This window comes from Gossypium hirsutum, chromosome D06, assembly GCF_007990345.1.
Source record: "Gossypium hirsutum isolate 1008001.06 chromosome D06, Gossypium_hirsutum_v2.1, whole genome shotgun sequence".
NCBI lineage: Eukaryota > Viridiplantae > Streptophyta > Magnoliopsida > Malvales > Malvaceae > Gossypium > Gossypium hirsutum.
In genome coordinates, this window is record NC_053442.1 from 60009113 (window position 1) to 60153291 (window position 144179).

General features: G+C 32.4%; 10 protein-coding genes, 2 non-coding genes and 2 pseudogenes across 15 annotated transcripts; 8 read left to right on the top strand and 6 right to left on the bottom strand.

The window, feature by feature from the left end:
- Window positions 1-23907: 23907 nt before the first annotated feature.
- Window positions 23908-27256, top strand: LOC107900447 (probable aquaporin PIP-type 7a). 3 transcript variants are annotated; one of them, XM_016826048.2, is made up of 5 exons: window positions 23908-24408; window positions 24556-24854; window positions 24945-25085; window positions 25170-25282; window positions 26996-27256. In XM_016826048.2, exons 1-4 carry the CDS (start codon window positions 24072-24074, stop codon window positions 25260-25262), a joined length of 870 nt encoding a protein of 289 aa, XP_016681537.2. In that variant the 5' UTR covers window positions 23908-24071; the 3' UTR covers window positions 25263-25282; window positions 26996-27256. The 3 variants fall into 3 exon arrangements, with proteins under 3 accessions (XP_016681537.2, XP_040950755.1, NP_001313816.1); XM_041094821.1 differs by lacking the exon at window positions 26996-27256 and having other exon boundaries at window positions 24945-25089; window positions 25170-25372; NM_001326887.1 differs by lacking the exon at window positions 26996-27256 and having other exon boundaries at window positions 23966-24408; window positions 25170-25471.
- A 2081-nt stretch (window positions 27257-29337) lies between these two features.
- LOC107900448 (peroxisomal nicotinamide adenine dinucleotide carrier-like) lies at window positions 29338-34562 on the top strand (annotated as a pseudogene).
- A 3259-nt stretch (window positions 34563-37821) lies between these two features.
- Window positions 37822-42862, top strand: LOC107900449 (uncharacterized). The gene is made up of 4 exons (XM_016826049.2): window positions 37822-38474; window positions 38636-38751; window positions 40731-40974; window positions 41331-42862. The coding sequence occupies exons 1-4, from the start codon at window positions 38100-38102 to the stop codon at window positions 42669-42671; spliced, it is 2076 nt and encodes a 691-aa protein (XP_016681538.1). The 5' UTR covers window positions 37822-38099; the 3' UTR covers window positions 42672-42862.
- Window positions 42863-42996: 134 nt separating this feature from the next.
- Window positions 42997-45473, top strand: LOC107900450 (coronatine-insensitive protein 1). Its single transcript, XM_016826051.2, has 2 exons — window positions 42997-43875; window positions 45001-45473. Exons 1-2 carry the CDS (start codon window positions 43748-43750, stop codon window positions 45359-45361), a joined length of 489 nt encoding a protein of 162 aa, XP_016681540.1. The 5' UTR covers window positions 42997-43747; the 3' UTR covers window positions 45362-45473.
- A 206-nt stretch (window positions 45474-45679) lies between these two features.
- Window positions 45680-45752, top strand: TRNAR-CCU (transfer RNA arginine (anticodon CCU)). Its single transcript has one exon. It is a non-coding gene; the product is annotated as a tRNA-Arg (tRNA).
- Window positions 45753-46992: 1240 nt separating this feature from the next.
- On the top strand, window positions 46993-50038 carry LOC107900453 (LIM domain-containing protein WLIM2b). The gene is made up of 6 exons (XM_016826054.2): window positions 46993-47264; window positions 47775-48009; window positions 48623-48722; window positions 48821-48855; window positions 48970-49059; window positions 49618-50038. The coding sequence occupies exons 2-6, from the start codon at window positions 47875-47877 to the stop codon at window positions 49825-49827; spliced, it is 570 nt and encodes a 189-aa protein (XP_016681543.1). The 5' UTR covers window positions 46993-47264; window positions 47775-47874; the 3' UTR covers window positions 49828-50038.
- Window positions 50039-50816: 778 nt separating this feature from the next.
- On the top strand, window positions 50817-54487 carry LOC107900451 (uncharacterized protein At2g39910). Its single transcript, XM_016826052.2, has 8 exons — window positions 50817-50999; window positions 51073-51517; window positions 51628-51714; window positions 51802-51992; window positions 52994-53189; window positions 53317-53381; window positions 53842-53943; window positions 54031-54487. Exons 1-8 carry the CDS (start codon window positions 50959-50961, stop codon window positions 54125-54127), a joined length of 1224 nt encoding a protein of 407 aa, XP_016681541.1. The 5' UTR covers window positions 50817-50958; the 3' UTR covers window positions 54128-54487.
- Window positions 54488-54728: 241 nt separating this feature from the next.
- On the bottom strand, window positions 54729-57714 carry LOC107900452 (probable sugar phosphate/phosphate translocator At3g11320). Its single transcript, XM_016826053.2, has 4 exons — window positions 56812-57714; window positions 55923-56026; window positions 55590-55818; window positions 54729-55223 (listed from the first exon to the last, which is right to left on the bottom strand). Exons 1-4 carry the CDS (start codon window positions 57250-57252, stop codon window positions 55077-55079), a joined length of 921 nt encoding a protein of 306 aa, XP_016681542.1. The 5' UTR covers window positions 57253-57714; the 3' UTR covers window positions 54729-55076.
- Window positions 57715-60171: 2457 nt separating this feature from the next.
- Window positions 60172-63012, bottom strand: LOC107900454 (60S ribosomal protein L35a-1). Its single transcript, XM_016826055.2, has 5 exons — window positions 62723-63012; window positions 62548-62583; window positions 61693-61921; window positions 61562-61604; window positions 60172-60389 (listed from the first exon to the last, which is right to left on the bottom strand). The coding sequence occupies exons 1-4, from the start codon at window positions 62752-62754 to the stop codon at window positions 61563-61565; spliced, it is 339 nt and encodes a 112-aa protein (XP_016681544.1). The 5' UTR covers window positions 62755-63012; the 3' UTR covers window positions 60172-60389; window position 61562.
- A 56-nt stretch (window positions 63013-63068) lies between these two features.
- Window positions 63069-67931, bottom strand: LOC107900207 (proline transporter 1). Its single transcript, XM_016825900.2, has 7 exons — window positions 67597-67931; window positions 65151-65375; window positions 64825-64919; window positions 64413-64602; window positions 64072-64196; window positions 63736-63951; window positions 63069-63635 (listed from the first exon to the last, which is right to left on the bottom strand). Exons 1-7 carry the CDS (start codon window positions 67700-67702, stop codon window positions 63258-63260), a joined length of 1335 nt encoding a protein of 444 aa, XP_016681389.1. The 5' UTR covers window positions 67703-67931; the 3' UTR covers window positions 63069-63257.
- Window positions 67932-70698: 2767 nt separating this feature from the next.
- On the bottom strand, window positions 70699-73675 carry LOC107900208 (uncharacterized). Its single transcript, XM_016825901.2, has 5 exons — window positions 73254-73675; window positions 72966-73142; window positions 72625-72883; window positions 71073-71162; window positions 70699-70985 (listed from the first exon to the last, which is right to left on the bottom strand). The coding sequence occupies exons 1-5, from the start codon at window positions 73536-73538 to the stop codon at window positions 70888-70890; spliced, it is 909 nt and encodes a 302-aa protein (XP_016681390.1). The 5' UTR covers window positions 73539-73675; the 3' UTR covers window positions 70699-70887.
- Window positions 73676-96901: 23226 nt separating this feature from the next.
- LOC107899815 (rop guanine nucleotide exchange factor 5) lies at window positions 96902-99921 on the top strand. 2 transcript variants are annotated; one of them, XM_041096015.1, is made up of 7 exons: window positions 96902-97401; window positions 97499-97618; window positions 97706-97860; window positions 98091-98165; window positions 98234-98524; window positions 98687-99043; window positions 99148-99921. In XM_041096015.1, exons 1-7 carry the CDS (start codon window positions 97383-97385, stop codon window positions 99610-99612), a joined length of 1482 nt encoding a protein of 493 aa, XP_040951949.1. In that variant the 5' UTR covers window positions 96902-97382; the 3' UTR covers window positions 99613-99921. The 2 variants fall into 2 exon arrangements, with proteins under 2 accessions (XP_040951949.1, XP_040951950.1); XM_041096016.1 differs by having other exon boundaries at window positions 96929-97401; window positions 97502-97618.
- Window positions 99922-100112: 191 nt separating this feature from the next.
- Window positions 100113-100184, bottom strand: TRNAP-AGG (transfer RNA proline (anticodon AGG)). The gene has a single exon. It is a non-coding gene; the product is annotated as a tRNA-Pro (tRNA).
- Window positions 100185-100757: 573 nt separating this feature from the next.
- LOC107900455 (cucumisin-like) lies at window positions 100758-106254 on the bottom strand (annotated as a pseudogene).
- Between the last annotated feature and the right edge of the window lie 37925 nt (window positions 106255-144179).

Here is a 144179-nt window from a genome sequence, read left to right on the forward strand (position 1 = left end):
TGCAAGAAATCTCTCACAATTTGTGTATCCAGCATCAACTAGATAATAACAACCTATAAAATAATTTTTTTTAAAATGATTAATTCAGCACAAAAAGTTTGATCTTAATGAATAATTCAAAGTCCTCTAACTATCCACTTTACCATGAGGAACTTTTAGCCCATGTCTTCTACTAATGGCATCTCGAAGAACCCGTCCATCAGCAACTGAACCTTCCCAACCAGGAAAAACATAAACAAATTGCATATCAGGTGTACAAACACCTAGCATATTTGTTTGCTATGTCACCTTTTCGCGTTTGATATCTAGGTTTATCAACTGTTGGAACCCTAATCTTGATGTGGGTTCCATCAAGAGCACCTAAGCAATTCTATATCACATGATATAAAACCTTGAGTTAGAATACTAATTTAAATCTAAATCAACTAAATGTTGTATAAGTTATATATAAAACTCAGTCCAATACCTTAAACCATTTCCACCTTGTGTCAGAAGAATTAGCTATAATTGGTTCCACCTTTTTAAATAACACATCTTGTAAGCATATGACATCATTTAAAACACTATGAAATGCTCTGCTAACAGTTTCCCCGGACCTTCTAAAGTGATGCTTAATAACTCGATTTTTCAGGTGATGGGAGATGATATGTAAAAACATTACCACTTGCTCATCAACAAGCATGTTTCTTGACGAATTCAATCCCCCTAAGGACTCTAACATCTCACATAGTTTAAAAAATGCAGTTCTATTCATCCTAACTTGTTCAATACAGGTCTCGTCACTAGCATATACAAGCCTTTTCACATAATCCCGTTTTGCATAAAAATCTAAGGTATAAAACCTAATCCTTGGTCTATAAGTATGTAGGCTAAGGCTGACACCTATTGTAAATAAGAACCAAATCGCAATTCTACAGATTTCAAACCATATTGTCAGTGCAATACCATTTCTTTTACGCCTCACACTTTGTGCAATTAAAGGCAGACGAGCCATTATTGCAACATATTAAAATTAGAACAAACTATCAAAGAATTGAAGTTGCAATTACACATTATCAAATAAAAATAAACTCATTATAATTTAGAACAAACGAAGCAAAAAAGTATCTATTAAATGATATTGTTCCAACTTTAATTTCATTTCTTTATCAATCACTAAAACAATAAAGAAAGAAAATATATTTAAATACATTTTAAATATATTAAAATTTAAAGGTATATGTATAATTGACCTAAAATTAATTGTTGGTATTTGTTAGATTATAACTAAACTCATTATAATTTAAAATTATAAAGCATGTTCAAAGTTTGAACATTGATTAGTTTATTTATTGATGATTAGTTTAATTAAGGTGAACTAATTTTAAAACAAATAAAATAAAGAATGAGGATTTGATTTAATGATGAAATTGAAGTTTTAAATATATTGATTAGTTTATTAAAGCATGTTCAAAGTTTGAACATTGATTAGTTTGAACATTTAAATTTAAATTTACAGCATTAAACAATAATATTACACCTGAGTAAGCTCTTGTTTTACTCAAAATTCTTTTATCTATTGAATAAATGATTGTCAGTTTATGTTGTTGCCAACTTGGCAGGTATGTTGTAAAATTCAGTGAAAGATTCATCCTTGCATTGGATTTTAGATACAAAGGTTACTAATTATACAGTGTTTGACTTGCTGTGTCTTAAGTCCTTATCATGTGTAACCAATCTAAGTTAGTTTGATTATTTAATGGTCGTTTAGTACACATTTCTCATATAGGCCATATGTGGTTACCAAAAAAAAATGAAAACTTTAATAATATTCTTTATCCACTATAATTTCGTTACAATTTACTTTCAATCCCAAAATTAACTTAGTATCTAAATTGTTTCATTTTTTTTATTTTTTATTTTTTATCTTTGACTTTTGCATAATCTAATATCTTTGTACTAAAAGGATGAAGGACATTGATAAAAAGCAAGGTCTCTACATCATTGAGTCTAACCAAAATCAATCAACATTGTTTCAATCTTCTTCCATGTCTTTTTTTTTTCTTATTTTACCAATGTTTTTACTAAAATTTGTTCTTCTACCGATGTTTCTACTTCAATTTGGCACACTCGACTTGGACATGCATATTTGTAGAAAGTGAATTAGATTTCACCTTTTAAAATTATTTGTAAAAAGCACACTATAGATTGTTCTATTTGTCCAAGTAAGTTTGTTCACACTTTCTTATTATTTATTCACAGGTACAAGATGCTTTTTCACTCGCACACATTGATCTCAAAGGTCCTTATATTATATCAACACATAGTGGTTGATGATTTTTTTTTGACCATTTTATGTAACCACACTAATATTGCTTGACTTTATCAATTTAGGTGATGCTATTGTTTGCCTTAAATAATTTATTTCTTTAGCACAAACAATTTTTTGTTCTCATCAAAATCATTAGGATTGATAATGGCAGTGAGTGTAACCCTTATTTGTCATTCCTTGGCATCATTCATCAAAGCTCATGTGTTTGCAAGCTTATTTAGGGAGCAACATCTAATGCTGCATCGTCTACGCTAATGCTTATAACAGAGGTATCAAACGTCTTATTATATCCCTTACATTCACAACAAAGAATTCCAGCAAAACCAAAGTAACATGAATACAAACAAGCAAAATAGAAGGAATTCATTCAAACTTGTGCTTTAAAATTGTAGTGCACACTCAGCTTCATAAAGGAAAAAAAAGAAAAGGGAAAATCCTGAAAATAATATCTTTTCCTTTCTGATAAGCTTGCAACCTTCAACAGGAAAAACAACCAGGAGGCAGATTTCCACTTGGGATTGGCTCTATCTGCAGAATAGAAAATTTCTATGGATTGTGATGCGCAAGTCCAGTATTACAATTGAAAAAAATAAGGTATAATTGAAAAAACATGAAGTTGAAGATCTGTTGTTAATTGTGATGCACAAGTCCAGTATTATAATTTCAGATACTGGAGACAACAGAATAGATACCAAAGCAGAAAAGACTAGATTGTGTAAACATTCCATCCAGGTAACTAGAAACATACTTTTTCATATTAAGGTGAGCAAAGAGAACGAATCAAGCACATAAGTTTTCAAGAAAAAGGCATAACATATACGTTAAGAAAAAAAATTAAAAAAAAAGCAGCAGCAAGTTCATAATATTTATTTATGATGAGTTTTGGTTCTGAATTTTCTCAGGGCTTATTTATTTTAGTACCAAAATAAACATATACGTTTGAACCAAAATAAACCTATGTTTCCAAATACCGGTCTTACCACATAAAAACTTGAATGCTTCATTTTGTCTCGGCCATGAAGGAAGTTCGCCTTATCTTTTTTAGGGCATGCATTTTATTTTTCTAGTATGTTAAACAACAGGAGGGTACCAGCGACTGTTGGTATTATTAATCAAATTGTCTTTTCGTTAAAGACATTCATTCTATGATTTAATGATTTAAATTACCCTCTACAATTTGAACATTCCATTTTAGGAATTTGCTATATGGATATATAGATATGGTTATGAATTATGCTATAGGATCTCATCTTTTGCCCATATTCAACTAACTTTTACCTGTATAAAACTCAATAGGATTCTCTGTTGAACTGCACATACATGAACAATGATTATGTCCTATAAAATGACTAAATTTATCCTAAAAGTACAATAAAGACTAGTTTACATTCCATCATTAAAATTAATAAGAACGTCATATTTTTCTTCTCCATTAGGAAAGTCCAGATAGCTATGGAAATGTTTGTCTCTTTTTCTAATATTATTCCATTACTATTGCTCTTTCTTGTATTCAATGTTCTTCTAAAGACGTGTAACTTACCATGCACTAAAATTTTCTCATCTCATAATACTGTTAAACCTAACCTAAAACTTGTGCTTGTATGCACTGCAATTGCAACCAAGCAAACCCATGAATTATGGAACATATTAGCGTACCAGATCAACTAAATGCACTTCTCTCCTGGATTCTGATTCAGTAAAATGGCAACTACTCGTTAAAATATTGAGCACAATGTCAAGATCAACATTCTGAAGCTTCCCCTCCACCTCCTCTAGATTCAGGAAGATTAATGTCAAGTACCTTATGTGGTTTTTCAAGCCACACAAGAACAAACTGCTCATCATATTATATGCAAAAAAAGGACAGCTCACATATGCCTTCAGAGAAGATTTGATAACTACTACCCTTGGTTCTAATGCTGGTCTATCTGAAGAATGGCTACCAACATGAACATGCCATTCCATAATATTAAATTAAAAAGACTCATACCAACATGAAACTTAACTTCTACTCTATGTTGATTAAATAGAGTTTTATTCAGGAAAAAAATTATTGTCTTCAACTGAAATTATAACATTCAATTTTCAAAGAATCCAAAGTAGGGTCTGATTTTTTCTGGTAGAAATTATGTCTATGCAAGCAAATATTTTTATGACCGAAATCAGCAGCAGCACAATGACAGCAGCCACAATCCAAGGCAAAGACAGACAAAGAAATGAAAAGTTTAAGATTCATACCTCAAGATTCAAAAACCAAACGCCGAGACCGAGAGAAAAAATGAAGCAGTGGATTTCAAAAACCACAACAAATGAAAGGGAAAAAATGAAAAAAGAGGCCGAGAGAGAGAATGGGTAAAGAAATGGGAGGAGAAATGATGAGGACAGAAAAAGGAGAGGGTGGAGGTCGATTTCGGTTAGGGAGGGAGGGTAAAACAGAGACTGATTTGGGAAGACGGACGTAATAGGGTAATCGTCGATTTGGGAAGGGAATAGAAAAATAGAGAATTTGGGGATTAGGTCGGTATTGTAATAGGCGCGTAATACCGATTACAACGAACCAAATGCCGGAATAGGTCGGTAATGTAATAGGCGCGTAATCGGGGCGTAATGGTATACCTATTACAGCGAACCAAACACACTGGTGTTTTTTATTGAAAAAATAAATAAATTAGTCACTGTAAGCAAAACAGTTTCTCTGTTAAAATTGCACTATTAAATGTTTTTTTTAGTGTTTATATATGTTAGGGATTGACCTGATTAAGCAACAAGTTACAAAAAAAGTGGAATAAATTGAGAAATTGAACACACAAATTTAACGTGGAAAAACCCCTCCAAAGAGGATAAAAAACCACGGACAAAGATAATTTTACTATAATTGCAAAAGAACGAAGAGTACAAAAGATTGAGATAAAACTAAACTCTAAAAACCCGAAAACAAAGAACCCTCAAAACGTATACACAAAATTCTCTAAATATGTTATGAGTTCTAACCTCTAATGAGTGTTTTTACTAAGGTTGTAAAAGAGCCTATTTATAGGCTAAATTTATATGTCAAATAATAATAAAATAATCTAAACTAATCAGTGTTTGACTGAAACAAATAAACAGAGTTTAACTAAAAGATTATTTCTCAAATTTAACTGAAAATAGGAGTCATACTTAACAAATCTCCACCTCGACTCATATTTCCACAACGCCATCTTTGCCAAAGCCCGCCACGAGCCTATCTTGAACTATGCAGGGAATTAACTGAGTCGAATCTGTGCTTAGAAACTGGAAGACTTCTAGTCTTCGACTTGTACACTGCCAAATCAAAACTAACCCGGGTCTGATTTTCACGAACACAGTGCCCTAACTTTTCAAAACCTGCATCCAAAAGAGAACCTCTCTTCAAAGAAACGGTCATACATTTTTTCCTCCTATGACCAAGTTGCCTCCGCTCCAAACGAGTTGACTTCGACTCTGTAACGCATGAGGGACATCCGATTTCACCGGTCACTGTAAAACCTTCCAGAATATAAAGACTGCCAGTTCTTTTACCTTTTAACAAAACGAGAGCTCCACGAGATACTTTAATAACGCTCGACTCGATGTTGATTCTGCATCCTTTCAAGTCTAAAATACTCAAGGAGATGAGATTCTTTCGTAAATCAGGTACATACCTGACATCTGAGAGTGTCCTAATTGTCCCATCGTGTGTCCTGATTTTAGCAATTCCAATACCAACTACCTTACTAGATGAATCATTTCCCATGCGCACAACTCCACCTTCAACCGAACTGTATGTAGAGAACCATTTTCTATTGGGACACATGTGGAAAGAACATCCCGAATCTAGGATCCACTTGGACGTGAGCTTGGAGTTATTGCTCGTTGACACTAACAAGAAATCATCACTGCTTTCATCTGCCAAATTAGCACCAGCTACATCTTCCTCGTTACACTCAGCAGCTTTTTTATTTCGCAGTTTATAACAATCTACTTTGACGTGACCTAACTTTTTACAATAGCGACACCTTTTGTCTCGTTTCTTTGATGCTACCAAAACGGAAGCTTGCCTATCTGCCTTGCTATCCAAATGAAGCTCATTGTTGAGTTTGTCTCTACTCAACAAATGACCCTTCACATCTTCGAACGAGATTTTATCTCTACCATAAATCAGGGTTTCCCTGAAAGACTTGTATGAAGGGGGTAAAGAGCACAATAATAACATAAATTGATCTTCATCATCAATATGAACCTCAACATTCTTTAAATCATTTAAAAGAGTAATGAATTGACTGATGTGATCTCTAAGAAGCTCACCTTCGTTCATGCGAAACGTAAATAGATGTTGTTTCAATACTAAACGGTTAGCTAGAGACTTAGTCGCATAAAGAGTTTCTAACCTTTTCCACAAGGCGGATGAGGTCTTCTCCATCAATACCTCCTGCAATACCGTATTCGCGAGGCACAACTGGATTGCAGACAAGGCCTTTTCATCAAGCTCTTCCCATTCTGTTTTATTTAGATTCTCAGGCTTTTTCCCGGTAACAATATTTTTCAAACTGGATTAAACTAGATTTGCCATCATCCGAACTTATCACAGATTAAAATTTGTCTCACCATCGAATTTCTCAATTTCAAACATTATTGTTGTCATATCCGAATGGGCTGATCTATGAAAATTGAACTAGCTCTGATACCACTTGTTAGGGATTGACCCGATTAAGCAACAAGTAGCAAAAAAGTGGAATAAATTGAGAAATTGAACACACAAATTTAACGTGAAAAAACCCCTCCAAAGAGGATCAAAAACCACGAGCAAAGATAATTTTACTACAATGGCAAAAAAACGAAGAGTACAAAAGATAGAGATAAAACTAAACCCCAAAAACCAGAAAACAAAGAACTCTCAAAACGTAAACACAAAATTCTCTAAATGTGTTATGAGTTCTAATCTCTAATGGGTGTTTTTACTAAGGTTGTAAAAGAGCCTATTTATAGGCTAAATTTATATGTCAAATAATAATAAATAATCTAAACTAATCAGTGTTTGACTGAACTAAATAAACAGAATTTAACTAAAAGATTATTTCTCAAATTTGACTGAAAATAGGAGTCATACTTAACAATATATAATGTATAATAATAAATTTAACCCTCAACTTTTATACATTTATTCATTTTGAACCCTTCTCTTTTAATTTAATGTTTTTTTGAACAATTTCATTATAAGTTCTGATTATATCTGCTCTTTTTGACACAATGCCTAGAATTACCCATAATCTCTCCTAGAATTGCTCATGGGTCGAGCCATCCAGCTCGAAAAATGGGAGGGTTTGGATAAAAATATAAGCCCGAAAAATGGACTTTGACAAAAAAATAATACTTGTTTATAAAATAGGTTAGGCCTCAGGTAAAGCTTTTTTGTCCCAAGTCCGACCCGACCGGAATTTGCAAAAAGAACTGTTGTTTTTTTTTACTATTTTGTTGCTATTTTTTTTTCACTATTTTGCTATCATTTCATTATTATAGTGTTACTATTTTTTTTTACCTTTTCGCGTTTGATATCTAGGTTTATCAACTGTTGGAACCCTAATCTTGATGTGGGTTCCATCAAGAGCACCTAAGCAATTCTATATCACATGATATAAAACCTTGAGTTAGAATACTAATTTAAATCTAAGTCAACTAAATGTTGTACAAGCTATATATAAAACTCAGTCTAATACCTTAAACCATTTCCACATTGTGTCAGAAGAATCGGTTGTAATTGGCTCCGGCTTTTTAAATAAGACATCTTCTAAGTGTATGACAGCATTTAAAACACTATGAAATGCTCTGCTAACAGTTTCCCCGGACCTTCTAAAGTGATGCTTGATAACTCGATTTTTCAGGTGATGGGAGATGATATGTAAAAAACATTGCTACTTGCTCATCAACAAGCATGTTTCTTGACGACTTCAATCCCCCTATCGATTCTAACATCTCACATAGTTTAAAAAAGGTAGATATATTCATCCTAACTTGTTCAATACAGGTCTCGTCACTAGCATATACAAGCCTTTTCACATAATCCCGTTTTGCATAAAAATCTAAGGTATAGGACATAATCCTTGGTCTATAAGTATGTAGGCTAAGGCTGGCACCCATTCTAAATAAGAACCAAATCGCAATTCTACAGATTTCCAACCATATTGTCAATGCAGCACCAATTCTTTTACGCCTCACACTTTGTGCAATTAAGGACAGACGAGCCATTACTGCACCATATTAAAATTAGAACTCAGTAACAATCCCCTGAAGTTGCAATTACACATTATCTCGAAAGTAGAATCTTTATCAATATATTTATTAATTATAAAATTTTTTCGTCTATAGCAATTTGCATAATTTTTTCGTCTTTGGAATTAAAATTTGTAGGTATATGTATAATTGAACTAAAATTAATTGTTGGTATTTGTTAGATTATAACTAAACTCATGATGATTTAATAAATTATAAAGCATGTTCAAATTTGTAGCTTTTGCTTTTGAGTTAAAAAATACTTTTCAAAAATAATTCTGATTTAGAAAGTTGTTTGTTTGGTATTACATACAGCTCTAACACTTTTGAGAAGCAATTTAAGAAGTAATACTATATGTAATCACTGAATTTTGCCCGGGTAGGATTTCGGGCCGGGCTGGTCTCATATGGGCTCGATGATTGGGCCCATTAGGATTAAATTTTGGGTTTGTTTTAGCTCATTTTTAATTTTTGTTTTAAATATTAATAAAGTAGTAATAATAAAATTTTGAAAAATGCAAAAAAATAAAAATTACATTTTAACCCTGTTACTTTTTGAAATTTATATTTTGACCCCAAACTTTTCTAAAATTACATTTCAACCCCTAAACTTTCTCAAAATTACACTTTGACCCTTAAACTTTTTGAAAATTACATTTTGGCCCCCATATTTTCCTAAAATTACATTTTTACCCCAAATATTTTGCGTCTTCTACATTTTGGTCATTCTGGGCATGTCAGACCCCCCAATCAGCAGCCGAGCGTGCTTCCCCTCACCTCCAGCTACTCCAGCAGATGACCTAGGCCATGATGCCCTCCTCTGCCACCTGAAGACAAGAAGAAAGAGGACAAAAAATGAAGAGATTAAAAAGGAAAATCAAAAGAGAGAGGGGAGGCAGCCAAAAAAAAAAACAGCAGAGAAAAATTGAAAAAAATGGCAGCAAAACACAAGGAAAACAGCAGCTCCACCGCGCGCCACCGTCTCCACCACCACGACAACACCGCCACTACCGTCCCAACACCTACAACACAAGCAAAGTGAAAATAAAAAGCAATAAGCAAAAAAAAACAGCAACCCAAAGGAAAAAGGAAGAAAAGAGAAGAGAAAAGAAAGGGAGGAAGAGAGGAGAAGGGAGTCGCGTCGGCCACCGCAACACCGGACGGAGGGGGGTCGGCGACGGCGTGGGGGCTAGGGGTGACCCGAAGAAGAAAGAAAAAAGGAAGAAAAAAGAAAGAAAAAGAAAGAAAGGGAAAGAAAAAAGAAAAAAATAAAAATTACAACAGCTGGGCCAACCCGACCCGAAGACCCGGGTCCGACCCGAATAGTAGACCCGACCCGTGCTGCCAGCAGGCCACACCAACAGCAACAGCAGGCCTGCTCCAAGAAAAAAACAAAAAAGAAACAGCAAAAAAAATAGGCCAGCAACTAAAAAAACAAAGCAGGCCCAAACCAAGCCCAGTGCAGCCCAATCCAGCAGCAGATTCAGCCCAACAAGAAGCAGGCCAGCCCAGTCCAGCGTCAGGCCCAGTGCTCAGCAGCCCAGCAGCTTTGGCCCAGTCCTTTGGCAGCCCAATAGCGACAGCCCAACAGCAAAAAAAATAAAAGAAAGGCCCAAACAACCCATAACTTTGGGTTTTGGTAAATTCTTAATTTTTTTAATTTAATTTTGTCTAAATATTTAAATGTTGTCTCATTTTTAATATTATTGCTTATTTTTAAGTATTTTTATTTTTGTATTTATGTTTTAAATTTTATTCTATTTTAATTTTTAAATTTGAATAATTTTAATACATAAGACAACGAACCGATTTAATTTTAAGTCATCGAATTCATTGCTATGTTGGGTGAATATCGATGGCTCGTGTTAAATACGGGACGCCTTTCTAAAAATCAAAAATATTCAAAATTCCTCGTATTTTAATAAAAATTCTCGTGTTTTATTAGAATCCCGATTAAATATCAAATTGAATCGATTTAACACTAATTCGATGATTTCATCGCCATGTAGGGGTGAATATCATAGCTTCGTGTTAAATACGGTACGTTTTTAAAAAATAAAAATAAAAAAAATTGTGTTTCAAATTTTCGTATTTTCAAATATTACTCGTATTTCAAAATTTTCGACTTTTAACATTTTCAAGGGTTTTCGTGCTTCACAAATGTTCGTGTTTTAAAATTCTTATGTTTTGAAAAAAAATTCTCGTGTTTCAAAATAATAATAATAAAATTTCCCGTGTTTCAAAAAATATATTCGTGTTTCTTTCTTTTCAAAAATTTTCGTGTTTTCAAAAATTCTCATGTTTCAAAAATTTTTGAGTTTTCAAAATTTTCATGTTTTCGTGTTTTCAAAAAAAATTCTCGTGTTTTCAAAAAAATTTCGTGTTTCAAAAATCTTCATGTTTTCAAAAATTATTATTGTGTTTCAAAGTTCTCGTGTTTAAAAACACAAAAAAGGGGTTTTCTCAAGTTTCAATCGGATCACAATTAAATATTAAATTAAACTTGTATTTTTGAAAATTAAGAAAACTCGCGTTTAACGATATACCAATTTTGGGCGTCGCAAGGGTGCTAATACCTTCCTTGCACGTAACCGACTCCCGAACCCTAATTTTCTCTGGATTTTCACGTAGACCTAAAATTACCTCTTTTTAGAAAAGTTTAAAAATAAAGTTTTCTAAAAAAGGAGAATTTTGTAGGTGTCCGATCACACCTAGAAAAAAGATCGGTGGCGACTCCTTTTTCAAATAAAATCGAGATTCAATTTTCAAATTTTCAATAATCAATTCGATTAGCGCCCATCGCTAAATTTTTAGGTCGCTACACTATACTAGGCTTAATAATTATTATCAAATTTTGTTATCAAATTTATTACTAATCATTAAATTTAAGGTTAATTGCACCTAAGGTAATTAAATTGTTAATATATTTACCTAATGTGTCTCAACATTTCTAAAAACTTAAAAAGAGAAACTGTAAAAATAGACCTTCAACTTAGTTAACTAACTATTAAATAAACATTATAAATGTTTATTTAAAATTTATTTTTTAGACTTTAGATATGCAAATTTATTAAAATAAATATCGTATAAGATATCTTTTTCAATTAATAAAATAGCTAATTCATTCAATTTTTGTTGAGATATTGTTAATCTTCAGTAAGATTTTATCAATTTTAATTTTTAGAACATTTTCTCCGTTGATGCAACAAAAACATGAGTAATTAACATTATACGCATTTGAAAAGGAATAAACTCTTTATGAATAATTATGTCAATTGAGTGTCATTTTATAATTTGATAATTTATTTGAAAATAATATTATAATCAATTTGAATTAAATAAGAAATTTGAATATTATTAATTTAATAACAATTATATAAGCATCGAAATTGGAACTTGGTTGATTGTTTATATAAGTACCGAATTATATTTTAATTAAAATATGCAGATTTAATCTTAAATTTGGACATTATATAAGCATCGAATAATGTTGTATTAAAATGTTTGAAGCAGTGGTTAATATGAGTTTGGTCAACTGCTATAGGATGCATTTGTAAGCAAGTTTCCTCAATTAGTTGATGCATAATTTATTGAATCCACTCATGAACAAGCATGATAAAAGAATGCGAAAAATTCACCAAAATCATGCAAATAACCATCACTTCAAAACCACCTTTAGATTCAAGTAGATTGTACATTCCATGATGACTTGGATAATAAAATAAATCTGGGAATTACCTAAAAAGCTCAAAGTAGTTGTATCTTTTAACAGACAGCACAATGAAAGCAATTGAAACAGACAAATTGAATACCAGACATACAGAGACTTCTTTTCTTAACCATAAAGACATGTTCACAGACTGTCGACTAAATCCTAAGTCACATTCATATTTACAACCACAACCAAAATTGTGGATCATATTTAACCATCACTTCAACTGGCTTTAGAAATATACTCTTAAGAGATTTATGAGTGTAATGGAGACTGAAATCAATTTTATCCAAATAGTTCCTCTAATCAACTTTGGGCAATAAGAATGGAAGCTTACCTTGAGGAGGCCGTGAAAGAGGATTATAAAGTTCTTTCGCTGCCAAATAATCCAACCATAGTCCAAATCAAAAGCTACAAAGAAAAAAAACATATCAAAGAAGAATACATGGGAGACAAAGCATAGAGGTGTTCATTTTATTAAGAGAATTCAATTGTAAGGGATGAAAGAGTTTGAGACCACCTAAGAATTGTTAATTGGCATTGGCAACAAGGTAAGGTTGCCTGGAACTCAATTTTTATATTCTAGAATTGTTGAGAAAATTCTTGAATGTTGTCACAGAAGAATACTGTTACAAGTACTTGACCAATTATTACAAGAACATGACAAAACTCATTCTTATGGCCTAATCAAAATAACAACAAGCTTTGCACAAATATTTTATCGCATCTGCCAAGCTCAAAAGATATATAGGGAACAATTTTAACATCATCTATCAATTTGTTACGAGTATCTTATTTAATCCTTTTAGATCAACTATAACAACGCCCTTAATCAACATCCATCACTCTCCTACTACAACTATAAATAATATATGGAATCGATTCTTAACACTGTAAATAAAGCTTCTTAACAGCAGGGTAAAAAAAAAGACACAAGCAAGTCACATTGTATATACTCTACTGAACTTAACACTTTCAAAACCACCATTCTAAGGCCTCTTTACATTATTATTTTTACAATCTCACGATGTAAACCATTTCCCCTCACAACTTTTGTGTTACAATGGAAATACAATACGAGGACATATCCAGATTAGGAACATTTTAAACTCCAATCATTATAAATAAAATAACTCTATATTAAGAACCTAAAAAAAAATCTAAAGACAGCCGCTAATAATAAAATCCATTTTTATACGATGAAAATAGTTGCAAAGGTGGCACTCAAAGCTTTTTGAATGCTGGATGCATCAAACAAAGAACCTAAATTACTCAGAAAAAAGCAACTCACTAATCTCTTGTATTTTTAAGATTAAACATGAATTTATGTGGATAAATAATGCAACTTATAAGACATAAGAAACAGGAAAATCTGTTCTGATGAATGGGAAACCCTCTGTAGCTCTCAAACCCAACCAAATGTGCTAAAGTAACTAGAACATCCAATTCGTACAAACACATTGATTATTTCCAATGAACCCCCTAACAGACCAATTTGAGAATATAAAAAATGGTTGATGACAGTTTCTATGCAAGTGAATGAGAACAATTAAATGCTTATGCATATGCTAAGGCACCCTATAACCACTTATGCACCTGAAATAGAGCTAATTGTACCAACAAACTTGCATGCGCATCAAACAAAACCTTTACCCTTACAATGGAACTTATATTAAGAAAACCCTAAAATCCAAATTGAGTAGAAAAATGGAGATAAAGGAGAGACAAATAAGGGGACAAAGGGCTGGTTTTGTTGGAATAACCGAAGTTGCCAGATTTTCCAGTAAAAATCAAAGCCCAAATTCCTAACAGTAAAAAAGAGGATGGAAAGATACAGTGAAGAAGCACTTACCGAAACAATGGGGCCGGAGACCTGAGACGGTGGAGTCGGGTGGAGGTGACTTCGCTCGCAGCTTCTGTTTGATGTTGGGAGGGAGAGGCTGGAGGTGGATTTCGAGTTGGGAGGGCAAATCAGGGCGTGAGATGTAAAACGGATGTAATCTGAGGAGAAGGCAGGGATTACAAAACAGAGAATTTCAGGGATTAGGGGCGTAACATAATAGGCCTGTATTAGGCAATACATCGAACCAAACACCGGCTTAAGTGGGGCCCACGGATTAAGTAATCAACTAGGTACCAATTTTGGGCGTATTGAGGGTGCTAATCCTTCCTCGTGCGTAACCGACTCCCGAACCTGTTTTTTTGAATTTCGTGGACCAGAATCGTTGTTTTAATAAAATTAAATCGTTTATTAAAAACAACCACTTTTTGAGGTGATCCGATCACACCTCATCAAAAATGATCGGTGGCGACTCCCGTTTTCGTTTTCATTTTTCAAAACCCAAGTTGATTCCGTTTTCATCCAAAAAATGGTGTCAACACTAGACTAATCAGAATTTGATTGAAACAAATAAACAGAGCTTAACTGAAAGATTATTTCTCAAATTTGACTAAAATAAGAGTCATACTCAATAGTTACTTTCATTGTTCATTACGGTTTAGCTCAAGAAAGTTGAGGGTTCGTTGTTGCTCAAGCTTCAATGTCTTCCCCCATTAAAAGAGTGTTCACAAGAGCATCTTCTAACATCAAAGGTCGGGTTCCTCATCCAACAACACTTGGAATCAGTCCCGAAAGAGATGAGATTCAAAGATTCAGCATCAAACAAAAAGAAAACAATATGAGGATCCCACATTCGCTGAGGTTCATAAAGAGAAAATAAGGGCGGAAATTGGATTGTTTCATTGATAACGCAAGTGAATTTGCTTATTCCTCAATTAAAAATGCCATTTCTTCTTTAGTTTTGATCATCTGAGAGATCCAAAACTACGCGATGATGATTAGGGAAGGTCTTTACTCTAAAGATTTGATGGTTGTCATGTTTAAAATCCAACAAGACATGACATTAACCTTTGTATGGCTGTTCCAACAAGTGTTTTTCAAAACACCGACACTCTTGGTTTATGTTATGCTTTTTTTGTTTAACTTTTCGGTTCAATAGATGGCGGAAAAAGCTTCTTTTGATGCAATCCAATAACAAGTATTCACTCAAAATGTTGTTACGAAATCGTGTTAGTTTCAAAGGAAGAACAAGAAGATCAATGTCTTAAGGCCAACGGGGACGTTAGGGTATAGGAATTAATGGTCAAAAAGGCTTCGAGGATGGGAGGGAAACCGATTCATAAAGCTCTTAACTATCAAATAAGGCAACAATTGGTTTCTCCATTGCATGTGGAGCTTGAACCAGATAACTACGAAGTTCATTTCGGAACGGCTCTTGCTTACCGAATGCATGTAACTGAGGATCCTAATAATTATCTTTTACTTACAAATTATGTTCAATTTCTTCACCTTGTTGTCAAGGACTATAACAAGTAAAATTTCTGCCTTTATATGGCTGCCTTTAATTTATATTAATCAACATACGAATTCGAGATTATTGCGTTTACTCTTATTTATACCCACATTCCCTTTAAATTCTTACTTGAAGGAAGTAAGGACTCAATTGGTAATGTGTTAGAGAAAAACTATCTTATAGAAAATGTCTAGGTTTGAACCCAAGGGGAAATCTTTGGGAGCAAAAATCAACTTTTGGAATGTGTCGTGTTGCATGGGAGAAGTCAGGTCATATGAAAAAATTATATCTATCATATAATTATAATATTCCGACCCGAAATCTGATCTGGTATAACAAAAGTCGACAAACGTTCTAAAGGGGAGGGACTTCTGTTTGCTCTTCTTCTTCCTCTTTATTTTCTCTGGACCAGAACATCATCCTCTCTCATTCTGAACTGCCATCTTGACTTTTGTTGATACAAATAATATAGCAGTTTTCAAGAAAAAGATTAGCAAATTTCCAGACATTTCATCTATAGGTATAATTGGATTGGAACTCACTCTCAAATTGGAATGAGATAGCAATCCAGATTCATAGAAGTAGATATGTTTAATTGTTTGAAGGTTTTTTGGATCCTAAAGCCCCATAAGCCATACCCACAAACCTAAATGCATCAGACATAGTAAGAAATTAGAGCAGAATAACATACTAGTTTCGGGAAACAAAAAGTAAAAACTCAATCTTTGAGATTTTACATCAATATCGGTACATAGTAGAACTAGAATGATTTATTTATCGCTATACAACTTGTCGAAATCATTTTTTATTTTGAAAAAAACGGGGATCGACTTTTAAAATGAAAACGGGAGTCGCCATCGATCTTTTATTGAGGTGTGATCGGATCAATTTGAAAATAATTTTGGGTCTGCGAATTTTGAGAAAACAGGTTCGGGAGTCGGTTACGCACGAGGAAGGGTTAGCACCCTCGTGACGCCCAAAATTAGTACCGAATTGATTGTTTAATGTCTTAATGTTAAAATTTTGAAAAGATTTTAAAATATGATCCTTTTAACTTGAATAAATTGAATAATAAAACACTCTTATTTCAAAGAAATAAAATGTCACACCCAGTGAGTTAGGGTGCAACATTTTTAATCTTCAAAATTAAGTTTATCTTTTAACTTTAAAAGCCCATGCATTTGAGAAGGATATTTGATTATTCGGGTCACATGAGAAAATTAAAACCCAATAAGTTAGGGTTTAATTTCACAAAATTCCTAAATATCGAATATTGCCTTTATTCTCATTTGTTAGAAAAATTCTCATCTCGAGAAAACGACACGTCACATCCAATGCGTTAGGACACAACGTGTCGAATTCCCAAGAATGGGCTTTTTATTTGTGTGTTAATTAAAAGGAATATTCGGTCTCTTAGATCCCGAGGAAGATTGGAATCCAGTGAGTTAGGACACAATCTTTTCGAGGATCACAAATCCCGAGTGTCGCGTTATTTTGAAAGCTTTTTGAATAAAAGTGTTTTTGATATTTAAATAAAATGTAATCCGATTGAATGGTAGTGCATAATTCAAAATAATAATTCGTAAATTACGATACACTAGTGAATGATAGATCATCAAATAATATAAACAAGCGATGGATAAATTCAAACAAGAATAGCAACATAATCTCAATCATACAACATTCAAAAAGTAAATGAATTACTAATCAAATTTTTCTTAAGATACACTAAAAAGAAAATTATAATAAATAAATCATATGCACAAGAATTTGTAAAAATGAACAATATAGGTATATAAACATGAAATATTATTCAAAATGGAGAAAAAGAACAAACACTACATAAAATAATAGTACTTAGATGCATTTTTAAGTAAATATTATAAGAAGAAAATCAAAATTTATAACGTAATATACATATTAATTCAAAAGAGTAATAGATATGGAGTGGAAAACTTAATATAAATAATATATGAACACTTTTAAAAGAAAACTTAACATTAATAATTAATAAATCCATAACATATATATATAGATTAAATATAATTTAATGACACTAATGTTATATAAAAAAAGAATTAAAGAGAAAAGATAAAAAGATAAATATATATATAAACATATCCGATTTACATAAAAATATATATAACTATGTCAAATTTAAATAATAATACATGATAACTTTGAACAACGTTAATGATAAATTTGAAGTAATAATATATTACAAATCAGAATGATATTGATGATAAATTCACAAAAAGATTAAGTTCAAACCAAAAATGCTAGATTTAAAATTAAACATGTGCGTATATATATTTAAAACAGAATAATAAATTTTAAACAAAATAAAAATCAAGTGCATTAAATTAAACAAGTATTAAATTAAAATAAAAATGGAATTGAAAGGAATAAATGAAAATAAAATAAAGCAAAGGGGCCAAATGTAGCACGCGGATGACTTGGGGGACTAAATGGGAAATAATCTCGTCCCTCCAAAACGCTGCGTACAACCTGGGCCAAATGAAGCAAAATCAAACGCGAAATTCATAAATAAAGAAAAAAACTGATATGAAAACGCCACGAAGGAATGAGGACCAAATGAGAAAATATCCCTGCAAAGGCACAACACGCGGATCTCAGCCGCTTCTGGGTTGGGTCATTGGGTAAGCAAATACGACGCCGTTTTGGGGACACTAATTCAGGCCCCAAACGGCGCCGTTTAAACACTCTCTAAGAACCAACTTTGAAAACCCTAAAACCATTTCGGCCGATTGATAAAATCCTAAAATTGGCAGCCTCCCAAAAACACTTTTAGCATTTAAAAAAAAAATTTAAACCCTTCCTCTGCCATTTCCCCCTCCCCTCTGCTCGTTCGACTCTATTTTGCTCAGAGGGAGGGCTTTATCGGCGCCGACAACGAGGTAAAATCCCCCCTTTTCGTTCTTTACTTTATATATATACTTATATATGTGAAATAACAAAACACAATAAAGAAAAGCAATCGAAAACCGAATGAAAAAAAGAAACCTTTTTTTTTTGTATTCAATCTCCGTGTAAAAAAGGGGAAGAAGACCCTTACAGATTTTTGTTGGCTCTTTTTATAGCCGAATAGAAATAAAAATAGATCCAAACGAAATACAATGCTTTTTTTCTCTTTTCTTTGTCTCTGTTGCCTTTGTTTGTTTGCGCGCAGGTACGATCGTACGGGGGCCAGCTGGGGTGCACGGAGGCGTACGTGGCAGTGTACGTGCTTGACTAAGGAGATTGGAGGCGTGAGGCGGCTGCGGCGCCTAGTCTGTTCCAAAAACCCTAGGGTTTTTGGAAGCTGTTTAGGGCTATTAGGGTTTGGGCTTATTGGACCTGGTGTAATTGGGTTTAGTGGGTTTTTGGGCCTGTTGTAATTTGGACATGTTAATTGGACTTTATATTTTGGTTTTATATTTTTTGTTTATTTATTTCTGATTTGGGCTGGGCAAATTTGAGCCATTACACAACTAATTACTTTGTTTGATATATATACATCCAGGGCAGAAGAGTGCTACAAACATGCTATCGAAGTTGAACCTCAAGACATAGAGGCATTAGCTGATTTTTTATGGCAAGTGAAAAAAAACCTTTTTCAGGCATAGGACTCTAAAATAGAAAAATTTTTATTTACAATTTTTATTTTTTTAATTTTAAATTAATAAATATAAAATTACACTTTGATTTCCTTAAAAATGATAAAATTTTAATTTAATCTTTAAAAATTATAATAATATAGACTACTAAAATAATAAAATTACTTTTCAACTATAATAAAAATTATAATTTAATTTCGACTCATAAAAATTTTTTTGGCTTCACCCTAAAAAAATATGTAAAATTTATATGGAACACTGGTGGCGAAGGCACTTGTTTTTATATTCGATGCATCAAAATAATAAAAAAGATTGTTTCTTGGAAATAGATCAAGCGGTGGTAGATTTGACATGTATGAATCAAATTTTAAATATGATTCTTTTTTGTAATTCGAGGCTAGAGTTGTTCATGGCCGAGTTTTTTCTAATAAAATTTTAGGCCCGATTGATACGTTCGAGTCTGGTTAGGCTCGAAAAATGGGTCTAAATTTTTGTTCAAGTTCAGCCCGGATAAAAATGCTAAAATTCGGGTCCGGCTCGATTGTATTAAATTTTTAATTTTATTTTTTGTATTAAAAATTTTAAAAATATAATACATCAAATACACTAAAAATATTAAAATAAATGTTTCTCAACAAATAAAGCTTTTATACTTTAATAGCACTAAGATAAGTGGAACTTAACAAGCAAATGTCTCTAAAATAGTAGTAAAATTAACAATACTAGTTATACTAAATCCAAACAATAACAGCAAAATAGTAGAAACATAATAGTGAAATTGTAACAAAACAATGGGAAAACAGCAACAAAACAGTAGTTTCTTTTACAAATTCGAGTCGGGTCAGGTCTAAGCCAAAAAAACCTTACTCGAGGCTTGGCCTGTTTTCTAAACAGACTTTATTTTTTTGTCCAAACCCATTTTTCGAACCTCTATTTTTGCCCAAACTCTCCCATTTTTTGGGTGATCCGACCCATATACAACTCTATTTAATTAAATTATAAAATAATGATAAAAAATTCTTTTATTTAATTTTAAATCTAAAATTTAATTTTTATTTGGATAAAAAAAATCCTATTGAATAGAAATTGAATAGTTTGGAAATTAAGAATTTGAATCCCTAGTTTTGGACAAACACAAGAAATTAAAATTACAAATGAGACACTTTGAGCTTCAACTTAAAGTGACCACTAACTTTTTCTTGAGCTCCCCATGTTCCAATTCCATGCAAATCCAAGGGAGTCCCCCCACCATGTTTACTTTTAATAATGACAACCCAAATGCAGACCTCCAAAAACATGCCCACACAGTCCCCATTGCTATAACTTCTTAACCCCAAATTTGCTCCATGCATATCACCTTTTAAAAATACATATATTCACTCAATTAAGTTCTTTCACACATATTTCATGTATCCATTTTATATTATATTATATATACATTTAAAGTGGGCCAAAATTGCATGCATGCATATACAGATCATATTTCAAATTATATGATGTATGATGATGTCCCTAAAATCTAACCTAAAGCTATTGCCAGCACAAAATGATAAAGCTAAAAGATTCTGAATGCCATTATTTTATGTTATCCATATGCCTGTACATTGCATAATATATATATATAGTTAGCTGGTTTAAATTAAATATGATCAAATTCCCTTATCTTCCAAAAAGAAAATGCCTTGGATGACAAAAAGATTTTCTGCAATTTTTTGTGCACTTTCTGATATAATCATTGGTTCATATAAAACCAATGTATATAACTAGGAGTGGCTTATATTTTAAAGAAATATAAATACTTAATAAAATTAATAATTAAAGGGATCATAATGATTTTTTTACACATAAAACTATGATATATAATTAATAATTACATATTTTTTATTGAATTTTAATTTTATTGATATATAAAAAAAATGGATTTGAGCATGTTTAAATATATTTTTATATTTAAAATTTGGGATTATAAATTATATAAAAAAACATAAATAACTGCACATTAAATTACTTAATTAATTATTTAGTGGAAGAAATTGCTAACACTGACTAAATTACTAAAAAATGTTTTTTTTTCACTAGAGGAGACTTGCTTAAGAAAATAAGGAAAATGAGACTTGTGGTCTATACAAAAACATGTTTTGTAAGTTTTATTTTCACGCACAAAGAATAGTGTTAATTAATAAATTTATGTGATTAATTAGTATATCCGAATATGTTATACTATTTTATTTGATTTAATTAATTAGAATATAATATTTTTTATTTAATTAATGAAATGTACAATTACTTGAAAGTAAATTTTACTAAATTATCTTTATAGAATTTGGTTCTTCATTTCTCTAATAAATTAATTACACATCTCATTTCTCAAATAAATAAACTAAAATTGGGGATGAACAATAAATATCTAGGGTTTCTCTTTTGATCAAAGTCACATTAAGAAGTAAAAGAATATTTGTTTTTTATACAAAAACACATTATTTGTTATGATTTAAGGGCAAATTTGATCAAATGTTAAAAAGAATGGTAAAATTATTATAAAAGTAACATTTTGGATGAAATATAATTGACAAAAATGTAATATAATAAATAAAATATTAATCTTTTCCGACTAATAATAAAGATATAGTTGAAATATTACTTGAATATATCAAAGAGTTTGAAATTTTTGATTCATTAGTTTTTAAGGTAACTAGATTATCCTAAAATAGTGTTGTGCCTAGTTTGGTCATTCTAATTTTTTTTATCAATTTAGTTACTTTAATTATGAAAATTACTCGAATTGGTCATTGTCATTAAAGAATTTGTTAATTTACTAACGGATTGCTGACGTGGCTTTTTTTATTAAAGTTAGAGAACTCTTTATAATTAGTCTAAAATACACTTTTGGGGTTTATTTGCAACATAAAAGTTTCAAGGGTGGCATCATCAACATTTGAATCCTCTTTATAATGAGGCCGATGGGCTCATTAGAAAGGGTGGGGTCATGGTATATCGTCAGTATCGTTAGATTTGTTGGACAAAACACGTTAGTGAACAAAACATATATAAATATAAATAAACAAATATTTATATATAAAATATAAATAGAATATATTATTCGAATTCTTTCAGATTTTATCCAATTCTTCCCTTTTTTTCATTCGTTATATTGTGTATTAATTTAATTATATATTATAATTATTTGAACACATATTTATATTTGTATGGTGGTTATATATATTCTATTTATAGACCTAAAAAATTCACATTTTAAAAATAATTATTAACTCAAAATTCGTTATAATATAAATTTATAAGAGGCTTAGGTGTTATATTTCGCCGCCCCATGTGCAAAAATTTGTGATAGAGATTATCAAATATAATTTATAACACAGCCAAAAAAATTGACCACATGGGACAAACAATTCTGATAAAATTTTTTTTAATAATTTTATTATAAATTTCGATTATATTTTTTATATAATGTTTAGAATTATATATAACTTTTTTCTTAATCATATTTAAAAGAATAATATATTTTAACACACTTAAATTTATATTATCCTATATTAATAGTAGTACTCATATCAATAGACAAATCTCACTAAATTATACACTATCACAAAAAAAAAATATTTTTTTGAAGTTAATTGAATTCTGTCACGATATTTTATTAGAAAATTTCATTTTTACCAGTGGAAAAAAAACACAGAGAAAAAAGAACATCATTATATCAATTTCCACGCCCTCTCCCTTCAATCTCACACTTGACAAAAGTGGCAGTGGGCGGTGCCTGATAGATGGTCACAGCCCACAAATTTGTGGCCAAAATTGAGCCAAATTATGACATCCCGTTGTCGTTTATCGCAAAAAAATATTCCCATCCATATGCATCCTTCTCGAAATAATATTTTGTTTTTTCAATAAAACTATAGAGTTTTATTCGAATAATATAATTGTTAAAATATGAATTTAAATGTATTAAAATGTGTTATTCTTTATTATTTAAGGTAAATATTATATAAATATGATAAGAACGAATAATAAAACTCATTTATTCCTCGTATCCTACATTAGCTTATCTATAAGATATTGTTTATAGTCGACACAATCCCATGATTTTTGCATCTATCATTCTATCTACAATAACATCGATGGTGAGAAGTCGTTTTAAATTCATATCCATTCCATATAAATTATTAAAGGTTTTTCCCATGTAATGTTTTCAATCATTCATCGATTCAATCTTTTGAATGTTAAAGAAAAACGATTGATGAGATCGCAATAATTAAAATTTGACCTTGTTGAAATATGTTGCAAAAAATGTATAAAATCACAAGATGATTTTTATACTTCTTTAAGTTTTCAAATTATGTACCAAAATTTGTTTTGGAACAGTAGTTAAAGTTTTCGTTGGGTTTAATCTTATTTAGGCTGTCACATAAGATTACGGTTAGGGAGATAACGAAACTTAACGGTAAAATAATCACTTCGTAACAAAACGATATGTAAGTGACTAAAACGTAACATTTAAAACATAAATAACTAAAATATAATCTAAAATAAATAAAAGTGATTATTTTTATAATTTACCCGAATAATAACAAAAAAAAAAGTGATTCAGTATCATTATTATATTACCTTTAACCCCTGCCTACACCCTAACCATTTTCTCAGCAAACTTAGCCTATAAAAATCACCATTACAAGTCCCAAAGACCCTCACTAATTCTAAAAGAAAGAACCAGAGTTTTGTTTCTCTTTAGTTTACGTTTTTTTTGTCCTTTTGGATTTTTTGATACTAAAAAAGGGAAGCAAAGAAGAAGGGAAATGGAGGGCAAAGAAGAGGATGTTAGATTGGGAGCCAACAAGTTCACAGAGAGGCAACCAATTGGGACCGCGGCTCAGACTCAAGATGACGGGAAAGACTATTCTGAACCACCACCGGCTCCATTTTTCGAGCCTGGCGAGTTAACCTCATGGTCCTTTTATAGGGCTGGGATTGCCGAGTTTGTGGCGACTTTCCTTTTCTTGTATATCACTATTTTGACTGTTATGGGAGTTGTTAAGGAAAAAACTAAGTGCCCAACTGTTGGGATTCAAGGAATTGCTTGGGCTTTTGGTGGTATGATCTTTGCTCTTGTTTACTGCACTGCTGGCATTTCAGGTAAACTTTCTTTCCTCCCCCTTTGTTTGTTTCTCGAGAAAACCAGAATGAATATGCAATTCTTTTTCCTCTTTGGGTTCTTTTCAAATATAAAAACTGTATGAAGAAAACTAATAAAAATGGCATCTGTACGGTGGTGGTGGATAGGTGGCCATATCAACCCGGCAGTGACTTTTGGACTGTTCTTGGCGAGGAAGCTGTCGTTGACGAGGGCAATTTTCTACATGGTGATGCAGTGTTTGGGCGCCATATGCGGGGCGGGTGTGGTGAAAGGTTTCATGGGGAAGACTCAGTACGGTATGTTGGGCGGCGGAGCTAACTCGGTGGCTCATGGCTACACAAAAGGTGATGGCCTTGGTGCTGAAATTGTCGGCACCTTTGTTCTTGTTTACACTGTCTTCTCAGCCACTGACGCCAAGCGCAGCGCCCGTGACTCTCATGTCCCTGTAAGCATCCCATACTTCATAATAAAATCTAATTACGGATTAAGTTATGTATGTTGTTACTAACGGATGAATTTATTTTTGTATGGCTAGATTCTGGCACCATTGCCAATTGGGTTCGCAGTGTTCTTGGTACACTTAGCAACAATCCCAATCACTGGAACTGGCATTAACCCGGCTCGTAGTCTTGGTGCAGCCATCATCTTCAACAAGGACAAGGGCTGGGATGACCATGTAAGCCCCTCTCAAATTTTCTCGCCATTTGACTCTTACTTAGAAATTAATTCCTTAATTAGTTTGGTGTGGTTTCGTTTGCAGTGGATTTTCTGGGTGGGACCATTCATTGGTGCAGCACTAGCAGCACTCTACCACGTTGTTGTGATCAGAGCCATTCCTTTCAAATCAAAGTGATTAGGTCAAGATCAAGAGTCATGATTGTTGAATATTGGCAATATCCCACATTAGGAAAAGATAGAAATGGAGGGGGTTTGGTTTGTTATATATAGAACCCCTCCCCCTTTGGTTGTATCATCCCAAAATCTTCTCCTTTGTAATATTTCTAGAGGAAATATTAATTTGGTAGTGTCCGAGGACGTAAGCTAAATTGGCCGAACCTCGTTAAAACTCTGGTATTTTATTTCTTATTTGTTTGCTTTTATTTAATAGCTTTATGTTGGTTATATTTATTTAGTTATTATTGCTATAAATATCTAAGTGAGTTCTGTCTAGTTGTTGGATTTTAAGCGGGACCATTGTGACCCCTCCAATTTAACTGGGAATTTTCTTAGTATAATTGTTGGCATAATAATTATCTAAATATTTCTGATAATATTGTTATTAATATTATCGTCGCTTCCGCAACAATTGGTATCAGAGCCAAGGTTTTGTAGTATGCTCTGTGTTTGCAGCTTAGTCTGATCTTACACATCAGAAACATTTCCTAAAGCTTGTGGGTATTCTGCATTTGGTGGCTATTAAGTAGAAGCTATGGCAAAAATGACAGAAGAAAAACCATCCATATCAACAACTTCCACTTCGTACATTTTGCCGAGGATTGGAACTGCAAATACGAGATTTGTAGTGGAAATTTTTGATGGAACAGGTCATTTTGGCATGTGGCAAAGTGGGCTTCAATGCTGGTGTTAAGGGATATCGTTTGTGGTGTCTAGAGGCAAAGAAGACGATAATCAGTAGGGATGTTACCTTTCATGAATCTGCCATGTTGAATAAGGTAAATCCAGAAGGAGTGAGTAGTACTTCGCAGCAGGTGGAGTGTACTCCGCAGCAGGTGGAGTTTGAGCAGAGTGTGGTAATTCCAGCAAAAGGTACCACTAGTGATTCTTCATTGGCAGATGCAGAGTCAGATGAGGAAGAGGTTTCTACCCAAGAACCTCAACAGCAATCAGAGCCAATTGCAGTCAGAAGGCAGAGACGAGAAATTCAGAAACCTGCTCGTTTCACTGACATGGTAGCTTATGCACTTCCAGTTGTTGATAATATTCCATCCACTTACACCGAAGCCATTCAGAGTTTAGAGAATAATAGATGGTTAGGTGCAATGGAAGAGGAAATGCAATCTCTAGAGAAAAACAAGATGTGGAAGCTGGCACAACTACCAAAAGGGAAGAAGGCGATTGGTTGCAAAATTGAAGACACTATTGAAGTTTGTGTTATGAGAAGATGTTCGAAGATGTGGAATATCGCCAAGGTGGAGATTTGTTGAATATTGGCAATATCCCACATTAGGAAAAGATAGAAATGGAGGGGGTTTGGTTTGTTATATATAGAACCCCTCCCCCTTTGGTTGTATCATCCCAAAATCTTCTCCTTTGTAATATTTCTAGAGGAAATATTAATTTGGTAGTGTCCGAGGACGTAAGCTAAATTGGCCGAACCTCGTTAAAACTCTGGTATTTTATTTCTTATTTGTTTGCTTTTATTTAATAGCTTTATGTTGGTTATATTTATTTAGTTATTATTGCTATAAATATCTAAGTGAGTTCTGTCTAGTTGTTGGATTTTAAGCGGGACCATTGTGACCCCTCCAATTTAACTGGGAATTTTCTTAGTATAATTGTTGGCATAATAATTATCTAAATATTTCTGATAATATTGTTATTAATATTATCGTCGCTTCCGCAACAATGATTGTATGATTATGAGCTTAAGTTAAACAAAAAAAAAAAAAAAGAAGAAGAGAAACCCAACAACCCTTTTAAGTTTCTTTGTTTTGTTTGTATGCTTGTGTTTTTGTATGTAAAGAAGATATATTATTATGCCTCTGTTTTTTATTTATTAAACTTGAAAAAGGGAGGTTGGTAATGAGCAATGACCCATCTAAAAAGTAAGTGGCCATTTGTATTTGTATGGTTATGATTTGTAAATGAGAAATGTCATTTTCATAATCCCATTTACATATTTTATATATTTGTGTGAATCTATAATCTTCTCGAAAAAGTAAATAGTTGATCACGAAATTGATGTAATTATACATATATAATTTTAATTTTTATTTAATTATACAAATAATTTAACTGAAAATGTTTAAATTATTTTTTATACAATCAAAATAAAAATAAATAAATTATATCTATAACTACATTAAATGAAAAATTATATAATTTTAAAATTTATCTTTGAATGTATATAAAAATACCAAACACACCATATGACTACCAGCCCCATGACTTGTTTGTTTTCTAAATGAAGAAATCTGTTTGTATCTTTATTTTATTATATTGCTTCTATCAATATAATAGAAATGAGATAAAAGGATGCAAGTGATAGCTTTTTGTGTATAAAAAATAGTCACTATCAGGTCGGGTCGAGTCGGGTTTATGTACAGGCGCTTTTTCATCTTATAGAAAATGAAAATTTATGATTTATATAAATCACAGCTCAAAAAAATTCTCCATTTCTTTACTCTTTTTTATTTATCTTTGATCAATGGATGTATATGTTAAATTTTGAATATAATATGAAAAAATAAAGAATTAATTAAATTATGATACGAAATGTCGACTGAATTTTAGCTTGATTGCTATTAACATTGTTAACAGTGTAAGAGAATGTGGGTTCAAGCACATTAAAACACATTTATCTTCTTATTTACGATTTAGAAAGAAATTATGAATGATTCTAAATATTGAATAAAAAATATATAAGATGAAAAATAACATAAATATCATATAAATATAAATATATTAGTCTATCATATATGAATATATATATAGGGGCAAACCCAGAAAATTTTTTGGGGCTGGCAGAATTAAATTATATATTTTTATGATAATAAAAATACAATTTCACCATTTTAATAATTTATATTTTTATAATTTTAAAATAATTAAATCAAATTTTTATCATTTTTGAAAGCTAAAGTATAATTTTACCATTACTAATTTAAAATTTTATAAATTATAAAAAATTAAATAAAAAATTTTTTATTTTAAGAAGACCAGACCCTGCCATCCCCTAACTTCGTATATATTAAACACCCTTATAATATTCTACCTAACTTAACCCAACAAGTTTGTGCCAACTCTCAACACTTTCAACTTGGCTTGGGGTGATTGTTCCATTTAAATAGTCTAAAGGTCTCATTTTCAAGAATAATAATAATAACCACTCAATAAAATAATCAGAGTAATAAGAGAAAACAGTGCTTTTCATGGCTCTGCCTAATCCTAGTATGTCGATTAGGTGTGTGTGTGCGCATCTATAGCACCAACACATACACATGCAGATACCTCCTCATTCGTAAGATTCACTTGAATTGCGGGTGTTCTTATCTGCTTTAGCTTTAAAAATGAGCCTATAAACTCTTTAATTAGGGCCCGGATTTGTATGTTATTGTTCAACAGACCGATTTCTTTTAGAGAAAATTTTGAAGAATATAATAATGGTGATTGTCTTTTCGTGGTGTTAAGATTTTATGACTAAAAGACAAATACAATTCATAGAGAGAGCGTCTCGAGGTAACCGGTGATTTTTGGATGTACAATCATCCTCCAAAAGGATGTGAGCGTCTTCATTTTTAAGTGGGGTTTAACTTCGAATTAAGCTTTAATATCTGAAATTTATTTCGAAAAGGATCCAATAATAGTTTTAATCATGAAAGACTTTTAGATAAATTACTACTCCAGAATGCATAGTTCTAAGGACTGCATAAAAAAAGCCAGAATTCTTGAGCTTTTCATATTCACTACACTAAAATAGGTTTTTAGCGGCGTTTGGATAAAAAATGCCACTAAAAATCAAGCAGTAGCGGCGCTTTTGAAAAAACGCTGCTAAAGGTCGATTATTAGCGGCGATTTTTAAAAAACGCCGCTAAAAATAAGCATTAGCGGCGTTTTTTGAAAAGCGCCGCAAAAAACTTAAGCCCAATGCACATTTTTGAAAGGCGCCGCAAAAAGCGTTCCCATAAGGCAGAGATGACAGGAGGCAAAAAATGTTTTGTTGGCATCACCCCGACCCACTATTGTAACTTGTCAAACAAATTTGCATGAAAAGCTTCAGGGGCGATGAAAATATTGTGTTGAATTTGCCTTCCCCCAATAAAAGCGAATTTAAGGAGGGACGACATGAGGAAATGGTTCCATTGGTGTTGCCAGGAGTCAAAGCTCAACCGGCTGTTGTAACTTCTCATACAAAATTTGTGCTTTTTAAGTGTTTAAAAATTATAATTATAATTATTATTTCACCCAAAAAAAAATTTATAATTCCATTTCTCATTTCGCATTTCGCTTTCTTAAACGGAGCAACCAATGACTGAGATGCCATTTACTGCGTTCTCTCTCTAAAACGTTAGATAGACCGCTTTGCCATTGCAATCGTTGCCAAACACCGGATTTTCTCGAGAAAATATTGAACTTCTTTTCTTTTTTAACCTTTTTTTTTAGGGATCATAGATATGTCAGACGCATTAATAGATGGATTGGCAGGAGCCGGTGGAGGAATTATAGCTCAGCTCATTACGTATCCTCTTCAAACTGTATGGTTTTCTTTTCATTTTCTTCATTTTTTTAAATTTAATTTTTTTAGCTATAATTAAAAAAAAATCGATCTACAGGTAAATACTCGTCAACAAACAGAACGTGATCTCAAGAAAGAGAAACGAAAACTTGGAACCATTGAACAAATGTGCCAGGTTTCTTATCTTTTCTTTTTTTGCAATTTTTTTTGGTTAGATGACGGTTTTATTTTATAATTAATGGGAAAACTTTGAAACTTAAAGGAACCTGCTAATGGAATTTAAATTTTGAGTTATTGTTCATGTTAGGTGTTGTTTGGTTGTTGATTTTTCAAACTAGTTTTTAGTAATTTTGTTTAAACTGATGTTGCAACGTTGCATCTCAGCTATTTGTTTATTTTTTTCAATCAAATATGATTTTCTTTTTCTCTTTAACGAGGTAAAATTTAAACAATTGGAATTTATGTCCAATATTGGATTTGCTTGCTTATTTTGTGAATAGGTTGTAAAGCAAGAAGGATGGGAAAGGTTGTATGGAGGATTAACGCCTTCATTAGTAGGTACAACTGCATCTCAGGTGACGACCTTTAAGATTTTTAGCACAACTGTTATTGCTACTATTAAGTTTTAACTGGAGTACTATTGCAACTGGACTTGGGAGTGAGTGTCCAATACATTATGTGTCTTGTTTTTTCTAGTGTTATAATGTGGTAGATCATTGCCGTGTACACATATTAAAATGTGTTAGTAATAGATATTGGACACATTTATTTTAAGGAAAACAAAGAGTCCGTAGAACATAGCTAGTAGTTGTAATGTTTCCAAGTGAAACAATGAAAATTAGGGACATTCAACCCTTGAACTAAAATTAAATAGTCATTCAACCCCCCATTCTCAAACATCTATTTTCATCCAATTGAGCTGTTGATAAGACAAATTTTGGTTAAACACCATAGTCAATTTTCCATCCAATTGAGGTCTCAATTAGATGAAAATGGATGTTTGAGGGCATAAATACATGAGATAAATATTTGAGGGTCAACTGCAATAACGATAAGGGTTTGGATGGTTGTTTAATTTTAATTCAAATATCTTGTGATCTCTAAAGAGCTATTTTTGTTACTTTAACTACATTCTTTATAATTGTTTCTTGAGCTTGAGTTTCATACTGATCTATCTTTAAAATGGATTGCATGCTTTTCCCTTGCACCAACTGCTTTCTTCCGTTTGTAAGTGATAGTAAAGTTGCCATATTATGTGTTTGTTCTATTTTTTGGATTCATGAATACTTCCTATTTCTATGATACAGGGTGTTTACTATTATTTCTATCAAATATTCAGGAATAAAGCTGAAAGTGAAGCACTTGAACGCCAGAAAAAAGGGATTGGCGATGGATCAGTCGGGATGCTTTCATCACTTATTGTAGCTGCTTTATCGGGGTAATCTAGTTTTTATTTTTAATTTTAACTCAAATCTGATTGCATGTGGTTGTTGCATTAGCTTTTTAAAAGTTCTATAAATTATAAAGAAACTACACTAATTTCTTTCAAATAATATCCATAATTGCAGTAATAGTTCTCTTTATATATTAGCTAATTACATGATTATATCCTTTCTCCATGCAGGTGTGTAAATGTGCTGTTGACGAACCCCATTTGGGTTGTTGTGACACGCATGCAGGTAAAGGGCATTTCAAAAAAAGCTTTTTATTTTCTGTAAACAAACTTTAATGTAAATATATTTATTGTTGAATATCCATACAATAAGTGTGGTGCTTTGGATCTAAGTCAATGGCTATAATTCTCTCATTATCCCGATACCTTGGCTAAAATATTGCCTTGAGAAAATACAAGAAATTAATGTGGTCTCTTGGGTATAATTATGAGTTCTCGATTAGTATGCCTAACTTTGTTTTAGATCACACAATGATTTGTACTACTTAATGTTTTGAGTTGTACACTTGAATTTGAAGGCATCCACTTTCAGTTTACATACTTGCTCATATTTAAACTAAAAAAATTATTGTGTTGCAGACTCACACGAATATTTTGAAGAAAGATCACTCTAATAGATTGGCAACTCCTGCTCTGGAGGAAACAGTTCTTTCTGCCATTGAGCCTTTTTCTTATAGCACTGGTCATGCGGTATGCACGATCACTTGGTCTATAAAGTTCTTTTATGTTAGCTCACTTACAACATTGAAGCTCATTCAAGTTTTCTCCAGAAATAGTAGAATATTGTTGTTTTAAACTCTATACAAAAATAGAAATGCAAAATATTTTATATATATGTATTAAAGCATTATCCACATCTCTGATATTTGCTAAATGATGATTCTTGTTTCGAGTGGTGGAAAGGCCATATGGAAAGGGTCGATGGGAGGATTGATGATAGATGATCACTAATAAATGATGAAGAAATGAATGGATGTTATAGGTAGAAGTAGAAGTATTTAGAAATATTATATATCTAATATAGCAATTGTAGTTAAGAACTTAGATATGGAGAACAAATCGGTGAAGGAATTTGAATGCTGAATTGATGCTTGAATCTAATGTGCATGAAGTTGGGATGAGGTCAAAATAGCAGTTTTCATATTATATCATAGGTACGTTCTTATTGTCTGGATGTTGAGCTTGGTTTTATCATGTTTTCCTCATAAACAATCGTAAATATCTCAGATTTGGATTAATTACTTTGAAATTTGGTTTCTTTGTTAATGTCAACCAAAATGCACAACATTTGGTTACATTCTTTTGCATATGAAATACTTGCAGATTCAAGAAGTCTATGATGAAGCTGGATTTTGGGGATTCTGGAAAGGTGTATTCCCAACATTGATCATGGTATGTGAGAAGTGACTGTTACACTCGTTAAGAGAGTTTCACTTATCGATCCTGTTGTTTCGCACAGGTGAGCAATCCGGCTATGCAATTTATGTTGTAGGAAACGATGCTGAAGAAGCTGAAGAAACAACGATCTCTTAGTAACCCAGACAACAATGGAGTAACTGCATTAGAGGTTGGCTCTGATTTCATCTTGGAACATGAATTTGACAATTTGAATTTGGATTTAATTTGCTATATTGATTGTGAGAAAGATATGCATATGTTATGTATTATTTTAAATTCAATATGATTATATAGTTTAAAAGTATAAAAACACGAATTTCAAATTCACTACTAAATAAACATATTTTGAATTGATTAATAATATCATAAATGTTACATTTATATTTCTTCTATCTCACAACTTAAATTAGTTTTAAAATCCAAATCCATATTTAGGTTTCGAATCGCTACCTTTGTGTTCCTTGCAGATCTCATTTCTTCTATGTTTTAATCTTTGAATTAGTTGTCTAATTATGCTAGATATTTCTTCTTGGAGCTTTGGCCATACTAGGAGCTACTGTTGTGACCTACCCTCTTAACGTAGTAAAGGTATGATTATCTGACCTACGTTATTTCCACTCTTCATTTCTCTTCAAGTCCTCGTTTTTACTCTTATGTTTGACACAATTTCATACATGAAGTATGGGATATGACTCTTGAACTCTATAAATACATGTAAAAAACTTAGGAAAAAAAATTAAATATGCCCGTGTTGAGCACTTGGACTGAGCAAGGAAAATCGAAAATCGACCCAAATCAAGGTGTTTGTATGGTTTATGAATGCAAGTTAAAAAACCGCAATTGCCCGAAACCAAACTGAATTCTATCTTTTATTTAATTTATAATTAATTCTTTATAGTTAATTTTAATTATTTATGATATAAAAAATTTATATTAAAAATAGTAAAAATAACTTGAAAGTTCTTCCAGCATTATTGTTTTTTTAGAAATATTTATGAAAAAACCTTTAAAATTTTGTCAAGTAATATTCAAAAGTCATAAAACAAAGTTCATTTTATCAAAAGAAGTCTAAAAATTCAAAACCAAAAATTAATATATAAAAAAAAACCGTATTATGATGGGTAGTTCTAAAAATTCGACCGAACCAAATCGATATCATCCCCATTGGGCACAAACTCGTATTTGTCTTGATAAGCAAATAGATTATAACCTTTCTATATCAGCTTGAAAATGTGTCGATGTGCAATTCTTTGTTGTCTTTATAGGCAAGACTTCAAGCAAAACAAGTTGCAACTGGGGATAGAAGGCATCAATACAAAGGTTTGTGACATCATGTTGAAGTTTGCATTTCATTAATGTTTCGACGGTTTAAGTATCTAAAGTAGTCCGTACTATAGAATTGAGTAACTCAAATTCATGCGTTTGATATTGATGCAAACAAGTTTATTTACCAAAAGACATTATGTTGTTAGATTTGTTTGCTCAACAATTAAAAACATGCCATTCTTACATATAGGGACTATGGATGCTATTCTAAAGATGATCCGCTACGAAGGCTTCTATGGATTTTACAAAGGTATGAGCACAAAAATCGTACAAAGTGTTCTTGCAGCTGCCGTACTGTTCATGATCAAAGAAGAACTTGTCAAAGGTGCTCGATTGTTGCTTGTTAAGGACGGCATACACACCGTGAAATCAAAGCTTCCTTGACTCGAAAACTCCCTTGCCCTTCGCTCTGCTCCACTCCACTCCGCCTCTGATCTCTTTCCATTACAACACTAGTAAGTTGTTGCTCAAAACATTCAAACTTGGATTGTACCAATATTATACCTTTCAATAAAAGAAAGATTACTTGTTGAAATAAAATCTATTTACGATTCAATTTATCATGTTTTTGTTATGTATTCAAATGTATCAAGTCTAATATGGCTTAAAGATTCCAATTTTAATAATTAGGGATAGCAATGAAATGCACTGTTGTGGTGGTTTTATACACACCTTAACTTTGATTTCAAAAAAAAAAAAAAAGTATTAACCCTAATGATACTGTACTAAATGGGCATATATATGTGCTGTTTTTTGATATATTTTTGGGAATGATGTTACTGGTTTTGGTGTTTATTGTTTATTTTTTATGTAGATGCCGTAAGTTTACAAATATAAAAAATAAGTGAAATATGGAGTCACATAGAAATTTGAGTATGGAAGTAGTAATTTGTCGTACAAGACAGACTTTTTAAATCTTAGGAATTTTATTTTCATTATTTTCATTTAAATATTATTTGTAAATATATTCTTTAAGAGTTTAATTAGGATTAAGTTTTATATTTTATATTTTATTTAGATAAACTTTTAAGAATTTGGGTAGGACTGTAGAATATTAAATATTAATTTCAGCTTAAAAACTGAAAATTAGAATGGTAGCTTTTTTTATTATTTTTTTATTTGGCTTTTTGCGCCACACTCTGTTGCTGTTCTTTTTGTTTTATTAAATTTTATTTTTATTATTTGTTTTTTGTTAATTATTATGATTAAGTAAATTATATTTTAGCTAAAGTTGGATTAAATTTTGGTGTGTGAGATGTGTGATTTGAAATCATATTTAACTTTTTTTTTTTGTTTGTGCATTCACTTTTTCTCTGGTTCAAGAGATAGATAGAATTGTCTCATAGTATTCTTTTTTAGTATTGTTTTAAGAAGGATTCCTTGTACGGTGTTGGGAAAGTTGGCGTGGTTCGATTAAGAGTGCAGTTCGATGATGCCATAGGATTAAGTGGTCTAATTTAAAATATTTGCACAGTTGAGATTGTTAATTAAAATCGGGTTCTTCTAGTTCGCAAAGCGGTCAATAGATTAAAGCGTGGAAGTGTTTTTCAAGGTTATTCATTTAGTAAGGGTTAATCGTCAAGTAATTCCTGCGGTTAAGTTATGATTAAGAATTTGTGGTTGAGGCGTTCTCGATCACTATAACTGGCTTACTAGTGAGCAAGAAGACACCCATAGTTCATAATCAATTCTGGGATCGAGATCGATGTCGTATTCGAGGCTGGAACATTCATCAATTGGATTTATTTTATTTTATTTCGAATTCAAATTTTATTTATTGTTTTACTGTTCTTTGATTTTTTATTTATTTAATTCTGTATTACTTTAATCTCTTTTTATTTATTTAATGCACCACTATAAGAATCATGGATACAAAATTGTCTATGAAGTGCCTTGATTGTGAGAAATTCAAACACTCTCAGACCAATTCCTATGGTATTGATCTTGCTCCTTACATTACGAATTTTATATTATATTTTCAGGCGTAAGATTTATTTTTAGTGGATACGACACCTATCACTTAACTTCAACTTTTATCTCTTAATTTTCGTATTATTTTAATTCCTAAAAGAATAAATTCATATTATAAAGTCTTATAAATATTTACAAATTTTAATTAAAATGTGTAAAAAATAGTCAAAAAAATTAATTATTGCATTAACTTATTTTTAGTATATTATAGAATTTTAGGTTAGTTGTTAGAATAATTTGTTAGAATGTATGGAAGAATTTGAAAATTTAAAAATTGTTTCAAAAATAGGATGAGCGATTCTGTGGAACAGATTAAATGCCATGAAAATCCGAAAATTTCCTATTTAACCAGGAGAGCTCACGTGCTAATCCATTTATTTAGCAATTTGACTTTTTTTTTATCAATCAAAACTTTCAAGGTAACAATTAATAGATTTTCTTGTCGCAGGTATTCTAAAACATCAAAATATTTTATATCTATATACTATATAAGATTAGAGTTGTTCATGAGCCGATAAAGGCGAAGCTAGAAAACTTTTTGAGGAGGGCCGGAATTAAGTGTATATTTCTGTTATAACAAAAGTGAAATTTTAGTATTTTAATAGTCTATATCTTTATAATTTTTAAATGATTAAATCAATTTTTTTTCTTATTTTTAAGGGGTCAAAGTGTAATTTTACCATATACTAATTTAAAATTTTTAAAATTATAGAAAGATTAAAGGTGAAGATTTCCATTTTAGGGGGGCGGGGCCCCTACCAACCCCCTTGGCTTCGTCTTTGTGGGTCAGGTTACTCGCTCAGGCCTAAAGATCCACTCGAAATTTGGGAGGGTTTAGACAAAAAAATTAAGCTCATTTAAAATATGGGTCGGGCTTGGGCTTGAACATTCAAGGCCCAAGCCTGCCTTGACCTGACTCGTTTTAAGTTTATAATATTTTATATTATGTTATTTTATATATTATGTAATTTAGAACACATTATAAAAATAAACATATACTAAATATATAATACTATTATAATGTGAACATTAAAATAATGTTAAGATGATTATATAAAAAATATACAAAATTATTAAATATTAAAATAATATAATATAAATACTTTTTTAAAAAAATTTTAAAAAATAATATGGACAGGTCTAAAATGAGCCTGGGTTAATCTTTTACAAATATGGGCAAAATTCGGCAAAATTTTAGACTTAGATTTCGGGTCGAACCAAACTTGAGTAAACATCAAGTATGTTAATATCATGCTTAGGTCCGACCCGATCTACCCATGAACACCTCTATTATAAAACCAACTCCAAAAGGTGTCATAAAAGTAAAAAATGGTATGAGCGATATTTTAATATGTTAGAATTCATATATCTATATAATATTATTTATCTAATATAAAAATAAATTTATTTATTTATTTAAACATGTATGATTAAATCTAAATTAAAATTTTAAGTATAGATTTAAATCAAAATTAGAGTTTTACATATATAATTATAATAAATTAAATTATTACGTATTAAATTAAAATTGATATATAATTTTGAAATTTATACTTATTAAAAAAATTAAATGGCAGGTAAATCAAAGTTAAATAAGTAATTAAGCTGTCATCGCCCTATCTGACGTGGCATTTCTTTTCTGGTGGGATCCACACAACTAAGAAATACTATATAAAAAGCGGACGTGGAATTTTTAACAAATAAAATAAGTGAAAAAGTAATAACCAATCAAGCAAAGCACGGAACTCAAACCGAATAACAATTAACCGAATTCTATAAAACACCTTGACGTCCGCCTGTATTTTTCATTTTTTTTTCTTTATATATACCCTTTCCAGGTTAATTTTTGTTTTTCTTATCTTCATTTTTTTTCCTTTAAATTTTGGTGAAGGAGATATTTTTTCTCTCTCTAATAATTTCCCTCCTCCCTCTCTCTCTCTCTCTCTCTAAAACGACGCCTCTCTGGAAGTACGCCAATCGATCTCCTCGATCTTCTCGCTTTTAATTCTAAAATAATTTGAAAATTTTAACGAATCACGAAATTAGATTCCCTCATAAATCCAATAATTTGTCAATTCGAAATTTTTTAAGGTTCCATTTTTTAAAATTTGTGGTTGAAATCATCGATGGCTAGTTCTGGGAACCGAGAATTTGTTGATGATCATGTGGATCAAAACGGCGACGAATCGATCGATTCATCATCGGACGGAGTTACCGAGACCTCCTCTAGCGGTGAATCTGGAGCGGCTTCGAGACAAAACAGTGAGACAATGAATGAAATCGGACTCACGGAAAGATTAACCGACATATTTGTTGATGAAAACGACGGAGATTTGTTGCTTCAACAAAGCAATCGAGAAGATAGGGTTCTTCAATGGTTGCAAGCTTTAGATATGCAATTAATCGGCGCTTGTCGAAACGATGAGAGATTAAAGCCTTTGTTGAAAGTCAACGTCTCCAACGGCGTCGCCGAGGATAGATTGTTAGCTCATTTGAGTCAGGTACCTTTGATAACTTGGAATTTCAATTGATACAATTGTTTCATTTTCTTTTTAAATCGAATTTTCTTCTGAAATTATTATAAATGTTTATTTTTTATATCGGAGTCTTAATTTGTCTATTTTATGTGTGTAATTTTTTTTTGTTTTGATGAAATTTGCAGCACTTTGAGCCATCGGAAGTTGGTATGCTGGCGAGGTGTTTTTGCATACCTTTGGTTTCAGTTCGAGTGGGGAAGATTAACAAACAAGGAACTCATTTTCACCCTTGTGCTATAAGGTAATTGAATTCTTATTGATATGAGGCCTCTAATTTATCATAGATTCATCTGCCCTGGATCCATCATTCATGTTCATTAGCGGTGTAATTAATCTCTAAAAACTTACCATTTTGGTTTTCTTTTCTTTTCTTATTAAATTTGGAATTATCAAATTAGGTAAGTGGTGACTGGTTTGGAATATTAGAGACCACTTCTAGATATAGTTACAATCAGAAGTGAACCTTTTTTCTGTTAGATCCATTGAACCATTCACATTCATTACCAGTGTCATTAATGGCCTTCCTGGCTTCCTTTTTATTTGGTCTTTCGTACACTTTTAATTGCATATAGTGTTTTTGGCAGCTTACATTGTCTGGTACAACTCTTAAAAATTTCCCCGTAGTCAAGGTCTGGGAATTAAGATGATATTAATTGATTGTATTATGTTATATGGTGATGATTTCAACATCCCATACAGGCAGCTCGTTTAAAAATAAACAGGAATTTAGAAAATTTCTGGTCTTTCACTGTATGTCTCATATCTTTACTACCATGCATTTTCATATGATTATATGTGCTAGCATTTGTAAGTGACTTGTTTTTAGTGCTGACTTTTTGTTTGATCTTTGGACTTGATCATATTACTGGTGTATAATTGTGCTGTTTATATCTTAGTTTATTACTTAATTGTGTTGTGTGTTCTTCAATTATTTACATTTTGATGCATTAGCCTAGGTAGTCTTATTGTTTTATCATATTATTGGCATTGTGTTAAATACATACTGGTTTGATTTTCGTGATTTTCTGGATTGTTGCATTGCTTCTGGTGGTCAAAGCATAGTTTTGCATAACTGTTGACTGTTAAAAAGATCCTATATCTGGATCCTTGCTCTACATTATAAGTTTTCTCAATAGTGCTTTCGTTTGGCAACTTTTTTAATTGATTTCCTCTGTTGGAAACTTTCCCTTAGTGCCAGGATTACCCTAGAATATGATTTGACTGAAAGGTGTATTTAGTGGTTAATAGAGTGTAGAAAATTTTGGGTTCTATTTTAGTTTGTTGTTGGCCATCATGTTCATGCTTCCAAATAAATATGTCTTTTGACTTGTAGGTAAAGTGGGCGTATTCTATAATGATCTCTGAATTGTGAGGAAGTAAAGGTAGTTTCATCTCCTATATTATATAGTTTGCTGCTGTTGCTGCTGTTCTGTGGATATATATAGGTTTGAAATTTAATAGATCAATTATAAGTAGGATTGAGTGCTAATTTTATTGTGTGAGTTGTAGTTATGATTCTTTGTCTGTGTCAACCGTCAATTGTCAGTTTTGCTGTAAATTTTGTAGAATCTGATATGTATATTTTCCTTGTTATTTTCTATTATATCGTGGTTACTCTTTTACTATACAATGCCTCATCCTTGTGGTTTATGATTTTGTCTTTAGTCATTAATGGCCATTTCTGGAAGGTTATTTTTGATAATAGATTATAGCTGTTCAATTTGTAGATTATAGCTGTTCAATTTGTCTATGTTTATGTGAAAAGAGGTGTGTAAGGCATGTCACAGGATATAAAACAGATTGTTTTAGATTACATATTATTGGAAAATACATGAAATGTAAAGACTGGCCTGTAGGTTTTTCTTGTTTTTGGAGGATTCTTGGAAGGTCTATCCCACACCTATGCCCAAACATATGGGTACTTTAGGCAAAAGGAAGAATTGAAGAAACATGTCAGTCCTTGCCAAAACCACTGTATTCCTAAAAAAATAACTTATTTGGTTAACTGCCTGAGATCTTATCTACATTTAGTTTTTCCATTAGAGGCTTCTTTTTGGATGATATAAATGGCTGAATCTTACAGCTTGCTGCATGCAAGGTGTTATGTAATAGACTTGTTACTTATGCTTATAACTTGATCTTACAGTTTCTGTTTTGAATTATAATTGCCAATTTTTACTTTGTCTAAAGTGCCTCCTGAAACCTTTTGAACTGATGCAGGGGAAATTTGATTCTTACACTCTTGCCTACATCGGATTTGCGCCTTTCATTTGTTGGGGATGATGGTCAAACCGAGAGGCTTTTCACTTTGAGTGACAAACCTCAATGTGCTGCTGTTTCCATTGATGAGATCCCAGCAGACAATTCTGGACGATCTTTCCTCGTGAAGATCCCAGATGGCGAAGTTTTTTACTATTGGTGCTCGGAGAAGTCAAAGCTCCTTGGGATTGAATTACTCTCAAAGGTATTAGTACTGTTCTCATCAGTAATTTCCTTATGCATGTACAAGACTGTGTTTCTCATACTCTTCATTTTTCGTGGCATACCTGTTTTGACACATATCCAGATATGAGCATGGAGATATGGCTCTCCAAAGATAAATGCTTGAAATTGAATATACTCATGTAAGATGTATATTGCATCCAACAGTCATAATTAAGTTTGGAGTAACATAGTGTATAGATGTGCATACCTACAAAAAAATTATATTTACATCGATTTAGTGTTACCTAATCAATTAATTGAACTCTTTTAAACCCTCACTAACAGATTTTGTTTGTCAAGTGATTGCAATCTAATATTATGTTCTTTCCATGATAGGTGAAGGACTTGATCAAAAGAAAACCATCAATTGCTGAATTAACTGGAATCAGCGAATCACGACTAGGCTGCTTTGCAACTCAGCTTCGAGCATATCTTTTTGGATCCACAGTGACTAATACACAAGCAAGTTATTCAGGTCCACCATCACCCAATTCTGTGCTTCACACTATCGATGTGCACAACGGACAAACTTCATCAACATCAAAATCCTTGCGGTCCAGGCACTCTAGCAGTCAAGTACTCAAGGTGAATGCACTTTATCAAGGTAGGTTAAGTCCAAGATCAAGTTCTTTCAAAGAGGGCTTGACCCGAAACTTGTCTTCTCTAAGGAGCAACACAAGGGATAAGTTACGACGGGGTGGAGATAACCATCTCTCGGAAGCTGAGAGCCTTACAATTGCTTCACCTGTTTCAAAAGTTTCCTCTGATGGCAACCAAGCTGAAACCAATAAGCTTCCGGATGTCAAGAGCTGTCCATTCACCCCAAATTTCCTTGAATCACTTGGAAAACTTTCTTTACCACCAACTCTAAGCTCCATATCTCAACCTTCTTTAGTATCGCCTGTCTTTTCTCCTTATTATTGTTGGTGCCCCCCAGGATCATCTACTCTACAACACTCGGCTGCTTCTGAGCTTCCATTGTCGTCAATTGAATCTCTTAAGCTTCCACCACTTTCTTCAATATTGCCAATGAATAGTGCTTCCAGCTTGTTGAAACCGTCGCCACCACTCAATCTGGCTGATGTCCCTTCACTGGATTTTCCAGCTTTCCTACCAGAACCATTGGTCCGATTGCCAATGGCAAGTTCGCAACAAATTCCAACTTTCACACCGTTGATTTGTGATTCCATTGTTCATATTCCAGTCATTGATGTTTGCTCTTCAGGACAAGGTTACTTGGTTAGTGCCGGTCCCATCCTTTCAACAACAATTCCTCCATTGCATCCAAACCTTGTAAACACCGAAACCATGGTTGAAAAGGGTGCTAGAGAAACACTTAGGCTGCTCATCAGTGGCTCAACACAGAGTAATCCTCCATTGATTGATGTATTGCCAGCAGTTCTAACCAGTGCTGATGAGAAAAAAGGTATCTTTGTTGCCGGAAGCCGGGGTCTATACAGTGGAACCAGAGATGTTAGTGCCATTGCTGCCGTTAGTCTGGTTACACTTACTTCCAGCTCCGTGGTAGATAGTATTATAAAACAATGTAGTAGCAGTAGCAACAGTCATGACGATCCTGATACGAAGAAGCTGATGGGATCTAGCGGCTCGGATGAATCACGTTTGAGCAGTAATGGTGCTAAACTTTCAGGCTCGAGAGAAGAAAAAGTTGAGTAAATAAATTAATGTTTTTCTTTCTTATATTTTTTCTTTGAAAATGAAAAATTGTAGATAAATGCATCTGCAGTTTTGTCATAATTTAATTGTAATTAGAGTCCCAATCTTTTACCCATTTTAGGGATTTGCTCTCTTGTAGTATTTTACTATTGTTATTAGTGTGTATGGTTAGTATGTGAATGGGTTTTTCACTTTTTCTGCATTTTCCACCACCGTCCGGATCCCTAGTCTTCATGTCCATCTTTTTGGGAGCACCACTTTGATGCTCTGCTTATTCTTTCCACTTGCAATTGGTCACTCCGATATTTTTATTATTATATTAACAATATAATTCTGTTAGAAAAATTGATCTTGTCATTTTAACTGGAAACTAATCTAATTGGGAAAAAGAACACTTATCTAATCACGCGTCTAATTGGATCATGACACGTCGTATGAATGAACATCTCATCAATATTTCCAACCGTGAAGGCCGCTTATAAATTTGTTTTCCACCATTAGATCTACTCTCTCCTTTCAATCTCTACCGTCCATTTTTCTAACTTTACTATCTTCTTCTTGTACCTTGTCTTCTCAACCCGACCCATACCTGACCCGATTTTTAGTACCTACTGGCGGATCCATTTCTTTGTCTTCCACTTTCACGGAAAACAATTTCCAAGTAAACATTTCTTTCAATCCGTTTCTCGTTTTGATTTAAAAAGAGTTCCGGATTTTCTTTTGAAGATCCAATTTGAGTTTTTGGATGGGAGAAACCGGTTTATCCGATGTCGTTTTGGGATTGGTGATGATGTGCGTTGACGACCCGAAAGACCGCGACGCCATTTCCCTCGTATCCGGCGCTGGTACGAGTTTGACGCATTGACACGTAAGCACATATCGATTTCGCTTTGTTCCACGACGAGTCCCGATCGGTTGCTACGGCGGTTCCGGCACTTGGAATCGTTGAAATTGAAAGGAAAGCCTCGGGCGGCAATGTTTAATTTGATACCCGAAGATTGGGGAGGGCACGTGACGCCTTGCGTGAAGGAAATAGCGGAGATTTCAATTGCTTGAAATCCGTGCATTTCAGAAGGATGATTGTTGAAGATTTAGATTTGGAAGTTTTGGCCAAGTCTAGAGGGAGGGGTTTGCAGGCTTTGAAGCTTGATAAATGCTCTGGTTTCTCTACTGATGGTCTCTTGCACGTTGGTCGCTTGTGCCGGTATTATTCTAATTTATTTTTAATTTGATTTGAACTTTTATTGTGCAATTCATCGGTTTTTGTTTCTTTCTGAAATTTGTAAGCTTGATAGTGTTAATTTGAGTCGTTCTAATGGAAATATGGCTTGAATTTAGTGGAATTAAGTATAATTGTTGGTTTAGTCAATTCTAATTACTTAGGTGTTAAACCTCAGTTTAGTTAACTTGAATTATGTTGATTACTCGAGCTAAACTCTAGGGGAAAAAAACATTGGCTTGGTGTTTGTTTCTTGGGAAAATATGTGAGGTTTATGTTTCATGAAACCTGTATTCTTTTGTATCGATAAATGTTCAATTGTTGAAGTTGAGGTGAATGTCTCTCTTCTCAGCCTTTTAAGCAGTCAATTGCTTTGTTATCTTGTAGAAATGAATCTGACTGAAACGCTATATGAATTATTAAAAACTGATGTATTTTGTGGGGAAGAAATGGCTGTCCTCAATTCTGCATATGTAATTTGAATCGGTTTTCATCTTTAAACTTTCGGACAAAGAGACCTAATCGAGTCAAGGAAGGAGCAATGGTCGAAATTTGCTTTTGATTTTATGCTGCTTGAAGTTGCATATAATATTGCCATACCATTTCATGAAGCTTTATGAGGTTACAGCAAGGTCTCATGTTTATTTGATCTACCCATTAATGATTGTTTAAGTTGGTCCAAGTTGAGATTTCATATGGTAAAAGGCTTAGCTAGTTACTCTTAACTTTATTTAATCATCTTGATTTCGGCTTAAGAGATAGGTCTAGTTGTTTCTCTTCAACTCCCCACTAGCGTGCACTTACGTGAGGGTTTTATGGATGTCGGCAACTAGTTGTTTATTTTATCTAATTTTGCACCATGTTGGCTACACATTGGAAAGCAAGTATTATATTGACTAATGTTTGAGTTTTTGCGGTATTTGGTATTGTTGTTACTTGGCTTGTGCTTGTACAAGATTTTCATGCTTAGTGGGAATAATTTCGGCGTGTTATTTTCCTCAACATACGGCTATAGATCATTGATCTGTTTGTTTTTGAGCTCTACACACTTTGTTAACATATGGTTTTCGATTCCATGTTTATGATTTATATTTGTGTATGTCTTCTCAGGCAATTAAGAACCTTGTTCCTGGAAGAGAGTTTGATTATTGAGAAAGATGGTCAATGGCTTCATGAGATTGCAATAAATATTTCATTTCTCGATACTTTAAACTTTTACATGACCAATCTTGTCAGAGTGTGTTTTGAAGACCTTGAACTTACTGTCCGAAATTGTCTATACTTGGCCTCTGTGAAGGTTAGAGATTCTGAAATTTTAGACCTTGTAGGTTTCTTTCGTGCTGCTTCCGTTTTAGAAGAATTTTGTGGGAGTTCTGTCAACGAGGAACCTGAAATGTATGCTGCTGTGTCATTCCCCCCAAGATTGTGCTGTTTGGGTCTAACTTATATCAGGAACAATAAACTATTTTAGCTTATTTTTAGGTTTAGATATTATATTTTATAAACTATTTTAATAGGGACGAAGGCGAGAAAAATATTTTAGAAAAAGTTAAAATGAATCATAAATTATTGAATTTTACGTAGTTTGGTACAAATTTAAAGAATTTTTTCATAAAATATCTATTGAATTCAATTTTTTTCTTAGTAGCCGCTGAATATTGGATACGAGTTGTGTTTGAATTTTTAAATTTTCTGGGAGATCACATTCTATTCGGTTGAGATTGTGTAACATACAATGATTGAACTTTTATAGTAGAATTATTATATAAATTGAACCTAGTATCAAGACGCGCTTGTAGCTCAGTGGATAGAGCGTCTGTTTCCTAAGCAGAAGGTCATAGGTTCGACCCCTATCTGGCGCGTTTGTTTCCATTTTGGGGTTGGTTGGAATGAGTACGTGGATAGACTACCTTTTGAGTTTCAACATCAAATTTGGTTGAAGTTAAGTTCTCCTTTTATAAACACATCTTTTAATCGGAACGATACAATGTTATTTCCGAAATTTAAGTCCATTCATCAAATAATTGATTTATTTATTGATAAAAATGTACTATCAACAACTTTTAAAGATTAAAATAAAGATATTTCTACTCCCTCGAGATTTCGTGGTAAAAATATTTAATGAGTTAACACCCATTGCACCCTTACCCAAACATCTTATTTACGTCGTGTGTGTTGACATATTTTGAACAAAAAGGAAAAGTAAGATGAAGAAGGCTGTCTGTAGATTGTTTATGCATTTATTTATTTTATTGTTAAGTTTGATTGATTGATAGTGAGCTATTCAGGGGAGCATTTGTTTTTTTTTTTTGTTATATATGTTTCTTCTATTATGATGTTGACGCAATTTTGAGGAATGTTACGAGTAATACCCACCGATTTTAATATTGTTCAGCCTCATAACTCGTTATATATGGAATTGGTAATTTTTGGTGACAAAATCTTGGGGCTATAATATTTGTTGATATTTTGGATGTGTGCAAACCCTTGTATGATACCCAAACTTGTTATATGAACTTATCATGAAAATTGGTTTGAATTGGATCAAGCAAATTGACTTCCTTAAGAGATTGAGTTAGATCAGATATATTGGTAACATATCTCGAAGAATTATCTTTTATTTTAAACAAGCAACTCTCTTACATATTAAAAGGCTTGTAGAGGTAAAAAGGTGTGAATAATTTTAGCACTTATTTTATTATTTAGAACTTGTTTTTTAGAATGCATTTTGTAAGTAATCAAATGAGTCACATTATTTTTATCCTAAGTTTTCAAGTGATAGTGATCTAGAATTTAGGTTTGAAAGTGAGGTTGCTAATCTGGTAAGTGTTAGCATTTATGATCACTTATTATACGTGATGTTGAAATAGTAAATTATCTCTCTAGGTAAAACCCCGCGAATGTATTGATTATTTTATTCTTCACTAGTGTTTGAAGCAATTGTACTTCTGGTGGCACTGCTTTATTAATTTTGGACCTAATAATTTATAAAACAATAATATTTTAATCATTGTACAATGAATTGATGCTTATGCCTTCAATTCAATATTATAATAATAAATATACATAAATAATAAATAAAATAATAAATAAGGTTATCGTATCAAAAAATGGAATAAAATTCACTCTCTTTCGACATTCTCTCTCTTCCTCCTCCACCATCATCATATAATACACGTCTAAAGCATCTGTTCGCTGCAAAAAGTACACAATCTCCCACTTCCTCTTTTACACTCCCTTCATTTTTGGTCTTTCAAACCCCATAAGCCCTTTTCACTCCTTTTTATACTCTCATTTTACGTTTATTTCTTCTTTCTTTCATAGATCCAGGCCTTCTTCTTCTTCTTCTTCTTCTTCTTCTTCTTCTATCAAAGGTACATTCTTTTTAATTTCCCTTTCAACTTTCAATTTTAACCCATTTCTGTTTGCTTTATGTTGCTATCTTTTCATCATTTCTTTCTCGAATTAGATCGACTCACTGGATTTTGCTTGGTTCATTTCTTTTCTTGTTAATTTTTAAGTCCCAGATCGGGGGTTTTGAGGATGCTAGGAAAATAAAATGAGAATGAACTAAAGTTTATCAAGTGTCTGAGGTTATATATATATATTGCGTTCTCTGCAAAAACTAATGTAAAGGTTTAGCCTCGTAGATTCGGGTGCATGTGTATCCGAATATCCATATCCGAATATGTATTGGACGTGATTTTGAGACATTGCTAAGAAATATGAAGCGTTAGCTAGGCAATAGTGGCTTTATCGATTGCAATTTATGTTACCTTTAGACCAAAATTACTGAAGAATAAACTGATTTGAAGTTGTAAATTTGACATAATCTGATTCTGAATTGTGTTTTTGGTTGTTTGTTTCTTAACATCTTTGAGCAGTTAATATAGGCAAATATAAGAGAAGAAATCGAATTAAAGTTGATCCGTGAAACTAGATAAAGAACAGTACGATTTGTTTTGACCAAAGCACATTCGAGCCATGTCATTTATTGGTACCCAACAGAAATGCAAGGCTTGTGAGAAGACTGTTTATCCAGTTGAACTTTTGTCTGCAGATGGAGTTCCTTACCATAAATCTTGCTTCAAGTGCAGTCATTGCAAAGGGACACTAAAGGTTGCGTTTTATTAATCACTTTTGGTTGGTATGGATGAAAAAATAGTTGACAATGCTTGTTTTGTACATCGACCATGGGGTATGATGCATCTATTGCCATTTATTGCATTTAGTAGCTTTTACTTATGTTACTCGGATTTGGGGTATGAGCATATATCTCTATTATTACTTTCAATCATTTGCTGATATAGATGAAAAACTAGTGAACATGCTTGTTTTTGTACACTGACTAGGTTTAAAGCAAATGGAATATGCTGTATCTCTTGCCATTTATTGCATTTAATATTAGCTTTTAGTTATGTTGCCTCGGACTCGGGTGTGAGTATTAGATATAGGTATGTTTTTCTATATATTTGGAGGGTCATGTGTCTATAATCATCTCCAAATATGTTGATATGAGTACTTCAAAGACGTATTAAGGAGTGACTTAGACATTATTGTTATCATACTATGGTTTAGTACAAAAGAATTTTCTATTTTATACACTTTAGAGAGAATATGTAATTTTCGAGGCTCGGATCACATAATAGATTATGTTTTGACCAACTTTGTTTATTGAATTTTAATGAAGTTTCTGCTCCTAACCTAGCATCTTGTCTTGTATGTTATTCAGTTGGCTAATTACTCCTCAATGGAAGGTGTTCTTTACTGCAAGCCTCATTTCGAGCAACTCTTCAAGGAGACGGGTAACTTCAACAAGAATTTCCAATCGTGTATGTTCCTTATGATCTTGCCGGATAAAATCGCTTACTTGATTTCTTAGTTGTTTTGTTTTGTGAGTTTAATTTGCCATTAATTTTATTGTCAACAGCTGCAAAGGCAGCTGAGAAGTTAACTCCCGAGATGGTAAATTTCTGATGCATGAACTGCATGTGTTTGATGATTCGATTTGTGTAACAATAGGGTTTGATAGGTTATTGGATGTTCTTGCTAATTCTGAATTACTTGTTTCAATTTCAGACGAGATCACCAAGCAAAGCTGCCAGCATGTTTTCCGGGACAGTCGAAAAATGTGCTACTTGTGGCAAAACTGCATATCCACTTGAGAAGGTAAGAGTTCCTAGATCCCAATAAGTCATTTTTGTGAGAAATGTATCTTTTCTGTAGTTGCGAGACTTTAATTTTGGGTTGTCTGTCCTTTGTTACCCGGACTTGGGTTTGAGTACCAGACATGACTATATGTCCGACATAAGTATGTTCAATTTTTCATGCATTTGGAAGATCATCTCTTCCAAACGAGAGGTATAATTAGATTTTGTGTTCTCCAAGTTCCATCTGAAGTAATCAACTGCTCTGATAGGATTAGTAATGTTGTCACTTTATAAGTGATTCTTTGTTTTGTTATGGTTCGACTATCATAGAGCTTGAAGCATTTTGATAGTGGACAATGGTTTCTATCAATGCTTCAGTCATCATGTATTTCGGAGTAAGGTTTTATGAAGAGGGAGGCTAAACTTTTGAGATTTTCTCACAACTAATGTCTTAAAAATTCCAATCTCTACTTCTGTAACTATATCTGCTTTGGACTTTATTGAAATGCGTATTAAGTGCTCAAGTCGTCCATACACCAAGCTAAAATGTGGGTTCTTTTTCCCGTATTTTCGACAGGTAACTGTAGAAGGACAGTCTTACCACAAATCATGTTTCAAGTGCTCTCATGGTGGCTGCTCTTTGAGTCCATCAAATTATGCAGCACTTGAAGGCATTTTGTACTGCAAACATCACTTTTCCCAGCTCTTCAAGGAGAAAGGAAGCTACAATCATCTTATCAAATCCGCATCAATCAAGCGTGCCGCTGCATCCGTTCCTGAAGCTTGAATACCTATTTCATGTTCTTCGTCTATTCCCATGTTTGCCGGTGTGTTTTCTTATTGATTTCTTGGATTTATGCTCGGGAGGGGAACTGGAAAGAAAGAACTTGGGTTTCTCTCCGTTTATTTGAGGCCTTGGTATTTGATTGATCTAAGTAGAAGTGAATGTTGTAACAGGACTCTGTGCAAGATTTTTTATGCAATCCAAATTTGGCTCATTTCGAATGAATATTTTTATAAATAATAAAAATGTTAGATACACTACTTGGCAATAAAGAACCCTGTTAGCTATCATCAGAACATACTAAACTTAATATTTTCTCTTTTGGCTCATTTGGCTCATTTGGAACTATGTTCACATAAGTTGTAATGTAAAGTTTTGAAAAATATGACATGCTTTTTTTTTTTTAACCTAAATTTAATATTTTCTCTTTTTTTTATTAACCTTATGTGGTTTAGGTTTAGTTATGTGTTTTTAAATTTATTTTTTATTCATATTTTTTTTCTTTTAGTTTTTCTCGATGATTTGGAAAAATAAGTTTTCTAAGTGTAGAATTTTCATTTATTAGTTTAGTATTTACTAAAGGTATTAACTCTAGGTACTATAATAATATGTAAATTGATAGTTTAAGTCGAGGTATTCAACAAATATTATCACATTTTATGTGCATTATTTAAAAAATAAATAATAGATTACGTTCGATCTCACTAGACTATTAATAAGTTTATATTTTGATAACTTAAATAGACATTGAAAAAATAGTGTTTTGATATAATAATAAAAATAGGTTTAAGTCACTATATTGTTAAAAATACTATATTTATACAACTTATACCAATTGGATTTGTGAATCAAAATTTAAACAATTTTTTTTTTAAATCAACTTAGATCTAATGGATGTTATTCTAGTCATCGATAATATTGATTCATCATGTTGACTGTTGAATTATTGTTTGGAGTTTATTAATAAACATTTTTGAATAGTTAAACGGGTTAAATAAAATTTTTTAAATATTTTAATAATTATTTTGTAATTTTTTAAAGTTATCATTAAAAACTACCCCCAAAAACTCGGATCCAACCTTTTACGTCGAACTCACGATTCGAAAGCAAACCCGAGTTCAACACATTCTGGAAATGTCGAACTCACTCCCCGACCTCCATAGCCATCTCTCTCAGTAAGCTCTCTTTTCTCCTCGCTTTGCTTTCTTTTTCTCATTTAATTTAGACATTTCCGTTACTGTTTGTCAGATTAAGGAAGCCAATCCTCGACTCGCTCTCGAAAACGCCATATACTCCTCAAGAAACCTCAACAATCTCCGTAAAATCAACGCTCGAATCTCTTCTCTCAATTGAATCACCAGTCAAAGACTTCGCCTTAGCTTGCGCATTACTCTCCTCTTCTCGCTGTTCCACTCACGAGCTTCTCACATGGATCCCCAGCCAACTTTCGACCGCCGCGGAAATCGCCTTTTCCGACCTTTCGCAAGCTTACAACGACGCCCTTCTTGGCCATGAGAAGAGAAATTTGGCGGGGGAATTAATGCCGGAAATCTTACCAGTTTTGAAGGACAAGATTAAGGAGAGCTCGATTGACAAGAGTGATGAAACCGACGAATTTTCCGCAGCGTCGGCTAGGACTCCCGTAGGTTTCGCCATTTTGGCTGCTTATCAATTTAGATGGTTTGTTTCTCAGGTATTTAACAAATTATAAATTTAATGTTCTCAGATTCACATATTTCTTTCTTTCTTTTTTTTTTTAAATTTTTTAATTTTAACGTTTATCTGTGTACCCTTTTTTTGTAGATTGAATATCCAGATTTGGGTAAAATGATAATTTTGGTTGTTCCTTGTGCGTTAACTTGTCTCGACCACTGGTCGCCGGAGGTGAAAGTAAGCGACTTCGTAGTTTTAATTTTGTGATATATAAATTTAAGTGATATAAACTCTTGAAATTATTTTGGCATGGATTATGTTCAGGGGCAGGGGATGATTAGCTTTATACATGTAGCAAAAAATGTGAAAGCAGTGGAGCTTGATTCGTATGGAGATGTGATTCTTGATGCTTGCTGCCAGAACATTGCTTCTGATGATGAGATATGGCAATATGTTGTGGAGATGTCAGTGCTACTCGTTACTTGTATTCAAAGAGACAATCCCCGTAGTTTGTGGTATACGTGCCTTCTTTGTCTCTTTAGCATCTTGATCGTATTTATTAACCAAGTTCAGTATGCTCTTATTACTCAAGTTAATTCCTGTAGCTTGTGTATAGTTATTTTCGTTGTCTCTTTAGCATTTTGATCGTGTTTCTTTGTCTATTAAGTGTCTTGATTGTGCTTGTTAACTAAGTTTAGCATGCTCATATGAAGCAAAATAATCAGTGGCTTGTGGTATATACTTGTTTTCTTCGTCACTTAAGCTTCTTGATTGTGTTTGTTAACTAAGTTTAGTATGTTCTGATGATGCTTAATCATCCTTGTAGCTTGCAGTATAATTGTTTTCTTTGTCTCTTTTATCATTTTGGTTGTGTTTGTTAACAAAATTTTATTTGCTCTTATGACACAACATAATCTCCATAACTCGTGGAATACTTGTTTTTTTTCCCTCTTTTAATTATATTAGTTGGTTGATTTTAGTATGCTCTTATGATACGAGATCATCTCCATATCACGTGGTATACTTGTTTCCTTTTTATCCTCAGCATCTTGATTGTTTTCATTGAATAAGTTCAGCAAGCTCTTAATATGTTACTATTTCTCTTCACATAATTTTATAGGCAGGGGAAATTTTGTGCATGATAATGATGGAATGAATAATTGTGGACTCAAATGTCTTAATCGGGGTACTATGATGAAAATGTTTATGTTGTGTCAACCGACCAATTGGGTTGCAAGAAGGGGCTTTAGGGTCTGGGAATGAGGCTATATGCTTGGTCTTTGTCATGAAGTTCTTCTGCTTTTCACTTCAGAAGATTGATTGCTGGTTTTGATCAATTTCTGATCTTTTTCTTGTAATGTTAATTTAGCATCATTCTGCTCCTTTTGATTGTTGTTTCTTGATACTTGTAGCTGGCTTTTCTTCACTCACATCTCATATATGCTTCATAGTTTAGTTGCAGTTGTACTGGACTTAGTGTTGGCTAGTTTTAATTTTTCATTTGCCTTTTACATAGGTTTGAGAAGATGCTGAATGAGATGTTGAGCCATTTGGAGCGGCAGCCAAGGAATAAGGAGCGACGTATTGCTTGGCTTAAACTTATTGAGCCAATCTTCAATTCTATTGGCCTTCTAATATTAGCCCATATTAGGCGTATTTTCCCACTATTCTTTCAGTGGATGCATGTTGATGACGATGAAACAATTTTACTGGTAAGATTATTGCACATTCTTGCTCCTGCTTCAAATTAATATGTAATTAGCAGGTGCTGGCATCTTAGGGAAGTTACGGGAATGAACTGGGAAGGAATCTATCTTTTATACTCTTAATGTTCTGCAGGTTCTCAAACGAGTTCAAACAGTTGTCCGGTTAACATGGTTACGGCATACACCATACGTTGAAAGGTAAACTAAGTACCTATACCTCAGGTTTACACTTGATTTACACTTGGGTTGTTTTACTGTTCAATGGAACAAAATATTGGTTTTTTTCTAAAAATAATTTTTAATGGCATATTAAGAAGCTTGTAATAACACGGTGCTTAATGATGATTCAGATGATAAAAGAAAAAGTAAATAAAATGGATATTTTCTTAATGCTGTCTTATTTTAGGAATTTCAATCATTTGAAACTTTTTTTGTGACTTGATAAAAGTCGTATAGGCTCGTTTTGATCTTTTGTTTGAAATTGTTTCTATCAAAACCCTGTTATTGTCCTCTTCCTTCAAAATACGTTCGTTGTGAACTCCAGTTCGACGAGGATTCTATAAATTCACCAGTTAAAAACTGTGTATTATTCTATTGACGCTACTTCCTGGCTTCTTTCTCAATGGTTTTCAACCTTGTTTGCATCCCCATTTTTCAGATTGCTAGATGAACTTGTGGTATTATTCAAAGAAGCAGCACTGAGAAAGGCTCGTGAAACAATTCGAACTGATATTCGTAATCTACTAATCATGCTTCAGCAGTAAGTCACAGTCAAAATATGATGAGCATTTTCTAAACCATCTGCTTTCCCTGGCCCTAATCCTTGTTTTGTTCCTTGTAATTGCAGATGCAAAGGTCTACAGTTTGAAAAAGCCTGGAACAAGCACCAGGATGATCCCAACTTGACCTCCCTGGCTTGTAATCTATCAGCAAGCAGAGAATAGACCCGATGTCAAGCCTAAAGAGGGAAGTGAACTTAAAAGGTAGAGGAGACAAAATCAAAGGCAGAGATGATTGAAATCGATGATTAAACTGAGCCATAAAGTTGGAGATGATGTGGGATCCAGGTCAAGCCAAAAGAGGTAATAGAAATTGATGAAACTAAATCTCAAAGAAGCGAAGACACAGACTTGTACATAACCTTTTTTGTGTAAATCTCTGGAGTCTGGTCGGTGTTTAAGATTTAGGATGTGAAGATGTTATAGGAAATGGTAGGTTTAATGATATCATGCTTAGTGATAACATGCATACATGTAACCTTTGATATGAGCAAGAAAAAAAAAACACCACCATAGCTTTTATTACTTTGTGAACGTAAAGGATTAACAAATTATGGATTCTTATCATCCTCATTGCATGACCATCGTTATGACATGAATACTTTTCTGAAAAGAAATGACATTCTCACATTGCATGGCCATCATACTTGTAGGAAGCGGTAGGGTTAATAATGCAGATTGTGGATACTCATCATACTCGCATTGCATGACAGTCATACATCCATAATTCCATACGTACAAAGACTATTTAACACGATAAACAATAGAATGGTAAATTTTACGAGTTTTCTTTTCCATTAATTAATGAAATATGGGAAATCTAAACAATGTATAAAGACCAATTCTACAACCTTTTTTTCTCCTGAAAGAATGAACATAAAATGGTATTTCCTCTAATTTTTGACTAAAATCCCGCAGCTGTTGCCGATACAAAAGAAAAAGCAGCTTCCCAGGTTTCCATGGGAAAATTATAGGAATCTATGGCGCAAAATCCGCAGCATACAAATCCGCAGCATTGTATGCTACCGAAACTTTGCCTCTTTGAACATTGTTGATATCCTTGCACTAAAATATATCACAATCACAACCAATACCGTAATCCCAGGATGATGTCTCATTTGCTTCGTTTCTTGGCTTCACTGTAGAGTATAACCCCGAAGACCGTGAGGGTATAACCGAGCATCCCAGTAACGGAAACTGGATTTCTAAAAATTAAAATCGAAACCACAACAGCTACAGCTCCTTTTGCGTTTCCTAGAACCTGCAAGAACAAATGTCACAGTATTTGATGTCTCTTGCATTTACTAGGAACTGTGTTTGTTATATGAACAACTGAAAGACGACGGGTGATAAGTGTACTTGTGTTAATTCGATTTCGTAAAAAAGAAACCATTGTAGTAACAATGATGCTAATAAACAACTAAAAGATGCATGCTATCATAATCATCACAGTTTGAAGCATTAAAGACCTCTAAATCACCATCTTGTTCGAAAGATCAAACAAGTGTACTTAATTTTAATTTAACTCCATATCAGATAAAAGATTTAAAGAATCCATCCTTATTTTTCAAAGAAAAGATGCGAAAGAAATGTAGTTAAACTCCTAAAAAGCCGACGCATGCCATACCTGCAAAGTTAGGGCGCTGGTGTGTTTCGTGACCAAAAAGTTGGTCAAATTCACAAAGTATGCTAATGCTGAATTGAATAGTAGATACCATATGATCTTGACATCATCTCGGGCAAGGGCAAGGGTTATACCCACCACATTTTCCTCCATAATGAGTGTTGCCGGAAGTAGAAATACGACAGCTATCGGAGCCATGTAAAGGAGGAGGTTCATGGAATTCAGCTTCTCTCTAAAAAAAATAGAATTACAAGAAATTTTCAGTGACAATTCCCAGTCTCTGAACATTATGCCATCAACCATAAATGTCAATGCCAAGGCATAAATATTCCTCACCCTTCGGATGAAAGCAAAATTCCTTGTAAAACTGACTTGAGAGCTCGTGCAGCCGTAGCTGAAATGCACATGATAAACCCAAATAGATGGAAACTCGGTTCACCCTATATGCAACAATAATGAAAAATAAGAATCCAAAGCAGATTAAGCAAATGAAATACAACGTGATTAATGCAGAACACGATTTAAATCTATAAAACGTAAAATGGAAGAAATTTGAAGGGTTTTTTCAAATCAAGTAGAGGGGAAAATTCCAGCTATGTTGCTTCGATTTTTCATTTTCTTTTCAAGTATCGGCGTCCAACACCTGTATTGAACAGGTATCCAAACATGGTACGAGGATAGGATCCTCTAACAACCTCCAAATACTTAAAAAAAAAGAATTCACGTGTTGTACATACACCCATATCCAATAGTTAGACCTGAGTCCGAGTATCATTGAATTTCAGACTACACACCAAAACATACAATATGTGAAATGCATGGGAAAATGAGGAAATAGAAAGTATATACACTAACCATTGATGAACCATAAACAACCAAGGTTTTCATATCAGAGTTAAAGACTTAATCATCCATTCGAAACCAACAAAAGATGAAATACAATCCACGAACAATCATCATTGTTATCGACAAAACATCCAAATTATGCTAAAAAGTTGGGCATTTCCACAAGTTCCAATAGCAAAAAGAATCCAATTGTGAACAAAACAAGCTACCATTTACAAAGTTATCAGACAAACCAATATAAATTTCTACATGGTAAAACAGGCCCAATTTCCAATCAAATCTTCAATCAATCACATCAAACCAACAAAATAAAGCCAACCCATTCCACAAAGAAGCTAAAAATTTGCTTAAAAAAAAAAAGAGAGAGTAAAATACATACCCCACTGGCAATGATAACCCCAGTAACAACAGGGACTAGAGTAATATAAGTAAGCCAACCTTCCCTCTTCAATGTCATCAAGTAAGCGAAAACCGCAGTGAAAAACGGTGTCGTAGCACCGACAGCCTGATTGAAACTAACCGGCAAATACCTCAAAGAAATATTCCCAAACACCACCGACACGCAAAAGACTAAACTCAAAGTCGTGATCTTGAAAAACTGAACCCTAGATCGAATGGTCTGCATTGGAACCATCTTCATCCATGCAATTGCGATGTAGCTTAACAAAGAACAAGCTGTCATGTGACACATGGTTAAGAAGATTGGGTATTTGAAACCGTAATTGCTTAGTAAATACTTGTTTAACAACAAGACACCTATGTTGGAAGAGTACCAGGCTGATACTAGCCCGATCGTGAACATTTTCGATTGGTTTTTCATGGTTTCTTTTTGGGTTTTGAGGATCTGGGTGTCTTAATTTAGATGAAGAAAAAATGGGTTTTTAATAGAAAAGGAAATTGGGATTATATGAAGATGGATCTGGGTGGAGCTTGGGAAATTATGGGTGTTTTTGGTGTGAAAAATGGGTTCTTTTGAGATGATTTGATGGAACTAGCTCCCATGGATCTGATTCAAGTTTCTCATTACAATATCAATGAAACCCAGAGAGAAGAAAAATTAAAAGTTCAACTAAAAAAAAAAAGTACAGAAAAAGTAAAGCTTTAATGTTATGAAAATAGCTATGGATTGGCTGCCTCTCTGCAAAATTCTCTGAGAAAACGAAGAGAGATTAATAAAAGGATTATACAAGAGAGGAAGTAAACGCGTTTGTGTTATTATTTATTTTATTTTATTTTATTTTATTTTACACACACATATATATATTATTGCTTATTGATTGAATCAATGCAGGTAAGTTACTTTTGTTTTTGTTTTCATTTGTTTGGGTTTGCTAGAAAGGTCAAAGTGGTAGTGGGGAATGGATGGTAGAAGTAGACTTGGAATAAGTTTGAAATTTTCTAGAGGGACTGAATTTTAAAAAATAAAAAAAACCGGCAAATGTTAATGTGATCTCCATGAAAAAAAATGGACTTGCTTGATTAATCCATAAATTAATTGCAACATGCATGCCTTTACTTATAATGTATTTATTATGTTTTACTTCTGTTGATATTATTGTTATTATAAATATTGTATAAAAAGGAAGGATAAATATCAAAAATATATATATATGATTTTTAGTTTAATGTGTAATTTGATACATGAACTTTGATTTAGTATAATTATACACCTAAAACTTAAATCGTGATTCATATGTATACATAAAACTTTAATTTTGATTCAGTTATACACATTTAAAGAAATGAATACATACATTTATTTTCATATTGGATTTAATATAATTGTTTGTGTATATAATACATCAACATAAAATAGTGCTAATTTGATAATGTTGTTAGTAATTTATAAAAATTGAATCAAATCAAAATTTTGTGTAGAAAATTGCACAAAATCAAAGTTCATGTATAACTTTGATATTTATCCCCCAAAAAATAAAGATGATATGGGTTCAAACGTGCTTAAAGGAATATTATTTTTTAATATACAAGAGAGGAGGTATTATGACTAATTTAAGCACCGTATAAAAAAGTATTTATTAGGGTTAATGAGCTCTTGGCATTCTTGATTAAGATAGAAGTATTGGGTTTTTGAGTACTCATATTTGAGTTTCATAATGCTCAGTTATGATGTGTGAGTTTTCGATCACAATAGGTACATATACCATGGATGAATTTTGTTTTGTTATCTCATATTCCTTGTGTACAAACTTTGACTTTGAGGGGAAGTTTAGCTTACAAAATGTAAGAATTATTTCGATGATATAATTATCGATGCAAAAGATTATTTAGATTGTTACTCGCACGTTTCAATCGTGTGCTATAATTAAATTGAATGCATCATTTGTACCTTCAATGATAATTGTAACTGTATTTGAAATGTCAAAAAAAAAATGTAGAATAATTCAATATACAATTTGATATATAAACTTTTAATTTGATATGATTATATATATAAAATTTTAATTTAGATTATATTATACACATTCAAAAATACATCCAAATAAAATTTATAATCCATACAAAATTTAAGTATAATTTTAAAATTTATCTAAAAAATTATTTATTGAAATAATATATACGTAAGTGTACATATAAAGTTAGGTGAAGCTATCTTAATGTAGGTCATTTATTAACACATGTCCACTTGCATGCATTTTAGTTGACTAAAATCACATGCATGAACTGGACCAATAATATTTATGTCATAATAACATGTCCAAAATACCGGAGCCGACACCCCATTTTCAGGTAAATTTGAAAAGAATATCAATTTTTTAAAATAATTAATTTTTTTTCAAATACACTGAATTTTTAAACATTAATTTCATTATAAATTCTTATTATATTGACTTTTTTTAATACAATACCTAAAACTATTCATAACCCTTCCTTAATCTTTAAATAGAAATATAATGTACTTCAGTACACTCAAACTCACAACTTTATGTACTGACAACAATGACAACTTTATGAACTAAGAGTCAATCAAAACTTTTAGTCAAACTTAAATGCATGAAATGGACATGTGTTATAAATAACTTACTTCGTTCCATTAAAACAGCTTCGCCTATCTTTATATGTACACTTACATATATCATATCAAGGGCATTAAAGATCTTCAGGTTAACTCAGAACTGTCATAAATGCTATTCAAATAAATAAATTTTTGTATAATTTCTAATATTTTATAATCAAAATTAAATGTTTATTAATATTATAGAGTTTTGTTATATAATTACATTTTTATTATTTTCTTTATATAAATAAAATAATTATTAATTAAAATAAATGAATTAGAAAACTTAAAAACAATATATTTACTAGAAATTTAAAAAAAAATTTAAAACAACATGAAATAAAAAATATAAATGTGAGTAGGAGAAGAATTGAACCCGAGAGAAAATTACTAGCATTTAATCATCTGACCGACCAAAGAAGGTAATGAGTCAAGTTATTAAAGAAAACGCACTTTCGGACACATCAAAAAGAAACACTTCCTACAAAACGCATTTTTTTGTTTCTCTCTACAAAATCAATCTATTTACCTAAATATCGGAAAAATCACCTATTACCCCGTTATCTTCCAAAATCAGCATATATTGCTAATTTATGCCCCATTTTCAGTTCAATAAAATAATATATATGGCTCAACGGTAACCTCCAAACCAGAGAGGGCAACGGTTCTAATTCCATGCAATGTCGAGTAATTTAACCTAACAGAAGAAAGAAGATGCTCAAGTAGAACAATCTTTGCTATTCAATTCCATAAATGATTGATTACCAAAAACTTAAATCGTCGAAAATTAATTACTGGAGAATCTTTGATAACCCTAAAGTCTAATCCACTATCATCCTAATGAAGAAAAAAATGGCCTCAAAAACACACAACATTTTGACAGACGGAGAGAAAAGATAGAATCACTCGAGTCATCGATCGAACACCGGGCATTTAGACAACTGCAAAGAAAGAATAAAATTGCGAAATTACAAGAGGACAGACAAGCATTTGTAGCTATAATATTATAGTTCAAAGAGGATAGTGTTAAAAAAAAAGTTATCTACATGTTTCCACTAGGTAGATTCCATTTTGGTAGAACATCTCAATATCAGTATATAATAATAGGGCAACAAAAAGTTTATAGCCTAATATGACGATCTAAATAACGAACTTAGGTAAAAAAAGATGAAAGGTCATATCAACTGTAGCAACAAATAAGATTGGAAACACATAGTAGCTAAGTATGTTACTTGAATACAAATGTGTATTCAATAAGAGTTTGTTCAAATTTTTTTAAGTTTTTCCATGTATTTGGTGGCTCTTATACCCACATCCGGTTATACATTGGACATGGGTGCTTCAAAAAATGAAGAGTTGGACACTGGTATGTTTTAACTTTTTAAAGTCTTTCCTCGTATTTGGAGGGTCCATTGAGGATTATATCCTTATCTATATTTATACAGAAATGCATTGAACATAGTACTTTAAAAAAAATGAAGAGTTGGACACGGAGTATGTTCGATTTTTTAATTGATCATATTTTTATTGCCCCATAACACAAGTACTTCAAGAAAATGATGAGTTGGAACACGAATGGTTAATTTTTTGAAGTTTTTCCATATATTTGGAGTGTCTTTAGAAGGATTATATCCTCTTACCTATATCCAGATAAGCATTGTACATGGATACATGTATAAAAATGAAGTGTCAAAGCAACATAGGAAGCAACAAAAGCTACAGCATCAAAAAACCAGTAGAGCTGAATTATGTCATGCAGTCAATGTAGGGGTCTCATAATGAATAATCACAAGGACTTGAAAGTTGAAACAAGAAGAATATGTGAATCTTTACAGAAGTTAAAGTTTAAAATTGCAGACAGGGTCAAAGGGCTAAAAATGGAGATGAAAACTAAAACTGTCATAAAGACACAAGGAAGGAGCAATGAATTGATCTGACAATTAAAATGTAAAAAATTAACTTGTTCATCAAGTAGCTAATCTTCAGACAAAGTTAAACCATTAAACTGAACACAGGTTCCTCTTATACTACTGGAATTAAACAGATAAAAACGGAAAACTCATGAACCCACAAAAAAACTAAGAAAAGATCACAAACTGGAAGTCAACATTACCTTATATATTGCTGGGGTACATGAAGACTCGGACTCTATCTCCCTGCAACGGAATCAAAAGATACATATAAGATCAAACGTACAATATATAGAAAGAATGCCATTAGATAAAAACAATATAACATGCTTACCATAGATTTGGGGGGAAGATTAGACTTGAACTTAGCACGAACGACACCACTATTACCGTGAGGTCTAGTAACCTTTCCCCAAATGCAGCGATAGTGCGAGCCATTCTTCTTCACCTTAGCTTTGTAAATATACGCCATTCGCTTGCCGGCATACCAAGCTACTTCCTCCTTAGTGGTAACTCCCTCAATCTGGATCAATGAAGTGTTTGGATACTGGTTTGATTTTGACCTGACACCCACCACCACAAACAAATTTAAGCAACAATCCAAATTTCAAAACAAACAAAACCAAATCCAAAAACAATATATACATTCATATACGCTAGAAGACCCTAAACCCTGATTTTGGTTGACAAAAGTAATTACTTTTTGTCCCCTGAAGCAATCCTAGATTTTCAATCACACTATTCCCCCAAACTGTAAATTCAGTCTACACAAACTAGTTACTGGCCTGACTCTATAGAGCATAGCCAACAAAAACCTTCTGCAAATAAATTTCCTGTTACTCAATTTCGTACCAATTAAATCCGAAATGAAAACTCCAAAACCCGATGCTTAGCTCAAATAATTCATGTAATCATCCTCTCAAGGTGGCACCCAGAAAGTCCGGAATTTGAATCCAGAAGTCTACAATTCTTCCTATATCCAGACTATAACTCTTTTTTTTTTAATAAAAATGAATAATAATAAACCTTCAACTCCATTTTTGGCACATTAACTCAGCAATTTCTCATACATATAACTAAATATTCAAGTTCCTTAAGAAAATTCACTAATTCCACAAAAAAGGAACAGCTTAAAACCAACAGAACAAAAATACAATAAAGGCAATAAAAAAGGTTAAATTCTTATTACCTCTTGTAACCCAAGATAGTTCCTCTTACATAGAGTCTGCAATAAGGAAGTTAAAAAAATGGAAAAGGAAAAGATTGAATTAAATCTTAAAACTATATTCCATATCTCAAAATGTAAATTATAAAAAAAATTAGGTTTTAAAAGAGAAAACGAAGAGATCAAATTCAAAGGGCACCTGACTCGCTCTCCTTGGCGTCCCTTCACCATTTTTTTCCCGATTCGGAAATCGAAGCTTATTCCTTTTGATTCCGATAACGGCGACAGCAAGTGAGAAACCCTACTTAGGATAGGGTTTGAGGAATTTTTATCATTATAGAGTAAAAGTAGTTTGTAGACGGTAAATCCGATGTATAAGCGTTTACGGTCCTAGGAAATCATGAGGCCTTTGGGCCTTGTGGGCTCCTTCATTATCAAAAGCATCTATTCAGATACACTCTCGCATGTTGATCATTATATTAAGATTCAAAATGAATTTTATCGCATCTACTTAAAATTAACAAAATAGCTATTAAAAGAGTAAATTGATTATTTAAAATTGATCCTTGTTCGTTAACAAGAGATACATGTGGCATGTCACGTATCATTGTCTAATTATTTTGACAGTCACGTCAGCTTTAATGAATACAAATGATGAAATTTTTAATAAAAAGGGCTAATTTATCTAATTTGTCTAATTTTTTAACTAAAGGGAGTAAAATCTAATCTTGACATCAAACATCAGCAAATACATGATATTTTTTGGAATCAACAACTATCAGCCTTATAGCCGCAACTGTTGCTGCAATCGACATACAACTAAAGAAAACAACATTGAGCCAAAGCCATGATTGTTGTAAACTACTCAGTGAGCTCTTCTTTGCCACAAGATACATATGGCTTGCAAGTATAAATGTTAATGGAAATGTGCTTAATGCTCCTGTAAGACTCTCAAAATCCCCGAGGAACGGGAGAAGAGCCGACACCGTTGAGCTGATAACAAGGTAACCACCCCTTGCTACGATTCGGAAAGTTAAGCTTTTTAACTCAAAGGCTCCTCCGGTGATTTTGAACTTTGTGTCCATGTACTCGTATGCTGGACTCGCGAATATCTACGGCCGGTTAAGGAAGCTAAATCAAGTTAGTGTAGCGGCAGGTTATCACCGAAGATACGCTCAATATTTGAAAAGATATGGACAAGTATTTGCTTACATGCAAAGCAATGACTGATTGCAGGAAGGCCGAAATGTTAGCAGCGGCCTTTACCCAAACTGGACCGCTTACGTTACTAAGCAAATACGTTGATGCCGAAGCTCCGTAAGCCCAGTAGCCAATAAAAATAATCGCATACATCGGTACGACTCCGATGGTGAACTGAAAGTACAAAGCTTTCAGCATATTCTCCACTGCAGGCTGCCTCAATGTTGCCTGTTATGAAAACAATGGTTGAGAAGCCTAAACAAAATTAAATACGGAAAGATAGTGCAGTTAACTATGTTACATCTGACTCTTCATTTCAAGATTCTATAACTTTTCTTATAAGCCCACCTGTATTTCTGGAACCATTCCAGTATTGAAAGCAAACATAAGATTTGAAGATGCCCCTATGATTGAAAATATTTTACCGGCTGTTGTCCCATGTATGCTATAATCTCTAGGAGGTGCATTCATTCCTATAAACAACATGGGAGTATCATTATTTGTACGTCTATCAGTATGTCCAATTATGTATCCAACACGAGTATTTCAAACACAATAAAGATCTGAAGCGACATGGAGTGAAACGAATTGATATTAATCTAAGCCACTCATATAGATAGGTTATCTTTATGTTATTTCGACTCTTCATTTTTTTTAAATATGAAGGTGTTTTGATTATAAGAAGTTACCATCTTTAGCAGCGAGCACGGATGCGACAACGATGTAAATGAGGCTGAGAATGGTGGAACATGCTAACCATACTCTTAGAGACGACAAATTAGGGGTTGAAATAGCAAACAATATACAAACAAATCCGGCTATCGCTGTAAAATATGGAAGCTTCATGGTAACCTCTTCCACGAAAAGCACATAACAAGCCTGCATTGAATGTTCCTTTACTTCAGAAACTAAAAAAAAAAATAGAAAGTTATTTTTAATTTTCAGGCCAAAATGGACAATATCTCATATGTTGAGTGCAAGTTTTCAAAGTGCTTGTAAGGCTACTTTGATGGGACAAAACCTTTGAATCTGAACACATGTAGAATATCATAATGGCAAAGTATGAAAGCAACCTTTAGTAAAGCTACTATGGTTTTTTACCTTTAAAGAAGAAGCACCCAAAATGAGAAACCCAATGTTGATCATGAATAGATTAATATATTGCAATGCCCATGTTAGATAATAAGCTTTCCTACCTGTTGATACACGAAAGCTCATCTAGCAATCAATCAAACAAATAAGTACATCATTAACATTCATACTAAAACTGAAGATATATTCCGATCTTACTAGGATCTGAATGCAAGTGTTGAACTATAGATATATATATTCACCATAGTCGTGGAAAAATACTATAAGATTGATATAACCATTTCAACTTTTAATCCATCTTTTTAACATCAGACATATTGAAGGATGAGTGGTACCGTATATTTCAGCAGCAAGATCTCTGTATCTGATATGGCGCTTTCCTCTAAATTCATGAAGCTTGGCAACAAGCATATTAGCATACAAAGATATGGCGGTGGCTAAAACCAGACCAACTACACCTCCGATCCAGCCAAGATGGACCATGATGGTTCCTGAATATCCCAACACAAACACACTGTTCACCCCACTCGTCAACACAACTCCTGCCTGGAACCATGAATCTGTAATCTCACCAACACACCTCAAATTACCTCCAAAGGCCAACCAAGACATGGAACATCATATCACATGATTCTATACATTGGTAAGAGTATTATTTTCTTTCAATCATGAGTCAACAATAAATTAATTTAATTGGTAATATAAAAAATTTATTTTTAAAAAATCTTATTTTTTATACTAATGTTTTTTTATCTTTTTAATTTTATATCCAACTATTGTAATATATCATGTAATAAATAATCTTACATAGAAAAGGAAAGGAAAAATATATTTATTCTAAATTTCACTATTTTGAAGACCCAATATGAAATGTGTTTATATTTAGACAACAATATGACATATCTATTTATACAATATTTAAGAAATTTATTGAGTTAGTGTAGCATTACTTCTGATTCAGTTAAGTAATTACTAAAAATACTTCTTTTTATAAAATAACAAAATATTGATATTGCCTTTCAATTGAGTCCCAACTTAATTAAGCAATTACTAAACATGCTTTTTTTTTATAAAATAATAAAACATGTAAAATTTTAAAAAATACAATTGATAAGATTTAAACCCAAAATATCATATTTTTAATATTTTGATTGTAACTAAAATTTCATTTTATAAATATATATGCTTGTAACATAATTTTTTCCTACTTATATCGTGAATATGTCATAATCTAATATAGATAAAATGTCAATCAAATCCATTATCATCTTGAAAACCCGCAATATATATACTAAAATATCATGCTAGTTACTAGGCAACAACATTAATAAAAATAATATAATAAAATAAAAGCATAATGGATTTTTTATCTTACTTTATAAAAAAATTATTTTAGTCATTTATTTAATTTTTTTTATCTATTTTAACTTTTGAATTTATATTGTTTGTTTAATTATCTTAAAATTGATAGGAAAATTAATGTTAGTTTGTTGATTCACGCGTATGTCACATTAGTAATTAATAATTTTTTTTAAATTTAAAAACATTAAAAATAATTTATATATTTTTTAAAATAATTTTTTGAATTTTTTAAAATTAAAATTAATTAATTGTTAAATCTTATAAATTTGAAGGGACGCCTAAAATAAAAATAAGAAAACTCGTTGGTTGAGTTCTTAGTTTGATATCATTGTTCTCATAGTAATTTAGGCATTCTAATTTAATTAGTTCAAGATTTGAAAGTTTATTGATATTTTAAAAATAAAAAAAAATGACGAACAAAATCAAAATTAAAGGTTGGCTTATTTACATGTAAAATGTTTTACGAAAAATATTTTTTGTATTTTCTTGTGTTTATTTCACAGAAAACAACTTGTTAAATGGAAAATAATTTACAAGTCTACGTAAAATAAGCCTTTTTTTTCTTGTAATTTGACTTATTTTTTTAAAAAGCGTAAGTCATTTTTCGGAAAAGGGGTAATTTTATTTTCATATAAAAATTAACTTAAATCAAGTTTAATATTATTATATTGATAATAAAATTTATTTTTATTTTTAAAAATATTTAAAATATTAATATAAAATATTATATTTTCTAATATTATTAAACATACATATTTAATTTTTTATATTTAGTTATATAATAAATTATTAATATAATTAATATTTATTATTTAATATTTCAATTTTATTTTAATAATAAATTTTAAAATTTAATATTAAAAGTCAAAATATATCATTAAGTCTATGTACTCTTCACAAATTTACTTAGTCTCTGTACTTTTATTTTTAAAATTTAGTCCCTCTACTTTTCAGATTTGAAAATCAAGCCCAATTGTTGGCATTGTTTAATTTTTTTTGTCAATTTTGTTGATATCACATTTTTAAATAAAAGTACTTACTTGATAGTCATGTAACTAAAAAATGACGTTGTAATGAACCTGAATTTAACAAAATATCTTTAATATATGCAAAAATATGGTAAAATATAAATTTATAGATGTAAAATAAACTCAATTAAATAATAAAAAGATAATAAAATCTCACATATACATTTGTTTCATTGAAAATATGTCAAATAATATAAAATATTTTATACAGATCCATCTAAACATTAAAAAATATTAACTTTTTCAAGAAAATAAGTCATTTTTCAAAAATTATTTTTTAAAAGTTATTTTCAATGAAACTAACAGAAGTTAAAAGAAAACAGAAGAAAAACAATAAGAAAGAACCCCAAAAGAAAAGAAAATCTCAAAAATGGGTAAATAAAAACCATACCAGAGCTAATTTGATGAGCAGTTTCAGGGATCTCAACAGTTGAAAATCTATCACCTTCCACATCAAGTTTATTATCTGCTATCATGTTTGGCTCTCTTTTGATCATCCTTTTTTTTGTTTTTGATTTTCCTTCAATGTATAAAAGTTGGGGATCTGGGATTTCTTTTTCTCTCTTTTCGTTTTCATTGTTGAATTCGAATGCGAGAATTTATCACAGGCAGTTAAGTGCTTTGTTTTCTATTTATAGAAGATCCGATTTTTCTTTTTCTTTTTAAGTCTCAAACAATGAACCGATGCTCTTATTAGGCGCATCGTGTCAAAAATGTCGAACCAAATTTTTTCCCACTCTTTTCTTTTCCTTTCTTGCGTAAACATCCATTTTCTTGCGAAAATGTTAGAAATATTACTCTTAATTGTTTTTTTTTCTTTTACTTTTTTTTAATATATATATATTTAACTAATCTATGCGCCATTTTTTATGCACTTGATCTAATTTGGAATATCGTGTTAAATAACTTTTAAAATGATGGATAAAAATTAGAAGGTAAATTATTAAAATAGTTATTTTTATTTATCTCAGATTACATTTTAGTCATTTATGTTTAAAACGTTACGTTTTAGTTACTTACGTTATCGCGTTGTAATATTTTACTCACTGAGCCGTTAATTATCGTTAATGGTATAAAGGTAAGCTGACGTGGCACGTTAAATTATCATTTCAAACAAAAAATTTGGGTTAATTTATACAATCGATCCCCATATTTTTTTATTTTGAACAATTTAATTTATGTATGTTCTTTTAACTTTCCTTTTTTCTTCTTCTTTATTTTCCATTTTATTTAGCTTCTCCCTCTCGTTTTCCTCCTTTCTCCATTTCTTTGGACGTAGTTATTCTATATTTTCCATTTGTTAAAACTAATCCATTAGTCAAGTTTGAGTTGGATCAATATAAAATTTTAAGTTCATTTTTTAAGCTTGGTCCAATTCAAAATGAACCTAAAATTTTGCCAAAACCCAATCTAGATTAAAAATGCTAAACTCGAGTCCGACCTGGCCTACCCGTATTACAAATTTTTTAGACTGTTTTTTATATAAAAATTAAAAAATATAATACATCAAATACACTAAAAATATTAAACTAGTAGTAACTTAGCAAACTCTAAAATAGTAGTAAAATTAACAATAAAAGAGTAGCAATATAATAACGAAATGACAGCAAAACAACTGCGAAATGACAGCAAAGCAGTAGCAAAAAAGGAAGTTTAGGTTGATTTGGGTCGGGTCAAAAATCATACTTGAGGCTTAACCCATTTTAGAAATAGGCCCTTTTTTTATCTAAGCTCATTTTTCGGGCCTATATTTTTGCCCACACTCTCCCGCTTTTTAAACGAGCTTTCGAACCTAAGCAAATGACTCAACCAATGATCAAGTCTATTATTAATGTCCCACATTTTGAAATTGTTTTTATTCTCTCTTTGGGTTTAACATTTTGATTGATTGTTGACTTATTGCGTATAGAATGAGATAATTTTCAATTCGATCCAATACAATTATAAAACTATTAATTATAGAGTATAAATCTTAAAAATTAAAATTATGGCCAACCTTAGCTTTAAGATGAATTTCGTAGAATTTTAAGATTGTAGGTCTAAGTTTTTCTAAATGTGGATTATGCCCAAATTTATTATGATTAAGGTGTGGATATTTCAGTTCCAGTCTATTGTGCTGTGTATTAAGTTAAATATAATTTTAACTCATTGAATATGTATTATTTGAATGAATCTTTTAATGTTGATGTACATAATTTTTGTAAAATTTTTATAATTTCTTATACCTTTTTATATCTTTTTTGAATTTTTGTAAAATTTCATAACTATTTTATATATATTTTTATAGATATTCTATTATCATAAATTAATTTATTTTAATTTTAACCAAAATGACACATCATTACTAGCATGACATGCCACGTCAACATGAATAATCAATGTGTTGTTCATTGAGTAATGCACATGTTAGTTCTTTTGTTAAAATCATGTCGAGAATAGGGTGAAATTGAAAACCCTGAAATGTTAAGTCGAATTTTGCAATTTTTCCAAAAATAATAAAATCGCATTTAAAAATAAGGCTCCCATTTTTGAAAATATTTTTTATTTTTTAAAAGTTAAAAAATATGTTTAGTAAATAGAAAATAAACTTTGCTTTCAACAATTTTAAAAATAAAAACATTTTTCGTATCTATTACTTCTCACATTGATATGGATTTGAACGAAAGTAACAGATTAACATTATTAAAAATATATTTGAATTTATATGAGTTTGAGCTAAGGTCAATATATTTAAAGTTTTCATAATGGTTTAATTTAGTGGGCACTACTATATTAAAACTTATAAATAAATAATAGTTTACTGTATTTTTTTAAAAACAATGGTGATTTTAGTTTTTTTGATCTATTTTTTTTAAATTGTGGTGGTTAACTCTAAAAGTAGTGATGGTTTTAGTTTTTTTTTTTAGTTGTGCTCTGATATATGTATATGATTTGTTAAGGCAAGGGCGCTGTCAGATCTATTGTGAGCTGTTTTTAAAAGACCTTGTCATGATAGAGCACAATGATAGTATCCACAAAATTGGACTCCAAGATGACGGTGAGTAAAATAGGTCATTTGAGACTTGACTTTTCTTGCATCATTGATGCGATAGATCTCTTGGGACTCTTGGCAGTGGTTTTTTCGTCGTCAAATTGATTTAATGATAGTGAGGCTAGGATGCATATATAAGTAATTGATCAAGGTGATGCATCTTTAGTTTGTTTTTAAATCCTTCCACTATTGTGATTGTTGATAGTTTGCCTTCTTCCTTTTTTTTTTTGATGAATTATAATAATAAGACAAAGTCTGAACAACAAGCGTGACTAGCGCGACTTGAACCCAAGCTACACTTGGAGCGGTGAACACCATTAACCATTAGGCCATCACATGGGGTTCAAAAATGTTAAAATAAAACTTTTGATGAGTGGTAAATTAAAAGTTTAATTAGTGCAATTGGTCAAATTCTACCATATTCATATTTTATTGGTTTTTTTTAAAGAGAAAAGACTAAAATACCTTTGAATAATATTATTTATTTTCATTATGGAAAGATATTCTCGTAACTTCCTAACCGAGTTAATGAACGGATTGAGGGTTACACAACCTCAATCAAAAGTTTTATTAATATAATACATACTCTTGAATTCCTTTCCTCACATGAACTGCCATTTTCCAGCAAACCAAAGACCAATTTCCAGAGGCTCAATAAGTCCAATCCTGAGGCAGATTTAAGCTTCCCATTGCTCTATCATTTCTATTTTCTTGTCTCAAGTTTGCATTTCTTCTGGGTATCAAAACAGCTACAAGATTTAAACAATCAGAATTTCATTTACCAGGAAGCTTTTAACATTTATATAATTTAAGATTTAGAATTTAAGATTATTTACCGTAGTTTGATGCAAAACCACTGTTGGTGCCATCAAAGTTGAGGTTTAATGCTTGGACAACCTTTGCTGGTATTAGAATCATTGCGCAACCTGTTTCAAGTCGGGTTTAAATTACAATAGGGAACGCCTTTGTTGGTATTAGAACAATAGTCCAATCGGTTTTAAAAAGAATAAAAAATTTCAAAAAATAAAAACTAAATCAAATCGAATCGAAACAAATATAAAAATAAATGAATTACGTAGCTTTCATTTAAAAAGAATCGAATTAATTTTTTTGACGAAAATACTGAATAAAATGCTAAATTTTCAAATATAGCAACTCATATAACAATCCACATGCACTTCATGTTTTTTAAAAATAAAATTAACTTTTTTTTATAAATTTGTGAATTTTGATTTTTTTTTGAATGTTTTATAAATTTTAAATTATTTGTTGACGTGGCAATGATGATAAATAGTGTCACGTCAACATGAAATACATGTGGATTATCACGCAGGTTGTCATGTCAACTTCTTTAAAAAATTAATGTTTTAGTTATCATATTGAGTAAAAACAATTGAACTTATTTTGAAAAGTTAATTGTCAAATTAGCTAAAAAAAATATGGGCCAAATTGATAAAAAATGTAAATATTGAGGGCTAAATTTACATTCTACCTTTTTGGGTAAACTACATAGTTGGTCACCCAACTTTTAGTGCGTTTTCATTTTGGTCACCCAAAATGAATTCTTTGCAATTTTGTCACCCTAGTCTTATGATACTTTCATTTTAGTCACACCAAAATGAAATTCTTGTAATTTTCTCACCCTACTCTTAGAGCGCTTTTATTTTAGTCACCCAAACGTTAAATCTCTGACGGCGGTTGACTGTTACACATCATATCATGTTTACACTTTCATTTTAGTAACTTAATTTTTAGATTTTTTTCATTTTGGTCACCCCAAATAAATCTTTTTTAAGTATTGATCGAGGTAAAAAAAAACATTAAACATTCAAGTGAAAAAATAGGGGAAGCTAAAATATTAATGCATTAAAAAATTTGTTAAATTGTATATTTTTATCTAATTAAAATTCTAAATTTATTTTTTTAATATTGAAATTTTAATATTCAAAACATCAAAATCAATTAAATAAATTGTTCATTTTAAATAACTTTTTTTGTTACAAATTGATTTACATTATTGAAGGATAAAAAATTTCAACAATTTATTTAATTAATTTTGATATTTTAAAATTAAAAATTTCACTACTGAAAAAAATAATTTGACACTTTTTTAACGTATTATTTCAGTATCTACCATTTTTTTTACTTTAATCCTTAATTTTTTTTACCTCGATCAATACTTAAAAAATAATTTTTTGGGGTGACAAAATAAAAGTGATCTAAAAATTGAAGGACTAAAATGGAAATATAAATATAATATGACGTATAGAATCAACTTTCGTGAAAGATTTAACGCTTGATTGACTAAAATGTAAGTGGGCTAAAAGTTGGGTCACCAACCGGATAATATACCTTTTTTTCTTATTTTTCAGGCGTAGTAGTTTTTACCTGATTTCTTGCGAGGCTTAGAAGGTTTGTTGTGATATTTACGAGGCAAGAAAACACCAGTTCCAACGGACTCTGTTTTAACATTACGAAATCCCTGGAGTAAAATCACTCTCGTAGGCAGCTGTAGTTGTGATTGAACTTGAAATGAAGCCCTTGAACATTCACCCCTTTCACCTACTTTATTACTCTCTAAGCTACTCTTCTTCTGCTTCGGCTGCTGCTGCTGCTGATTTCTTGCCTTCATTTGCCTTCCATCATACTTACAAAACCAGACAAAATGAACCCATAAGATCACAAAAAAGCAACAACATAAAACCCAACATCTTTTGGTGGAGGCTTACATGATTTGTTTGAGGAAGATTACAAGAAACACTCTGGTTTGACTTCTTCATAAACCCATGGTTTTGAGTGTTGGGTAGGTTTCTTCCATGGTTAATGTCTCGATCGCTGTATTTCGCTACTTGAGAACCGCCATTGCTCTGAGTCCACTGTGCTGATCTCGCCAAACCTCCATTTTCCTACCCATACAGGAACAATCGCATATAATTAATAAGCCAGTCCCAGAGGAGCTTTAAGGCAGCTCACTACTCAACATGGAATAAAAAAAAGAAAAAAACACTTCAGTTTACCTCGTTGTTGTTGAGGGAAACACCATATAGGGTGAGTTTATGATTCATGGAGAGAACAAGTCGGCGAGTCAACCCAGCAAGAAACTCATCCCGGTCACTGCTCTCAGTCTCAGCAGGCCCAACAGTAGATTCAACGGGGAAGCTAAGAGCTGAGAACGAGTCGTATGAGTGCTCAAACTCGTAGGGGAACAATTCAGTGTTATTTTGTTTTCCCATAAGAATATCATCTTCCATTAAAATCTCGGAGGGGAGCCAAAACTGGGCATCATCTATCTGCTCACCCATGACAAAAGGAAAATGGAAGGAAAGAAAGGGAGTTCAAATCAAACAGAAATGAAGGGGAAGAAAGCTTGGTTTAAATATGAGTGAGGCTTCAACTCTAACATTTAAGATCCAACCCTACCTCTACTCCCCACTTTATAATATTTTGTTTTATACAGAGATTAAAAATAATCAAATTTATTGAATAAGGATTAAATCCAAGATTACTTGAGCTTCATGGAAGTGCTTAGTTTATTGCAGGGAGAAAAAAAAGGGTAAGAGAAATGTAAGAAAAATAATGTTAAATTGTTGTTTTGGTCCTTTTTATTATACTCGAATTTACGATTTAATCATTATAATTTCATTTGAAATACTTTTTCATCTACTACCCGAAATTATTAACCATTTAAAATTATTTTTCTTTAAATATATTCCAACAAAAACAATATAATAGTATGATTAAATAGAAAGTGATTAAACCATGATTTAGTTAGAAGGGATGATTTAATAAAAAAAATATACGATGCAAATATCAATTCTTAGATACCCATTATCTGAGTGCGGAGGAAATGTGCTTTGAAAAGTTTGGTTTAAATTTTAAGTAATTATTAGTATTTTTATTAAAAAAACCCTTTTAAAAAGATAAAATATTCATTTTAGACATAATGTCGTAAAGTTAAAAATATACATTTAGATGTTATTCAAATATGTTAATATTACGATATTTCAAACAAATAGGAAAATAATTTTAACTACTTATTAAGCAATTAATATACATTGTTTGTAAAATTAAATTTAAATATATAAATTATATTTTGGATATTAAAATATAACCATTTGAATATCAAATTCAAATATTAATGTTATTATGTCTGAAATAAATTTCAATAGAAAAATAATTGCATATCCAATATAACATAAAATACACTCAATAATAAATGAGGGTTAAAAATGTCATTTAACTCCAATATACTTTTTCCAAACGCAAAAGTTTAAATTTTTTTTAGTTCAAAAACACTTTTAACTTAAAAAATTATCTTATATGACTTAAAAAAAAACCCTTTGAAATGCAATGATAAAGTCTAAAGACCTCTTTGAATGAGCGTTTACTTTCAGTACAGTACCTTTAGCTTTCTATAGTATCTAATCTCACCACCACTACTGTTTTTACACTAATCGTAGATAAATGCATCGCTTATCCAAAGAGACTCTAAATTAGACAGTGAGATCAAATTTTAAAGCAATCATACAAATTAGGATTCATATATTACAAAATATGCAAATATTCTATTAATAAAGGACTAGAATTTGTTACACCGAAAAAAATATTTTACACATAAATTTTTTAAAAATAATTATATTTAAAATAATTAAATAATTTTTTAAGAACGTGTTGGGTGAGAGATTTGAAGGAAGGCTTTATTTTTGTTTTTAAAATTTCAAAAATAAGTCAAATTTTTAAGAAATTTCAAAAGAGGTTTTGAATAACTCAAATTTCTTGTTAAAATTTTATGTGAATTTTTTTTGAAAAAAAATCAAATTTTAGAGTAAAATAAAAATTATTAACTTTTTGGGTAAACTACACCCATTGTCACTTTTGTTTACCTTAGGTTACATTTTAGTCACTTATGTTTGAAATGTTACATTTTTATCACTTATGTTATCATGTTGTAACATTTTAGTCACTAAGCTATTAATTGTCGCTAACAGTGTAACGGTAAGTTGATGTGGCATGTTAAATCATCATTTCAAACAAAAATTTTAGGGTAAATTATACAATCGATCCCCATATTTTTTTTTCATTTTGAGCAATTTAATTTTTTTATGTTCTTTAATTTTTTTTCTTTATTTTCCATTATCTTATGTTTCTCCCTCTATTCTTACCTTCTCCATTTCTTTTAACATATCAAGAAGCCGAATTGGCAGTGAAGAAATAAGTCAAAAACCATCATTGCCTATAACCAAAACCCATAAACCCATACCATGCTTTTTTCTTCACTGCCAATTCGACTTCCTGATATATTGAAAGAAATGGAGAAGGTAGGAAAATAGAGGAAGAAGCAGAAGAGAATGGAAAATAATGAAAAAAAAAGAGAAAAAATTAAATTGCTCAAAATGAAAAAAATATGGGGACCAATTGTATAATTTAACCTATTTTTTTGTTTGAAATGATGATTTAATGCGCCACATTAGCTTACCGTTATACCGTTAAAGACAATTAATAGCTCAATGACTAAAATGTTACAACACGATAACATAAGTGACTAAAACGTAACATTTCAAACATAAGTGACTAAAACGTAACCTGAAGTAAACAAAAGTGACCATGGGTGTAATTTACCCTAACTTTTTTCTTAAAAACAAACCTTAAAATAAAATTTTTATTTAATTTCAACATATATTTTCATATATTTTATATTATCCAAAAATATTTTTATATATTTAAAAATATAATGATATCCATATTGAATATTTTATACTATTTATTCTCAATTTCATTATTTTTCTTTTACAACTTTTTTTCAACTTACTAAATTTTATTAACCTAATATTTTTTTAAAAATTATCTAAACGGAATAATCACAAATACTAATATTTTAAAATGTTAGCATTTTAAAAATTTTATTAGTTTAATTAAAATGTTGAATTTTTAGGTGATTAATTATTTTAAAGTAATAAATAAATTTTAAAAAGACTAATTCCTTAGGAGATCACAAAATTTTCTTTATAGACCTAAACATATAATTAACAGTTGACATTAAAGTACTTATTAAGTAGCTTATTTATTGCTAGGTTGTTAAGTATTGGATATGACAAAAGAACTAGGTTGTTAAGTATTGGATACGACAAAAGAAATAAATGTAAAATATATAATTAAAAGCATGATATATAGTTTAAATTTGATGAAAATGCCAAAATTAAAAAAAAAAGGGAAATGGTCGATTTTTAGGACATTTAGGGAAATAGACCGATTTTGAAGGCTATGTTTACTCCGAAGGTGGTTGAAAGCGCACCCTATAGGATGCATTTTCTTGCAAACTCAACTGAAAATGTGTCCAGCAGGACGCACTTTCCTACCATGTCAGATAAAAACGTGTCTTGCTGGACGCGCTTTTTGTTTCTCTCTGTAACAGCCCGATTTTCAGTGTGTGTCGAAAACAGTAGTTTCAAGACCATAATTCGTAAATGTTATTCAATTAATATTTACAAGGACTATAACATCGTATTAAACTTTGGTTAGGAAATTTTATCGTTTAGATAGTTTAATAAGTAAAAAGGACTGAATTGTAAAAATTGTAAAGGTTGAGTAGTTAAATTAAAGGGACTAAATGGAAAATTTAACCCATGGGAAATTAGTTAGTGGAATTTGATGAGGTTATGCTTAATTAAGTGGTTTAATTAAGCTTATTAATGATTTATTAAAGCAGGACGCACTTTCCTACCATGTTAGATAAAAACGCGTCTTGTTGGACGCGTTTTTTGTTTCTCTCTATAACAGCACGATTTTCAGTGTGTGTCGAAAACAATAGTTTCAAGACCATAATTCGTAAATGTTATTCAATTAATATTTACAAGGACTATAACGTCGTATTAAACTTTGGTTAGGAAATTTTATCGTTTAGATAGTTTAATAAGTAAAAATGACTGAATTGTAAAAACTGTAAAGGTTGAGTAGTTAAATTAAAGGGACTAAATGGACAAATTAACCCATGGGAAATTAGTTAGTGGAATTTGATGAGGTTATGCTTAATTAAGTGGTTTAATTAGGCTTATTAATGATTTATTAAAGCTTAATTAAGAAAGTTGAAATATTTACAAAAATACCATAACATATATAATAAATTAAACCTAAATTATTCATTTTCTTCTCATATTCTCCACGGCAATAGAAATGAAATATTAGGGTTTTCATGCTTTTGATTTGAAGCTTTGATTTGATAAGTGTATTGATGCCCCTTTTTAGTAATTTTTATGTTTTTTGAGTTTGTATTAGCTTGGTCTAGCTAAATCGAGAACCAATTTGTGAAACTGTTAAATGTTATAAATGTTGCAATTGATGAATGAAGTTATTTCTTAAAGCTTATGATGAAATATGGAGCTTTGTTGATAAAATTAGATTATTTTGAAAAGTGATTTTTGATGATTTTAATGTTTAGGGGCTAAATTGATTAAATGATAAATTTCTTGTACTTGATGTGAAATTATTGCAAATAGGGTCTGATATGAAGTTATAGAACATTTGGCTATCATGGGTGTTTAGGAAAAATGGGTAAATTGCATGATTATGACCTAAGGACTAAATTGAATAAAAATAGAAAGTTAAGGGGAAAATAGGTAATTTTTCAAAAAAGACCTAGTTGCATGAAAGGATCAAATTGTGTTGCTATTCTAATTGATGGAATGAAATTATTATTTTTAGATCAAGAACGTGCTGATAATCGTGAAAAAGGGAAAACTGCAAAGTAGTCCCTATACTTTGGAATCTCCTACAAATCAGTCGAGTAAGTTCGTATGTTTATTTATGCTTCTAAAATAATTAATATCTTTTTTGACATGCTCTTAATGAATGTTGTATCATATACTGAAAGTATGCTCTACCGAGCCATATCTACTGATCCTACGAAAAGTTGCTCAATCACGCAAATCCTACTGTTATACTGAGTGAAACTCAAACGAGGAGAAATCTAAAGATATACTGATGAAAACTCAAATTTGTATTATAAATTGAAAGTATGCTCTACCGAGCCATATCTACTGATCCTACGAAAAGTTGCTCAATCAAGCAAATCCTACTGTTATACTCAGTGAAACTCAAACGAGGAGAAATCTAAAGATATATCGACGAAAACTCAAATCGAGTAATGTCCACTGAGTATATTGAATTACTAAATTGGTTGTTAATTATTGTTATAAGTTGCGTATAATGTAAACCTCTATGTTTAATACTGATTAAATCTATTTTTGTCTTGAAAGGTTTATTAAATTCTAAACGAACTTACTAAGCTTTATTAAAGCTTACCCGTAATTTGTTTATTTTGTAGATTACATTTTGAAGGCTAAGAAGATCGGGTTAACACTAGGAATCACATTATCCGAGAATCTTGGTAGGCTTAATTTCTCAGTTTTGGTATATGGCATGTACTAGGACCTCTATGTATAGCTATGTCAAATACCTAGTTTTGAGTAATATGTTATGTCATGTTGTGCACTTGAATGACTTGTGATCTCTTACTTATTACCTAAATGTGTTTTAATGGTTATGGTATGAAGTGATATGCTATGTGTTAACTTTAAGCTTGCAATGAAATGTATGTTTGTTTTGTAGAGATAAAATGTGATTGTAGTTGCAAGTTGGAAGTGAATTGTGGTGAGATACATTGGTGTGTCAATGATGACAAATGTATGATATATAAAATGAATTTATGGTCATGTTTGAGTATGTTTTGAATTTGATTTTCACCTTTCAAATGTGTATTTGAAAGTGTATAGGTACCTAAACAATAAGGGGTGAAATTGAGCATGGAATTGATCATTCTGGGCTCACACAGTCTAGGACACGGGTTGTCACACGGGCGTGTCCCCAATGCATATGTAAAATAGTATAGGTGCAGTATTCACATAGGCAAACACATGGCCTGCGACATGGCTGTGTGAAGATATTTCGATTGTTACACGGGTTGGCACACGGCCTACGACAAGGTCGTGTGATCCAAATCAGTGAGTTACACGGTCCATGCACACATACGTGCGAAGTTGTACATGGGCATGTAAGATATCCATACGACCATGTTTGGAGCCACACGAGCTGGACTCTATCATATGGCTTGGACACAAGGCCGTGTGACCCCCGACTTGAAATTTTCCAAAATTTTCCCTGAAAGTTTTGATTTGTTTCGATTTGGTCCCTGGATGTTCGTAACTTATTTTTAGAGCTTTGAAAGCTCGTTTTAAGACCCAAAATCGGATGATCTCTTTTATATTGAATATTACTTGTAATTATGGAATTGAATTTATTATTCAATGTAAATTGTATTAATTGTTTCAACTTGACTAGTAACATTCGATATTTTATTCCGGTAATAGAAACGGGATATGGGTGTTACATTCTCTCCTCAAACTTTTTTCCCCAAAGGGTTTAAGGTTTTAAGGGTTTAAAGTTTTTAGAGTTTAAGGTTGAAAATTTGAGGAGAAAGACCCGATTGTGTTGGTGTTTGAGGTAGACATTGTGATAGCTTAAAGGTATATTTGATCCACACATTTCACCTGCCGTGTCGGGATGGAGCAATTACCTTAGAAGCCCATCATATTGTAACTTAAGCTCAGAGTTCATAGTGATTATACGGTCACGGGTTGAAGTATAAGTACTGGTCCTAGTTGACGGTGGTTATGCGATCACGGGTTGGAGTATAACTCGGGAGCCCAATTGGTAGTGGTTATGCAGTCACGAGTTTAAGTTTATGATACCTGAATAGGACGCTTTATAAACCCGATACATAAGGTTAAGACCATAACCATTGTAACACCCCTAACCCGTGTCTATCGTCAGATTAGGGTTACGAGGCATTACCGATCAAAATACAACTCAGATCAGACATTTATTCATATAAATCTATTCATTAACTACTTTCCAAAAGTACTATTTATAAATATGCACTCTTCACATTTTACTAAGTCAGGCCAAACCACATAATTTATTAAACATTAATATATATACACATGACATTAACAACATCACATAATGGTCAAGTATAAATTTTGGTTTTTACCAAATTATGCACACTTTAACAAAATAATAACTACCAATTTTATACGTAAGAGCCTACTCAAATCATACCAAAATTATAACACCACTTGACTAATGAAATATCCAAAACACCTATCTATCATTTACCACATTCATAAATCACATATATGGCACATTTTAAACTCAAGCATTTAACTTAAACATATCATAGACATGTATAAATATATTTTACCTATCGTTAGCCAAATATAAATACACACCCTTTCACCACTTCCAAAATACATATGTACAGTCGATCTTTAACTATATATTCAGTCATAAAATTTATCCTCCGATAAACCAACCAATTTCACAATCTCGTATCAATGCTAATTGTACCATTTATAACTGTACCTAAATGACCATCAAAACAATTACAAAAACATGTTCATATTTTACCATCATAAGCTGTCTTTTAACAACCAATATGCAAGCTATCACACATATATAACTTAACTTATGCTCACATAAGTATTATATCAAAAACACATTATTTACCACTTTCAAACCTTTACACAAGACAAATTATGCATCCAAAATAAATCAATAATAAGCCACAATTGAAATACATCCATCAACTATATTTATTTCACTTAAGCCGAATTATATAATCAATCATCACACAAATACACTATAAATCATACTTCCAAAATGAGCTATTTTCATGACCGATTATACATTATCATAACATCATTAACAAAACACAACCAAAACAAATCCATCATCCTTATATCAAGCTTACCAACATGAACTAATCATAAACCATATATACATATATATCTTTTCATTATACTGAATTCATATACCAAGCATACTAGACATATATACCATGTCCCAAAATTACTTAAACATTATCATATCAGCATTAAATCAAGCCATTTTCGCATGGCTAAATATCTACAATTTTCAAGACCAACCAAAACAAATGCTAGCCTATACATGCCATATGTTCAAAATTTCGAGCTTTCAAAATACCGAGATAGAGTTCGATAGTGTGATGGACTTTCCTTGACGATCCCCGAGCTCGTAACTAGCTTCCAAAATCTATACAACAATGAATGAATAAACACACCGTTAGCTTAATAGCTTAGTAAGTCATAAGCAAATAGTTTTCAAAGAATACATATAAGTTATACTAATAAGCGAATTCAACTAATCTTGAACACATATCTATATATACATACTCATATTTAAGTAATTAATTCATCTTTTCATTTTATGCAAAGTACTTACCTTTATCTCCAAACTTCGTATAACTTAAACATACCTAAATTGTTTAATTCAAACTCACATTTGATTTTGCTATATAATTTCCTGTTATACCATTCGGAATCAAAAAGGATATTCGGACGGCTCTAAATAGCTCGTACAATGCCAATGTCCCAAACGTGGTCTTACATGTATTCAAATAACGATGCCACTGTCCCGGACAGGGTCTTACACCTAAATCTCAATTCATTGCCAACGTCCCAGACGTGGTCTTACACGATATCACATATCAGAGTTCACATAGTTCGTACTATTTTTGAATATCGTAAATCAATTGAATTAAGCTCGAGATTAATCATATTAAGCTAAATTCGGTTACGTATAAAATAAATACATTCAATTTAGCATCAATTATTCACTTACGAATGTACCTCAAACGAAGACGAACAGATGAAATTGACTACTCGACCTCTTTTGACTTCCCCCGATTTAATTTCATTTTTTTGTTCTTGATCTAAATAAATTCAAATGTAACTATTTAATAACACATTTTATTCAATTTAAAACATAGACACATAATTAGGGAAATTTACACTTTAGCCCCTAAAATTCACAGTTTTCACAATTTAGTCCTTATTTCACAAAACAAAAAATACACAAAATTCATCAACATCATGCCTTAGTCGAATCTTCCTATGGTCCTTAGCAATCCATATATTTCTTTTATTTCACATTTAAGTCCCTAAATTTTCAAATTTTACAAATAAATCCCTAATTTGGATTTTTATCAAAAATCACTTAATTAAACATGATAATTAAACATCAAAGATTTATTTTTCATCATCAAACAACAATTTCATTACATTAACAACAATGGTAAATCTCAAATTCATTATCAATTCCAAAAATTAAAGTATGGGCTAGGTAATATTCGAAGCAACGATCTCAAAAATATAAAAAATATCGAAAACCAAACAAAGAACATACCTAATTTTAATCTTCAAAGTGCCAAAAATACAAAAGCTCAAGAGTTCTCTTTTCTTTCTCAAGTTTCGGCAAAATAAAGCTAATTACATGGCTATTTTTTGTTTTATTTTATTTAATAACATGTTATTTACTTTTTACTATATTAACCTTAGTAAAAACATAATATAAGTCATTTGAATCATGGACATAAATGTCCACTAACCTTATAATGGTATAATAACCCTTTAAGGACTTTCCATAAATCAAATCATAACAAATTAGCATTTTAACAATGAGAATGCTACTTTTACTTTTTATGCAATTTAACCTTTTTTTTTCAATTTAAGCACACAAACGGATAAATTAAATCACAAAAATTTCACACATATCAATTCATATACTATAAATACGAAAAATAATATTAAAATATTTTTCTGACTTGGATTTGTGGTCCCGAAACCACTGTCCAAATAGGGTCTAAACTGGGCTGTTACAATCATAAGAAAAAACAAATGGGCTTTCCAGTATAATCAACTTATTCTTTTTCTTCGTCTCCACGAAAAGCACTATCCTAAACCTAATTGTTTGAAACTTGTGACAGAGTTGGATACAAGAGGACTTTAAGTGGGAGTGACTATGGTAGTGGGGAGAAGATAAAACTCGAGTTAGGCCGACATCAGTTGTATTCATTAAAGAGTTCTTTAATCATAACATTCATATTTGCCTCGAAAGGACCTTAAGGTTTTCTCTATTGAAATAGTCACTCATCCCCAAGGAAGTCCACTTGCCCCCAACTCCGTTATAGGTTTCGAATAGGGAGGTTAAGAATACTACTTTAGTGGAGATGGAGAAAAATAATAAGCTGATTATATTGGATAACCTCTTAGTTTTTCCTTATGATTATGATCTCAAGCTTATGTATAGGGTTTATAAAGTATCCTATTCCGGTAGCATGAAACTTGAATCTGTGATCGCATAACTACCATCAATGCGTAACTACCATCAACTGGGATCCGAAGTTATACTTCAACCCGTGACTGCATAACCACCATCAACTAGGACCCCTACTTATACTTCAACTTGTGACTATATAACCATGTGAAATGGAGGTTGAGTTGCAACGCGACAAGCTTCTAAGGTGATGGTTCAATCCCTATACCGTAAATGAAATGTGGTGGTCTCTGAGCTCCATCGCGTCATCGTAAACTCAAAAACACCTTAAAACTATTACACAGTCTCCCTTAAATGCAAATTAATCTTTCTGTTCAAAAAATTTCAATACCAAACAAAAAAATAATTTAAAAGAATTTTTTAGGGTTTAAATATAGGGGCTGAGAGAGTTGGAATAGTTGGAATAGGGAGGGAAGAATAGGAAAAAAATCAATATACTAATTGAATATGAAAATTACCTCGGGACTCCCGGGGTGTTTGAAAACTATCCTAGGTTTTGGAAATTTTTTATGGGTTAGGGTTTAAGGTTGAAAATAGGAAGGAGAAAACGTGCCTCGCATGACGCATTTTCAGCTGAGGTGACAAAATGTTCTCTAAAAGCGCGCCCTATAATACACACTTTATTTTTCATGGCAATCATGTTAGTACGATTACACGTCATTGTACTACAATGCATGAGTCACAAAAAACAAGACTATGGAGAATATACATAACGAGTGGGACAAATATTTGATACTCCATTTGAGTTGGTATCGAATATTTCATTGTGTCGTAAGCCAAAAGGTCGGTTGAATTCTACTCGATTACGCGATAATATAAATATTCGAGAGGGAAAAAACCAACTGATGTTATGCAGTTATTGTAGGAACCCAAAGCATATGAGACCAACATATCCACACATGGGGGGAACATTGAGGACAAGACCTCATTAACACATTTATTCATTCTTTTGATAGACAATTTGTTCATTTTTCATTGCTTCTAAATTTTTGGTAATTTGTGAATATTGATATATTATTGATGTAAAGTACAATAAAATACAATATAACAATATTTTTCATTTTTCGTAGATTACAAAAAAAAGAGTATATATTATTGATATCAAATACATTGTGGATGAAAAAAAATTAATACAATCCAAATTAAAAGTTAACAAACTAAAAGATGATTTACATGCCAAAACTTAAAAAAAATAAAACCATTGGCGTCGTCGGGCTGAATGTGTGTCAGAACCCGGTGGGTGCCGGTTGCGACTAGGATTTATTCATAGTTCGCATTTCGACTCCTCATCTTTTTAATCTCCATCTTCACATTGAGTTCCATCTTCCTCTTGATCTCGTTTCTTTGTGGTTAAGTGCAGTGTCGTTTTAGGTTGCCATCGTATGTCGTCAGCTCTAATAACAGGTGGTTGCCAAGATGAGCCACCTTAGTAGAAAAATGACAATAAGGGTGATTGCGACACTATCGATGGATAAGTGTATGTCGAATAACTCGGTTACATATAAAATGTTAGAATTATAGGTTATGGTGGATATGTCGGTGTTGTTGTAGGCATTGTCGTGTAATATGGTGCTAGGGACGAATGTGGTGCAAAAAAATACCTGCAGAAGGTGTTGATGTAGGGTACGATGGTGCATAGTGTGGTACATATGTAAAAATAAAAGGTGCAGAAGGTGTTGATGCAAGTTACAGTGGTGCATTGCGTGGTGCTTATGTAAAAATAAAAGGTGCAAAAGGTTAGTGAAATTACTAGAATATTATGAATCATATTGATCAGGAGGTGGTGCAGCCATCGGTGCCTCGTGTTGGTTTAGAGTTGATGATGACTCTGTTCAGGTGACATATACTCCCGACCTAGGATTCATACAGGGTCATCTTGGCCTCTTATGACGATATTGCCCAGTCCTTTCCTCCTCTGGTAGTAGATATGGCTTGCTGTGATGTCTAAACCCTCTCATGTAGTCCAGATAAATCGCCAATTTTTGTTTGAGAACAGGGCTGCGCATAGGTATGAAATTGTACCTATGCTCCCAAATGTTATATTTCTTGTGGAATTTCGCCTAATCTTTGTCACTCCTTTCCTGCAAGTCGACCTTGTGCAGTTCTTCAAGGTCTTGGGTGACGGCAGAATAGTTTGCCTAAACTCAAACTACTGCATCACTCGGTTGGATTCATGTATCTCCATTGTTGCAAAAACTATTAATGACACATTGACATGACAGATATTGCGATTGGCCAAAAATTCGACTATGATGCATTCTTAAATTTTCGAATTGACGTATAACATGCATTCAAATTATAGTACAAAATTATAAATTTTATTATCTACCTATTATTAAATTTCAAATCCTTATGTAAAATATTATATAATTAAAAAATTCAAAAACTAACCTCTGTTTTCGATCATCAATCTAATAGTAGCCGAATATCTTCAAGCTAGTCCGCTATACCTACATGACTCATCCATTGTTCCACCTATTCAAATAATATGTTATTTCAAAAATATAATAATGAATAAATATTATGATAACTGTATTATCAAATAAATTTTACCTTGTTACGAGTGAGAATCGATAAGGGGCGTTGACTTGGGGACGTAAAAATTGTAGTTGGTACCATGAAATTATAGCACACCTACGATGTGGGTTCTCTATTTTTAATTATAAAATAATATAAATTGTTTATACATTAAATAATTATAAAATTAAATATATTTTACTTTAGTTAAAATTAAGTGTTTTAAATTTATATTTAATTTATATATTAACTTTGAGATAAATTATTAAATTATTTTTATGAAAAAGTAATTAGTTTCTATTATTTAGAAGGTTTACAAGAGAAGAAAATTATTAAAACGTAAAATAAAAAATAAAGTTAAAAAAATGTTAATATATAACTAAATTGAAATTTAGACGTAGTTGCATAAAATATTTAAAAAAAAAACGAAATGTAAAAGAGAAGACAAAAGAAAACATAATATAATTATCATTAATAACAATTTTATAAAAATAATCTGAGTTAATTTTACTATACATCCTCAAACCATAACCTTTATTTTAAATTGATCCCTAAACTTTAAGATATTCTAATTACAGCATCAAACTATCAATGTTATGTCAATAAAAAAACTTTGCTACTTTGGTTCTATTGTTTTAAAAAAGAAAATGCACAATGATTTATTTATCTCTTTAACATTATAAAAATTCATTTTAGCCTTCATTTAATTTTTTGTTTACTTTAGCTATTAAATTTACGTTTTTTTTATCAAATTGTCCTAAAATGATGGAAAAATTAATGTTTTTAACTTTACTGACGTGAGATACACATAGATTACCACATGGGTGATAAATCAACATTTAATTAATTTTATAAAATTTAAAAACTAAAAAATAAAAAATTACCAAAATTATTTTTAAAAATTAAAAAATATTTTTAAAAAAATATAAAAAAATATTTTTAAAATTCAAAAATTTAATTAAATGTTGATATTTTATTCACGTGGCAATTCATGTGTATACCATGTTAGCAAAACTAAAAAGTGCCAACTTTTTCACTCAATTTTAGAGTGATTTGACAAAAAATACAAATTAAAAAATAACAAATAAAAAAATTAAATAAAATACTAAAATAATTTTTTTTAAATAAAATTGGAAGTTGACATAAGGAAATATGCGTAAATGTTAGATAAAATTAAATGTACCATAATAGCTAGCTTAAAATAGACTTGTTAATCGTTGTACTTGCTTGAGTGGTTCCCTCGTAGTTATCTAATTTTGTTTATAGTTATATTAAAGTTGTTTCATATTTTGCTAATAATCTCTTCACTCAATGGTAAGAGCACTATGTTGTAAATACGAGAGTTTGGATTCGATTCATTTTCCTTCTCCAATTATATTAAAAAAAATTGTTATATTTATACAAGGTAAAGGTTGAATGGTTTGTAAATAAAGAAGGGTATAAGAATTAATTATTCCGTTTAAAAACTTACAAATTTAACATGGGCAAAGCTCGAACAACAAACGCGACTGGAACCCAGGCCATCACATGGGGTTCGAATGGTTAAATTCTTGAGAAATGCATTTGTGTTTTATCTATATTAATCTATAATATATATAAAAGTTTGTATGAAAAACTTTTGAACTGATGAGAACATCGTTTATTTTTTATCATATTATTAAATTTATATTTAAAAATAATTATAATACTTAATTTTAAAATTATTAGTTTAAAAAGTTGATATAAAATAGAAGTTGTGATAATTAAACATTTAAAATAATTATAATTTAATAGAAGTAGTGATAATTACACATTTAAAAATAATTAGAATTTAAGTTACAATTATCGTCCTAACTTTAAAATAGAGTTATTACTTGAATAGAACTATAAACATAAAGTATATGGAAAAATTGTGATAATTATAATTAATAAGTATTAGTTTAAAATGTTTTGACATAAACAGAAGTTGTGCTAATTGTATTAATGTAAAATAGAGTTATACTTACAAAGAATACTAAACATATTAATTATCACTTAATTAATATTAGATTTAATTATGTTAATTGGTTATTATTTTGAATAATTTTACTTTGCATTAAAACTATATTGTATGTTGAATATGTTATAAATGCTTTAATTATTATTTGAAAATTTTCTATTATAACATTTGAATTGATAAATTAATACATTCATATTATATTCAATAATTTAAATAAGAAATATTATTTAACATTAATTATTGCAATTAAAATGAATTATTTTAAAAAATAATTAAATATTACATGAGCTAGTAGATATAAAAGCAAGAGTTTGGAATTTTTTTGAACTGACGAGAATACATTTATTTTCTACTATATTACTAAATTGAAATTTAAAAATAATTATAATATTTAATTTTATAATTATTAATTATAACTTATGATAATTGTATATTTAAAATAATTATAAACTTAAAAAATTTTAGTTCAAATAATTATGATTAATAATTTGTGGGAAAAGTAGTGATGCATACTAGGCAACTGAATCAAGTAAATGCAATGAGTGAGGTACATCTAAAACACTTTCCTAGTGTTTTACATTTTGACTTACTGTTGGCTTGGTAAAGACAGAAGGGTCCTTCCAAAGTTTTAAAGTGGGTAAGTCAAAGGGCTTACAAGCCAAAATTAGCGACAATACTCAAGGTTAACTCGGTGTCCAATGTAAGGGTGCTGAAGTCTATTTGTAAGGGTGCTGAAGCCTATTTGTAAGGATCAATGTGATCCTAATTGATGCAGGTCATGCAGGCCACGGATAAATCTCGTGACTATTACTGTAACACCCCCAACTCGTATCCCTCGCCGAAATCGTGTTACAGAGCATTATCGGAGTTTACAAATCAAGCAGACAAAAAAATCTCAAACATTTTATATCATCAAAAAAAGTCATCAAAGCATCATTTTAATTCAAATTATAAACTCTCCAAAATTAATCTTACAACTTCATTTACAATCAAACCACAAAATAACTAATATTTAGACACTCTAGGTACATGCCGACACAAAGAAATAAACATCACCATATTTGAGTTCGGGATCGTTGTTGGATGCTGAATCAGCAATCAAACTTAAGTACTTAACCTGCACACGGAAAACAAAACCGTACGCTGAGTAAAAACTCAGTGGTATTTCTATAATCCGAATATTTAAAAATAAAACATTAAAATATGTATAATAAAATGTTAAGCACAATTTTCATATTCTTAGCCCAAAGTAGATTTTATAGAACACACCGAATATACGGAATAAATACAGAGGTGCATTATTATGCAGTAATGAACAGAAAGCACTAAAGTGCTATACAGAGAGCACAGATGCACTAAACGGAGAGCGCTGTCGTGCTAATAATCAAAGAGCACGTAACGTGCTAATAATCAGAGAGCGCACTGAAATTCCTTAATGGCATGCCACTAATATCCCAGTAGTTCTAAATTTCGTCTACTTGGGCATTAAAACTGAATTTTATACATATAAAAAAAATCCAATTATCATATTTGCACAATTTCACATTTACACAAATATATTCATAATATATATTCCAATTCAATTCAACCAATATAATTTCATCACATACCAAAACAATCCATTTCAATTGTAAAACACAATAATTCTCACATCAATCACTTACCATAACATTTAATCAAAATACAACAATTAATAATTAGATTCGGATTATAGAAATACAAACCAGGAATTCCAAATTATTCCTCGTCGACTATATTTTTCCCCTTTTTAGTCGAGAATTCCGGTATGACGCTAGCTACGGAATTAATAAAATTAAAAATCATCAATACAACACCATTCAATCTCACATTAAATATTTCAATTTTTACTCAATATTTGCCTAAATTCTAATTTAGTCCCTGAATCGAGACTAACTTTTATTCTCAAAACTAATTTCATATTTTCATTCCATTCCCACTTTAAACTAATTTAACTCTCTAATTTCACCATAAATCCTTAATTTTTTTTAAATGTAGTAAATTTTACTCTAAAAAATAACACAAATTCAACATCAAACACCCAAACAAAACTATTTCAAATAAAAGACTTCAAAATATCTCAATGACATATATATATAATTCTCTCATATTTATCCACTAGCCAAAACTCATAAAATTAATAGACTATTTCTTTAAATAGTCCCTTATTCTACTCCCATTTTGAAATTTAATACTAATTAACTTAATTAAACACTAATAATTAAAACTATTAAACTATCATTCTACTCATTTCTAAAATGACTCTGTGAATTTTAAACTCAATTTCATATACCATTCAATTCAACACCTTTAGCTACTTATTTACACTTTTACACATTTGCCTCAAAATATTTACATCTTATACAATTTAATCCATCATATCAACCAAGTTAATTCCATCATTAACACATAACCCACTATTGCCTAATACTTAACACCATGCTAATTTAATTTATAGCATTAAACTCCTTGAAAGCTAACACTAACAAAACTCATGGTACAAAATATTTTTATTACTCACCAAACTTAGTAATTCAACTCAAATTTCCAGCACAAAGAACAATCCACCAAAACAGTCCCTAGACTTCACAACCTTCAATTCTATCAAAACAACCCCTAATTCTTTCATTTATTCAACATAATCAATGTCTAAAAATCTAATAACTTCCGAAATTTCAACATAAACCATGAAATATTTTGTTCTAAGTTTCTAAAAAACTTAAAAATTACAAGAAAAAGACTTAAATTGACTTACCAATTGAGCTTGGAACCTCAAAAACCTCAATTTCCTCTTTTCTTTCTTTCCTTCTTTCCTTCTCTGTTTCGTTTGCCTATTTTGTTTCTATTTCTCTTTTTTCTATCTTTTATTTCTTTTATTTAATTAGTTTAATATAATAACAATAAAATAATATTATTTACTTAAATAATAAGTAAATATGTAATAATTACTAATATATGTATTTCATTTTTCCACATGTCATCATCATATGCATCATACATTTGTCAACTTTTTTGTTTATTTAAAATATAATGATATAATATAATTAATATAATTTACAATATAATAAAGTAATAATATACTTTAAAATTAAATAATATATTTTTATATATATATTTAAAAATAAAAAAATCTAAAATTTTTATCATGCATATGCCGGCTCAACTTTAGAAATAGGCATAATTTCCTATTTGGTCTTTTTAACTTTTCTTTAATCTATAATTAAGCTTTCACCACTGTTGCAATTTAGTCATTTTTCCTAATTAACGCCAATTTAGACAAATTCACTTAATTAAAACCTAATTAACTACACAACTAGCTTCGTAAATATTTATAATAAATATTTTACGAGTCTGATTTACCGAAACGGAGTCTCGAGAATGTATTTTTTTTAATTTGGTTCTTTTTAATCAATTAACCATCAAAACTTTAAAATTTCTTAACGAAACTTTAACACTACCCTAATGACACTCTGTAAATATCTATAAAATATTTATGGCTCAGTTTATAATATCGAGATCTTGATACCTCGTTTTTGTCCCAATTTACCTAATAATTTCTTTTAAATCACAAAATTCACTTATTCAAAAATATTTCCAAAATCGCGCTTAACTTATAATTATTAATTAATAAATTTTTCCAACTTTTTCATCGGATTTAGTGATCTCAAATCATTGTTCTGACACTACTGAAAATTGGGTTGTTACCATTAAGCATAGAACGTCCCATGGAGGTCAATTGATTAAGTGTGACTCATTTGACCCACTTGAACTGACCCGATTCATGGAACTCATGGAGAAGCCTATCAACTTGAAGCCTTGGTGGCCCATTGAAACACTCAAATAAAACTAGACTTACTAGAGTAATTAATGTAAATCCTAAGGGATAAAGATGCATAGAGTTTAAAACCCTTAGGACTCTCATATTATAGATAGAAACTAATCTTAGTTGTTAATGTAATTTTGTAACAACTCGTTTTCAGTGGTTTCAGGATCACAATTTCGACCAGTGAGTCAAAAAATATTAATATTTACAAGGTTATTAGAGTGTTGTATTAAAATTTGCTTTAGAATTGTAGCGTTTGGTCAGTTAATTAAGGAAAAAAAAACTAAATCGTAAAAGTTGCAAAATTAATCGTTATTAATTTATATTTGCTAAATCATTAGAAAATTTTAATTGGAGGGTTTTACGAGGCAAATAGACCATGCTATCTATAATCGATAGTTTAGGTATGATATTTTATGAAATTTAAGTTATTTTAAAAGGGTAAAATAGTAATTTAATAAATAAAACATAAACTAAAACAAACAAAGGTTACCATCTTCCTCATTTCGAATTCACCAACCAACAACCACCATTGACAAGGGTCTAATAATTAGCTAAGCTTGATCTTCTTGCACGCAAGTCATTTGGATACTCATTTTTAGTAATTTTTATTTTTTTAGATCGTTATAGCTTAATCTAGTTATTACATGGACTATTTTGTAAAACTGTTATAGGTTTGAAAAATCACCATTGATGAATTTGAAGTTTTTATATGTTAAATGGTTGAGCTTGAAGAGTTGTTTTGATGTGAGATTGTTTTGTAAAGTGAATTTGGTTAATTTTAAATTCAGGGACTAAATTGATAATATATTGAAATTAGCATGAAATCCTTGTAAAATTTCATTGATTATGGGCTTTAAATGAATAAGAGTAAATTTAGTTTGCATGCTTTGGGCTTGATTGTGATAAATGTGTAAGTTTCGATTTTAGGGACTAAATTGAATAAAAGGAAAAAAATTTAAGGTAATAATGTAAAATGTTATTAAAAGGTCAAGTGCACGTATTTAAATATTTTAAGGTATTTGAAATGGTTAATTGAGTTAAATTATTATATAGATCATGAAACAGACCAACCAGTAGATAACCGCGGGGAGGGGAAAATTACGGAGTAATCCTTGGTGTGGTGTTTGTAGCTGTTTTGTTTAGGTAAGTTTGTATTAGGTTTTTTCTGTTTATAAAATGTTTGAATTGAATTATGTATGCGTATAAATGTATAAGTGTTGGTATGGTTTTTTGAGAAAAGTATTGATGTGGAATCGAGGGATTGAAATGTGAAGTATAACAATTATACGTGTTTGAAATGAATTATACTATTACAAGGTATGAAAATGACCATGTTGAATATGGTGTTATATTATAAAGATGGAAAGAATATGGGAAATGAGTTAAGGAAAGAATACGGGAAATGAGTTAAGGCCCCTGTGAGCTTAGTGAATGATTAGGATAAAAATGACATTTCATTAAGGTTTATCAGGCACTATGTGTCGGTGATTACGGTTATTAGGTACTTTGTATCGGTGTTACAGCTATCAGACACTTTGTGTTGGCAACATTGAGTAATGATTAATGTTCCAATTGTCAACTTGTGTGAGCAAAATTATCCCGAGTATCTGAAGTTAATTTACTATAGTTCCCTAGAGAAAATAAGATAAAGAAATGAATGGAAATGTTGAGTATGTGTTACATATGAATCATGTGCTTATCATGTTAATAGATTGTATGAAATGATGTACTAACCAATTTGGTTATGTTGTGAAAGGTGTAAGAGATTATGGAATGATATGTATGTATGTTAATTACATTAAGTAAATTATGAAATATCAAGTACGTTGTGTTTAAGTTTTATACGAACTTACTAAGCTTTAAGTAAGCTTATCTCGTTTTGTTTTTTTCCTTGTAGATTGTCGAATTTGCACAGTCGATTGAATCGTCTTGGGAAATCACACTATTCGTCAACTCTTTTGGTAGCTATTTACTTATTTTGGTCTGGTTATAAATGGCATGTAAATAGGTTAATGACAATATATGTACAAAAGTAATTTGATTATGTTTTGAGCCAATTTGAAGATGAACTATGTGTGTAAGGATGCATGCAAACTATAATGGTTGTTTTGGTGGTTTGTGGCTTGTGTTGGTATAAGCATATTTGGTATAAGCCATATGCTTCAACCTTTCAGAGTAATAGCTGAGGTCCTCAGTACACACTATAAATAGATATGGAGACAGTAGATCTCCCTGTTATAAATCCCAATGCGATGAAATAGGCCCAACTTTCCAACCGTTCAGAGAGATTAACTAATTGTAGTCACACACAACATGATCCAATTAATCCAGCACTCATCAAACTCCATTTTGCTCATTATAAACTATAAAAAAAACCCGTCAATCTGGTTATAAGCCTTATAGATATCGATCTTCATAGCAACCTCCCCTTTCTGCTCTCTCTCCCTTTATTTCACAAATAATGGATTAGCTCAAAGGCAATTAGGATATTATTTGTAATTAATCATCCTGGAATAAAAATCGTCAATAGTAACTTTTTTTAACTAACTAGCAAGGACCTTCACAAGAATCTTGTATAGAACATTGCAAGGAGCTATAGGCCTAAGATCCTTCCTAGAAGTTGGCTTATCCTTCTTTATAACAAGCACTACAATAGTCTCGTTTAAGCATTCCCGGAAATAGTTCACTCCAGCCAAGAGCAACACTGCACATACACACCCTGTCCAACACTAGGCCAACACCGTTGAAAAAATGTAAGATTCAGACCATCTCTGGCCCCGATGCTTTGTCCAGGTGCACCGACATAACCGCCTCCTTAAACTCTCAAGTCTCAAATGCAGCAAGCAAGGATGCATTGTGGTCCGCATTGACAGAAGGCGCAAACTCGACATATGCAGAATAATCATAAGAGATTGATGCAACAAATAGACCCTAAAAGTACCCTTCCACAATCACACACATACCAGCATCACTGGTACAAGGATTACCTGATCCATCTATAGTAACATAGATACTTGATTAACCCGACGACGCTTTGATTCTTGGGCGTGAAAATACTTGGTATTCGCCTCCCCATGACACAACCATAAAACCTTAGCCCTTTGACGCCAATGCACAGCCTGTTGAGAGAGCAAGAAGTTAAGTTGGGAGCGCAACTCCAGTAAAGATAAATCATTAACCCAACAAGCTTGCGCGATGTTATACGTCGCTTTAGATCTTGGATACGAGGTGCAAAGTTAGTAGCGGCTGACTAGTGCTAGTGCCAAAATGCCTCACTACAAGCATGCAGACGCTCAATTATACCAACTGAAGCAGAATCGTTCCAACAACCTGACACCACTCCACTAAAACCTCCTTCGAGAGCCATGAGTTTTCGAACTTAAACCTCCTCATACGATAACAAGCAAAACAAGCTTATTATCTGACGTTTCACTGACCAACTTATATAACTTGAAGAAAGGAAATAATTGCATCCAAGACAAAGGTGCAAGCGCTCTGTCCAACCGTTCCACCACAAAAGAAGCAGTTCATAACTAGTTTTTCTCACCCCCAATAAGAAAACAAACTTCTGTATTACCTGAATTTCGATTAAATGTGTAATGTTATACGAAAATTTTGATTTTGTGTAATTTTATAAATGAAATTTTGATTTCATTCAATTTTCATAAATCATTAGCAACATTATCGAATTAGTATCATTTTGCATTGATATATTGTATACGTAAATAATTATATTAATCCAATATGAAAATAAATATATATTCATTAATGTATATAATTACACCAAGTCAAAGTTTATATATCAAATTACATATTAAACTAAAATTCATGTATAATTTGATATTTATCCTTTTAATTAATAAAAATTTAATTTGGGCATTTAAAGTTACCCAAAATATCTTGCTTTTATGTTAATTGGATCAAAATTTGTACCTTAACTTGACATTACCATGGAGATCAAACCTATGGATCGGATCCTTATCATCATCCACAATCAATTTTGGTACTTTTAGATAAAATGCCCTCCATTATTGGGTTTAAAATCTAGTATAAATTAGGGAAAATTACTCCATTAGCCGGTTTAAACAGTGGTTACTTTTTTTTGTCCTCACTCAAATTTTTTTGTTAATTTGATTAGTTCAAAAGAAGAAAATGGTCAAATTGGCCACTCCGTCATTAAATGGCGTAATAGAAAGACTAACGATGCATTTTCATATATTACTTTAGGGTGACCAAAATAATAATGACCCCTATTTGAAATGGCTAATGTGGAAATGCACCGCCAACATTCCATTATAAGTTGAAGATGGAGCGACCAATTTGATTAATTTATTGTTTAGAGTGACAAAATTGATTAAAAAATTTTAAAGTAATCAAAATAAGAACGACTTCTATTAAGAATGACTAACGGAGTAGTTTACCAATAAAATTATTTTTTTAAGTCTGATTAAAAATTAATTACGTATTAATATCTAATTAAAAATATTAAATTTACATTTTATCATATAAAAATATAGATATTACTACAACCTTACCTGTATTTAATTTTGCGGTGCATTTAAGATTAGCGTAGTTCACGTAAATTGACACATCTATCGGCTCTAAACGAGCCGACAGCTGACTCATCACTTCTTATAATATCATTATTGGTCAAATTCTGTTAGTAGTCTATGTACTATATGAAAATTATGAATTTAGTTCTTATACTTTAATTTCATCAATTTTAATCCTTATACTTTAAGAATTTTGAAATTTCAGTTACTATCTAATTGGGAGCAATTAAATCTATTAGGTCAAATTCTACTATTTTTCCCGTATTTGCTTAAGTTGCAGATTTAATCCATATTCTTCAATTTAAATTCATTAACTAAAATTACATGACTTTTATGTGTTTATTATGCAAAAAATAACAAACGAACATGACAGGATATATGTGATAATATGTTTGCAATATAAAATTTTAGAATTATTTGATCAAAATTCTTATTTTATAATCCAAAAAATATAAAGATTAATCAAATTAGAGTACATAGATTAAAATCTATAATTTACTCATAATATAGGGACTAATAGAATAATTTAACCATGATTATTTTGAACCTATTTTGATAGACCTTTTCTCACAAAATGCAGCTTTTAAGAGAGACGTTAAACCAATGGCACGTGCCCCATCTGTCCTTCTTCGTCTTCAGTTCAAAAAATCAAATCCTTTTAGCCCACTCACCGTCTCTCACTGTCTCAGCAAATGTCTTCCCTTTGTAACTCAAAGCTTTTAGCCTCTTTTTGGGGTTTTTGTTTTCAAAGATAAAGAAAAGGGTAGGGTGTTTTTTTTTTTTAAAGTTAGCAAAGTATTTAAATATGGAGGCTTCAATGAAGAAGAAAGATAATTGGACCTAGTCATTATCTGCAACTGAGTTGAGTAGCTTTAATGACGGTGGTGAGTCGAAAGAGAGCAGTTCTAGTATTTGTAGTAGTAGTAGTAGTTCCAGTGGGTGCGTTTCAGCTTCTTCTCTTTTGGGTTTGCCTATAAGGAAAGCCATTGCTACTGCTGCTGGTTCAGTGTCAAACAACTTAGATGTTTCTAATGGAAATGGAGATGAAGATGAAAAGTATAAAAAAATGGGTTCAAAGATCAATGGTTAGTAATGTTGTTTATAAGTTTAAAAATTTGCAGTTTTTTATTTAGTTTTTTTTTTTAAATCTAATTGTAATTTTTCTTCTTTGTAAATTTCTAGTAGAGACAGATATGATGAAAGAGAGGTTTGCAAAATTGTTGCTTGGTGAAGACATGTCAGGTTCAGGAAATGGGGTTTGCACAGCTTTGGCCATTTCAAATGCCATCACCAATCTTTGTGGTATACCCTCTTATAATATTGTATGTAGCTACTATATTTAGATCCTGGGTTCTTGTTCCAATTTAATTTGGGATATATTGTATATAGCTACTGTATTTGGGCAATTGTGGAGATTAGAGCCCGTTCCTGAGGAGAAGAAATCAATGTGGAAAAGAGAGATGGAATGGCTTGTTTGTGTTAGTGACCACATTGTTGAGTTCATACCCTCTTGCCAAAATTTTCCAGATGGAAGTAAGCTCGAGGTATTGCTCTCATTCTTCTTTCTTTTTCTTGAAATCTCATTTTAAATAGTCGTGTTTGATGTATATGTAGATATAAAAAGTGAAAAGATCTGTATTTGATGCTTATTCCTAGCAATCCCCGAGCTCGAGTGCCTTAAAAACTTCGAACATTCACACCCGAGTTTGAGTAACATGTCACCAAAGATAAAGTTTCTCGTCCTTTTAACTGTTCTTTTTTTTGTTTTTCATAGGTCATGACTTGCAGGCCTAGATCAGATATTTTCATAAACCTCCCAGCCCTGCGTAAACTCGATAACATGCTTCTGGTAAGAACTAACAATGCTTGCTTTCGGGTTCAAGTTTGAGTTCAGAACATGCTAGCTTTGTTATGCAGGATATATTAGATGGTTTCACCAATACAGAGTTCTGGTATGTTGATCAAGGGATTATATCCCCGGATGCCGATGGCTCTGCCTCGTTCCGGAAAACTCTGCAACGCCAGGATGAGAAGTGGTGGCTACCAGTGCCCCGTGTGCCTACTGGTGGTCTCAGCGATCATTCGAGAAAGCAATTGAATCACACTCGCGAGTGCACGAATCAAATATTGAAAGCTGCTATGGCAATCAACAGCATTTCTATATCCGAAATGGAAGTTCCGGTTTCGTATTTAGACACACTCCCAAAGGTCAGAAAACTAGACATAATTTGCTGTCTTGTTATGTTCTCCGTTTGGGGACAGCATTCCAGTCTACGGACAATGTCACAAGTTCCTGCTTGAGCTCTTAAATGTTACTAACTGTTATCAAATGTGTCACACATGACATAGTTCCCGAAAATTGTGTTGCAGAGTGGAAGAGCTTGTCTTGGAGATTTCATTTACAGGTATATAACATCTGATCAATTCTCGGCAGAGTGCCTGCTTGATTTCCTCGATCTATCATCAGAACATGTTGCACTTGAGATTGCAAACCGTGTCGAAGCCTCAATATACGTGTGGTGTCGAAGATCTTATTCAAAGCCTCCAGTCAATCCGAACCGATCTACTACAAAATCATCATGGGAAATAGTAAAAGATATGATGGTTGATGGAAATAAAAGAGAATATCTAGCAGAAAGAGCTAAAACTCTCTTGCTTTGTTTGAAGCAACGATTCCCGGGTTTGACGCAAACTACATTGGATACAAGCAAAATCCAGTGCAACAAGGTTCGAACTTTGAACCCTTTTCTCGAAAATATCTGGTTTTGCTGAAAGCTGCTTCATTCTAGTGCCGAATGTTATTCAAACTATTCCTTATTTTAAACTTGCAGGATGTTGGAAAGTCCATTCTTGAAAGCTATTCAAGAGTTCTAGAAAGCCTGGCATATAACATTGTGGCTCGGATCGACGATTTGATATATGTCGATGACTTAACGAAGTATTCTGAGAATTTGTCATCGGTTCCTACTACAGTTAGTCTAATCACGTACAAAAAGGTCCCGGTCATGCCTGTCTCAAGCACTCCGTACAAAACAGCAATCACCAGACCGAGCTTCTCGCCTGCTGCACCCCTGATCAGCCCTGCAGGGGGAGAAAGAACTCCTTTTCTCAAGGAGAACCGCAACAACAACAACAACAACAGCAAGCCTCATCGCCGTGGCATCGGAGTGAAGAGGGTCTTGACTAATTATCTTGGAGTTGATCCTAGAGCAAAGGTCTGCGGGAATCCAACCGGTGATGGTTCATCAATAATGAACTCCAAGACTACAGATATGCCAGAGAATCAAAAGGGTTAAGTTACATCAAATCAATCATCGGTACACCATAATGGGACGAGTATGCGGCAAAATCGTCTGTGATATACTGTCAGTTGAGATTTCCTGAAGATGGAAAATAATACAGATGTGATAAATAGAAGGGAATAGTTGATGATAGAAAACTTGTTGGGTGCAGTAGAAGAGTGATATTTATGGTCCACATTGTTGTAGTAAATTTGAAGCAGGTTTTGTATGAAAAGAGGGTATACATTTTTATAGGACTTTAAATGTGAATGTAACCGAGAATGACATGATATCAAAGTTTATAGGCCATTGGATGTTGGTTCACCTCACATGCTTTCTCCAATTATAGCTGGAAAAAGTGAAAAAGAAAGGGGGCATTCCGAGAATTGAACTCGGGACCTCTGGCACCCTAAACGAGAATCATACCACTAGACCAAATGCCCTACACGGGTCATTGGATCTTGGTTTACTTTAGATGGTTTTTCCAGTTATAGCTGAAAAAAGTGAAAAAGAAAGGGGCATTCCGAGAATTGAACTCGGGACCTCTCGCACCCTAAGCGAGAATCATACCACTAGACCAAATGCCCTTTCTGTTTGCCATCGGTTAATGTAAGTTTTAAAAACAGTTTGAGTAATGGGAAACTCTAACAATTTCGATTTAATTTTGGGTAACCAACTTGAGTGTTCATCTAACTTTTGGGTAAGTTCTATTTTTGTCACTCAACTTCAAAAACTTTCAATTCCATCAACAACGGTTTTAAAATTTTAGTCAGATTTCACGGAAGGTTGACGTGGGCATTTTTTTATTGGCCTAATAATAAATTTATCCTTTCAATGTTTGCACATTTTATAAATTTGATCTTAAATCTAAAATTCAATAAATTTAGCCTTCAATATTTACAAAATTTGTCATTTAATTTTAATACCAAAAAATTAAATAATTTTAACCCTAAAAATTTACAAAATTTGTTAATATCAATCTCAACCCTTAGATATTTGGTTTTTACTTTTTAGCCGTTTTATTTAAACATTTTATGTAAAAATAAATAAAAAATAAAAATACTACTTTAAATTATAAATTTTAAGTAATTTCACTAATCAAACACCAAATTCAATCATAGAGATAACTAGATTATATCTGAAAAATTAAAATTTCAATGTAGCATATAATTTTAAGAGTTTTATTACCAAAGAAAGCAAACAGAGACATGAAGCAGCCAATTACATCGTACAAACATGGAGTTTACAAAATAGAAGGATGTTCATATAAACACAACGATGGGACTCCTCACTTTGTGCTCACCATCGTCCCACACTAAAGCACCAGACACCATAGCTTTATCCATTATTGTCGCTTCCACTATTACTTCAAAAGACAGCTTTTGTCCCACCGACGTGAACGACAGAACATCGGGGTTAACCATGATTTTCAACGTACCTGTCGGAAAACTCAGGTTAGCTCTGTAAACCGCCGTCGGAGATCCCACGTTTGTGACGGTCCTTTTGAAGGTACGGCTGAATGATTTCAATGGCGAAGTGGAAAGGCCAAAGGAAGGGTAGTTTAGTTCCGAAACTGTCCCATTAGTGTCTTCAGGACAAGTGGAGTTGTCTTTGGATAATAATTGTATTAACCGAGTGGAGTATCCTTGTCCGCATAAGAAGTTTATGTAATCGGTTTCATTGGCATCGTATACTAGACCTGGATTTGCAGCTTTTAAAGGATTCAAATGGCCTGAACCGTATGCAAATTCAGCTTCCATGTTGATGCCAGAGCTCATGGGGGCGGCTGCAATTAACATTGCAATTGGAAATTTAAGTAAAAGTTGTACCTAATCGAACTATAAAACATATTTGTTATGAGGTTTATAATTAATTACCTGTGGTCATAAGGGCAGATTGAATAGCAGCAGGAGACCATGTGGGATGAAATGATTTAACGTAGGCAGCTGCACCAGAAACATGAGGACAAGACATTGATGTTCCTGAGATTATGTTGAATGTCACGAACCTGTTGTCGCCTGGAATTTCAGAAACAGGAGAAATTGAAGACCACGCTGCTAGAATGTGAACCCCTGGTGCTGATATATCTGGCTGCAAACAACAATTTAATGAAAAAAAAAAAACCATCAATCCTACACAAGTTTCTGCAAAATCATATACTATCATATATTTGGAAAGATTTGGATAAAAATATCACCTAACCATTTTTTCTAGATCTATAATATAATATTTTATTTTCTTATATTAAATTGTAATTTATATCGCATCAAAAAAATATTTTAAGTTATCTATTTTTAAAATTTTAATAAAAGAAAAATATTAGAATAGTATAATTTTAAAAATTATATTGTTTAGAATTGAGTAAGAAAATAAAAAAATCAAAGATTGATCCAAATCAAGGTGTTTAGATGATGAAATACAAGTTAAAATATTATGGTTATCTGGACCGAGTCGAATGCTACTTTTTTTGTTTAATTTATAATCAATTTTAATTTTTATGATTTAAAAAATAAATATTTTATATTTAAAATAGTAACAAAAACTTAAAAGTTCTATATAGAAATATTTTTTAAATTTACCATATAAAAGTTATTGGTTATTTTTTATGTACTTGAAAAAAATAATTTTTTTAGAAATATTTATAAAAAAAAGTTGAAATTTTATCAAATGATATTCAAAAGATATAAAATAAAATTTATTTTTTCAAAATAAACTTTAAATTCTAAATAAGGATAAATCTAGAATCGAATTGAATTATGACAAACGAGTTAAAAAAAACCAAACTAAACTAAACTCATCCCTAATATTGACAAGCTTAAACAAATTTGGATTAAATATTTACTAATACGAATATGCTTGAATTAAATCCTTCGACCACGAATACTTCTATATTTACGTTAAAAAAATGTTTATGCTTTATATATTGGACACAATAATTATTGAAAGAAAAAAAAGTCAAACCATTAAATTTTCCATCAATTTACCTTAATAATCTCGGGTGTAATCGGGTTCGGACCTCTCGACGAGAAAGAGATGATATAAGGAGCCAACGAGTCATTAACCTCACTACTCCTGAATATAGTTGCTGTTGGAGCACTACAAAAACATATAGGCAAAATCTTACATGATATTCATTTGTGTATTCATATTATATTCGCATCGAGTAATCGTACCTGGTGGAGTTTACGTACTAAAAAATGTTGCGACTGTCAACCAAGTTAAAACAAGATGCAGGCAAAGGAAAAAGGCTAGAATAGTCAATATTGCTGTCCTGGTCTCGAGCCACGGTCCCAGCTGCACCAGCCAAAAGGGCTCCTATCCCGTTAGCAAGTATCGTATCACAAAGAACAATCTTACCCTTCACCAAATTTTTATCCAATGAATTCGGAAAACAGTATCTGCACTTCAACGATTGGATCATTAAAATATTAATAGTATAAAGAGATACGAAAAGATAAAATACTTTAGTTTTATACATGTGTAACTGGATCAATTAAAAAAGAAAAAAAAAGGCTAAGTTTATGTTACCTCGATGATATAGTAGATGTTGAAGTAGTGTTTGCTGCGTCTCCGCCATAAATCATAGGGTACGTTTTATTCTTGAGATCAAATGTATTTATTGATACTCCCTACATACAATCATACGTGTATATATGTATATGATAGCTATCATTATAAATCATAAAATTGATATATGATTATAAATCATGTATGTATTTATATTACCTCATAAATCTTGTTGTTGCCAAGTTGAACCTTGGTGGAAAACTTACGATCAATGGTGCTAGCTGCCACGGAAAGCAACCACGGTGAGAAATTAGAGATCGTTGAACGTCCAGGGCCATCGTTACCCGCCGAACTTACGGTCAGTATACCGTTTTTCATGGCGTGAAAAGATGCGATATCGATCGCATCTTCGAAATAGTCTCTGGTCCGTCCTCCACCGAGTGAAATTGATATAATATCGACTCCATCAGAGATCGCATCATCGAATCCCGCGAGAATGTCGGCATCCTGACAACCATCGGACCAACATACTTTGTACACCGCAATGCGTGCCGATGGAACCCCTCCTCGAGCTGTTCCTGAACCAAAGCCGTAGAGACTTGCACCGTCGACTAAATTCCCGGCTGCCGTGGAAGCAGTATGAGTCCCATGACCGTCGAAGTCTCTCGGAGATTCAAAGTCATCCGGTAAAAACAGTCCATCGCTGCGGTAATATTTTGCACCTATGATCTTGCTGCATTTGAACATATAGCAATATTAGTTAGACATTTGAAGCACTAAGATTTCTCCCATATCGAACATATACTTGTATCCGAAGCGGACCCCTAAACCCAGTAACATAACCCAAAAAAAGAAACAAAAGTTACTTGTTGCAAGTGAAATTGTCTTGTGGTTGAAATTGGCAACTGCCTTTCCATTTGGAAGGAGGTGGACCAAGTCCTTTGTCATCAAAGCTTAGAGATTCCGGCCAAATTCCAGTGTCTAAAACACCAATGATAACATCACTTTCCATGGTTGCTCTTTCAACTTGTTGAGGGAATCCCATAAAATCCCATGACCTTGTTGTATGTAGTTTTCTCTTTTCATTTGGAAACACTGATACTACACCCTTCATTCCTGAACATATCCAAACAACCAAAATTCAAATTAAGCTCAAAGATCTATTATTATAACTAGAACTTGAAATTTTAATTTGTTTAACTCAAATATGAACTTGATTTAACTTGATTTGATATAAAAAGTAACACTATGAAACCAGAGGGGCATGCTGAGGTCTTGACCCTCAGCTTGATTGAATGAGGACTCTTTAATCCTTATCAAAAAAATTGTATTTTTTTAGCATCTTCAAAAGATTAATAATATACTTTAAGCTTTTTAATATAAAAATTTTAACCTTGATACCTTCAAAATTTTATAATTTTATTTTGGATCTCTAAAAAATTCATGGCTTCACACTTGGAACTGGCTCAACTTGAACTAAAAAATGAACCAAACTTAAGTGTCAAATCCGAATGAAAAACCCAAAAAGCTCAATTGAAAAACCTCAATGATTCAATTTTGAAATTGACTTGAAATAAAAATTATTCAAACTTGAAATAATATAAAAATTTTAAAACTTGAATTGATTCAATCTAAAATAATCAAATTTGGAATCAATTGAATATGTTCGATTACAAGTCTACTTGAACTTATAGTGCTCTCTTTTTTACTTGAAATTCTTATAATTTTGTCTAAAGTTTACCAATCTAACCCTTGATTAAATCATTCAAATCATCTGTTAAGTCAAATTGGTTCGCTCAATATAAATGTTGACCTAATAATAATTAAATAATTAATTCAAAATTCATAAATATTATAAAATATTGTAAAATCGATTCAAGCGCTAATTTTTTATTTTGATTTCTAGTTTTTTTAATTGAACCCAAGTGATTCACTCAAAAATTAATTCAACTCTTGTTTTCATATCGATATATTGATCGGTCTTGTTCAACCAATCCGACCTATCAATCTGATTTGATACAAATAACACTGCTTTTATCAAAAAAAAATGGATAAATACAAACTTAAACGTTAATTTGTATATATATTATAATGGATTTGAAGAAATTTTAAATGTGAGGTTGGAGTGTTACACTTACCGGCCATTTTTTGTGCTTCTTCCTCAGTCAAATCCACCACAAACCCATTAAAACTCTTTTTATAGCTGTACAGCACTGTCTTCGACTCGCTGCATTCATTCCAATTGCATGCTCAATCTCAATCACCAGTAGTAGGTCTTATTTTGTTTTGGGAATAATTATAATTAATTATTACAATTAATAATTAATTAAACACTTGTAAAATAGACTTTAAAATTCCATATTTGCTGTCTAAAAAAATTTATTCGTCCCGCTCTTTATTCACTTAAAAAAATTGCTCCATTCGGAACAATTTAATTTAGAATCTGTTGTATGATTTGAATTTTGTCATCTCTACTTTGCTTTCAAGATTCTTTTTTAAAGAAATTAAAACGTTAGAATATGAGAACATATATTTTCTTATCTATATTTGAATATAAGGATAAAGTCAGAAAATTATTTTAGAGAAGTTAGAGATAAATCATAAATTATTGATTAACGGTATAATTTTATCATTATATTAATATATAATTTTATAAAAATTTAAGAAATTAAATAATAAATCTATTATTAGGAGGGGCTAAGGCTATTGACTGCCCTTTTACCTTGGTCCCTGTTTATATATATATATATATATATATGATATAAATATCAGATACGGATATTTAAGGAAAAAATCAGAGGCATATGTTTACACACCTGCCAAAAACATCTTGTACCATGTTGCTATGAAGCAAAGCTGTGGAAGCTCCATCTTTAAGTCGGTCACCCATATACACAATATAGCTCTGAATATTCACCGATTACAATTTTTATTTTTCTTAAAATGAAGTTCATCACCAATGGAAATTTTAGAAAAAAAAAAAGACAAGAAATTAAATCCAGTATTAACCTTTCGATTGGCATTGGCGTTGGATTGAAAAAGATGAGAGGCTGCTTTGGTAGTAAGAAGAGCTAAAAGAAAGCAATGAAGTAGATATTTTCCTCCCTCCATTGAAACAATGCTCACACAAAAATAAATAACAAACTTTTCCAAGTAGTATATTTATGGAGAAAAATAGATGCTAAAGTCTTAGTCTTTGTGGAAATAAATTATATTAGAAATTTAAACTTTTCATACTTTTCTGTTGTTTTAATTTATATTTGGGATAATATTTAAAATTGTATATAAATTTGTTGGATAATTACTACAAAATTTTCTTTACCGTAATTTTAGTAAAATGTCAAAATTTTAGAGAAAAGAAATATGAGAAAATCAAGAAGAATGAATGAAGCTCTCTTGTTGCTTATAAAAAATAATGACCTCCTATTTATAGGATTCGGGTAAAGTAGTTCAGGAAATTCAAAGGCGATATTGCAATGATTAGATTCTAACGGTCATATTATTGCATTACCTTCGTTATAAATTATATTTGGGATAATATTTAAAATTGGACATGAATTTTAGTCAAATATGTAATGTTATAATTATTTCTTTAAATATAATTATATTTAAAAAGAAATTGGATAAACCATTTATTTTATTTATGTTTGGATTAAATTTTTAATTTTTAAAAATAATCGTGTATTATGTCTATTTCCTACCATGGTAGCTTATTAAATAAGTGTTCCTAAATTTTTATATTTTTGTGGATATGAAAATATGACCTACACATTTTGATTTTTCTTTAGTATCAATAAATTTGGGGTCACCAATTGCTACAACTAGTGAACTACTTTTCAATATTATTATTATTTCATTAAAGATGGAGAAAAGTATTTTGAGATTGAGAAATTATTAGGTAAATTGTTCCTATTAAATAAATTATTATTTTATTTGATAATTTATTGTATAATAATGTTTTAATTTTTTTTTTCTTAAGTATTACTTAAGGGTGAATTCAGTTTGATTCGATAATATTTTTTAAAAATTATTTATGATAATTTTGAGTTTTAAGTTTTCGGATTTTATTTTAACAAAAAGAATATATACATATATTGAGAAATAAGTTTGATATAGAATTTTAGGTATTTCTAAAGGGATTTGAATAAGTAACAAACTTAACCACGAAGTTAGAATAGGAGAAAATAGGTCAAATTCTGTTATTAGACACTATATTTTGAATAAGTTGTGGATTTAGGACCTATATATTAATTTAGTCATTTTCAATCTCTATACTTTTAAAGTTTTAATCTTGACCAAATGAAAACTATCACATTAATTCAGTTCTGTTATTTTTAAAATTTGACACGTCAAACATATTATCGCATATGTAATGTCATGTCAACTTGCCATCTCCATATATTACTCGCAGAAAACCAATTAATAGATTTAACAGTTGTCGTTTACATTAAGATTAAAATTTCGGAATTCAGAAAATATAAGACTAAGAACGATCCAATTCGAGAACATGATCTACATCTCTAACTTTACACATAATGCAAGACTAATAATAGAATTTAACCAAATAGATTTAATTGCTATTATTTGGTCAGGATTAATTTTTTTAAAATTTGAAAAATAAATAGACTAAAATTGATCAAATACAAATACATGTATTAAATATACAATTGATGTAAAATACATGTTCCAATGGCAGAATTTGACCGGAGAAAATATGATAAATCAGTTTGATTTTAGCTTGTATGTGGTAGAATGACATTATTTGGTTTTATTTGGTGGCGTGTATGGGAAGCAACCAAAAAAAAGGGTAAACCTCATTCATTGATCGCTGATTCAATTATTAATATATTTTTACTTGCCGCTGAAATTACGTATTTTGAGAATTAAATCGATAGAATTTATATATGTAGAGATTGAATCGATTGATTTAATTTAAAATTAGAATTAAATTAATAAAATATATAAATTTAAAAGCTAAATATATTATTATACCAATTAAATAAAAGTCATATTTTCTATTCACAATTTAATAATAATGTTAGTGATAAATTTGTAAATTTTTATATTTTGGGTGTCTACTTGCTATATAAAAATTTTTAGTTTTCATAATCATTTTTCCAAAAATTATTTTTCAAATAAAAAAATGATTTTTATATAACATTTTAGCTAAAATTCTAAAGTGTGGAAATAAATAAGAAGCTTGACTACGAACTAATTTGTCTCCTAACATGTCCAGAGAGAGACATAGTGTTAGAATAGGAGAAAATATTACAAATCAGTTTGATTTTAGTTTAAAGAGGTGAAATGACCTCTTGGCATTATTTGTCGGTTTGTATGGGGACGCAAGAAAAATATTACAAAAAGGCATAATTCAATTTTAGATTTTCTCTCTTTTTAACTTTTATTAATTTAGTCCTTTTTTAATTAAATTTGAACATTTATTTTTCCAAAAAGAATTAAATTGTTTTTCTTAAATAAAAATACTGATTATAATATTATTTCTAACTATTTTAGCGTGTGAACTCGCTTAATAGTCTATTTGTGCTTTAGTCGACATGATATCACGCCAACAAATAATTTAAAATTTATAAAAATATTTAAAACTAAAAATATAAAAAGACGGTTATTCTTTTATTTTCGCACTTTTTATTTTTTATGAAGAAATTAAACCCTTAATTTTCTTTTCTTTTTTTCCCAATTAAAATGTTAAATCACTTTTAAAAAGAATTTATAAATAATTAAAAATAAAAAATATATATTTTAAAAGAACTATAAAATTTTCAAATATATATTAAAAGAAACCCATCGTGGGTTCTTGGCAGTTGGCATCGTAGGTGTGGAATCTTTCCTCACAAGGTCTTGGATTTGGAAAGAAGCCGATAAGCAGTTCAAATAAGGGCTAAGGCCACTCCAAAGTCCAAACGAATAGACATTCCGTTTTTGGGTGGGTGGGTCCGCCCTCGGTGACTCCTCCCATTCAACCCCCCCCCCGGCCCGGGCCAAAAAAAAACAACTTTTTGGCTTTCTCAAGTAACCCACATTTCTTCACCACTTCCCTAACATGTTTTTAATGATTATTTAACATTTTTCATCCAAATCAAGCAATTTTACAAACAAAAAAAACTTTAAAATTAAAAGATGAACTTTTTTTTAAACAAGAGTCAAAATGAAAAACAGAAAAACATTAAGGGTTAAAGTTGACATTAAAACGCCTTTTGAGTACTAATTCTTAATTAATAAGCAATAAATAAAATTAAAATCTACATTTTCAAAGGTTAATATGTTATTGGTAGACTATATCATTAGTCACTAAATTATAGATAAGTTTTCGTTTTGGTTACTGAACTATTCAAAAGTTTTCATTTAAGTCGTTGGACTCTTAAAATCGGTGTTATATGGTTTTCTCTATTTGCACTGCCTACACTAATCAAAAGTTCTCTTTCCATTCTCTTTTGCAGTTTGTTTTTTTCATAAAACAATTTTAGACATCATGAATCTGCGAACCAATTTTCAAATAGCTTTTTTTCTGATCTTTGATACTGACCGTCAGATCAACTTGGACTTGAAGTATATTCTTCTACTCATAGATGGGTACTAATCCATCATATTGATCATCATTTGGAGCTTGTTGGTGGAACTTAAAAAAAAACCCTAATAGCTTAGTAACTTGAATAAAAAATTTTGAACAGTTCAGTTGTTGACACTATTTTTTAAATAAAGCGGAGTCGACTTGGATTTTAAAAACGAAAACAGAAACAGGAGTCGCCACCAATCCTTTTTGATAAGATGTGATCGGATCACCTTGAAAAGTGGTTGTTTTTAATAAACGATTTAATTTTATTAAAACAACAATTTTGGTCCACGAAATTCAAAAAACGGGTTCGGGAGTCGGTTACGTACGAGGAAGGATTAGCACCCTCGTAACGCCCAAAAATTGGTACCTAGTTGATTAGTTAATGTCTTAATGTCAAAAATTGAAAACTTCGAAGAATTTTAAAAATTCGATCCTAAAAGCTTTTGAACAATATGGGTTGGAATTTAAGATTCTCTTGTTCCGAAAGTATATCACATCCAACACATTAGGATATGATATTTTAAACTCTCGAAACCAAGATCACCTTATGGTTTCCAAAACCCATACTTTGAAACTTTAAGAGGGTATTTGGCTATTTGGCTAAACGACAAATCGAAACCCAGCATATTAGGGCACGTTTTCTCGAATTTCCAAACGCAAAATATTGCCTTACTTGGAAATTTTAAAATGATATTTGGCTATTTGGTCGAACAAAGAAATCGAAACCCAGCACATTAGGGCACGTTTTCTCGAATTTCCAAACGCAAAATATTGCCTTTATTATTTTTTAGAAAATTCCTCATTGTACAGCCCAATATTTGCCCAGCCCAAAACCCAATAAACCCAGACCTGGAGCCCAAATTGACCCAACAAATATAAGCCCAAAAACTAGCCCAAAGAGCCTAAATCTAACCCTAACAACAAAACAAAATTTTCAAACCCTAAGTGCGGCCGCACGTCCCATCGCCGTGCCTACTCTCTGCTCCACCGCCCGCCCACTTGCCTTGCCTCGTCAAGGTACCTGCAAACAATAAAAGAATAGCAGTACCAACAGCAGAAGAGGGAGAGAAACAAACAAAAAAAGAGAGTGGAAAAATGGCTATAAAAGGCCATTCAAAACAAATTGTAAGGGGTTCGGCCTCTATTTGATAAAGAACAGAAATAAAAAAGGTTCAACATTTTGTTCAGTTTTCTTTTTTCTTTTGCTTACTTTTTTTATTTTTTTAAAGTTTATTTTTTTTTCTTTTTTAACCCGAAAACATAAAGAGGAAAACACCTTACCTGTGCCGCGTCGGAGGAGGAGGAGACGAGCGGTTTCTCCTCGTTTTCGGGACTTGGGCTCATCTTTCTCGAAGTTCCGCCTTGGATCTGTGTCCTAAAGGCGTTTAGCTTCAAAAAGGAACCGAAAAGGTCCAGTTTTGCACTTCCGGCCGCCGCCCACGACGTTGCTACGGCGGAGGTGCGCCGGAGCCTTCGTCGAACCATGGCCGGAGGAGGGACCGAGAGAGTGAGAGAGAGAGAGAGCTTTTCTCTCTGGTTTTTAGAAAAAAATGAGGAAACTGATTTTTTTTAGTTTTTTTTTATATATTTATACTAATTAAAAAACGGTGTCGTTTAGCTATAAGGGTCATGCGCCAAAACGACGCCGTTTTGGCCCTGACCCGCGCGGTGACCCTACCCTGGGGGGAGGATCCGTGTGTTTTCGCTAGAGGGGATATTTGCGCCATAGGCCCCTCCTTTGTGGCGTGTTCGATGCGATCCTTTTTTTATTTTTGATTTTGGCCACATAGTTTTTCTTTTGTTTTAATTTGGTCCCGACCATGCACACGCGCCTCACTGGAACGACGCTGTTTGATCGGTGAGGGAATATTTCCCTTTTCGGTCCCTTCCCTTTCACGCGTGTTGTGATTAGGTCCTTTTAGTGTTTTTCTCTTTTAATTTGACCCTAAACTTTATTTATTTTTAATTTAATCCCTAATCTGTTTTTGTAGTTATTTTTCTACTAAATTAATTGTTTAAATATTATTAATGCTATCATTATTAATTTTGTATTAGCATTTATTATTATTATTATTATTATTATTGCTAACATTGTTATATTCCTATTTATACTCATTTATGTAAATTTCAAATATATTTATCTTAGTATATTATTATTATTATTATTTTAATTACTTATATATATACGCATATATATATTTAAACTCTAGATTATTTCGTTATTCTATTAGTAATATTATTATTATCCTTATTTCATTTATGTTTTCTTTCATTTTTATTTTTATTATTTATTTATTTATTTTTTCTTTCTTTTCTAAAAGATTGTTATATATATTACATACACGCACATATTTTTGTAACATATATATGTATACCTTTAAAGGTTATTAAATTTATCTTTATATTTTGTTTTTTTTATTTATTATGTAATTAATTTACATACGCAATTATATATATCTATATGTATATTTTTTAATCTTCATAAGTACGTGTATAAATATGTATATGCTTATACGTTTATAGTATGTAATTTGTATACATACCCATGTACATACCTTTTAATTTTCATAAATATATGCATGCATGCTTATTTACATTACTTATTATGTCTTATAATATATATACATACACATGTACATCCATACATTTCTTGCATTTTTATAATTTTATTTGCTTGATTCATTTATTCATTTATTTATTTACTTATTTATTTATCCAATATGTTCATTTTTACTCAGATTATTGAAAAGGAAAATTTTAAAAATAAAAGTAATACTCGATATTTGGGATCTTTGAGAGAATCGAGCCCTAATGTGTTGGGTTCCGATTTTCTTCGTTGAATCTAAATAATCGAGATTACTCTTTTAAAATTAATAAAAAGTTCATTATCGGGAATTCGATATGTTGTGTCCTAACGCATTGGATATGACATGTAGTTTTCTCGAGACGAGAATTTTTCTAAAAAAATAATAAAGGCAATATTTAGTTTTTTGGAAATTCGAGAAAATGTGCCCTAATGTGCTGGCATTCGATTTTTTTCTCGTTCAACCAAATAGCTAAATATCCTTTTAAAAATTTCAAAATAAGACAATGTTTTGCGTTTGGAAATTCGAGAAAACGTGTCCTAATGTGCTGGGTTTCGATTTTTCTCGTTCAACCAAATAGCCAAATATCCTTCCAAAAATTTCAAATAAGGCAATGTTTTGCGTTTGGAAATTCGAGGAACGTGCCCTAATGTGCTGGGTTTCGATTTCTCATTTAACCAAATAGCCAAATATCTTCTTGAATTGCAATCCATGTCATCCGAGTTTTTTTTAAGGATCGTATTTTAAATCTCTCTAAAGTTTTCAGTTTTTCGACACTAAGACATTAAGTAATCAACTAGGTACCAATTTTGGGCGTATCGAGGGTGCTAATCCTTCCTCATGCGTAACCGACTCCCGAACCCGTTTTTTTGAATTTCGTGGACCAAAATCGTTGTTTTAATAAAATTAAATCGTTTATTAAAAACAACCACTTTTCAAGGTGATCCGATCACACCTTATCAAAAAAAGAATTGGTGGCGACTCCCGTTTTTGTTTTCATTTTTCAAAACCCAAGTTGACCTCATTTTCATCAAAAAAATGGTGTCAACACTCATCTCGAGAAAACGTGTCATATCCAATGCGTTAGGACACAACGTATTGTATTCCCGATAATGAGCTTTTTATTTATATTTTTTGATTAAAGAGCATTCTCGATTATTTAGATTCAACGAAGAAAATTAGAACCCAATACGTTAGGGTTCAATCCTCTCGAAGATCCCAAATACCGAGTATTGCCTTTATTTTCAAATTTTTCTTTTTTTACGAATTTGGGTAAAAAAATCATATATGACAGAATAACAATTACGATGATGTAAGTAAAAATAATACGATTGATAGCAATAAAGATGAATGAATAAAATGACAAATTAATAACATGCAGAATAATAAATATGTGAACAAATTAGACTGAAATATTCTCTCTTTTTTTTAAATAATAAAGACGTGAATAGATAATTAAAATGAAAATGAACAAAATTATAGGAGTATAAAAGTATAAATATGCATATAGATATGTACGTGGAAATTATAAAATCTAAAAACAAAACAACAAAGATATACGTAAATATACCAATAAACATCAAGTAAAAAAAATATAAAAATGTGTGTGTATATATATACATTGTAAAATTATAAAATATGACAAAAACATATGTATATATATAAATTATAAAATATATGTACATATATATATTATCAAAATGTATGTATGTATGTGTACATAGATATATATAAAAAGAATATATGTATATATATAGGGGTTATAAAATATACGTATGTATGCATGTATATATATATTATAGAAATGTATATATACACATTGTTGAAATCATTTTTAAATTTGAAAAAACGGGGATCGAATTTGAAAATAAAAAGGGAGTCGCCACCGATCTTTTATTGTGGTGTGATCGGATCACCTTGAAAATAATTTTAGGTCTGCTAATTTTGAGAAAACAGGTTCGGGAGTCGATTACGCACGAGGAAGGGTTAGTATCCTTTTTGTAATCACTAAATTTTGTTCGGCTCGATTTTGAGTTTTTAAAAAAAAATCAAAAATAAAAATAAAAAGTTCATTTTAACCCCTAAAATTTTTCAAAATTACATTTTTACCCCTAAACTTTTTGAAATTACATTTTGACCCCTAAACTTTCTTAAAATTATGTTTTAACCCCTAAACTTTCTACACATTATGTTTTGGCCCCAAAACTTTTCCTACATTTGCAGTTTAGTCCTTCTAGCAGCAACTTGCACACCTACTCCCGTGATTTCCGGCCACCGGCCTAGGGCATGGCCTCCCTCTCCCCTAGCCACCTACCACCTGCAAAATGAAGCAAAAATCATCTATAAAAGGGGCTTTTAACCCCAAAATCAACACCCACGAATCTCCAAAAAAAAAGTTTCAAAGAGAAAAAAGCTTCAAAAATAAGAAAAAAGGGGAGAGAAAGGAAAGGAAAGAGAAAGGTCCGGTGGAGTCGACGGTGGCAGCTCGAACGGCGGCGTGAAAGAAGCGACGGTGTGGGGGCTCGGTTTTGAAGAAGAAGAAGAAGAAAGAAAAAAGAAAAAAGAAAAAGAAAAAAAATAAAAAATAAAAAATATTATAACAGTCGGGTCAACCCAACCCGACCCGACCCACCGACGATCCGACCCGAACAGCAACCCCAGCACCCCAAGCCCAACAAAAAAAAAGAAAGGAGAAAAGAAAAACAGGCCAGTCCAACAGGCCCAACAGCCTGGCAGCCCAGCAGGCCAGCAGCCCAGTCCCTAGCAGGCCAGCAGCCCAGCCCCTAGCAGGCCAGCAGGCCTCCAAGCCCAACGCAAGCACCAGCAGGCCAGAAAAAGAAAAGAAAAAAGAAGAGGAAAAAAGAGAAAAAAAAAAGAAAAAAGAAAAAGGGGCCCAAGTTGTGCGACCCGTTCGATTAAGCTCGTATTTTCGAGCTTTTCGGTAATTTTCTTTTTTTTATTTTTAATTTAATTTGTGCACTTTTATAATATCTCGTATTTTATATTATGCGTTTAATATTTTCTTTATTTTTATTTTAATTTTACAAAACATTAGTATATTTATTTTATTTATTTTAATTTTAAATAATTTAAATAAATGAGGCAACGAATCGATCTAACATTAAATCGTCTGTAGAAACCGTTTTTTTGAAAACAAAATTTAGTTGTCGACTTTAAAAATTAAACTGGAGTCGCCACCGATCCTTTATTAAGGTGTGATCGGCTCACCCTATTTTGGTCTACGAATTTTGAGAAAATGAGTCCGGGAGTCAGTTACGCACGAGGAAGGGTTAGCACCCTCGTAATGCCCAAAATCGGTACCAAATTGATCATTTAATGTCTTAGTGTCGAAGTTTAAAAAGATTTTAAAATAAACTCGAATGATGAAATTTGAAAAAGGATAATCAATTGTTCAAGTCATATAAAGAAATCGAGTCCCAATACGTTAGGGTACAATTCCTCATAATCCCCGAACTTTGAATATCACTTTTATTTTATACGAAAATCTTCATTTCGAGAAAGTAACATGCCACACCCAATACGTTAGGGCACGGCAAGTTAAGTTCTCAAAAATTATTTTTATACTCATGCATTTTGAATAAAGAATGTTGACACCATTTTTTGACAAAACGGGGTCGACTTGGGTTTTGAAAAAAATGAAACAGGAGTCGCCACCAATCCTTTTTATAAGGTGTGATTGGATCACCTCGAAAAGTGGTCTTTTTTAATAAACGGTTTGATTTTATTAAAACACCAAGTTTGGTCCGCGAAATTCAGAAAACGGATTCGGGAGTCGGTTACGCACGAGGAAGGATTAGCACCCTCGATACGCCCAAAATTGGTACCTAGTTGACTACTTAATGTCTTAATGTCAAAAATTGAGAACCTTGGAAAAATTAAAAATACGATCCTCGTGTTAAAATAAAATAAAAAAAATTAGAAAAGAAACATATTTCACGTTATTCGAGAAAGAGAATCATATCCAGTAAGTTAGGACACAATGTCTCGAATTCCCGATATGCGAATGAAAAATACTTATTTTAAAAAAATTTAACCATCTCGGATTTTAAAAAACGAGATCACGACCAGTAAGTTAGGACGCGATTTTTTTAAATCCCGAGATCATTTAAAATTTGAGTTTAAAAGGATTCGTGCATTTAGATTTATCGTGAAAATTGAAACCCAGTAAGTTAGGGTACGATCCTCTCGAATCTAAACACAAAATGCCATTTATTTAAAACAAGTTTTGACATATTGATTAAAACGAAACACGAAGTCGTAATAAGAGAATGTGAAAACAAATTACATTGTTGATATGCATGGCAAAACCATAATAAATACAAAAATATATAAAAAATAATGCAAGCAATAGCAATCAAAATAAAATAAATAAAAGAACAAACCAACAATTCACAAAATAACAAATGTATAAGCAAATAAAAATAAAATATTCTCTTAAAATAATCATGAGAATGAAATAAATAAATAATGAATACAATCAAAATTTAAAGGGATATATGTATTTATATGTATAGACAAAAAAAAATATATGTGTGTATTCATAAATTACAATATATATATGTAAAGTATACTTTAAAATAAAAAAAAATATGCATATAGATAAAAATATGTACACATATATATAGGTGTATAAAATTATGGAATATGAAGATAATGAAATACATATATAAAGTAGGCGCATGAAAATATGTATGTACCAATTAAAGTTTAAAAATAATGCAAATATACCTACGTATACAAATAAATACGTTAATTTATATATATATGTTTAAAATATATTGAAAATATGTATATATATATATTTATGTAAAATAAGATATACAAAAATATATATGTACGTACATATAAAAATATATATATACTTATGAAATAAAAAGGATATGTATGTATATAAATTAATAGCAACATGTGTGTATATACGGATTTATAAAAAAGGGGTATATTTTAAACTATAAAGATTATGTATAAATATGTATATATTTAGGAAAATGAAAATATATAAATGTATAGATATATACATAAGTTGAAAAATATATAAACTATATAAGTATATATGTTATAAAAACGATGTATGTATATCACAAAAATATATGCATGTATATGTATATGTGCCGAAAATCTAAATAAAATAAACATAAACAAATAAGTAATAATAATAATAATAATAATAAAATAAACAAAATAATAAAGTGGCTAAAAAAAGGGGCTAAATCGAAATAAAAAAGAAAATACTGGGCGAATTTGGAATGACAAAGGACGAAAAGGACCAAAATGTGACTCGCGCGAAAGGATGGAGGGTCAAAACGGAAAATATTCCCACGTGGTCCAAACGACGTCGTTCTAACAAAGCCTGAGCAGACGGTCGATGGACCAAATCGTAAGAAAGATGGAAATTTAGGGCAAAATTAAAACAAATAATAAAAGGGAATAGGACCCAATTGTACGGCCTCAAAAAGCGGAAGGACTGAGGGTGCAAATAACCCCTCTGGTCCAAAAACACGCGGATCCCAGGCGGTACGGGTCGGGTCTCGGGTCAGGAGCCCAAAACGACGCCGTTTTGGGGCTGTCCTGACCCTATCAAAACGGTGCCGTTTTGCATTTACTATAAATATTAAAAAAACTTAAAACCCATCAGTTTTAACCATTTTAAAACAGAGAGAGAGCCTTCTCCTCTCACTTTCTCGGTCCCTTTTCGACCGGTCATCGGGCCACCGTCCAACGGCCGCCGCGCACGGTGGTCGGAGGCCCAAAATCGGACCTTTTCGGTCCCTTTTTGAAGCCAATCGCCTCTAGACCATAGATCCATGGCGGCATGTCGAGAAAGATGAGCCCAGAATCGGAAAACGAGGAGAGACCGCTCGTCTCCTCCTCCACCGGCGACGACGAAGACGGGCTCCGACGCCGGCCTTCGAAACGAAATGGTCCTTTTCTTTTCCTTTATTTCTTTTGTTTATAAGAGTAGTCAAACAAAAATGAATAAATAAAAAAAAATGTAGAATGCCCGAATAGGAAAGAAGAAAAAATGCTATCAACCTTCAATTTTCTTCTCTTTATTGAGTTGTTTTTTTTTACCCAAAATCGGAGAGCCTCCTCTGTTACATTTTTCCTTTTTATTTATATAGCCGATTACAATGCCTATTTCTATTATTTTGCCCTGTTTGTGTCTCTGCCTTGCGTGTTTGTTCCTTTCCTTGCAGGTGGAGCAGGTGGAGCGACGTCAGAAGGGCAGGTGATCGGCGGAGTTGGTGAGAAGGCCAGGGGCAAGGACGTGCGGCGCTAGGCTAGGGTTAGGGGTTAGGTCTGTTTTGGTCTTGGGTTTGGGCTGGTTCGGATTGGGCTTTGGGTCTGTATTGGTTTCGGGCCTCGGGCAAAAATGGGCTCTTACAGCTGCCCCTCTTTGCTTATTGTCGTGTAACGAGAATAGAGCAAAGACCAAGAAAGGCCAATTTTGCCCGGTCTCGCCTGTTTTGGACTTGTCGTGGTGCTTTTCTTCAAGTAGCTTCACTCCACTCCACTGTGTCTTGTTGCTTCAATCTATTCCGCTGCACTTCAGGGAGATTTGACTTGTAGCTTCAATTTTCTTTGCAGTAACTTTAGGGGGACGAGATTCGTGGTTCTAGTCTGCTCCACTACAATATCAGGGAGATAAGACTTGTATCTTCGACCTGCTCCACTGCGACTTTAGGGAGATAAGGTTTGATTCAATCTGGTTCCCTATTTCCTTGGGAAGATAAGATTCATTGTCTTTGATCTGCTCCACTACCGCTTAGGGAGACAGGATCTGCAATCTTCAGCCTACTCCGCTTCTGCTCAGGGAGATAAGGCTAGTGGCTTAAATCTGCTTCCCTACTACCTTAGGAAGATAAGATTCGTCGTCTTCGATCTACTCCACTATTACGTAGGGGGACAAGATCTGCAATCTTCAATCTATTCCAATGTTGCCCAGGGAGATAGAATTACTGGCTTCAATGTACTCCACTGTAGTCACAGGGAGGTAAAATCTGCCATCTTCGATCTGCTCCGCTGTCGGTACAGGAAGGCAAGCTCTGCTATCTTTAGTTTGCTCCACTTTCAGTACAAGTAGGCAAGACTGGTTTCTTCAACCAGCTCCGCTACAACCGAGAGAGGCAAGGTTTGTGTCTTCGACTTGCTTCACTGTCAATGCAGGACGGCAAGATCTTTTGTCTTCAACCAGCTCTATCACAACCGAGAGAGGCAAGGTTTGTGTCTTCGATCTGCTTCGCTGTTAATGTAGGAAGGCAAGATCTTTTGTCTTCAACCAGCTCTATCACAACCGAAAGAGGCAAGGTTTGTGTCTTCGATCTGCTTCGCTGTCAATGCAGAAGAGCAAGATATTTTGTCTTCAACCAGCTCCATCACAACCGAAAGAGGCAAGGTTTGTGTCTTCGATCTGCTTCGCTGTCAATGTAGGAAGGCAAGATCTTTTGTCTTCAACCAGCTCTATCACAACCGAAAGAGGCAAGGTTTGTGTCTTCGATCTGCTTCGCTGCTTCACTATCAATGCAGGAAGGCAAGATCTTTAACTTCATTGATCTGTCCCTTGGGGAACATGACCTGTATGTTCTATTTTATGAACCTAATTGTGCCTAGTGATTAGGATGACATAATCAGAATGAATCAAATGCTCCTAACTAGATATGTATGAATGACATTTGAATGAATGCAAAATGTCATGAAGATGATTCCTTAATGCTTAGGTTAACATCACGTAAAAAAAACTTATTAAGGTTTTATCACTGACGTACTACAACGCCTTTTTTCTCGTCTGGTATATCCAAAGAAACACTTAATCTGGTTGCCCCCCACTGTAAACCTTAAAGTTTAATCTATTAGGGCACAAAATTTGTACCATCATTCTCCCACTACAATCCAAGGGTAGGAAGATATGGCTTTTTCAATCTTCTCCTATCGCAATTCAAGGATACAGAATGTGAAGCTCTTTGGTCCTTTACCTCATTCCCAAGGTGTCATACCAAATGCTCATGCACAATTGCAAAATTTTCCTCTCCGAGAAAACCTTTTCTTATCATTTGGTGATCATTGCTTGTTTGTTCATTAAAGCTTTGTCACCAACACGACATCTCGTCATTTTGTTCAATCAATGTTTGGACAACAAAATCCAAAAAGATAGTCTTTAACTTAGACTCTTCCTTCTTAGATACTTCACCCTTTAAACTTGGTGTTTTCTAAACAATAGTCCTGTTTCAGGTTCTTGCATTATTTAGAAACGTTTAGAGTAATATGCAAAACTTCCATTGTAAAAGTATTATTAGTCCATTAATCATTATTCCAATGCTTGCAAAAAGGTCATAACAATGGATAAGAATAAAGTTGGTTCTGAGCATAGCTCGAAAGAACAAATTATCGAAAATAGTGAAGAAGGACAACAAAAGAATTAATTGGGAATGTATATCTTGGAAAGAAAGAAAAAGTATTCCAAGAACAACAAATAACATGAGAATTGGGTGCCCCAGATATCACAGCTTGAGCTTCTCTATACAAACTTTCTGAAGACCCTTTTGAGTTGGACATGTGTTTAGGAGATCTACAATGCTCTGTCGATGCCCCCAAGATGTCGCCTATCCTTTCCTGTTGATTCAGGCATGGCAAGATCAACACATGCCTCAATATGAACAAAACTTAAGCAGCTTATATCACCTCATGCCCCATTTTGATCAGTATTTGAGCCGCCCTTTTCGGGTTTTCAGGTCAGATCCCCTTTGGCCTAAGGCGCCCTTTGCGGGTTTTCCCCTTAGCCTCTCCATTTTTACTCTTTTCATTTTCCATTTTCATTCTTCATCTTTTTCTTTTTTTGAACTTCATTATCTTACAATACAGTGACAAACTGTGATGTCTGATTTTGAACCGATTACAGCCCTCAACTATCATGTTGTCATTCCAGTTCAATACATTTTCCCATACCATCGTCTCTGGAATTCTATATTGGCATATGATGACATTGACGCATTCTGTAGCCTTTATCCATTTGATGAAGTAATTAATGATCTCAATAGTGAAGCAATGCCCATTAGAAGTCTTCGATAATGGTGATGTCCATGCCCCATTGTGCTCAAAATTTGAATCGTCTTTTTTCGGGTTTTCAACTCAGATCCACCTTTGGTCAAAGCGCCCTTTGCGGGTTTTCGCCTTGGCCTCTCCTTTTTTTCTTTTTTTATTTTGACTTTGATTTTTTGATTTTTTGATTTTTTGAATTCATGAGATTAGGCAAGTTCTGGTCATGCTTTTCGACCAGAATCAATGTTATTCTAAAGTCTTCCACATAAAATCTTCCACTTTCATCTTGTATGTGAGAAACCTTCTTTGGTACCAGATTTCTTTCATAGAGCCCTTTTGGGACGCAACTACGACAGAAAAATTTGGATCTCTATCTTTAATCAGGATAAAATCCAACAACATCTTGAAGGGATGGAAACTCAACTTCAAATGGGTAAAGCTATGCTGACTCAACGAGAGAGGCATTGCCCCGGCCAAGAATTGCATCGTTCGCACTGTAAATTTCTGACATCGTGCTGTTGTGCAAGTTTTATTATAAGAATCGAGGCATACCCTGGTATGATCATACAAAGACATCTTTGAATTTTTCGTCTCTGTAGGCAGGTCAATTCTAGTCTTCATCAAGCTCACAATTTCTAATGATTCACTGAGAGGTAGGATCTGTTTATCCTTTTGTTCTACCATCCTCAACAAGTTTGGAGATAAGCTACGATCTGTGTCATTTTCAAAGTCGTGAGATCCCTCTAAACACATGTCTCGCTCAAAAGGAGATTCTAAGTCCGTAGCAGTGCCATTCATGTCGTTGATATCCAGGGACCTATTGTAGGTACAAAATAATATATAAAGAATGTATGAATTTAAGAATAATTATCTGCACAGTGTGATTATGAATGAAAGAATGATTTGGATGGAAGAATAAAAGAATAATCAATGAAAAAAATATTAGTTCAAAAGATCGCAAAGATGCATTCCATTAAAATAATGACGTTCAGACATAAGCCTTTTTCACAAAAGACTTCTTGTTGCTCTAGGCTGAAAGCAACAAGTGTGTTTTGAATATTACTCTGAGTAAGCTCTAAATACTACAAAGGTTTCTTTAGAACACTCCCAGGTTTATAAGGGCGAACACCTAATAAGATCCCTTTTCAATTATGCCTTCATATATGTGAAAACTTCCCCACACTTTCTCATATATTGCGTTCACCCCATTGTTAATCATGATTGGGTGGCGAATTTTCTGCATTAGATGAATCACCAAACTTGACGACACCCATATTGATGAGCTTTTCAACCAGTTTCTTGAAGGCTATGCAGTTCTCTATGGAATGCCCCGTATTTCCCGCATGATATTCGTAATGTGCATTCGCATCGTGCCATTTGGGGTACGGTGGCTGTGGAGGTTTCGTGTAGAGAGGGGCGACAATACGTGCGTTGAATAAGCTTTGATACAACTCCTTATATGACATCGGAATCGGCGTGCATTGAAGGTTCTCAGTGCCTTGCTTCACATACGATTCTTGTCTAGATGAACCTTGCTGACTAGTAATCACCTTTCTTGGCTGTGTAATCGATTTGTTGCAGGTGTTCACATTGCTCACATCATTTTCCTTCTTCTTTAAGTCTGACCTTCTATTATTCTCCCCAGCATCAATCTTTCCACTTCTCACGGCACTTTCAATCATTTCACCGCTCATGACTATGTCTAAAAAACTCATCGAAGCACTTCCCAACATGTGAGTGATGAATGGGGCCTTCAATGTGTTGATGAAGAGCATCGTCATTTCTTTCTCTAGGAGTGGCGGCTGAACTTGGATAGCGACCTCCCTCCACCTTTGTGCGTATTGCCTAAAACTTTCATTAGGCTTTTTCTCCATATTTTGAAGGGTAATTCTGTCAAGGACCATATCAGCTATATGACTGTATTGTTTCATAAAGGCTTGTGCTAAATCCCTCCAAGAGCTAATCTGGATACGCGTCAATTGATTGTACCACTTAGACGCTGCCCCTGTGAGGCTATCTTGAAAGCAGTGTATGAGCAGTTGGTCGTTGTTGACGTATCCGGCCATACGCCTACAGAACATAGTAATATGAGCTTCTGGGCAGCTGGTCCCATTATATTTCTCGAATTCCGGCATCTTAAATTTGTAAGGAAGCACCAAATCCGGAACTAAACTCAGATCTTTCGCATCTATTCCACGATAGCCGTCGATACTTTCTATCGCCCTAAACTTCTCTTCAATCCATTTCCATTTCTCCTCAAACTGCTTTGGTAACTCCTCCTTCATCTTGTCTTTCTCCGCTACTTCATCAAAGTCCGGGACAACCAGATTATCGTCAGGACTAGAACCAGATCTGCCCTGAAGGTTCTTCGGTATTGAGGCGTCACCTTGAAAGTGCTGAGGCCTAATCGAAACAGAAGATCTTCGTGGATGTGGTTCAATCTGAATTTGCGCTTGCGGAGGCGTGTATCTTGGAGAAAAAAGTGGCTCATCATTGTTTCCTTCTTCATCGCAAACCACAGGATTTTTCCTTTTATCCACTCCCTTGGTTATTAGTTGCGTCAATTTAGTCATTAGTTCATCCTGAGACTCCTTCATCTTTTGTGCCATGTCTTTCTGGATCTTTTCCATATGTTCTTTCATTTGCACCTGTAACTGGTCTTGCATCTCTTTTTGCGTTTGCTCCAGTTTCTCTAATCTTTGATCCATTTCTTTGGCTTTGCGACGAGTACCGTAAGGATGTTTGGTTGATTGGTTTTCCAGATTAGCTGAAATAATTTTACATAATTAGGGTCACTTCGTGAAAGTCTAATGCATATGATGCGATGTAATGCAAATGCATGAAATGAATGCCTAAAGAGACGTTGATTCTGATTCAATTACATTTAGGAGACTTTTCTAGAAAGCAAATTCCCTTACATAAAACGGATACATGTACGACCTCACCCTCATATTCCAAGAAACAACATCGATTTTTTTCTTCATCCGCATGTTTGAGGTAATCTCACCAATAGATGCCATTGCTAGTTCATTTTCTTGATCCTGGTTGCGATCCATCATCTGCCCATCTTCATAAGGCTCGTCAGCTTGTTGAAGGCTTTTGGACAATCGTCTCGAATCCCCAGGCCACCAAGCAAGGTCACGAACTCTTCCATCGCCATTCTTGTGTTTCTCAGAATATGTTTGGGAAGTCGTATTGTTTTCCACTTTATCAAGGAATTCGTATTCCATGACAAGCTTTCTAATTTAGTAATTGGATTGGAATCCATATCTCTTTCCTAAAATGCAATACAATCATAATCAAAACAAAACAAGATCGGTTAGTAAAAAACAGAAGCAAACAAGGAAAACAAAAAGTACCTAATCGGGTAGATACTAGGGGTTTGGAGTGGCTCTACCTAGGTTAAGTTCCTAAGTCTACTATATGAGGGTTGGTTCTAAAGTAAGGGTACCCGAACCAGCAGATTCCTCGATCCTCACCCATTATAGGCTCATACGGACTGAGTTCAGTTCAGGGGAATACATTTCCCTATGGCCATGCGGAGATGAAAGTCTCACGAAGACATAGGTACGGATGTATCCCGAAAGCGATTCACTATCCCATGCGGAGGTGAAAACCTCACGAAGGCGTAGCTTCTCACTCCCACTTAAAAAGGGTGTGACCAACGGTCATGCAATGCAATGTGCAAAAATAAATCTGAACTTAAACACAGCGATTATGAATCATAATGACGAAGATCATAATAAAGATAAAAATACAATGAAAGGATCGTATATTTAAACTAAGTTTTTGATTTTTGACAAAAAGACAAAAAGTAATCAACTCATGGCTTGACTCTCGTGTTTCGTCCCCAGTGGAGTCGCCAAGCTGTTGACACCATTTTTTGACAAAACGGGGTCGACTTGGGTTTTGAAAAAAATGAAACAGGAGTCGCCACCAATCCTTTTTATAAGGTGTGATTGGATCACCTCGAAAAGTGGTCTTTTTTAATAAACGGTTTGATTTTATTAAAACACCAAGTTTGGTCCGCGAAATTCAGAAAACGGATTCGGGAGTCGGTTACGCACGAGGAAGGATTAGCACCCTCGATACGCCCAAAATTGGTACCTAGTTGACTACTTAATGTCTTAATGTCAAAAATTGAGAACCTTGGAAAAATTAAAAATACGATCCTCGTGTTAAAATAAAATAAAAAAAATTAGAAAAGAAACATATTTCACGTTATTCGAGAAAGAGAATCATATCCAGTAAGTTAGGACACAATGTCTCGAATTCCCGATATGCGAATGAAAAATACTTATTTTAAAAAAATTTAGCCATCTCGGATTTTAAAAAACGAGATCACGACCAGTAAGTTAGGACGCGATTTTTTAAATCCCGAGATCATTTAAAATTTGAGTTTAAAAGGATTCGTGCATTTAGATTTATCGTGAAAATTGAAACCCAGTAAGTTAGGGTACGATCCTCTCGAATCTAAACACAAAATGCCATTTATTTAAAACAAGTTTTGACATATTGATTAAAACGAAACACGAAGTCGTAATAAGAGAATGTGAAAACAAATTACATTGTTGATATGCATGGCAAAACCATAATAAATACAAAAATATATAAAAATAATGCAAGCAATAGCAATCAAAATAAAATAAATAAAAGAACAAACCAACAATTCACAAAATAACAAATGTATAAGCAAATAAAAATAAAATATTCTCTTAAAATAATCATGAGAATGAAATAAATAAATAATGAATACAATCAAAATTTAAAGGGATATATGTATTTATATGTATAGACAAAAAAAAATATATGTGTGTATTCATAAATTACAATATATATATGTAAAGTATACTTTAAAATAAAAAAAATATGCATATAGATAAAAATATGTACACATATATATAGGTGTATAAAATTATGGAATATGAAGATAATGAAATACATATATAAAGTAGGCGCATGAAAATATGTATGTACCAATTAAAGTTTAAAAATAATGCAAATATACCTACGTATACAAATAAATACGTTAATTTATATATATATGTTTAAAATATATTGAAAATATGTATATATATATATTTATGTAAAATAAGATATACAAAAATATATATGTACGTACATATAAAAATATATATATACTTATGAAATAAAAAGGATATGTATGTATATAAATTAATAGCAACATGTGTGTATATACGGATTTATAAAAAAGGGGTATATTTTAAACTATAAAGATTATGTATAAATATGTATATATTTAGGAAAATGAAAATATATAAATGTATAGATATATACATAAGTTGAAAAATATATAAACTATATAAGTATATATGTTATAAAAACGATGTATGTATATCACAAAAATATATGCATGTATATGTATATGTGCCGAAAATCTAAATAAAATAAACATAAACAAATAAGTAATAATAATAATAATAATAATAAAATAAACAAAATAATAAAGTGGCTAAAAAAAGGGGCTAAATCGAAATAAAAAAGAAAATACTGGGCGAATTTGGAATGACAAAGGACGAAAAGGACCAAAATGTGACTCGCGCGAAAGGATGGAGGGTCAAAACGGAAAATATTCCCACGTGGTCCAAACGACGTCGTTCTAACAAAGCCTGAGCAGACGGTCGATGGACCAAATCGTAAGAAAGATGGAAATTTAGGGCAAAATTAAAACAAATAATAAAAGGGAATAGGACCCAATTGTACGGCCTCAAAAAGCGGAAGGACTGAGGGTGCAAATAACCCCTCTGGTCCAAAAACACGCGGATCCCAGGCGGTACGGGTCGGGTCTCGGGTCAGGAGCCCAAAACGACGCCGTTTTGGGGCTGTCCTGACCCTATCAAAACGGTGCCGTTTTGCATTTACTATAAATATTAAAAAAACTTAAAACCCATCAGTTTTAACCATTTTAAAACAGAGAGAGAGCCTTCTCCTCTCACTTTCTCGGTCCCTTTTCGACCGGTCATCGGGCCACCGTCCAACGGCCGCCGCGCACGGTGGTCGGAGGCCCAAAATCGGACCTTTTCGGTCCCTTTTTGAAGCCAATCGCCTCTAGACCATAGATCCATGGCGGCATGTCGAGAAAGATGAGCCCAGAATCGGAAAACGAGGAGAGACCGCTCGTCTCCTCCTCCACCGGCGACGACGAAGACGGGCTCCGACGCCGGCCTTCGAAACGAAATGGTCCTTTTCTTTTCCTTTATTTCTTTTGTTTATAAGAGTAGTCAAACAAAAATGAATAAAAAAAATGTAGAATGCCCGAATAGGAAAGAAGAAAAAATGCTATCAACCTTCAATTTTCTTCTCTTTATTGAGTTGTTTTTTTTTTACCCAAAATCGGAGAGCCTCCTCTGTTACATTTTTCCTTTTTTATTTATATAGCCGATTACAATGCCTATTTCTATTATTTTGCCCTGTTTGTGTCTCTGCCTTGCGTGTTTGTTCCTTTCCTTGCAGGTGGAGCAGGTGGAGCGACGTCAGAAGGGCAGGTGATCGGCGGAGTTGGTGAGAAGGCCAGGGGCAAGGACGTGCGGCGCTAGGCTAGGGTTAGGGGTTAGGTCTGTTTTGGTCTTGGGTTTGGGCTGGTTCGGATTGGGCTTTGGGTCTGTATTGGTTTCGGGCCTCGGGCAAAAATGGGCTCTTACAAAGAATATCCTCGGTTATTTAAGATTAACAAAAAAAATCAGAACCCAATACGTTAGGGCTCAATTTTCCTTGAAAATCCCAAACTTCGAATATTACTTTTATTCAAAAAAAAACCTTTGAATCAAGAGAAAATGATTTTGATGTATGGTTAAAACCAAAATATATTTTCAAAAGGGTATGTTGAAAAGTTAATGTACAATATGATACAAATACTTTAATTTAAAATATATGTATATATGTATTTTCAAAATATAAGTATGAGACATAAATAAATTTTGAAAACGTGTATAAGCATATATTAAAACAGGTATATATAAGTATACATATATAAAATAAAGAAAATAAATGAAATATATAAAACAAAACAAAAACCTATTATAATTCCTAAGAAAATATGCATGTATATATATGTATGCGAGATTTATGAAAATAGGATAAAAATATAAAAATATGTACATGTGAAAATCAACAAAATAAAAATACAAATTTATGTATATATATATAAAATAAAAATTGGGTAAGTATGTATAAAATATAAGGCATGTGAAAGTTAAAATAAAAAAAAACTATATAAAAAAATGTGCGAGAGAAATATATGTATGCATGTAAAAAAAAACTCAAATTATATATATATATTAAATATGCATATGTGTAAAATACGTGAATGTGAATGTATAGAAAATATATAATGATAACTATAATGCATAATATAACAATAATGTTTTTTTTAAGAAAAAATAATTAAATAAAATAATAGTTTTTCCTTAAAAAATTGGATTAAATTGAGCTTAAAGACAAAAAAGTGGGGCAGATTTGAAATAAATTGGAAGGTAGGACCAACTTAAATGCGAGCAGAATAATGGGGGATCAAAAGGGAAATTATTCCCGTCTTCCCAAAAGCTGCGCAGCGATGGGCACATATGGAACAAAAATAAAACATGCGGGAAAATTTAAAAGAAATCAGAAATTTAATTTAAACGCACTGCTAGAATAGGGGGACCGAATGCGAAAATAGACCATTTAAGGTCTGACGCGCGGACCCCCCTTTCCCCCAAACGGCACCATTTCATCTTTGCTTTTAAAATTTAAAAGAAACAAAATTAAAACTAAAAGAAAGTTTCCAATTATTTCTTTTTCTGTAAGAACTTTTTAGGGTTTTTTGAACCCATTTTTTTTTTGCACTGCCACCACTAGGTCGTCCCTTAGCCTCCGACGGCGCCCCGGCCTCCGATTGCGACGGAGAGGGGACACCACGAAGGCACCAGGTAAGATCCTTTCTCCTTCTTTCCCTTTTTATTATAAATAAACAAATAAAATAGAAAGAATAGAAAAAAATAAAAAAAATCCCGATTCACCTTCGAAAAAAAGAAAATCTTTGTAATCTCAGTTCTTCCCTCTATTTTCGTATCTCTTTTACACTGAATCATCCCCCCTTTTTATAGAAGAAATATGGCTTTATATAGCCTAAAATGGAAAAGAAAAATAATAAAAAAAATCAAAATGAAATCTATTCTGTTATTGCTGCGCTTGTATGCCTCTTTTTCGCAGGTTTGGTGGCGAAAAGGGCGTATGTACGTGAAGGCACAAATCGCGCGGAGGCTGGCTCTGAATCTTGCCGCGGCTGGAGAGGGGACTGCGGCGCTAGGAGTTGTGTACTGATACTAGGGTTTCTTTGGGCTAGGGTTAATTTGGGTTTTGAGATGTTAAGTGGGTCTGTTTATTGGTTTGGGCCCGGGCATTATTGGGCTTGAGCCCGGGCATTATTGGGCTTGTACATCGTCGATTTCATCGCTATGTTGGGTGAATGTTACCGGTTTATGTTAAATACGATACGCCCTTTTAAAAATTGTAAATATTCAAAAAAATTGTATTTTCAAAAAAAAATCCTCGGGTTTTGAAATTTCGTGTCTTCAAAAAAATTTCTCATTGTTGACACCATTTTTTTGATGGAAAACGGGGTCGACTTGGGTTTTGAAAAAAGAAACGGGAGTCGCCACCAATCCTTTTTTATGCGGTGTGATTGGATCACTTTAAAATTGGTCGTTTTTAATAAACGGTTTGATTTTATTAAAACAACAAGTTTGGTCCATGAAATTCAGAAAAACGGGTTCGGGAGTCGGTTACGCACGAGGAAGGATTAGCACCCTCGATACGCCCAAAATTGGTACCTAGTTGACTACTTAATGTCTTAATGTCGAAACTTGAGAACTTTGAAGAATTTTTTAAAAATACGATCCTTGTATTAAAACGTTGAAAATTTTCAGGAAAAGGGGCATATTTCACGCTATTCGAGAAAAAGAATCATATTCAGTAAGTTAGAATACAATATCTCGAATTCCCGATACGCGAATGAAAAAGTTTATTTAAGACATTTTAGCCATCTCGAATTTAAAAATGAGATCACAACCAGTAAGTTAGGATGCGACCCTCTTTTAATTTCGAGATCATTTAAAGCTTGATTTTGAAAAGATTCGTGTATTTAGATTTATCGAGAAAATCGAAACCCAGTAAGTTAGGGCACGATTTTCTCGAATCCAAACACGAAATGCCACTTTAAAAAAAAGATGTTATTATATCAAGTAAAATTAAACACAAAATCATAGTGAAAGCAAATTATATTTTTTATGCATGGTAAAACCATGATGAATATGAAAGTATAAAAATGATATGAAATGCGATATCAACATAAAATAAATAAAAGTTGACCTTACAACATACAAACAATAAAATATAAAACGAATAAAATTAATATATTCAATTAGAATAATAATAAAAATGAAATAAATAAATAGTAAATACAAAATAAAACAATGGTAATGAATAAAAATATAATATATATATATACATATGTTAGAATTGTAAAGTATAAAATCATGAAAATATCAAAAATCTATGTACATGAAAATATATGTAAGTATGTATATATATATATATATATTAAAAGGTACGTATGAATATGTATGTATATACATATATATATTTTGAATTATCTAATAAAATTTTATGTAAGTACACATATGCACGTATATGTATATAAAATTAGTGTATATATAGATATATAGATACTTTTATAAATTATAAAATAGATAAAATATGAGTATTTATATGTATTAAATAAATTATATAAGATATGTATGCACTTATATAATAATAATGATAATATAACAGGAAATATAGAAACAATAATAATAATAACATTAATAATAATAGCAATAAAACAATGAACTAAATAATAATAATAATAAAAAGGACTAAGTCGAAATGAAAACAAAATACTGGGCGAAATTGCAAAAATAAAAAACTAAAAGGACCAAATTGTGACGTGCACTGAAAGAGGGGGGACCAAAATAATAAATAAACCGAAGCCATCAAAACGTAGCGTAGCAATAGACTAAATTGAAGCAAAAATAAAATTTTGTGACCAAATTAAAAATAAAAGGAAATAGCAAAATAGGACCAAATTGAAGCACGCCACAAATCGGAGGGACTGCGCGCGTCAATAGCCCAAAGATTAAAAACACGCGGATCCTTCGGGTCGGATCGGGTCGACGCGCGGATCCCCTTACCCAAAACGACGCCGTTTTGAAATTAATATAAATACTAAAAAACCTAAAAACAAAGTTTAGAAACCATTTTTCTTAAAAAAACAGAAAGAAGCTCTCTCTCCCTCATTCTCTCCGGCCCAGGGGCCGGTCTAGGGCTCCGGCGAACCTCCGCCGAGGCGCCACCGCATGTGGCGGCCGGAGGTTCAAAATGGAACCTCTCCGATTCCTTTTTGAAGCCAAAGGCCTCTTAAACACGGATCCAAGGTCGAATCTTGTGAAAGGTGAGCCCAACCCCGCCAAACGAGGAGTATCCGTCCGTCTCCTCCTCCTCCGGCGCGGCACAGGTAAGGTTTTCTTCTTCTTTTTCTTTTTAGTTTCCTTTTATTTTTATTTATGTATGTAAAACAAAAAAAGAAGAAGATGAAAATCGAAATAAAAAAACGAAAAGAAAAGAAAGAAAAATAAAAGGATTCACCTTAAAAATTTTTTGTTGCTATACTTCTCTGCTAATATGCGTTACAAAGGTCGAAAAAGAAAAAAAAGATTCAGAAAAAAAAAACCCCCCAAGTTACAGTTCATATTCGGCTTATATAGCCGATTCTCCCTTTCTATTTTTCATTTGCATTTTTTATTATTATTTTGTCTTGGCTGTTGCGTGTTTCTTTTCTTTTGCAGGTGGAGCAGGTGGCTGAACGGTGCAGGCACCGATGGGACGTGCGGTGGTGGCGGCAGGTCAAGTGGCCGACCCTAGGTGTGGCGCACATAGGGTTAGGTTTATTGTTTTGTTTCTGATTTTGGCTAATTGGGTTAGTGTGTTGGTAGTTGGGCTTGTATTTGTTGGGCTTTGGGTGTTGTAATTGGGTAGTTGGGTAGCTGAGGTTAATGGTAATTGGGTCCTGGTTCTGAGCTTGTTGTTTTGGACTTTATGGACTGTAATTTGGACTTTTATTTTGTGTTTAATTGGGCCTCGGGCAAAATGGCCTGTAACAGTTGCCCCTCTTTGCTCGTTGTCGTGTAACGAGAACAGAGCAAAGACCAAGAAAGGCCAATTTTGCCCGGTCTTGCCGAATCTTGACTTCTTCTAGTGCTTCTTTATTTCAAGTAGTTTCATTCCAGTCCACTAGGTCTTGTTGCTTCGATCCATTCCACTGCATTTTAGAGAGATGCGTCCTGTAGCCTTTATCTTCTTCGTAGCAACTTCAGGGGGACGAGGTTTGTGGTTTAAGTCTACTCCACTGTAATCTCAGGGAGATAAGATCTCTTATTTTAATCCGCCCCACTGTAACTTCAGGGAGATAGGATAGTGTCTTCGATCTGCTCCGCTGTAATCTCAGGGAGATAAGATCTGAAATTCTTTGGTCTGTTCCACTGTAATCTCAGGGAGATAAGACCTGATGTGATCTTCTCTACTGTAACTTCAGAGAGATAAGATCCTTTAATCCGCTCCATTGTAATCTCAAGGAGATAGGATTACTATCTTTGATCTGCTCCGCTGTAATCTCAGGGAGATAAGATCTCTGGCTTCAATCTGCTCCAATGCAACCGATGGAGGCAAGGCTTTGTCTTTGATCTGCTTCGCTGTTAATGCAGGAAGGCAAGATCTACTTCTTTAACTAGCTCCACTGCAATCGATGGATGCAAGGCTTTGTTTTCGATCTGCTTCGCTGTTAATGTAGGAAGGCAAGATCTTTTGTCTTCAACCAGCTCTATCACAACCGAAAGAGGCAAGGTTTGTGTCTTCGATCTGCTTCGCTGTCAATGTAGGAAGGCAAGATCTTTTGTCTTCAACCAGCTCTATCACAACCGAAAGAGGCAAGGTTTGTGTCTTCGATCTGCTTCGCTGTCAATGCAGAAAGGCAAGATCCTTTGTCTTCATTGATCTGTCCCTTGGGGAACATGACCTGTATGTTCTATTTTATGAACCTAATTGTGCCTAGTGATTAGGATGACATAATCAGAATGAATCAAATGCTCCTAACTAGATATGTATGAATGACATTTGAGTGAATGCAAAATGTCATGAAGATGATTCCTTAATGCTTAGGTTAACATCACGTAAAAACTTATTAAGGTTTTATCACTGACGTACTACAACGCCTTTTTGCTCGTCTGGTATATCCAAAGAAACACTTAATCTGGTTGCCCCCCACTGTAAACCTTAAAGTTTAATCTATTAGGGCACAAAATTTGTACCATCATTCTCCCACTATAATCCAAGGGTAGAAAGATATGGCTTTTTCAATCTTCTCCTATCGCAATTCAAGGATACAGAATGTGAAGCTCTTTGGTCCTTTACCTCATTCCCAAGGTGTCATACCAAATGCTCATGCACAATTGCAAAATTTTCCTCTCCGAGAAAACCTTTTCTTATCATTTGGTGATCATTGCTTGTTTGTTCATTGAAGCTTTGTCACCAACACGACATCTCGTCATTTTGTTCAATCAATGTTTGGACAACAAAATCCAAAAATATAGTCTTTAACTTAGACTCTTCCTTCTTAGATACTTCACCCTTTAAACTTGGTGTTTTCTAAACAATAGTCCTGTTTCAGGTTCTTGTATTATTTAAAAACGTTTAGAGTAATATGCAAAACTTCCATTGTGAAAGTATTATTAGTCCATTAATCATTATTCCAATGCTTGCAAAAAGTCATAACAATGGATAAGAATAAAGTTGGTTCTGAGCATAGCTCGAAAGAACAAATTATCGAAAATAGTGAAGAAGGACAACAAAAGAATTAATTGGGAATGTATATCTTGGAAAGAAAAAAAAATATTCCAAGAACAACAAATAACATGAGAATTGGGTGCCCCAGATATCACAGCTTGAACTTCTCTATACAAACTTTCTGAAGACCCTTTTGAGTTGGACATGTGTTTAGGAGATCTACAATGCTCTGTCGATGCCCCCAAGATGTTGCCTATCCTTTCCTGTTGATTCAGGTATGGCAAGATCAACACATGCCTCAATATGAACAAAACTTGAGCAGCTTATATCACCTCATGCCCTATTTTGATCAGTATTTGAGCCGCCCTTTTCGGGTTTTCAGCTCAGATCCCCTTTGGCCTAAGGCGCCCTTTGCGGGTTTTCCCCTTAGCCTCTCCATTTTTACTCTTTTCATTTTCCATTTTCATTATTCATCTTTTTCTTTTTTTGAACTTCATTGTCTTACAATACAGTGACAAACTGTGATGTCTGATTTTGAACCGATTACAGCCCAGTTCAATACATTTTCCCATACCATCATCTCTGGAATTCTATATTGGCATATGATGACGTTGACGCATGCTGTAGCCTTTATCCATTTGATGAAGTAATTAATGATTTCAATAGTGAAGCAATGCCCATGGTGATGTCCATGCCCCATTTTGCTCAAAATTTGGGTCACCCTTTTTGGGTTTTCAACTCAAAACCACTTTTGGTCACAAAGCGCCCCTTTTGGTTTTTCGCCTTGGCCTCTTCTTTTCTTTTCTTTACTTTTCATATTTCTATTTTGACTTTGATTGATTTCTCTTTTTCTTTTTTATTTTTTTTATTTTGATTTTGATTTTGTTTTTTTCTTTTCCCTTGTTTTTTGAATCGGATCTGAACTCTTGGGATTAGGCAAGTCCTTGTTATCCCCTTCAAAGGATCTTCTCTGATATCGAATTTCCTTTATAGAGCCTTTTAGGGCAAAACTACAACTGGAAACTTTTGATCTTCTCCTTCCATCGGGATAGAATCCAGCAACATCTTGAAGGAATAGAAACTCGACTTCAAACGGGCAAAGCTATGCTGAATTGACGAGAACGGTATTGCCCCGGCAAAGAATTGCATCGTTCGCACTGTAAATTTCTGACATCGTGCTGTTGTGCAGGTTTTATTATAAGAATCGAGGCATACCCTGGTATGATCATACAAAGACATCTTTGAATTTTTCGTCTCTGTAGGCAGGTCAATTCTAGTCTTCATCAAGCTCACAATTTCTAATGATTCACTGAGAGGTAGGATCTGTTTATCCTTTTGTTCTACCATCCTCAACAAGTTTGGAGATAAGCTACGATCTGTGTCATCTTCAAAGTCGTGAGATCCCTCTAAACACATGTCTCGCTCAAAAGGAGATTCTAAGTCTGTAGCAGTGTCATTCATGTCGTTGATATCCAGGGACCTATTGTAGGTACAAAATAATATATAAAGAATGTATGAATTTAAGAATAATTATCTGCACAGTATGATTATGAATGAATGAAAGAATGATTTGGATGGAAGAATAAAAGAATAATCAATGAAAAAATATTAGTTCAAAAGGTCGCAAAGATGCATTCCATTAAAATAATGACGTTCAGACATAAGCCTTTTTCACAAAAGACTTCTTGTTGCTCTAGGCTGAAAGCAACAAGTGTGTTTTGAATATTACTCTGAGTAAGCTCTAAATACTACAAAGGTTTCTTTAGAACACTCCCAGGTTTATAAGGGCGAACATCTAATAAGATCCCTTCTTCAGTTGCTTGTGCATTGCATTCACTCCACTCGTCAATTATGATTGGGTAATGGATTTTCCGCAGTGGAGGAATCATCAAATTTAACGATGCCCATACTGATAAGCCTTTCAACCAGTTTCTTAAAGGCAATGCAGTTTTCTATGGAATGCCCCGTATTTCTCGCATGATACTCGCATTGTGCATTCGCATCGTGCCATTTGGGATACGGAGGCTGTGGAGGTTTCGTGTAGAGAGGGGCGACAATACGTGCGTTGAATAAGCTTTGATACAACTCCTTATATGACATCGGAATTGGTGTGAATTGAAGGTTCTCAGTGCCTTGCTTCACATACGATTCTTGTCTAGATGAACCTTGCTGACTAGTAATCACCTTTCTTGGCTGTGTAATCGATTTGTTGTAGGTGTTCACATTGCTCACCTCATTTTCCTTCTTCTTTAAGTCTGACCTCCTATTATTTTCTCCAGCATCAATCTTTCCACTTCTCACGGCACTTTCAATCATTTCACCACTCATGACTATGTCTGAAAAACTCTTCGAAGCACTTCCTAACATGTGGGTGATGAACGGGGCCTTCAATGTGTTGATGAAGAGCATCGTCATTTCTTTCTCTAGGAGTGGCGGCTGAACTTGGATAGCGACCTCCCTCCACCTTTGTGCGTATTGCCTAAAACTTTCATTAGGCTTTTTCTCCATATTTTGAAGGGTAATTCTGTCAAGGACCATATCAGCTACATGACTGTATTGTTTCATAAAGGCTTGTGCTAAATCCCTCCAAGAGCTAATCTGGATACGCGTCAATTGATTGTACCACTTAGACGCTGCCCCTGTGAGGCTATCTTGAAAGCAGTGTATGAGCAGTTGGTCGTTGTTGACGTATCCGGCCATACGCCTACAGAACATAGTAATATGAGCTTCTGGGCAGCTGGTCCCATTATATTTCTCGAATTCCGGCATCTTAAATTTGTAAGGAAGTACCAAATCCGGAACTAAACTCAGATCTTTCGCATCTATTCCACGATAGCCGTCGACACTTTCTATCGCCCTAAACTTCTCTTCAATCCATTTCCATTTCTCCTCAAACTGCTTTGGTAACTCCTCCTTCATCTTGTCTTTCTCCGCTACTTCATCGAAGTCCGGGACAACCAGATTATCGTCAGGACTAGAACCAGATCTGCCCTGAAGGTTCTTCGGTATTGAAGCGTCACCTTGAAAGTGCTGAGGCCTAATCGAAACAGAAGATCTTCGTGGATGTGGTTCAATCTGAATTTGCGCTTGCGAGGGCGTGTATCCTGGAGAAAAAAGTGGCTCATCATTGTTTCCTTCTTCATCGCAAACCACAGGATTTTTCCCTTTATCCACTCCCTTGGTTATTAGTTGCGTCAATTTAGTCATTAGTTCATCCTGAGACTCCTTCATCTTTTGTGCCATGTCTTTCTGGATCTTTTCCATATGTTCTTTCATTTGCACCTGTAACTGGTCTTTCATCTCTTTTTGCGTTTGCTCCAGTTTCTCTAATCTTTGATCCATTTCTTTGGCTTTGCGACGAGTACCGTAAGGATGTTTGGTTGATTGGTTTTCCAGATTAGCTGAAATAATTTTACATAATTAGGGTCACTTCGTGAAAATCTAATGCATATGATGCGATGTAATGCAAATGCATGAAATGAATGCCTAAAGAGACGTTGATTCTGATTCAATTACATTTAGGAAACTTTTCTAGAAAGCAAATTCCCTTACATAAAACGGATACATGTACGACCTCACCCTCATATTCCAAGAAACAACATCGATTTTTTCTTCATCCGCATGTTTGAGGTAATCTCACCAATAGATGCCATTGCTAGCTCATTTTCTTGATCCTGGTTGCGATCCCATCATCTGCCCATCTTCATAAGGCTCGTCAGCTTGTTGAAGGCTTTTGGACAATCGTCTCGAATCCCCAGGCCACCAAGCAAGGTCACGAACTCTTCCATCGCCATTCTTGTGTTTCTCAGAATATGTTTGGGAAGTCGTATTGTTTTCCACTTTATCAAGGAATTCGTATTCCATGACAAGCTTTCTAATTTAGTAATTGGATTGGAATCCATATCTCTTTCCTAAAATGCAATGCAATCATAATCAAAACAAAACAAGATCGGTTAGTAAAAAACAGAAGCAAACAAGGAAAACAAAAAGTACCTAATCGGGTAGATACTAGGGGTTTGGAGTGGCTCTACCTAGGTTAAGTTCCTAAGTCTACTATATGAGGGTTGGTTCTAAAGTAAGGGTACCCGAACCAGCAGATTCCTCGATCCTCACCCATTATAGGCTCATACGGACTGAGTTCAGTTCAGGGGAATACATTTCCCTATGGCCATGCGGAGATGAAAATCTCACGAAGACATAGGTACGGATGTATCCCGAAAGCGATTCACTATCCCATGCGGAGGTGAAAACCTCACGAAGGCGTAGCTTCTCACTCCCACTTAAAAGGGTATGACCAACGGTCATGCAATGCAATGTGCAAAAATAAATCTGAACTTAAACACAGCAATTATGAATCACAATGACGAAGATCATAATAAAGATAAATAAAAATACAATGAAAGGATCGTATATTTAAACTAGGTTTTTGATTTTTGACAAAAAGACAAAAAGTAATCAACTCATGGCTTGACTCTCGTGTTTGTCCCCAGTGGAGTCGCCAAGCTGTTGACACCATTTTTTTGATGGAAAACGGGGTCGACTTGGGTTTTGAAAAAAGAAACGGGAGTCGCCACCAATCCTTTTTTATGCGGTGTGATTGGATCACTTTAAAATTGGTCGTTTTTAATAAACGGTTTGATTTTATTAAAACAACAAGTTTGGTCCACGAAATTCAAAAAAACGGGTTCGGGAGTCGGTTACGCACGAGGAAGGATTAGCACCCTCGATACGCCCAAAATTGGTACCTAGTTGACTACTTAATGTCTTAATGTCGAAACTTGAGAACTTTGAAGAATTTTTTAAAAATACGATCCTTGTATTAAAACGTTGAAAATTTTCAGGAAAAGGGGCATATTTCACGCTATTCGAGAAAAAGAATCATATTCAGTAAGTTAGAATACAATATCTCGAATTCCCGATACGCGAATGAAAAAGTTTATTTAAGACATTTTAGCCATCTCGAATTTAAAAATGAGATCACAACCAGTAAGTTAGGATGCGACCCTCTTTTAATTTCGAGATCATTTAAAGCTTGATTTTGAAAAGATTCGTGTATTTAGATTTATCGAGAAAATCGAAACCCAGTAAGTTAGGGCACGATTTTCTCGAATCCAAACACGAAATGCCACTTTAAAAAAAAGATGTTATTATATCAAGTAAAATTAAACACAAAATCATAGTGAAAGCAAATTATATTTTTTATGCATGGTAAAACCATGATGAATATGAAAGTATAAAAATGATATGAAATGCGATATCAACATAAAATAAATAAAAGTTGACCTTACAACATACAAACAATAAAATATAAAACGAATAAAATTAATATATTCAATTAGAATAATAATAAAAATGAAATAAATAAATAGTAAATACAAAATAAAACAATGGTAATGAATAAAAATATAATATATATATATACATATGTTAGAATTGTAAAGTATAAAATCATGAAAATATCAAAAATCTATGTACATGAAAATATATGTAAGTATGTATATATATATATATATATTAAAAGGTACGTATGAATATGTATGTATATACATATATATATTTTGAATTATCTAATAAAATTTTATGTAAGTACACATATGCACGTATATGTATATAAAATTAGTGTATATATAGATATATAGATACTTTTATAAATTATAAAATAGATAAAATATGAGTATTTATATGTATTAAATAAATTATATAAGATATGTATGCACTTATATAATAATAATGATAATATAACAGGAAATATAGAAACAATAATAATAATAACATTAATAATAATAGCAATAAAACAATGAACTAAATAATAATAATAATAAAAAGGACTAAGTCGAAATGAAAACAAAATACTGGGCGAAATTGCAAAAATAAAAAACTAAAAGGACCAAATTGTGACGTGCACTGAAAGAGGGGGGACCAAAATAATAAATAAACCGAAGCCATCAAAACGTAGCGTAGCAATAGACTAAATTGAAGCAAAAATAAAATTTTGTGACCAAATTAAAAATAAAAGGAAATAGCAAAATAGGACCAAATTGAAGCACGCCACAAATCGGAGGGACTGCGCGCGTCAATAGCCCAAAGATTAAAAACACGCGGATCCTTCGGGTCGGATCGGGTCGACGCGCGGATCCCCTTACCCAAAACGACGCCGTTTTGAAATTAATATAAATACTAAAAAACCTAAAAACAAAGTTTAGAAACCATTTTTCTTAAAAAAACAGAAAGAAGCTCTCTCTCCCTCATTCTCTCCGGCCCAGGGGCCGGTCTAGGGCTCCGGCGAACCTCCGCCGAGGCGCCACCGCATGTGGCGGCCGGAGGTTCAAAATGGAACCTCTCCGATTCCTTTTTGAAGCCAAAGGCCTCTTAAACACGGATCCAAGGTCGAATCTTGTGAAAGGTGAGCCCAACCCCGCCAAACGAGGAGTATCCGTCCGTCTCCTCCTCCTCCGGTGCGGCACAGGTAAGGCTTTCTTCTTCTTTTTCTTTTTAGTTTCCTTTTATTTTTATTTATGTATGTAAAACAAAAAAAGAAGAAGATGAAAATCGAAATAAAAAAACGAAAAGAAAAGAAAGAAAAATAAAAGGATTCACCTTAAAAATTTTTTGTTGCTATACTTCTCTGCTAATATGCGTTACAAAGGTCGAAAAAGAAAAAAAGATTCAGAAAAAAAAAAACCCCCCAAGTTACAGTTCATATTCGGCTTATATAGCCGATTCTCCCTTTCTATTTTTCATTTGCATTTTTTTTATTATTTTGTCTTGGCTGTTGCGTGTTTCTTTTCTTTTGCAGGTGGAGCAGGTGGCTGAACGGTGCAGGCGCCGATGGGACGTGCGGTGGTGGCGGCAGGTCAAGTGGCCGACCCTAGGTGCGGCGCACATAGGGTTAGGTTTATTGTTTTGTTTCTGATTTTGGCTAATTGGGTTAGTGTGTTGGTAGTTGGGCTTGTATTTGTTGGGCTTTGGGTGTTGTAATTGGGTAGTTGGGTAGCTGAGGTTAATGGTAATTGGGTCCTGGTTCTGAGCTTGTTGTTTTGGACTTTATGGACTGTAATTTGGACTTTTATTTTGTGTTTAATTGGGCCTCGGGCAAAATGGCCTGTAACACTCATGTTTTCAAAAATAAGGTAACGAGTCGATTGTCACTAATTCGTTGATTTCATTGCTATGTTGAGTGAATATCATCGATTAGTGTTAAATACGATACATGCTTAATATAAAATCAGAAAATTTTTCGTGTTTTCAAAATTCCCGTGTTTCAAAAAGTTTCATGTTTTCAAAAATTATCGTGTTTTAATCGGATCACGATTAAATATTAAATTGAACTCGTATTTTTGAAAATTAAGACAACACGCGTTTAAAGAGATACCAATTTTGGGCGTCGCGAGGGTGCTAATACCTTCCTCGCGTGTAACCGACTCCCGAACCCTAATTTTCTCTGGATTTTTACGTGGACCTAAAATTACCTCTTTTTTAGAAAAGTTTAAAAATAAATTTTTCTTCTAAAAAAAGAATTTTGTAGGTGTCCGATCACACCTAGAAAAAAGATCGGTGGCGACTCCTTTTTCAAATAAAATCGAGATTCGGTTTTCAAATTTACAAAATTACATCGACTAGCGCCCGTGCTAAAAATTTTAGGTCGCTACACTTTTATCTTGAATAAAATGAATTGGATGATAAGGTTCACTTATTTCAAAGAAATAAATTATTACACTCAGTAAGTTAGAGTACAACATTTCAAATCCTCAAAATTAAGTTTATCCTTTGATTTTTATGCATTTTGAGAAGGATATCTGATTATTTGGGTCAAATGAGAAAATCAAAACCCAGTAAGTTTGGGTTCGATTTTACAAATTCCTAAATATCGAATATTGCTTTTATTTCCATTTATTAGAAAGATCCTTGTCTCGAGAAAACAACATGTCTTATCCAAAGCGTTAGGATACAACGTGTCGAATTCCCGAGAATGAGTTTTTTATTTATGTTTTTGATTAAAGCATATCCTCGAGTATTTAGATTCAACGAGGAAAAATTGGAACTCAATACGTTAGGGCTCAATCTTTTCGAAGATCCCAAATGCCGAGTATTTTGAAGATTTTTGAATAAATTGGTTTTGATACTTAAATGATATGAAACATAACCTTTTAAGCGAATAAAATGCAATAGAATAATAATGTACAATGCGAATTGATTATTCGTAAATTTAAATATACACCCATGAATACAAACAATCAATAGGTAAATACAAACAAACATAGTAACAATAACCTCAATTATGCCAATATCAACATCAGCATTCAAAATGAATACTATAAAAAAGATAAATCAAAATGCATTAAATCATATACATATATTAATTTAAAAAAAATAGTACATGTGGAAGGAAAATTTTAATAATAATATAAATAATAATATATACATAATAATATACAAAAGTTGAAATAAGCAAAATATATTAAAGTAGGTTTTTTGTTTTTTTGTTTTCAAAAATGTATGTATAAATAAATAAAAAGATATAATATAAAATCAATAATATGTTATATATACACCTAAAATAATATTATATAATAATGTATATACATAAAAAAATATGTAGATAAATATATAAACTAATATAAATAATAATACTAATAATAATGATGATAACCAGGATAATAAAAATAATTTAATAATAATAAGGCAAAAAGGGGACTAAATTGAAACTAAAACCAAATTTAAAGGATGAAAAATGCAATTCGAAATGTCCAAAGGTTGCGTTGAAACGCGCGCGTAATATTAGGGATCAAAAAGGGAAATAATCCCTTGCCCAAAACGCAGCGCTTTAATGCGGATTAAAATGAAACAAAAATAAACTGAGAGATTAAATCTAAAAAGAAATAAAGGGATTGGATTGAAGTGCGCTTGAAAAGTGGAGGGGCTGTGCGAGCAAATAGACCGTCAAACAAAATACGCGAATCCTTCCCTCGGATCGGGTCACCGCGCGGATGCTAGCGTCATACGACGCCGTTTTGAGACCATCAAATTGGCATAAAACGACGTCGTTTATTACTAAACTTATAGACCAAAAAGAACCCTAAAACTAGCAGCCATTTCATTTTAACAAAACAAAATAGAAAAACCTAAACTAAAACACTCTTCTCTGTGCCGCTCCGCCGTTTGCAGCCCAGAGACGACCCCCTTTCGAACTCCGATTTCAACAGAGCAGAACGGGGGTTAACGGCACCATCAAGGTAACCTTCTCCTTCTTATTTGCTTTATATATACGCTTATATGTGATTAATAACGAAACAGAAAAAAAAGAAAAGCAATCGAAAAAAAAAGAATGGAAAAAAGAAAACCTTTTTCTTTGTATTGATTTTGTTTTTTGATACAATCTCTGTGTATTCTCTCTGTGTATGAGGATAACCCCCTTTTACAATGCATATTTGGCTTTTTATATAGAAAGAAAAATGAAAAGAAAAGAAAAACCAGAAAATTCCAAAAGAAAAAAATGTTTTTCCCTCTTTGTTGTTGCTACTGTTTTCTGTTTGTCTTCTCTTGCAGGTACGGCGTACGGAGACCGACGTGGCGGTACGGAGGTAGCCGTATGAAAGCGCGCGTGGCCGGGGGAAAACGGCGCTGGAGGTTGCTGTTGCGGCGCTTGTGTTAGGGCTGAATGCCTAGGGTTTCCTTTAGTTGTTAGGCCACATAGCAATTGGGCTGGGTGTATAAGCTTGGGCTAGGTTAATTGATTTGGGCCACATTGGGCCCATGTATTTGGATTGTGGACTGTTATTAATTTTTGTTTGGTTTATATTTTTTTATTTTGATTTGATTTTTATATTACGGGCCGGCCAAATTGGGCCTACTACACACATATATAACAAAGTTTGGAATTAAAAAAATAAAATAAAATAAAAAGGACATAAATAAACAAACAACAATATTAATATAATAAGACAAATATCTTTAATATTTAAATAAGTAAACATAAATAACAA

What these genes read in the sequence shown, in the direction of transcription:
- LOC107900447 (XM_041094821.1), top strand. Translation starts at nt 24,072, where the DNA reads ATGGAGGGCAAAGAAGAGGATGTTAGATTGGGAGCCAACAAGTTCACA. An exon ending in CTGCACTGCTGGCATTTCAG is followed by an intron (nt 24,409 to 24,555) that starts GTAAACTTTCTT and finishes GGTGGTGGATAG; the next exon opens with GTGGCCATATCAACCCGGCA. An exon ending in GGGCTGGGATGACCATGTAA is followed by an intron (nt 25,090 to 25,169) that starts GCCCCTCTCAAA and finishes TTTCGTTTGCAG; the next exon opens with TGGATTTTCTGGGTGGGACC.
- LOC107900450 (XM_016826051.2), top strand. Translation starts at nt 43,748, where the DNA reads ATGATTGTTGAAGATTTAGATTTGGAAGTTTTGGCCAAGTCTAGAGGG. An exon ending in CACGTTGGTCGCTTGTGCCG is followed by an intron (nt 43,876 to 45,000) that starts GTATTATTCTAA and finishes ATGTCTTCTCAG; the next exon opens with GCAATTAAGAACCTTGTTCC.
- LOC107900208 (XM_016825901.2), bottom strand. Translation starts at nt 73,538, where the DNA reads ATGGGTGAGCAGATAGATGATGCCCAGTTTTGGCTCCCCTCCGAGATT. An exon ending in ATCTTCCTCAAACAAATCAT is followed by an intron (nt 72,884 to 72,965) that starts GTAAGCCTCCAC and finishes TGGTTTTGTAAG; the next exon opens with TATGATGGAAGGCAAATGAA. An exon ending in TGGTTTTGCATCAAACTACG is followed by an intron (nt 70,986 to 71,072) that starts GTAAATAATCTT and finishes TAAATCTTGTAG; the next exon opens with CTGTTTTGATACCCAGAAGA.
- LOC107900454 (XM_016826055.2), bottom strand. Translation starts at nt 62,754, where the DNA reads ATGGTGAAGGGACGCCAAGGAGAGCGAGTCAG. An exon ending in ACTATCTTGGGTTACAAGAG is followed by an intron (nt 61,922 to 62,547) that starts GTAATAAGAATT and finishes GGTGGGTGTCAG; the next exon opens with GTCAAAATCAAACCAGTATC. An exon ending in ATCTTCCCCCCAAATCTATG is followed by an intron (nt 61,605 to 61,692) that starts GTAAGCATGTTA and finishes ATTCCGTTGCAG; the next exon opens with GGAGATAGAGTCCGAGTCTT.
- LOC107900453 (XM_016826054.2), top strand. Translation starts at nt 47,875, where the DNA reads ATGTCATTTATTGGTACCCAACAGAAATGCAAGGCTTGTGAGAAGACT. An exon ending in CAACAAGAATTTCCAATCGT is followed by an intron (nt 48,723 to 48,820) that starts GTATGTTCCTTA and finishes TATTGTCAACAG; the next exon opens with CTGCAAAGGCAGCTGAGAAG. An exon ending in AGAAGTTAACTCCCGAGATG is followed by an intron (nt 48,856 to 48,969) that starts GTAAATTTCTGA and finishes TTTCAATTTCAG; the next exon opens with ACGAGATCACCAAGCAAAGC.
- LOC107900449 (XM_016826049.2), top strand. Translation starts at nt 38,100, where the DNA reads ATGGCTAGTTCTGGGAACCGAGAATTTGTTGATGATCATGTGGATCAA. An exon ending in TGTTAGCTCATTTGAGTCAG is followed by an intron (nt 38,475 to 38,635) that starts GTACCTTTGATA and finishes TGAAATTTGCAG; the next exon opens with CACTTTGAGCCATCGGAAGT. An exon ending in TTTCACCCTTGTGCTATAAG is followed by an intron (nt 38,752 to 40,730) that starts GTAATTGAATTC and finishes GAACTGATGCAG; the next exon opens with GGGAAATTTGATTCTTACAC.
- LOC107900207 (XM_016825900.2), bottom strand. Translation starts at nt 67,702, where the DNA reads ATGATCAAAAGAGAGCCAAACATGATAGCAGATAATAAACTTGATGTG. An exon ending in TGCTCATCAAATTAGCTCTG is followed by an intron (nt 65,376 to 67,596) that starts GTATGGTTTTTA and finishes GTGAGATTACAG; the next exon opens with ATTCATGGTTCCAGGCAGGA. An exon ending in TCTTGCTGCTGAAATATACG is followed by an intron (nt 64,920 to 65,150) that starts GTACCACTCATC and finishes GTGTATCAACAG; the next exon opens with GTAGGAAAGCTTATTATCTA.
- LOC107900451 (XM_016826052.2), top strand. Translation starts at nt 50,959, where the DNA reads ATGTCGAACTCACTCCCCGACCTCCATAGCCATCTCTCTCA. An exon ending in TTAGATGGTTTGTTTCTCAG is followed by an intron (nt 51,518 to 51,627) that starts GTATTTAACAAA and finishes CTTTTTTTGTAG; the next exon opens with ATTGAATATCCAGATTTGGG. An exon ending in ACTGGTCGCCGGAGGTGAAA is followed by an intron (nt 51,715 to 51,801) that starts GTAAGCGACTTC and finishes GATTATGTTCAG; the next exon opens with GGGCAGGGGATGATTAGCTT.
- LOC107900452 (XM_016826053.2), bottom strand. Translation starts at nt 57,252, where the DNA reads ATGAAAAACCAATCGAAAATGTTCACGATCGGGCTAGTATCAGCCTGG. An exon ending in GGGTTATCATTGCCAGTGGG is followed by an intron (nt 56,027 to 56,811) that starts GTATGTATTTTA and finishes TGTTGCATATAG; the next exon opens with GGTGAACCGAGTTTCCATCT. An exon ending in CCAGCGCCCTAACTTTGCAG is followed by an intron (nt 55,224 to 55,589) that starts GTATGGCATGCG and finishes TTGTTCTTGCAG; the next exon opens with GTTCTAGGAAACGCAAAAGG.
- LOC107899815 (XM_041096015.1), top strand. An exon ending in AACTCGATAACATGCTTCTG is followed by an intron (nt 98,166 to 98,233) that starts GTAAGAACTAAC and finishes TTTGTTATGCAG; the next exon opens with GATATATTAGATGGTTTCAC. An exon ending in ATTTAGACACACTCCCAAAG is followed by an intron (nt 98,525 to 98,686) that starts GTCAGAAAACTA and finishes ATTGTGTTGCAG; the next exon opens with AGTGGAAGAGCTTGTCTTGG.